Raw genomic sequence first — 115,831 nt, forward strand, 5'->3', positions numbered from 1 at the left:
CAACACTATTGCCTAGGGAATTATGGTGGTACTTTTAACAGGGTGATTGGGGTTTGGGCATCAATTTCACCCTTCAGTATGACAATGAGAAGAGGGGGAGGTCATGTCAAAGCAACGGTGGGCCACTATGCTAAACTATCCATAGCGTGCGTTATCCGCTAGTTTAGTGGTGTGTAGTTCCTGACACAGTGCCGCTAGCTGTAGCGCCCGCTACGGGCCGCTATGCTACACTAACGGGTGCTAACAGCGCTATCAGCTTTTTTGGCGGTTGAATAGCACTGCTAGCGCTGACAGCGGCGATAGAGGCCCTGAAGTTTCAAGGGGTGCGTTTTAGCGGTAGCGGGCAATCACTGCCCGCTAACAGAAAACCCCATCATTTGTAGTTTAGATCTGCTACACTGCGCTGAACTACTGACTAGATGTAGTGTAGCAGCCCACTGTTGAAAATTGAGAGGTAACTTGATTTTGTTAACCACATTTTAACATTCTGGAAACAATGGGCCTATACTATACTCTACTATAAACAGGCCTTTCTGTTATTGTATAGGTCTGGTTGTACCACCCTATACTAATAACTGTACTAGTATTGGCTCTTGCTGAAATTGGCCCGTATAGTATTTTGTGGTTTTTCTCTGTAACAAAAAATACAGGTAAAGTAACATTTTTTGCCCCTGGTTACCACGATAACGCACTTAAACAGGTGTAAACATAAGGCAATGACATGTGGGCTCCTGATGATTGTACAGGCAAACCATGCCACCTACCTTGTCCTTGCGGCAATAGCAAGGGCTTATTTAGGAACACCAGGTAGGTCTTGTTCTGTTGAGAGATTGTTCTCTGTGGCTGCAGACGTGTGTGGCTCCAGACGTGGTTGTCTGTTCCTTTCAACTACTTCAAAATCCTTTAGCAGCCTTATGTGGCTTTGTGAGGATTTTTCCCTCTCAGGGGACTTTGCTGAGGCCGGAAAGGCTTTGGGTGCTCTGATCCCCAAGCAAGAAATAGATAGATTTTCATCCCTACTGAGTAGTGGTACTGGCCACATCTGGCCAGTATAGTATTGAGATTTTTTTTTATTTCTTCCTTCATTTGGATATAGTATTTTCAAAAAAAAAAAAATCCTCATGTAATTGGATATAGTCTTAAAAATTCATTACATAAAGAGGCCAGCTTTATGCACTCCAAATATTTACTACATGCACTCCAAAAAAGGAGTGAACTTGTGTCTACTCCAATAAATGTTGGAGTGAGCAAAGGTTCACTCCAAAAGTGGGCTAAATTGGAGTTTTGGAAGTTCACTCCAATATATATTTGGAGTGAACCTTTGTTCACTCCAAAAGTGGGCTAAATTGGAGTGTTCAGGAGTTCACTCCAATATTTATTGGAGTGAAAACTCTTGCAATCCAAAAAAATGGAGTATAAAATTAGGCACTCAAACTGTGGAGTGGAGTTCAACCCACTCCATGTTTTCTTTTGGAGTGTGGACCACTGGGCACTCCAAAAAAGTGGGGCCAGTGATTCCCATTGAAAAAGAGCAGATAAATAGGCTCAGACTCACTGGAATCTTTGGGGCCTAGTCTTAAGGAGAGGAATGTGAGTGTGGTGGAAGTTTGTCTGTAGGGGGGAGGCAGGGTCTCCAGGGGTCAAAGCATGACTTTGTTGATCTGGAGGAGTTGCTTGGAGTGCATGCATGCATTTAAAATAGGTGTAAACTCCAGTATTTATTGGAGTGTACAGTAGTACTGTCAGCAGTGGGCTACTCCGGAGTGATTAAAAATCTGCTTGATGGAATGAGAAGTTCAGGCTTAGAGATCCAGACAGTGATTTGTTGATATGAAGGGATCTGGCTATCTGAAGCAGTTATATGTTGATGTATCTTCAAATAAAGAGGAATAAGTAAATAAAATGATGTTGTTAATTTTGTCTCTTCTGAAAGTCTAGGGAACAATAGAGCTTGAGGAGTACAACTTATGTATCAGGCTTCTTGAGTTTGACTAGACACAAGCATACATAAAACTTGGTTGTGCTTGCCAGCTGACAAGTACACTCCAATCTTGAAACATACCAAGTTTCAAGATTGGAGTGCGCAATTTTCCACTCCAAAAAATATTGGAGTGAACTTCTGAACACTCCAATTTATTCCACTTTGGGAGTGAACAAAGGTTCACTCCAAATGTATATTGGAGTGAACAAAGTTTCACTCCAAATGTATATTGGAGTGAACAAAGGTTCACTCCAAATGTATATTGGAGTGAACTTCTGAACACTCCAATTTAACCCTCTTGTGGAGTGAACCTTTGTTCACTCCAACATTTATTGGAGTAGACACAAGTTCACTCCTTTTTTGGAGTGCATGTAGTAAATATTTGGAGTGCATAAAGCTGGCCCCTTACGTAAAATGGAAAGAACAGTACTGTTATTGGACCAAAAAATACAATAACTATACATGATTAGGGATTTCTGTGTTTCTGATCAATCAGTGAAACTGATCTATTTTCAAATAATTTCTTGGTGTCTCCATCTACTGGTGTAATGTCAGCCTGTAGGTAACTACAGTCAAACCCTTGAAACCACATACCCCTTGGTGTCAAGAATTTGCTATGTGGTTTGGCATAAGGATGGCAAAGAGGTACGCGTTGGGCGGTACCCAGGACCCGCGGGCGGGCACTGCTCATACTGCCCTAATACCCGCGGGGCGGTGCCGGGTATTTGATTTTCCCCAAAAAAATGGTGGCACCCGGGCCCGCTATCCCCGTCAGGATCTCCCGCCCCCCGTTGGGGGGCAGGATATCTGGACGGGAAGTTGCTGTGTCCCGTCCGACCTTGTCGGACAGGACATTAGATCCCCCGCCCCCCGTTGGGGGGCAGGATCTTAAACCATTGGTGCCTAGTTGTTCTTTGTCATCATCATTTACAATTATAGTTCTGCTTGATTGTTGTTTCTGGGGGGGGATGGTTTTGAGATTGGGAAGAAATTATAGGGCTTGAGGATTGAGGTGGTGATCCTGGAGGCTTGCAACGCTTCCTGCTGGTGGTGGCGGTGGTGGCCATGGTCAGTTGCGATGGTGGAGGTTTTGAGTTGGATGGATCCTAGGGGCAGGCCCACAGTGAGCTTCAGCAATTGGGTCCTGCGACTCACTTAATTACGATTGGGTCCCGCGACTCAATAGCCCAGTTCACATCAGATTTTTAAGGCCATTTTTATCCATTTTATCATTAAAATTTATCATTTTTTTCAAGTTGGTCAGATTCTTCTGAAACCACTTTTTCTGATGATTTAAAAATTTGTCAAAATTTTATGATAAAATCAGATAAAAATAGGTTCAAAGTTGCCAACGTGAACCGGGCTAATGAGAGTTATGTACATGTGGTTGGCGCGCCTGGTAGCGCTGCCACGTCACAACTGCGCATGCGCGCCATAACTCTCATTGAGTCGCGGGACCCAATTGTAATTCATTGAGTCGCGGGACCCAATCATAATTCATTGAGTCGCGGGACCCAATAGTTTACACACTTGGCAGATTAAACCTAATTCATTGAGTTGCAGGACCCAATTGGAGGAACTTAGAGCTTGCGGATCAACATTTTGTTTAGAGTTATCGTGCTCAAATAATTTGAGATGTAGAAAAGGCAGACTTTTAGGTCAGCTGCGCTGACTCTAAGGCTGACACAAGAACTCAGGGAAGGAGTAGATTTACAAAGAAATGATAAGTTGTAACTAGGGGTAAAATTGCATGAGAAATCAGAATCTGAAGTCAAAACAAGCTCAAGTCTTAAGGTTTAAAAGATATAAACACATTTAGGTATAAAATGGAGATTGAAGGCAGTTATAGGTCAACTGTGTTGACTCTAAGGCTGACAGTAGCCATGTAACATCCTGCTGATTCCTGTTCCCAGCGCTCCCAGGCTACATAAATTGTGTGGTGCTCCCACTGGGCTGCCAATCTATTGACCCAATCTCTGACCCAACAGGTTGGGCGGGTACCCATTTTTTTTTGCCCAGAAACTGGACACCTGCACGGGTATACCAAGTACCTGCTTGCGTGTGTCGGGTACTCAAGTGCCATCTCTAGTTATGAGGGCGGGTACCACCGGTATAACCGCACGGCGGTACCAGAGGCGGTGCCAGGTGTCATGTTTAAGCTAAAAATTGACCCGGTACCCAGACCCGCCACGGGTACCTGGGTCCCAATTGCCATCCTTACTCAATCCCCGTGGCTCACGCGGCTTCCAAACGTGTATGTACTCTTCAAAGGCCAACAAATTGTCTCATGACAAAAATCAGTGCTCCAACCCAGAAGCATCAAGAATCTCTTGTGTCTCAAGGGATGGTACCAATCTTTCAATGGCCCCTTCTGATCCCCCCTTTTTTTGTTGTTAATTTCCACACCCGTTTCCTTGAGTTTCTTGCTTGCACGTCTCAACTTCTCTCCTTTTTTTCTCAGTCCACCTGTTTCCTTGGGGTTTTTGCTTGCGCGCCTCAACTTGTCTCCTTTTGTCTCTCTCACTCAGTGTCTTGTTTTTTCCCTCAAGCCATAACTAAAACCAACCGGTACATACTTGATGGCCAATGGAATGAAAAAAGACATCACATCCCCCAGGTAATCCTCCCTGTGCAAAAAGATCATGTGCCCCGGGGTTCGGGGCGTTTTCAAGGCTGATCCCAATGCCCCAGACCCCTGGGCATGAGCCCCAGGTCATGCCCCGAACCCTGCTTTTGGGGCACAGCCTTACCGCCAGAAAGTACCCCCGGCCCGCCCTGAGCTCTGTGCCTGCACAGGGAATGCTAACTTAACTAAGTCCCTCTCTTTGTGGAGGAGGGACCCTCCAGAGGAGGGACTTATACACTAAGTGGACCCTGCAGCCTGAGAGAATCAGGAACTTGGCCTATTTCAATCCTGTGTAACTTCATCACATCACATTAGGACGGTTCACGTAGGGATTTTTTAACCCTGCTGATGTTATAAATCAGCCAGCCTTCCCAGCCAATTTGGCTGGGACCATAGGATAAACTTTATTTTGGTCTTGCTGATTTTGGCCCGACGTGAACTGTCCTATTATGTGATTGAGTTGTAGAGGAACAGAATATGCAGAACATCAAGGAGAATCTTTCTGCCTATTGTCATATTTTTAGGATCAGCCTTTATGCACACCAAAGAAATACCGCATGCACTTCATTTTTGGTGTGCATTAGTGTGCACTCCAGAGTGCATGGGTGTGCACTCCAAGAACATGCACTCCCAAAAATTGGAGTGCACACCCATGCACTCCAAGAAATTGGAGTGCACACCCATGCACTCCAAGAAATTGGAGTGCACACTCATGCACTCCACCAAGCAATCATGTACTACAAAAAATTGGAGTGCACACTCACGCACTCCCAAAAATTGGAGTGCACACCCAATCACTTGAAAAAAGTGGGGTGAAGCCATGTGAAATCAATGAGGCTGGCAATGTAAAAAAGAGGCAGAGCTCACCAAGCTAAAAGAAGTGACTAACTCAAGCAATTTTATCCTGGTGAGACTAACATTCAATTTTAGGAACAACAGTGTTCCAACTAAGCTAACCAAAGCGTTGGTGTAGTGCAGTTTTGCAGGATTCCACTAAATTTTATGGTAGAATTAGAGAAATTGCATCTTCTCTGCTCTTATTCAACTTGCGCAGGTCAAAAAAAACCTACTAGACTTTTTTAAAGCTCTTTGGAGGTTTTGGTCTTTTTTTGCTGCTAAAAGCTCTGTAGTCTAGGGGCTGTAGCGGCAACATAACTCTACAGGCAAAAGGGCTGCTGTTAGAACAGCTTGGCTAACACAGTGTTTCCTCCAAGTATAGTGTAGCATAGAATTTCTATGTTAGACTTGGTGGGCTTCCAGTAGAAGCCCACCATTGGTGGGAATAAAGAGAAATCCACTACTCATCAGGTAGTGCATGAGTGTGCACACCAATCTTTTGGAGTGCATGGGTGTGTATTCCAATCTGTTGGAGTGCATCAGTGTGCACTCCAATTTTTTGTAGTGCATGAGTGTGCACTCCAACTTTTTGGAGTGCATGAGTGTGCACTCCAATTTTTTGGAGTGCATGGGTGTGCACTCCATTTTTTTGGAGTGCACACCAATGCACACCAAAAATGGTGTGCATGTGGTATTTCTTTGGTGTGTATAAAGGCTGACCCTATTTTTAGGGATATGCAATGACATTCAAATGTCTTTTTTTGCAATTTCAAATTAGCTGGCTATATCCCGTATCACACATGTTGCATTGTACAGAATCTGGAATCCATGATTTTACAACTCTGCTTACAGCTCAACAAGAGGTGTTGAGGATGGGAAAAAATAGTAGAAAGATAGGGACAGCTTGGGCCATCCCAGAAATGTAAACAATTTCAAAAATGGTGCAGAGGCTTATGAGGGAGATTGATTCTAAAAAAGTCCCCACCAAAAGTCATAATTCTCTCGAAGAGGGAATTACAAGCTAAGTTAGAGGGAATGGGGACTAGTGGTGTTAAGATCAGGGGATCAATGAAAGCCTCCAGTAAAAGCCATGTCATCAGAGGGTTGTAATTACATTAGGGGACCTTTCTCTTGACCATGAAGAATGCCCATCCAGTCATGAAAATACATACACCAGATAGAAACAACAATTCAAGGAACTCAGGAGAGCCTCCCTCCTCTTCCGAGTCTCCAGTCGAGTTTATTCATGGCCACTTCCAAACTTGGCCTACAGCACTGTTCTTCACACTAAGCTCTCTCTGGTCAAGCGTTCCATTTCCCAACCTCTCAGCTCATACACAAACACACTTCATCCCCCACTTGTTCCTCGATTGCTTTGCGTCCGGAACCGGATACCACTGGGCTATAACTCTTGTTGCAGACTGGTTGATCCCAAACATTCCAGACGGAGTGAAACCATGTCTAAATCTCCACTCGCTGTTTCCCCCTCGGCCCCACATCTCCGTGACCGCCAACGGAAGAACCTGCCGGATTATGATCCCGACTCCGACCTCAGCGAGTCCGAGGGCTTGGGAGGAATTCGGTCTCGCTCTGATTGTAACACTTGGGAAGATGATGAGGAAACTGCAGTCGATGATGACAGTAAGTTCAATTTAATCATGAACCCAGCGATCAAGATAATCCGCATCCGTCTTGCGATTCAAAAGTCTACGCTCGTTAAACCCATCAGTCACTCTCTTCGTTTCTGAATTCTCTCGGATGTTTGACAGGCTATGTTCAACGTACCTTACGTAGAGAAAAGCCACTGCCTCCAATCACCTGGCGGAACTTTTATCGAGAGATCAACTTGATCTCTACACTTGCCTTGACCGTCGTCCCTCTCTTGGCCCTCTACGGAGCATTAACTACACCTCTTTGTCGATTGACCTTAGTGTGGTCTGTCGTCTATTATTATTTCACCGGTCTCGGTATCACAGCTGGTTACCATCGTCTTTGGGCACATCGCTCCTACAATGCTTCCCCCTTCCTTCAATACTTCCTCGCTCTGGGTGGCTCAGGTGCCGTAGAGGGTAGCATTCGATGGTGGGCTCGTGGTCATCGAGCTCACCACCGATATACTGACACCGATCTCGACCCCTACTCGGCTCACAAAGGACTCTTGTGGAGTCACGTTGGCTGGATGATCGTCAAGCCGCGTCGTAAGCCTGGCGTCGCCGATGTGTCGGATCTCTCCCGGAACCAAGTGGTCAGATGGCAACATCGTTGGTATCTGCCCTTGATCTTTGGTATGGGGTTCCTCTTCCCCACTCTTGTTGCTGGTTTCGGATGGGGTGATTGGAGAGGCGGATTCTTCTATGCTGGCGCCGCTCGGTTGTTGTTCGTTCACCACTCAACTTTCTGTGTAAACTCTCTGGCTCACTGGCTCGGAGAGGCCCCCTTCGACGACAAGCACTCTCCCCGGGACCATATTATTACTGCCTTCGTAACGATCGGTGAAGGTTACCACAACTTGTAAGTACGCATACCCCATTCAAGCCTGGGTCTTGGCTGAGAGTCATCGAATTCTGATAGCTTTTTTTGATTTCTCTACTGCCAAAAAAAAAAACAGCCATCACGAGTTCCCTCAAGACTTTCGAAACGCGATTCGTTGGTACCAATATGACCCAACCAAATGGTTCATTTCAATCGCTGCATTCCTCGGCCTTGCCACTGAGCTGAAGACGTTCCCAGACAATGAAATCCGGAAAGGCCAGTATGGAATGAAGCTGAAAGAATTGCAGCAAGATTTCCGAGACGTCAAGTGGCCCAGTTCTTCAAACGATCTTCCGATCCTCACCTGGGAGCAATTCGTCGATGAGGCTGACAAGAAGAACGGGCGTGATCTAATGGTTATTGGTGGCTTTATCCACGATGTCTCCGAGTTCATCGATGAACATCCAGGAGGGCGAGCACTCATCAAAGCTCGATTGGGTAAAGACGCTACCACGGCATTCCATGGTGGAGTTTATGGTCAATTCAATCATCCATCCCATTTTGTTTTTGAAAAGATGCTAATCAGAGAATTGTGGGTTTTTTTTATCATAGAACATTCGAATGCGGCGCACAACTTGTTAGCCATGCTCAGAGTGGGTGTGATTGAAGGTGGCTATGAGGTCGAGCATCTCAAGAAAAAAGTTGGGGTGTTTAGAAAGGAGCAACAGATTCCTATCTGTGGACCCAAGAGTTTAGAAACTATCTCCACACCTGATAGTCCAGTCCTAGACGTCAAGCCCATCTACACTTGAAATTATTTGATCAGTATAAGCAATTTGACAGCTACTATTACCAATCTACTTTCAAAACTACTTCCCAGGATCCCACAAATAAAATAGAGGAAATAATAAAACCTATGAATGTCTAGTGCCAGAAGTCAAAACCAGAAGTAAACCTACTAGATAAGCTACACAAATACAAGAGTTTGTATTCTTGTATTAATACACATACTCATCATTCTTTGCTGTGTCATTGGTACATACACTGTAAACCTATGAAGTATTTAACTTAGAGAGTATGGGGTTCAATGAGAGTGTTACCTCAGTTAATCATAGGGACAGAATATTTCAGCACTGTAGGCTTAGCTGTGTGTTTGCCATAGTCTGATAAGCTCAGTGAGATCAAGGCAAGTTCAATCATCAGACCCATGAGCATATTTTTTTGAAAGGCACAAGATCTGACCAGTCTCTTGTAAGAATGTACTCTTGTTATACATTACTTTACAGATAAGAACAGTCAAATACAGTTACCATAATGTAATGTTGTTATAAGAGTTAAGTTACGTGCAAACAGTAAGATTAGAATATACTGTAACATTACTGTACACGTGAAATACCCCCAAGACAGGTATCACTCATTTATCCCCTGTTACACCTCATTTCCCACTGACATAACATATTGATTATCATATAAATACATAAACAATACATGATGTAATGTAATTCAAAAGAGCACTGAATGGAATCACTGATCAGCTAGTGTACACAGCTACTGATCTAGGATCAGTACTGATCATTACACTGCCCTGATCATTTCCAATGTTGGGTCTCTTGAGGATCTGCTCCCTTTGAGCGCTTCCAGTCCCCCCCTAGTCCTGAAGCGCCTCCCAGTGCCTCAAATGCCCTCCTGCTCTTTTCCCTTTATATAAACACACCCCCCAGGACTGTTTATCCCTCAGAATATTATTACATCAAATTTTAACCCATACTATAGTTGAACAGTGCTTTCATTCTCACCCATCTTTCAATTCAGGAATAAAATCAACTCTTGATTACCCTTACCTTTCTGTAGGTAAAACCACAAACCCAAGTTGAGTTATTCCTTGGATGCCTATTAACACCCTGTGTTGATCTGGATGCGCCTTCATTGAGCAAGCCTCTCAGTCAAGATGACTGATAGAGTGAAACCTTTTACAGGTCTTACCACTAACCCATTGGCCCATCCTTGGCATATTACACTATCATCTTGCTAGTAACAACCCTCTCAGACACGGTTACAGTCAAACCTGTGAAACCACATACTTTTATAAGGGCATAACCTCCCAAAACACATACTGATTTGGGTCCACAAAAATTTTCATTTTGGCCTGAAGCTAACCCTTGTAACCACATAACCTGCCAAACTAAGGATGGCAATTGGGACCCGGGTACCCGCGGCGGGTCCGGGTACCGGGTCAATTTTTAGTTTAAAAATGACACCCAGCACCGCCTCTGGTACCGCCGTGCGGGTATCTGCGGGTATACCAACGGTATACCGGCGGTACCCGCCCTCATAGATAGAGATGGCACTTGGGTACCCGTTTGCAGGTACCCGGCAAACGCAAGCAGGTACTCGGTATACCCGCGCAGCACACGCCGGCGGGTGCCAGGTGCGGGTGCGGGTTTCCAGTTTCTGGGCAAAACAAAAATGGGTACCCACCCAACCTGTTGGGTCAATAGATTGGCAGCCCAGCGGGAGCACCGCACAGTTTATGTAGCCTGGGAGCGCCGGGAACAGGAATCAGCAGGATTTTACATGGCTACTGTCAGCCTTAGAGTCAACGCAGTTGACCTAAAACTGCCTTCTATCTCTATTTTATACCTAAATGTGTTTATATATTTTTAACCTTGAAACTTAAGGTTGTTTTTACTTCAGATTCTGATTTCTCATGCAATTTTACCCCTAGTTACAACTTATGATTTCTTTGTAACTCTACTCCTTCCCTGAGTTCTTGTGTCAGCCTTAGAGTCAGCAAAGCTGACCTAAAAGTCTGCCTTTTCTACATCTCATATTATTTGAGCACGATAACTCCAAACAAAACGTTGATCCGCAAGCTCTAAGTTCCTCCAATTGGGTCCCGCAACTCAATGAATTAGGTTTAATCTGCCAAGTGTGTAAACTATTGAGTCCCACGACTCAATGAATTACGATTGGGTCCCGCGACTCAATGAATTACGATTGGGTCCCGCGACTCAATGAGAGTTATGCCGCGCATGCGCAGTTGTGATGTGGCAGCGCTACCAGGCGCGCCAACCACATGTACATAACTCTCATTGAGTCGCGGGACCCAATCGCTGAAGCTCACTGCAGGCCTGCCCCTAGGATCCATCCAACTCAAAGCCTTGACCATTGCAACTGACCATGGCCACCACCGCCACCACCAGCAGGAAGCGTTGCAAGCCTCCAGGATCACCACCTTAATCCTCAAGCCCTATAATTTCTTCCCAATCTCAAAACCATCCCCCCCAGAAACAACGATCAAGCAGAACTATAATTGTAGATGATGATGACAAAGAACAACTAGGCAAGGCAACAATGGTTCAAGATCCTGCCCACCAACGGGGGGCGGGGGATCCGATTTCCCGTCCGACAAAGTTGGACAGGACACAGCGACTTCCCGTCCAGATATCCTGCCCCCCAACGGGGGGCGGGGGATCCGGACGGGGATAGCGGGTATGTCTGGGCGGTCCCCGGGTGCCACCATTTTTTGGGGGAAAATCAGATACCCAGCACCGCCCCGTGGGTATTAGCACGGTATGAGCGGTACCCGCCCGCGGGTCCCGGGTACCGCCCAACGGGTACCTCTTTGCCATCCTTAGGATTGAGAGAAATTTATGTGCTATAATCCATTTGCAATCACCAGGGGAGAATTTGACGCACTCTCCCGAGGATGCCTGACTGTAATTTTATGTTGTTCTGGGTCTGATGTCAGTTAGATTTGTATTAGGAAATTATTGATAAATTATTCAGAAGTCAATGGGAAGTCTGTCATAATCTATGAGGAAGTTATATCACAGGACCTCATGCAATGTCACATAGAACCGTTTCATTCTTCAAGGATGGCTCAATTACAACTTATAATGAAATGATATTTACTCAATGCCCAATTATCAATTATTTATGGTGAATTTATGTTGATCAATTTCTCTATGTGAGAGGGGTTTCACACAACATAAATATGACTTGCGGGGGCTTTAATGGCTTTCTGACCAGTTTTTACTTGTCATGGAGCTGTGAAAGGACCCTCCGGTGATCTGTCACCCCAATGTACGCGCGTACACAAAGGTGACATTATCAAAATGGAAAACAGCTCACACGCATGTGCATGGAGACTTTGGAAAACAAAAAAACCATAAAAACAACAAAAAAGCTTACATGTGTTAAGAATCCAGGTTGTCTAGCTGAAATCTGGTACCACAAACCTCCAAGCTTGACTTGACACATAATTTCATCCTTTTTTGGCTCAATTATAGATGATACCTGCCTTTTTTTAGGGAAATATTGAAATTCAGGTGGGCCTTTCACCTCATTCTAACCGGTGTGTACGTGTTGTTGATCTGAAAGAGGCCCAGCCTGCAATTTGTAACAACATTTTACGCGTGCACATGAGGGAAAAATTAGCAAAGTGAAAAGAATTAACACCTTCATGAGCATCTGAATAATATGAATTGAACCCCAACTAGAAATCATCCCAATCAACAAACAGGTCAAATGGAGTTATGCTTTAATTGTGGTCATTGTCTCTTTGGTTTCAAATGTGTTCTGATTGAGTTCCAGTTGAGTTCTGCATGACTTCTTGATGATTTATGGATGAATATATGATCAGTTTCAGAACAGTTGCGGATGGGTTCAAGTCTTGTTCATTATTTCTTACACTAATTTCATCAAAAGCATCCTGCAAAGTTCTGGAAAAAGGGTATGGTATGGCACTCCCTGGAGAGTGTGTCAAAATCACCCCTGGTGAATAGGGTGGTGATATAGATTTTCTGTCCGCTGGCCTAATAGACGGGGATCTGGCTTCCCTGTGGTTCAGTATCCTCATGTAGCAAGTGATCTTAGCTTCAATCCCCTCAATTGGCGGGGTTCTAGGCAGTTCTGGAGGCCAAGGAATTTGTGTAAGTGCTTTGGCCATCCCAATACAGCCCCATACCATGCATTTTTCAGTGCTGCAAAAACAACTTTCATGGCCCGGGGCATAGTTGGGGTCTGGAGTTTGGGATGACCCTCATGCCCCGTCCCAAACCCCGGGGAACACCCTTACTGGCAGTGGATCCAAGTTCCAACAAGGAGCGGTTTATCTGTGGAACCAATAAGGATTGGCTTGGTAGCTCGTTGGTTCCACAAAACAGCATTTCCCCTGTGGAAGTTTGGAACCAACAGGCTTGGCACTTTTCCTTGTTGGTTCCACAAAGCACACTCCTGGCACATGTGGAGACCACGGTGGCTTGTTTCTCACATTGGTTCCGCCACATCAACTTTTTTTCCACTTCCAACCAGGGTCCTGAAGTGATGAAATTTTGAGAAAAGTTGATCATCATAAAGGAAGAAACAAAAATTTGAAAAAAATCTTAGCTGAAGAATTGGCTTGCAAACGGTAGCTTGGGGAGGAGGGGTCAAATAGTCAAAAGAAGACTTCTCCCACCAGCTGAATTGGTGTAGTGACATAGCACTCTTCCCGCACCAAAGCAATTGGGTTTGATCCCCATTGGCCTCATTTTTGGGCAGCCCAATTCCTGCCTGCCATTTATTCACCAGCTTGGTACTGGGCTCCACATGAAGTCCACAACTGGTGGAGTCCTAACTTAACAAAATTCCCCCCTGGTGCCCTGTGGCTAGGAAGAGACTTGTGTGTAATTTCAAACTGTTGGCTGGGAAAGAAATGGCCAATGGTTGGAGGTAAAATATTAAGCCTCAGCTAGCCTCCCCCTCAGTTCCTGCGGACCTTCCCCAGAGCCAAATGACACTTCTGGACCCCAGCTTTCATTTGGTGCTGGTCACATCTCTTCACTCCCAACCATTCTCCCTGTATTAGTATTTCAAAAATGAATAAAAAAAGTTGAATATACGTAAACCAAAGATCTACAACGCTCATGCCTTGTGGATCTTGGATTCACAAACTCACAGATATCTGCAGATCCTACACCTGTAGCCATCCAATTGTTACATTTTCTTGCAGATATGATATTCACTCTTGCAGATTTTCAGAAAATCCCAAAATGGATCTTCAGAGCAATGTGACATCCTACAAGATTTCTTTGACCTTCAAAACAGATTACTTCCATCAGTTTTTGAGCTTTTCACTCAAGAATTCAAGTGAGGGTGTGCATCAGTACTGCACATAAATCTGTCTGTTACATTTTCTTTTTATATATTTGGTTTATTTTTAAATATTTTTCTAGAAATTTTGGGGTTGAATATCCTTCCTTTTCCTGCCAGCCTGCAGAAATTATCCATAAGCCTCTCCTGGAGAGAGCTCTCCGGGAGGGTTCCCCCATACCCTCTGTTCAAGAGGCTTAGTTCAGCTAGGGTGGAATTGGTATCCCCGTGGGATCCTTGGGATGATCACCAGGTGCCCCCTATTGGAGCCTGACAGTGAGAGTATGTATATTGCCAGTGAATGAACAAAGAGGAGTAAATGAGAATATGCAAAAGAGAGAAACATGGTTACATACATGCATTATTTAAATACAATTTGCTGTTGAGTCAAGTAACATAGGAATGTCCCATGTCTACAGTTGCGCAAGGCATCCTACTGTACAAGAAATACCCCCGGGGGACCCCGTCCGGAATTTTAGGGCCGTTTTTTTTTGTTTTTTCCCAATTTTTTACGGCCAAAATCAGTTGGAAAAGGGGTTGGGATGTGTTGGTATCACGGTGTACATATGTATTACACTCCATGTTTGCCATGAGGGCCCCCAATTGCCCAGCTGGGTCACCTCAGGGCCATTGGAGGTGCTCTGATGTTGCTCTGAGGGCCTCCAATGTTGATTGGAGGTACAATATCTATGAAATTATAGGTGCAATACACCCATACATATGGGTTTAGCATATGTAAGCTGATATGTATGGCTTTACAGTATGTAGTTAGGCCAATGTCCGTAATTTCAGACCCAAAAAAAATGAAACTTTTTTTTGGCTGGTCAGAAACCTTAGCCCACTTAGAACTGGAATCTACATGATCCAAACAGCTCAAAAATGTCATCTACATGACATACTACTCAAATGACGGGCCGTACATTTGGCCCGCGTCTCAAATATCTTTTTGCGGGCAAGGCTGTACAGTAGGATGCCTTGCGCAACTGTATGGGCTGGTAATTCATGACATCATGACTTGCATCATACTTGTAGGATGGGATGTAATGGAGGAATTGAAATTGCAATCTGAGAGTAATCTGGGACACTCCCAGAGTCCCAAAGCCTATATTTCCCTGCAAATTTTTGCTCATATCTAGGTCTGGAAGCGGTTCACAGATTGACAGGAAGTCCTCCAATGTGTATTAAGTCTTTGGACTTCAACACCATCATGATCCATCTGGTGGAGACCATGTGAACCTGTGGACCAAGAGTTGCTGGTGTGGAGACTTGGGCTTGGGAAATTGGTGAGATGTGTGTAACAGTGATCAATCAATGCCAATAAGAACGGTGTATCCACTGCGCTGCGCTTAACACAGCAAAGCAGTTAGAGCCGCGATTTTTTTGGGTCGCTGCGCTACGCGCTTTTCAATTTCCCCAGAAAAAAAAATCAAAAAATTGTGTGCTAAACAAGCAATCACATAGTGGTCAGCGCTGCTTTTCTCTATGCCATGTGGGAGCAAAGAAAAAAAAGGAAAAAGGTTTTAAAACACATAAAAACATGTTTAGAACATAAAACTGCTCTGCTATCCGCTAATTTAGCGGGTAGCATAGCAAATTTTTGCTTTTGCTAATGACACTGGGAGGTTAGCGGACAATCGCTGCACGTAGCGAGTAGCGTAGCGGTGTTCTCGCTGCGCTATTGCTTTTTGGTCTGGTCATGTAGCGGTCAACCGCTGCGCTACGCTAAAAGGCCGCTTTTTTTAGCGTAGTGCAGCGGATACACCATTGCCAATAATGTGCCTCCAGTAGAGTATACTTCCACTCCGCAGGAGAGAGCAAGACTATGACCCAGGTCACAATAGCTGGTCCAACCTGTGTAGGGGTCTCAACCAACTTGACAAATGTTATTTGATCCAATAAAAATCATTGAAAATGGTTTCAATTTTTTCAATTTTCATCATTCCTGTCACATGCTATACTGTGTGATCTAATTTTCTCTCTTTGGTTTGAAAATACATTCCAGCTTGCCTCCTGGTATTATTCACAGGTTACTGGCTGTTGGCTACGCCGCAGTTGCAACAAGTGTAGGTGCTGCTTCTTTCCCATGCCGCCTTGACCAGAGGAAAGTGTGGGAAGGGGTGCTCTCACAGATGGAGTAGGGTTTCAGGTAAGATGGGAAGGAATCTGATATCAGGGAGGGGGAAGAGATGGGATATGTGTTGCACTATTGGTATATCTTGAAACTGGTGTTATGTACTGTGTATCTGTATTGTGTTTGTGTAGAACTCTGTCCCATGTATGACACCAGCCCCAGTCCTGATCACTAGGAGACTTCCCAATCTCTGCCTGCATGGACAGGGGGTAACTTGCCGTTTCCCGCTTGATCTCCTTGAACAAATAGAGATTCTGAGCAATTTGGATTAAATTGGATAATTTTCACACTTCTAATTTTTTAATTTTCCACTTTTTTTTTCTTTGATAATCATTCTTGATGACTTATTTTACACCCCTGTAGCCAATCCCATGACTTGAGCTCTGTAACCTGAGCTTCTGAAATGAAAAATGTGGTTCCAAAAACTTCAGCACACCCACTGTACAGATATCCAATGTTACTGCAAAAAAACTTGCAATTGAAGTTGACTGTTGAACCCAAGTGACCTTAATCCCAGTTTGTCATTTTTTTAGTGTCCATTTTGCCCAAGAATTTTGTGGCAAATAGAACACTATGTGTGAGTGATATCTGACACAGAACCAGAAGACTTCCCTTTTACTCTTTAGGGGGCTACAAAACTGAAAGGAAGTTGGGTACAAGGGGTTTCAAAGTTGGCCAGGTGTGACTTGCACTATGAAAACATTGATGTGAATAGGGGTCAGGTGACATCCAGTAACATGTGTTGAAAGTCAAGTGACAACTCCAACATTACTTGCCCCATTGGCATCATCAGGGGGTTCTCTACCACTTTTCCCCAAGTGTATGGTTGGAGTAAAGGCTGGAGTTAGCTTCACATCACCTGCCACCTAATCCCCCCAGTGTTTTCATGGTGTTGCATGCACTTTTGCAAGTCAGTGTGCAAGTTAATTGTTGAACATTGAGTTGCAAAAGTGCATGCAAGTCACATTGTAATACACCCCCCAAACCTTCTTGAATGTTTTTTTGGAAAGTTGGTGTGGCAGAAAAGCCTCAAACACTAACTGCAAAAGTCCATGCAAGTCATACATGGCCACCATTGAATCCCCCCCAGATATTCATCCACTCATCCCTCTTTGAACAACACATTTCCCATTTAACTCTCATCAGCAGCAACTTTGCAGAAAATAAACTATCAATGAACCCAATTCAACCACATATTTATTACAGCAGAACCCGTTTGTCTGATGTAACACAAACCCACTATACCTGCTGTAAATGTTACACAATTTTGCACTGCATAATAATGGGTGTCTCAATGGGGCGTATTAAATCACTGCATAAGAGTGAATTTATCATGATTATATGCCTCTTGTTTGTATTATAGTGACGTACATGGGTTCACTTTTTACTTGTTTTGTTTGATGTATTTATTTATTTAAAAAAAACATAGTACTTGGATAATTTGAAGAATGGACAATACAAATAAAATCTACAATTTCCAGACCGGATCTCCATCATCACTGGTATCAGGTTTTGGTCTAGGGGCGGGTTTGAAAGCGGCGTAGAGGGGAGTGACGGTAGCGAAGCCTCTATTCAAAGCCCAAGCGTCTGAGCCCTCGAGGAGACCGGGTGCGTTAGGGTCAATGAGAGCGCTGATGTCAGGTTTGAAGATGAATTCGAGTGGGCCGTCTTGTGACTTGGAGGGTTTAGGATTAGGACTTGAATTGCTCTTTGAGTGCAGGTCTTCGAGGTGGGTTGAAGCTTCATCTATCTCCGCCGGCTTCATCGGCTCCGGCTTCGAGGGATCTGTCGCTGGTAGGAAGAGCCGTGCGTATCGGGTTCGGGATTCGGTGGTCCACGTCACCTTCGGATTATCTAAAATGGCTGGCACTAGCTGAAAAGCAGAATAAAAAAATGTTACATTCTTCACGCCCACTAATTAACGAAAAAGAAAACAAAAAAGAGAGAAACAAGAGCCACCTACCGGAATGTTAACATTGTAAAGATCCGGGTAATCTGGATCTCCCGGCTGCCCAAAGCCAGTTTTCCATAGTTGTTGAATGATCTTGATCGCGAGTTGATTGGCTGCTTTCAGTAGTGCATCTGAGATTGGTCGTTCGAAGATTCCATATGATAATGCAATTGCCCGATGATTGGATAACGCTGCATCCATGGCTGCTCTATGCTTGCCAATAGTAATGTAGGTGATTAAGTTATTGTTTTTAAAAAGAGAGATGAAAAAGGAGAGAAAGAAAAGCGATGAATTGAAGAGCTAAATTTAGATGTTGTACCACTCTTCTTTTTCAAATGATGCTTACCCAACTGTACCCGAGGAAAGACTGAAGGCACTACTAGTATTTCTGCCATAATTTGGACCAGAGATGACGAGGTCAATTTGGCCTGGATAGAGGTTGAATAGGCCCAGATTTGAGCAACTAGCGGGAGTACCGGAAACCAATTTCCAGGGATAATCTTGGAGAGTAGTAGCCGAATTATCGGTAGATCTTTTGCGAGTTGATGGATCATAATTGACCACCGAGAGTTTATCTTTGATCAGATAGGCTTTTCCGATCCAGGATTTCTGCGAGTCTGGAAGGACGACTCTCAATTTTGATCGTTCGGATCCCAAGAATTCGGTAACCAATAACTTGGAAAATGAATGGATGAATGGTGATTCGTCTTCTGAACATGGCCCGTCGTCATTAGTGACTATGTATAAAAGTAGAGCGTGATAAAAACAACGGCCCTGGAATTAGCAGTAGTCCTGCTCAATAAAAGATTTACATTTTCGATAGAATCAGAGGGAGGAAAGTTGAACGTACGCAATACCGTTGGCACCTCTGGAAAGCCCCGAGCTGTGGTCGACATTCGTGCCAGTTCTTTCCCGATGGCTCGCTGCTGCCACTTGGTGACTGGATCGACCCGAGTGGTGGCTGGCTGGCGGGCATCTGGCTCCGGGCCCCCGGGGTGGTTGGGACAGCAGTCGGCGGGGGTCGGGGACTTTCAGGGATGGCTGCAGCCTCAGCCTGCTGCTTCGATAGCCATCTTTACTCAAACAAATCCACTCCCTCGCCGACAACATCATGGCACAAGAATCAGAAACTCATCAACAAGCTTTACGACGCTATCTTGCTTCAACAGCCGGGATCGAAACGGCCGAAGAGTTCTTTCAGCTTGATAACAAAAGTAAGCCTAGCACTCCTCACTCATCAACCCATCTTATAATCAATGACCATCTCACTTTTCGTCTTTGACAGCAATCAAAAAGTGTCTCAGACACCTTGCAGCGGAAATAGCAGATTTAGATGATGATTGGGACCTGTATGCAGACAGAATGGTGAAGTTCGCTCTGGCCGGCGAATTTGAACCTTACAAGCATCTCATTACTTTCCTCCTTGCCGATGAAACTAAACCCAACGAAGCAATGCACCGACTCATCAGCCAAGAATACAACGGTCTCCCAACATCAACAGAATTCGTGTCGCCCCTGGTGAGGACCGGCACCACATCTGGCCTGATTCATTCTTCGGACCGGCTCGGAGACTTCCTCCCTTCGCTAAAACGGGAATTGACAGGCTTATTGTACAAGGACGTCAAAGGTTTGGTGGACTGTCTCCTCAACAGTCCACACCTGGATCCCACTTTGCGTCAAGAACCCGATGAACGTTTTATCAATCGAATGCATGCTGAAATTGTAACAGACAAGACGGAGACCTCTATGTTGCACTGGATCGGTTTGTTTGACAAACAATTCAAAACGCAATTCCCAGGCGATAAACGTCGTACTTGGCAGAGTAAACCTAAGATTGCTCTGGGGGGGCGTTGATGCGATACGCAGACTAGATGGTGCGATTATGTCTCGGCACTTCACAGAGGAACACGACAATCACATCCGAGATGTTATGGTCCCTTTTGAGCTGAAGAGTAATGTTTCCCGAACCACAAATGCTCTTGAACACTTAGCCAAATACGTCTACGAGGCCTTCATAAACCAGCCCACCCGAAACTTCGTCATTGTGATTACTATGTGCGGAACCTCGCTGCAGCTCTGGCAGTTTGACAGGTCCGGAGCCATCGGGTCTGAATTAATTGACGTCAAGGCAAACAAAGAGAACCTTAAAAAGTTTGGTGATCTCATGTTTTGGTTCTTAACATGCAATAAAACACTCCTCGGCTTCGATCCAACCGTTGTCGAGGAGGAAGGGCATCCTGTTGCGATAAACACCTGTAATCAACGTTTCCTCATACAACCCAGCCCCATCTTCCGAGCGCCGGGAATTTGGGGACGTGGCACAACATGCTGGAAAGCGTATCTTTCGGGAGATGAGTCTGACAGCTTTATTATAAAAGACTCGTGGCAAGTCGAAAACCGGAGAAATGAAGGTGAAATGCTTCGTGAGGTGACGGAAAAGGATGTACACTATGTGGCTCGATATTACGCTCATGAAGATGTCCTCGTGCACGGCACGGTTGTTGACATCGAATCACACGTTCGGAGGGGAGCTGAATACAAAGGTGGCAAGAAGATCGGATTCGATGTCAAGCCCGAAGATCCACAAGTGAAAAACGAATGTACTAATCGGTTTCACCGACGATTGATTCTCAAAGACGTGGGGGTACCGATTTACGAAGTCCATTCACCCGCTCGTCTGTTGGAGGCCTTCGAGGACTGCATCAAATGGCACCAGGAGCTATTGAAGGCTGGCTATCTCCACAGAGATATATCAATCAACAATCTCATGGTGAACGACAACTCAAAGGATCCGTATCGAAAATCATTCCTGATCGACCTGGATATGGCCATTCCCTACCCCAGTTTGGGTGTTCAATCCGGCCTGGCGAGAACTGGCACAAAAGTTTTTATGTCATCCAGATTGCTTCTCAAACTAGTCAGCCACAGTCACGTTGACGACCTAGAATCATTCTTTTGGGTGATGTTATGGATTTGTATCCAATATCCCGTCAAGGAAAGACAAGAAACCGAATTGCCAAGCTGGAATCAACAGTCGATGCAATCTTTAGGGGCAATGAAGGAAGGCTACCTCCATACGCCTTGGCTCCTCACGCAGAAATTCACAAATCACTTCCAGTCTCTCCGCCCATGCGTCGAGGAATTTGGGCAAATCATGTACAAAGAGATAGATCGAACTGACGATTCAGTCGGACGCGATGATCCTGCTAGGCTTTACAATAAGATATTATCACTTTTCCAACGGGTTCAAAAAGGGTTGCGTTAAGTGTAAGTAATTCTTCCCTTTCCTTGTTTGGCTAGGCCACTGACCCAAACGTTCATTTCTAGGTTTCAAAATTTTGTTTGCATTTTTTTTATTCTTCAGTTATCATCATTAGCAATCAAAATAGCTGCACCACTGCATGTCTCTTCATCAACACGTACAAGATGCTGGAGATAAGGCTGGCACCCGGGGGTTCGGGCGGGGGGTCAATCTCATCCCGAACCCCGCCTCCGAAACCACCCTGGTGGAACAGATTTTTTTTTGCCCCTGAGCTGCTGGCTGCCTGGCAGCGGAGTTGAAGCCGTGCACTCGCAGGCTTGACAATCTTTAGCACCCTCAGTCACGATGAAGCGCAAGAAAACATCCCACCCTGCTCCCGGCGGCGCTGGCGCTGGAAATTCCACCAGTTCCACCTCAAACCACCCCGATGTTGAAGATGAAGGAGAAATATCCAGCCAATCTCAAGCTCATTCCGCGAAGCGCAGTTGGGTGTGGACCTATTTCAAAGAAACTGAATCTGGAACCCATGCAGTCTGCCAATTTGTGGGTAAGACTAATGTGATTTGTGGCGCAAAGTTGAAAAAGGATCAAAGTAGCAGCACAAAAAACTTCCACAAACACCTTCAAAATATCCATTGACTTGTTGATCCAAAGCTCAGTAAAAAGATTGACATTGGACGGTGGACCAAGACTAATCAGCTGGCCCCAAAGGTAAATCTCTGGCAACTTTTGTGTTTTTTTTGTATCAGTTATGCTGAAGGCCCCACAATTTCTTTAGTTACAGTTGAACCAAGAGTCCCTGAAGACAGCTTTGATTTACTTTATTGCCAAGGCCAATCTCCCCTTTTTGGTTGTGGATAGGCCTTCGTTCAAAAACTTGATTAGACTTGTGAACAAAGAAGCAGCAAAGTTGATGGACCCCATCAATCAAAAGACTATGGCAAATCACCTGACAAGGGTGTATCTCCATTCTCAAGAAAAGATGAAGTCTCAATATCTCCAGCGCCAGGATTTCATCAGTTTTACCCAGGACGCATGGACAGCCCCAAACTCAACTGCTTTCATGGGTGTAACCGCCCACTTTATTAATAAACATTTTGAGATGATCAATATGACTATTGGAGTCCCCAATGTACGGGGTACGTACTCTTGAGTCATATTGCTTTCCTCCGCTCTCTTCAGTCACTGTCTGTGCTCAATCTGATGTGATATTTGGACATCTTTATTATTAGGCAAGCATACGGGAAAAAACATTGCGGACCTATTCCATTGTGTGCTTGAAGACTACAACCTCCTCAGCAAACTACACACCATTACTGCTGATAATGCAACTATAAATGGAGTGATGGCTCGAGATTTGAAAGTTCAGATACCGTCTTTCAACACTGAGACCCACCTTTTAGGTTGCATTGCCCACATCATAAATCTAGGGGCAAAAGCGGGTCTTGCAGTCCTTGGCAGCGTTGAAGAAGACCGCAATGGTCAAGAAATGTCAATGGAAGATGAAGATGACAAACAGAATGCTGACAATCCTGATGTGTCCAGATTTGGCAACACAGTCATGCGCATCTCGCATCTGACCTCCAATCCGGAAGGCAGTGGAATCAATCTCAATACTATCCTCAAGAGAATCCATGGCATCACTTACGTTTAGTTTTCTCTGCAACACCGTGAACGCTTGTGTAAGGTTGTTGAATTTGTACAGCCAGAGCTTAAGGAATCTGGTGCCAATAGAGATGGCCCCGCCACACCCGGGTACCCGTTTTGGTGCGGGTACCTGCAGCTGTTTTTAGCCCAAGTAGGACACCCGCACCCGCACCCGCACCCGCACCCGCACCCGCACCCGCGGAGTGGAACAGAGCGGGTATTGGCGGTACCCGCGCGGGTACCTGCAGGTACCCGTTACGCAAAATGCTCTCAATACTCTCACAAAGACAGATATTGTTCTTATTTCTTCACATAGTCTTGTATACATAGTTATGGTGACAGTGGAGTGGCTAAAAGTCACTCCACAGTCACCACATTCACATTGCTGCCGCTACTTTTCTTACCCTTACTCTTAGACTTGTTCTTCTCCTTTGCCATGTAATCGTGGAGGGCCAGAGGCTTGATCTTGTCGTTCTTCGAATAGAACGACAGGGCCATCCCTCGACTTACTGATTTGGCATTGAGTTTGTGCCTCCTGACAGAGACATAGTCTCGGCCGAAGCTGAAAGTGCGCTCAACATTGACTGTTGTAGCTATGTATAAAAAAAAAATTAGAATGGATAATCAACTGAAGAGGATAAGAGGGTCTCATCTAATCTTACCTGGGCAACTAAGAACGTCGAGAGCCATCTGCGAGAGACCATCATGATTGTTTCCGCCCTGTTTCTGCCCGGCCCACCAATTGAGGGCATTGATCGGCTCGCCATCCTCCAAAAATAGGCCGCCCGAGAGCCAAATGTCCAATGGATCTGACACAGGTTCAGCTGATCTGGCTAAAGCAGCCGCACCTAGACCAGCAAGAACACCTGTTTGTACCTAAATAACAAATTTGATCAGCTCATGGTGAGATAGCGATATCGATTGCAGGAGGAAATTTACCTTTGGTGGTCCTTGTCTTGGTATTCTAGGGAGTGAAGTTGAATTTTTTGGCTTGTACCATTTGCTATACATATCACGAGTGAGTCTGATGGCCTTGTCGATCCATTCCCTGGGCCACTTGGCAAGCTTAAAGTATTCGTCTTTGAAAGACGGGTGGAGAACTGGGAGTTTGGAGGCAGTTTTGCTTAGTCAACCTCAGAAAGCATACGAGATTAGAAGCGGGAATCCACTCACTCATTGCGATTCTGTATATTGGCGAACAGTCCGTAAGCGAATAGTATTTGTTTGTAATCGCAAGCCCAGCTCGGCAGGCGTTTCGTAAAGCTGCAGGATAATCACCATCCTTGTTTGCAATCACCGCCGAAAGATTTGCAGTGATTTGATTGATCAAGACAACAACCTCGGCAACCCAAGCCAAGGAGGATGTTGAGACTTGAAGGGTCATTTCGTAAAAAGGTTTGAGAACCTTCACCAGGTCCGCCGCCAAGTCAAAGTCCTCTTGATTCACATGAATGCCGCGAGGGGTGCCAAACGTTTTGTCTCGTTGCCACATGATACTACAGAAATGAGGGTCAGCCTTGTTCACAATCTGAATTAATATTAGCAAAGTGGTACTTACATAGCGTCCTCGCATCGAACAATGCTTGAAAGCTGCAAGTAAGTTGAGTTCCAACGTGTTGGGACGTCTCGCTCGACGTTATGAGGCCTCTTGCAATTCTTTTCTTGACAAAGCTCTATGAACTTTGCCTTGGAGTTTGGCGACTTGTTGAGTTTGGTTGCAATTCCACGAAACTGGATATGAGAAGATATATTGGGTCAATTCAAGTGTTTGTTTTACAGACCAGCCAATAAGTAAAAAACTCACCTTTGCAAGTGATCGGCGACAAGTTTCGGAGGTATAACTATCATCCACGCTCTCCTCTTCAATGTCTTCGAGGTCAGCCAGGGTCAGCTCATTGTCATTGCCAAGTTGTCCATGGGTAATATTGGGAAGATTGTCGCTGTCATCTTCTTCATCGGAGTCACCAAACTCATTGCTGGGGCTTTGGAAGCTAAAAAGGTAGATAGAGACAGAACGATTGTTCATGATCAGCGACAATTAATAAGCATAGTATGTGGTAAACAACGAACGTACCTTTCAATTAAATCATGGGCATCTTCTTCCTCATTGGATTCGTTGATCTCAGTAACTACGGGAGTGTTTGAAGGGGTTTTTTCTTTGCGTCCAAATCGTCGGAGTATCGCCTGGACTATGAGATTGAGGATGTGTGCGAAGCACCTGATCCAGTGCGGCTCACCTTGGAATCGCTTCCATTTGAGTTTTGCCAACTCTTCAATCATCACTCCGTTGTTTGCTGCATTATTGGAAACTATCCCACAGATCTAAGGGGAGTCAAAGAAGATCAGAAAGCTGAAAAGGGAATAAAACAAAATGAAAAAGAAAGAGTACGTACGCGATTCTCCAATTCAAACTTCTCAACTATGTATTGTACAACGCGAGCCAAGTAGCCACCAGTATGCCTTTCTTTGAGCTGGACAAAATCCAGAGGCATCGCATTTAAAACAACCTTACCGCTTGGATCATCCAATAGTCGGTAGATAACTGCACCGATGATATCGTATCCGTTCGGTGTCTGCCAGGCGTCAACACCCAAGTACAGTGCCCCATTGTGGACCTGAGTGCAAGTCGAAGTTAGTTTCTAATCAATCTGGAGAAAAATAAAAACGAAAGTTTACCTTCAGCTCCTCAAGGAGCTTCTCCTGAACACTCAAATATAGCTTATGAATCGCGATTGATACCGCCTTGCGAGTCGGAAGATTCTTTAAGATCGTTGGGTGGAGAACCCTCTTGAAGCTGATTTCCTCCAAGGCTGAAAAGGGTTTTGCACCCTCAGCGCACCATATAGCACATCATTGCAAAACCTAGAGCCCAAGAAAGAAGGTATTCAGATGAGATGACCAAATAGAAAGACCTGGAAATAAGTCTCACCTCCCGCGGGTCTATGTCACCCGTGCCGGTTACTCCACACGATGCAAGCGACTTGTTACTTGAAGGATTTTGTTGCTTCCTGAGGCATTGACCCGCATGTGTCAGAAGATTGCTGCAGGACGAGTCGTATGTCGGGCAATTAATTTTTTTAGAACACCTGGTGAGAATAATATATTCAGGTTAGGATAATATATTCTAGTTGTCTCGAATAAAATAAAATATACACACAATTTACATTGCCATGCAATCATGCGGCGATTGAACTTATCGAGCTGATCTGATAACTTGGGTGGGTCGTAAGAAGCGTATGCCGAGCTCACTTGATTCTGGGAAAGTTTGATTGCATGTTCTAAGGGATTCATGCTGGTGAGCTGGCATATCAAAGTATAGATGATAAAGAATAGGAAATGGAGGCTTACCTAGTCGCTGCTCATCAGTTGATTCAGGTCCGGAGGGAACGTTTGCGCCAGCCGAGTCAAGATCTTGATTGTGATCTTCTTCGCGATAATCTTCTTTGTGGTTTGATTGGCCGGTGGGTCTGTCTGTTTTGTCTTCTGACCTTTGTTGGGGTCGCTTGCGCGCTCGGGTCATTGTGTAGGTAGGAGGTTGAGGGCGCCGGGTATGGTTGAGGTTGCCGGGTATGGTTGAGGATGGGTGAGGTTGCCGGGTATGGTTGAGGATGGGTGAGGTTGCCGGGTATGGTTGAGGAGGGGGAGGGGAAGCCCGGTCGGAGATCCTGTGGTGCGCAGCTGCAGCGCACACAAGTACAGCTGTGCGCGGGTGTGGCAAAAAATACCCGGGTACCCTATGGGATATCCCCAGAATATCAGACATCCGCACCCGAACACGCACACGCTGGCGGGTACCCGCCGACCTTGGGCGGGTACCCGCGAGCGGATAGCAGGTACCCGCCCGCGGGTCCGTTTGGCCATCTCTAGGTGCCAAGCTCTTTTGCCTTGAGATCAATGTGGCTACTTGGTGGAACTCGACTTTTGCAATGTTCAACCGTGCAATCCAACTTCGCCGCTCTTGCATCCACTTCTGCAACAAGACTTCTGAGACAAGATCATTCATCTTATCCATGCCAGAATGGGATCAAGCAGCTAACCTGATGCGCTTGCTAGAGCCTCTTAACAAAGCAACACAAATGCTCTGTGGAACCAACTACCTGACCTTAAACACCGCACTCCCTGTCTACATAGTCTTGATGAAGCACTTGAAGCAAGTTCAATATGGTCTATGTGACCAAGCACAGCTCATCCATCCTGCCACCCAGATCATCAACAAGATCAAAAGCTACCTCTGCTCCGCACTTGGCAAACCAAGCTACATATGTGCAATGATCCTTGACCTAACCTTCAAGACTGCCATCTGGAAAAGAAATGAAGCCTTTATGGAGCAGCACTATGATGTGCCAGTCAAGGCAATCCTCACAATTTTCCGTGGGGTTGCAAAGACTTTTGATGAGATGCCTGATCCCCCTCAGCAAACCCAGTCAAACCCGGGTTCAAAGAAGCAGACATCCAGCTTCTTCCCTTCTGAATTATACAAGCCAACAACTGAGCTGGACACAGTTGAGGCGGAGATTGATTGTTATCTCAAAGAAGACCTCGAACGCAAAGGAACACCAATCTTGAAGTACTGGTCTGGCCGGCAATCAAAATATCCAATCTTGTCAAAGATGGCTTGGCGCTACTTGGCCATTCCGGCTACAAGTGCAGCCTCAGAGAGAGTCTTCTCTAAAGGTCGTTGGGTAGTCTCTTGGCAGCGCGCATCACTTGATCCTGAAACCATCAAGCAGTTACTGTGTCTCAAGGGATGATATCAGCTACTCAACAGCCCAATATAGTTCCTCATCCCTCTCTCCCCATGCATTTTTTCTCCCAACACTCATATAAATTAGTCAATACGCTTGTTTTTTACTCCAATCGAGTTGTTTTTCACTCCACATCAATCAAAATAAGATCTCTTGACAGAAGAACAGTTTTGAAAAAATAGTTCAAAATCATAGGGTATTCATGTTGATTTTGAATTGATTTCTGAAGACTTTCCCTCTGCTGAGAGACTATGTTTTGATTGAGCAAAGAATGTGTTAAGCCCCTCCGGCAAGCCATTGGGCCCAAAAGCCACAAGGGACTTTGTCAAGGTAAATGTTTGTTACCATAAATGTCTGCACCTTTTAAAATATATTCCAAGTTTGAAAATTCCTGATAAAAATCATGCAAAAAATGGGTGTGCATGCGCGGAAAAGTGGATGTTTTCTGCGTAAAGCTGGGTGCATGGCTTGTTTGACCAAGTCTCCTCTTACCTATGGAGTGATAAAATACTAGTTGCATTGCACCAACCAGAGGAAGGGAAGGGTCCCTGCGTGGCGATGCCCCCCCCCCGCTCAGTGTTCAGGAGGGACTTTGAGGAAGTATGCGTAGAAGTCCAGGGTCTTTTTTTGATGAATGCCAAACCAAACTAGTGATTCCTGCTTTCACAAGACCATCAGCTGGTTTTTTCTAGCTCTCATCATTGCCTGGCCATATCAACAACCCTCAAGAAATTTGTTCAAGCTCTTTCATCTACTATGGACATCTTGCTGGTACCATGAAAGGACTCGTGATCCCAGCAATCCATACATACCAAAACATGTTTGCCAAGGGACATGGGTTAATGGAGATTCAAGTGTATGCGCATGAGCTTCTAATGTTTCTTCATCTGATTAGGTACACAAAATCTGTCAAGCATGATAAGGCCGAACTGTCCACAGGAATCAGCTCTGAAGCAACCTGCGCCGATATTGAACAAGATCTTCAATGCTGATCATCTTCAAATTCCACAGGCTCGCAAACTGTGCACAATCGTCGCGACGGGCCATCGACCCCATAGGGCAATCCGGCTTGACCAGCTCACATATCAGACCGGCTGGAGGTAGGCCAGATAGGTTGCAAAGGTCTGAGGAAGATCCCGAGGACAATCAAGTCAACACCGAGCCTAATGCGAAGAATGATGTCAACTGACCAATCGCTGCTTCTGTGTGTCCTCTTCTCGTCAAAACGCCCCCTTGTCTAGCTCGTAGAGGAACCATGTGTCCTGGCCGAGTAAAGTCGTCGGGCTGACTTGATGGATCACTTAATTTGGAGGCAGTCAACGCCCTGTCATGAGCCGAGATTCCAGTTGTGGTATCTAAGAAAATTGAAGAGAAGAAAAGAAAAGAAGCAAATTAAGCTCCCTTGAACTCATTCTACGTATTGGTCTTTTTTTTGTCTGGCGTGGTGGGGCCTGCTGATGGAATATCAGGAAACACTCAACTGTATTTGTAGTCAACCGTGTGAGTATATGCGGTTTTGTGCTTCTCCGTATTGGTTTCAATCATCAAGGGGATTTTCAGTTCGTCCAATCGTTCACCGGGGAGAGCGATGCAGACATACCCGCTAGAAAAAAACGACTATAAGTATCCGAGATAAGGACCCGATCCGGCGGGGATACACAACCAAGATTAGAACTTGTGCAGGAAGAAAAAAGAACAAGAAAATAGACGAACGCTGGAAGGACAAGCAAGCGTTTTGTCCTTGGAGTGCTTACCTAGAATGTTTGATGATCCAAGCCATCATCTCCGTTGTGATCTTCGACGCGGCAACGACCAGGTCTCCTTCATTCTCCCGCTCCAGATCGTCGACGACCACAAGGCATTCCCCGTTACGGAAGCTTTCAATGGCTTCCTCGATTGTGTTGAGCTCGCGGCTGCTTCGAGGTTGGTCGGCGGGTGACGAGGACATTAGCTGGTTGTGTGAGGTCTGTAGCCGTGCCCGTGACACCGACACCCGGACGCCGCCTCCAAGGTTCACCCGACCCTTGCCCTCCCAACGGGCTCGGGCCCGACCCTCATTTTCAGGACCTCCGCCCTTCCGAAGGGCTCCAACGTTTCCAGCTCCACCCTTGCCCTCGCACCGGGCTTGGCTGCCATCACGACACATGCGCCTCCGTCTCAAGACAACGAGGGAAGCTCATGATTTCCTTTCCATTCTCCGTATTGCTTCCATGTTTGGGCCTTTTTCATTCTTGCATTTTAGGATGTTTATGACTTTATTTTAAGAAATTGATGAATTGGTATCACCTACACAGCGGTTCCACATCGCCGCCAATCCGGCCAAAGTTCGGCCGTCAATTTGACGGTTCCCCCCCAGCCAGTGTTGACCGTTCGCATGCCGGCCTCCCGTCAACCGTCAAGCGGACCGACGAATTTGCCAGCACGCCCGGCGATGCGCAAATGGACAACACGCTGGCAAAAGAAAGGGCGGGTTGACCCATCCGGCAATCTGCCGTCGAACCAATTACTACCCCCAGCCCCGAAACGGGTCGTTCCAGCCTCGATCGCTGCTCTGTGCTGCTGACCAGGCTCTCTGTGCTCATTTCAGCACATTGGTACATTGTTTTTTGTTCTTTGATTGGTTTTTTTTGGACAACAAACTACTGTTAGAGAGGAGAGAAATGGAATAGGGAAGAGAGGTGGAAGGAGTTATGCCGGAGAGAGTGGGAACAGGGGAAAAAGGATTGCAGCGCTTCCTGAGCTGCCCGGCTGGCTAGGACGACCGACAATCGTATTGTGTGGACGGGGAAGGGCGAGCTCAGAGGAGGAAGAGGGAGGGGCCATGACGTCTGAGACTTGGTTGACGACCACGACGATCAGCCGGCATTGGTCCGCAAGCACCTTCAGCCCATCCGCCACTTGGTTCATCTCCGCCGCTCACTCCGTCATCCTGAACTTCGCACTGCTCTGCTTCGACTGCTCCAGATCCGCCCGGAAGATCGCCCCGATCCCTGATCCATCGTGGGTGTTGAGGAAGAGCAATAGTCGGGGGAACGAGGCTCGGAAGGAGCCGAGCGAGGTGCGGAGCTCGATGGATGGAGGATGTGATGTGGAGGTGGGCGTGCTGTGGATGGGGAGATGGAGGGTGGCGGTGATCCGATGAGCGGACTTAGAGAAAATGAGACGGGTGGATGGGCGAGGGCCGAGGATGACGTGTCCCTCTGATGGGCGGACTTTGTCTTGGCCCCCTCTGCCCTTTTTTTTGGGTTAGCCTGGAGGCCAGCACAAGCGCGTTTGTCTGCAAACCGACCCCAGGCAAGTTATGTTAAACTTGCCTGAAGTCAAGTGCCGGCCGTTTGACTGTTAATTCGGCTGGCAGTTTGACGGCTGACGGGAGGCCGACAGGTGGGCGGTCAATCAGGCGGGTCTTTTGTCTTTGACGGCAGTTTCGACGGGCAAAACCTTAATCCGCGCAACTGCCGTGTACGACTTGCCATCAAGCTGGAAATCCAGATCTGAGCCGACAGATTTCAGATTTCGCACTGAAATCTTGGTCCCTGAAGCCCCCTGAAGTTATTCAGAGTTCCAGATTCCAGATTCCCCTGCAAAATCTGGAATTCCAGACTTATTCAAAGTCAACGGGAATTCCTCCACTGCTGTACATTTTACCAAAATTTTAAAATTTTGTTCATAATAGCAACTCCACCGTGGGAGCTTTCTGTGGTGCTAAAAGTTCACCATGTTTAGCTCTCGAGCTGCTGCAACCTACTGCGGCATCCACCGCGCGGGAGCTATCCTGAGAGCAAACTTGGCTTTCACCAAGCCCCAAGTGCGGTAGTGGGGTGTGTGTGTGGGGTGGTGAGATGTCACGGGAGCTTTTTTCTTTTTTTTAAAAAAGTGTAATTTTGCCTTTGGCATTGCACACTATGAATATCATGATGTCTACCTACAAGCATTTTTGTTATTTGTGTTTGTAGTTTGTTTTTTCCAGTACTTGTGTCTATGGGGCCAAGTTCTGTAGAGGATGTGGTAATCTTAACAACTAGGGACAATGAGTTGTGATGTGGGTTTGTGGGGTGGATGGGGTGCAACCATTTTTTAGGTTGATTCAATTGGGTAATGGGTATTGAAATTGAAGATTTTTTATACATGTAAAGAGGGCAACTAATAAGTGGGTTGAAGTTTGAATGGGTGGTGTGTAGTTGCCCAAGGGCTGAGAAATGGTATCGGCCAGGGGCTGGGTCCACCGGGATTTGAACACCGGACTTGTCACTCTCTTCAAAGTGATTATACTATGTTGTCGGAGGGGAGACACCAAGCTCCTGTGGGTGATGGTTACTGCTAGGCCATCTGGACCCAGGAGCTACTTGGGAGGAGTTAGTCATGCACTTGTGCAAAAAACTATGGCTTAGTAGCTATGTACTTACTCTTCATGTACATAGTTTCTAACCTTGTTGGTGACAGGCACCAAACCTGACCTGTCACCAATGTGCACCTACAGTCCCAGTTCTCACCTGCCTAGGCTCTCCTCTCTTTCCTCACCAAGATTGGAGACCCGGGACCATTAACACTGGAGAGCTGACCCACCACCGGACTGTTCTGTGCAGGTGAGTCAACACATCTTAGCAATGATAACCAAGATTGGAGGCCCAGGCCCACATGTGAGAGCTGACCCACCACAGGACTGTTTTGTGCAGATTCCGTGCCTTTTATAGGGAGCTCAGGTTTTGCTATATTGGTTGGCACCACCTAACTCCCAAGTGAGCTCCTGAGAGCATCCACATTGGTCGTGGATTAAGGAGGGATTAGTGTAACTAATCCTCCTTGGCAACCGCATCAGGTCTGATTCAGTCAGACTAAACTCCTCCCAGGAGTACAATTTGGACTAAGCAAGAGTAAATTTACTCCTTGCTAATCCTGGGAGTAAGTGCTGTATGCAGACACTTCTCCCCACTCAAAAGTACACCGTAATAAATTGTGTCGGCCCAACCCCCCCAACCCTACCCAAAAATTTGGGTGACCAACCTGATGTCTCATAGTGGGATGTATTGGGGATTTGCGTTATCATATCTTCCAACAGCGGGTCTACGCAGTGGAAGCTGTTGGCATATCTTCCAACAGCGGGCCTAAAGAAGGGCAGCCGTTGGCTGTTCTTCCAACAGCGGGTCTACAAAGTGGCAGCTGTTGACTTATCTTCCAACTGTGGCCCCAGGGAAAGGTAGTTGATGGCTGATCATTGGGCTCATCCATAAAAAAGCTTGACTACCGGGATTCAAACATCAAACATGAACCTCAGCCAAGCAGTAGTCCCACCACTAACCACTATCCCAAATCACATTGTACCATGCCTTGCTGTTTGTCATATATGGACAGCAAAGCATGTGCCTTGCATTATTCTTGTTGAGTTGGGTGGTTTTTTTTCTTGCAATGTTCTTTTGTTTCACTTTTTTTTTGTAAAATTTGAACTGTGTCGCCTCTTTCTTACAGCAAAAGAGGAGCATCCAAGTGACTTGATAAAAAAAAAAGAAGCCCAACCAATCGTTTAGCTAACCTAGACAGCAAGCCAATCATGACAGAGGCTTGACGCAGGTCCAACCAGCTGGCGGTGTTGGCTTGCTCAATTAGACAAGCCTTTGTCCGCTGCTGAGTCCTGTTGGACTTGGATTTGACAGATGATCAAGCCAACAGAGTCAATTGAGCATGCCCAACCCAATGATGCCGTTGGCCTGCTTGGCAGGGCTGGATGTAGGGATGGCTATCAGGCGGGCACAGGCCGGCCTGGGAGGACCCGGCAGTTCGCTGGACGGGTTGGGCCAGGCTAGGTTCTCTAAAAAGTGAGCCCGCCCCAAACCCGTTTAACAATTGGGCCACCCATGGGCGGCCCGCGGGCCGCCGTCGGGCCCCAGCTAAATTTTGGAATCATGAAGAAATGAAAATTTTGAGGGTTGGTCATTTAATTTAATAACTTTGTAACCCTCCCTACCTCATGGTTAGGGAGGGGACCGGGAGGACCTGGCAGTTAGCTGGACGGGTCGGGCCGGGCTAGGTTCTCTAAAAAGTGAGCCCGCCCCAAACCCGTTTAACAATTGGGCCACCCATGGGCGGCCTGCGGGCTGCCGTTGGGCCCCAGCTAAATTTTGGAATCATGAAGAAGGAAAATTTTGAGGGTTGATCATTTAATTTAATAACTTTGTAACCCTCCCTACCTCATGGTTAGGGAGGGGACATACACAAACAATAAACAAATAACAACAATAGAGAGAAATCATTCTGAGGCTTCTGGCTTTGCTCGGGTGGTGGTGGGTGTGGATTTGTGGCAGCCTGAGCCTGCCCTCCTGCCTTGGCCCTGGCCCCTCGCCCATGATCCCCACGGTTGGGATCATCCCGGGGGATGAAAGGGGCCTGCCTGATGGGCGCCCATTGGGCTACCCGAGCCCGCCAGACTAGGCACCCGGGTCACTTGGGCCCGGCCAACTTCACAAATTCCCCCAATAGGGCGGCCCAAACCCAACCCAAACCCGGGTGGGCTTGGGCGGCCTGTCGGCTAGCCCGCCCAATAGCCATCCCTAGCTGGATGGGATTGGCTGGGCAATCCATGACCCCTGATCAACCCGCATGTCATGCCAACACAATGTGTTGTTGGTGTTGGCTTGAAATGCGGGTTGGATGGGTCAGACTCACCCAGTTCTGCATTGCTGGTGTCGGAGAGGTCATGCCAGACCTGTTCCTGATCCCGCAGCCAAGCCCACGCGCTGATTCAAAAAATTTTGAGTGGTGGTGTATGCACCAAACACAGCTTACATAAGTTGCAGGTTCATACAGCATACTTGCTCAACAATTAATCCCGCCCCAATGTGGTTGATCACCCGGATTAGTGCTAATCCCGGAGTAAGCTAATCTGCTACTTCTCAAGTTACAGCTGCACCAATGCGGATGATCTGAGGCTCCTAAAACCCTGGATAGCAACCCAGGTGGCCCTTGAATTTGTCATTCTCGGAGCTAAATGTCAGATAGCACCCGCGGTGGAGTTGCTCCAAAGGTATCCATTTTAGCTCCAAAGTTTAGAAAAATTCAGTTGTGAACCCCCCTATTGTTTTCCTCTTCTCTGGCACATCTACATAGTCACAGATGACATATTTAACTACAAGAAAAATTCTAAAAACTGCTAGTAGTTGAGATTAGGGATGAAAATTGGGCCAGGTTGGCCCTGCACCAGCGCTCTTGGGTTGGTGTGGATTGTTATTTTTTAGGTCCCACGGCTAAATGGGCTTGCCCAATGGGCACCTGAGTTCGGATAGCGGGTTTTGGGTAGCCTGTGGGCACCCATTGAATTTCAGTGTGGCCGGCGGGGTGCTTCTGCCAGCTTCAGCAAGTCATTGTTGAATCAACACTCAACTAGTCAACACCCAAGCTTCAAAAGGCTATGTCTGAGTCTATCACCCCCGACCTTACTCCTGTGGCTACCACTTTGAGTCAAAGTCAGAATCTTGTATCTTTGCTGAGCTCACACACTGTCACAAGTGCTTGTTTGTGGGTCTGACCAACGGTGGGCCGCTACACTAAACTCCCCGTAGCGTGCGCTATCCGCTAGTTTAGCATTGTGTAGTTCCTGACACAGTGCCGTTAGATGTAGCGCCCGCTACGGTCCGCTACGCTTAGGGATGGTAATCAGGCGGGCTCGGGCCGCCCGCGGGCTGGCCCGACGCAGCCCGGGAACTTGATGGACGGGCCGGGCCGGGCCAGCCTCATTCAAATGATGTCCAAACCCGAACCCGTTTATGACTCGGGCTGCCCATGGACAGCCCGCGGGCCGCCGGCGGGCCCCGCCCAAAAACCATAAGGAGCCAGAAAAATAAAAATAAAAATAAGAATTTAGGATAAATAGCCTTCAAAATTGTTTCTACTTGATTCCCAGGGAGGAGCAGTGAAAAAACATTGGTGAAAAAATAATTTGCGTGTATAAATTTAGTAATGACGAGGGAAATAACATGAAAAATCACTGCAAGGCTGCCCGCTTGGCAGCCTTGATCCAGTCTTGAGAGCAGATCAATGCCTCGACAGAATCTTCATTCAGGCGCATTCGATCATCATCAAGAACTCGCCCGCCTGTAGAGAAAGCCGACTCAGAGGCTACTGATGTTGTTGGGACCATGAGCACTGTCCTGGCAATCTTTGATAGTGATGGGAATCGAGGTGAATTCATTTTCCACCAGCCAAGCAGGTCGAACTCGGAATCAGAATCGTCGGAGAGGATCACATTTTGTTCTTTGAGGTAAAGATCCAACTCAGCCGCAGGTGCATTCGGCGAAGCTTCAACGGTTCCAGCCATGTACTGATGGAAGGCAGTCAAGTCCTTGTTGATTGCCTTCGTTGGCCTCGTTTGATTTTGATTGGCGGTTGGCTCAGCGGCAGATGATGAAGCTGGAGCATACAGGTTCCATAGTTGAAAGACGGTCGATCGCACATTTCCGACAAATTCATTGATGTCCTGGTCGGGCGCGGTGTGCTGCTCGAGATGAAAGCGGAGGTATTGCATCTTAAAACGGGGGTCAAGAATAAGACCAACGGCCAGGAGTTCCTTTGATGGTTCCCAATACTTTTCAAATTTGGCCTTCATCGGCTTGATCATGTCTTTGAGGTTCACGAGATCGCTTGGATGGGCCGCATAATGGTTTAGTTGATGTTCAACGGCTGACATCGCTTGATATCCATAATTGATGGTTGGATATTGGGTGCCACTCAACAAAACCGTTGCTAAAACAAGACCAATATAAGTGACTTGGTCCAAAATGGTCCAATAAACAAAATTGAGAAGAAAAATAAACACCAACCTTGATAAAATGGCTCAAGGAAGTTTTCCATTGAAGCCAGTTCCTCCCATTGAGCCTCGGTCGGGCAGTAGTCATACTTATCGTCTTGGATCGCTAGTTCCTCGAAGGCTAGCTTGTAGGGTAAGGAAGACTCAATCATTAGGTAAGTGGAGTTCCACCGCGTCGGAACGTCCTTACAAGGTCGTTTCTTGTTGAGTTTGATGTCAACTGCAGTGAGCGCCTTTTCAAAGGCATCCATGCGGCTTGGTGATCCGTGGATGTAATGAACACTGTTGCGTAGTTGATCAACAGCTGAACCGGAGAATTTGAGCCCATCCTTGACAATGAGGTTGATGATGTGGGCTAAGCAGCGCACATGGAAATAACACGAGGTTGCACCGCCCGGAGTAGCAGAGCGATCATCCACATATCGTCGAAGTCTAATGAGGGCTGCTGTGTTTGAGGCTGCATTGTCAACTGTGACAAAAGCTAGCTTGTTGATAAGCTTCCAATCACGTAGTACTTGACTGAGTCGGTCGGAAATAGCAGGGCCGGAGTGCGGAGGCGGAAGTGGTCGGAAACTGATGATTAACTTCTCAAGGCTCCATTGTGCGCTGATATAGTGGGCCGTGATCACCATATATCCAGTGAGATTGGAGGCCGTCCATAGATCGGTTGTGGGTGCAACATGGTCGGCGTCCTTTGCGATGAGAGCAATAAAGGTCGCTTTTTGTTCGTTGAACAATTTGATGCAATCGTTTCGCAGAGTCTGGCGTCCGGGCATCTTGAATTGAGGCTGAGTTTCTTTCATGAAATTGACAAAGCCTTTGTGCTCAGCCATTGCAAAGGGGTATTCATGTTGAATTACCATTTCTGCCATTTGTTTGCAAGATCAATCTTGATTGTATATCCAGACGGTGTGGCCGGCAGATTTGATCGACAAGCTAAAGTTCAAAAGACCTTGTTTCACCATGACACCGCCTTTCTCAACGAGACATTTCTTCGAGTGTCGATGGAGATGGTTGGTTCCAGCGGACGAGGCGCCTACAAGCTTCACTTCGCAGTAATTGCACTTGGCCTTCTCCTTGCCATCTGTGTCTAGAAAATGATGCCCATACCAAAGAAATTAAGAATGTTAGTATAATATTGGAATGGCTAGAGCAGTAAATATGGGAAGATTCAGGAAAGCAGAAAGATAATAACTCACCTATGAACTTGGAGAAGTGCTCCCACACACCACTCGTGAGTTTTCGCCTCTTCGATTGGCTGCCGCTGATCTCTTCTTGTGATTCGCTCTGGGTATCTGCTGGCAGTGGAGTCGGAGGCGGGTCATCACCAGATCGATTTGGTTGAATATTCGGTCCAGTGGAAGAGACTGGAATGTCGCTTTCCTCGCCAGTTGATTCAGCCATGTAGTCAAGGGTTGACGCCAAAAGTTGATAGCCGAGAGTCGATAGGTGTTCCGGTTTGTAGTTGGCAAGCGGATATCTGATAGATTTGGGGGTGGTGGTTGAACGGGTGGATTCGACGGCGGTGGTGGATGCGACGGCGGTGGTGGATGCGACGGTGGTGGGGGGAGTGGTGGGGTGTGTATTTTTTTGGTTCAGTCGTGCACTGCTCTTTGGCTATGGGGGGCGGTGGGGAGGGGTGTGGGGCTGAGGAGGATGGCGGTGGGGGGGATTCGACGGTGGTGGTGGCTGGATGGTGGGGGATTCGACGGCGGTGTGGGATTCGACGGCGGTGTGGGATTCGACGGCGGTGGTGGCTGGATGGTGGTGGGTGGCAGGGGATCGGTGGCGCTAGCTGTATCATGTGAGACTCACAGTGCACACAATATCCGCTTGGGTCCCCGCCCCCGGCCTATTCGGGGGTGGCCCGGCGGGACCCGACGGGCCGCCCGCCCCAGCCCGGATACAGTGGCGGGTCTGCCGGGTCGGGCCAACATTGATTTTTTCTCGCAAGGCGTCGCCCGAACCCGACCCAAACCCGGGGCGGGTTCGGGCCGCCGGCCGGCCGGCCCGCCCAATTATCATCCCTAGCTACGCTGCACTAACGGGCGCTAACAGCGCTATGAGCTTTTTTAGCGGTTGAATAGCACTGCTAGCGCTGATAGCGGCAATAGAGGCCCTGTAGTTTCAAGGGGTGCCTGTTAGCGGTAGCGGGCAATCACTTCCCGCTGACAGAAAGCCCCATCATTTGTAGTTTAGATCCGCTAAGCTGCGCTGAACTACTGACTAAATGTAGCGTAGCGGCCCACCGTTGGTCTGACCCGAGTCTGACCCAATGAAATCAGTAACCACCCCAACCCAACCCGCTTTGAGTTGGGCCATTTCAAGAGTCCCACGGATCTTGGCCCATCCAATTGTGTTTGGACCCTTGTCGGACCAAACAAAAACTGAGTGGGATGGTTTGGGCCGGCCCAATTCTCAGCCCTAGTTGAGATGCAGAAGCTCAAAGAAAACTTGGGGTGATATTCAAGCGTTTATCAAAGGCTATTCCAACCAAGGTTTTATGCACAGTCATTGTGCACATTGCACAGTGACTGCATGAAAGGGCATGATGTAATTATGTGGAGTTACAATGGCAGTTACACTGAAGTATGCTGCATGTCAAATGCTGGCAGTTTCTAGAGTTTTTCTTGCAGTGGAAGACTTCCTGTGTAACAAGGAAAATGTTTTCATCAGCCTGTATAAGTTCATTGCTTTCATGTGTGTTGTTTGTTGTTTTGGTAGGTGTCTTAATTTTGGAGTTAGAAGGGAATCTAGAGCTCTCTAAATGCTGCTGGTAAGGCATCCATTTGCAATGCTCAATGCTGCACCCCAGTGGACACCTTCTGATTTCCCCCAAAAAAGCACTGGCTTCTTTTTGAAATAAAAGGCGGATTCAAAGTTGGCCATGCATGACTTGCATGTACTTTTGCAAGTTGGTTTTCAAGGCTTTTCTTGAACACCAACATTCAATAAAACATTCAAGCAGGTTTGGGGGGTGGAGTACTGTACAATATGACTTGCATGCACTTTTGCAACTCAGCGTTCAAGAATGAACTAGAACACCAACTTGCAAAAGTGCATGTCACTGTCAGTCACATCTGGCCAACTTTGAAGCCCCCATTTTTGAATAGAGCCTCTTTATTTGAAGACTTCCCACAGGATCTACACCCCCCGTACAGACTAAAATTTCACAGATCTAAACCTTACTTGCTGGTGAAAAGTGATTGAGATCAAGTTCTCACCAGCCAGTAAGGTTTAACCTGGCCTGACAGATCTGGCTTTTTAGCCCACGGGAAGTCATCCATTGCCCTGCCCGCCTGAAATTTGTCCAGGCTACATGGGCTCTGCTTGAACCCACATAAAATCAAGGAAAAAACAATATGAAAAGGACACAGAGTCACAGATTCACACTGATCATTATTGGATGGATAAAAATGTTGTTGTTTTTTCTTGCATGAAAATTTGCAATAGAAAAGCCCTTTTTTTTTTTTTTTTTTTTTTTTTTTCAATCAGCTTGTGGAAATGACTGCATGGTACCTCATGATTCTGATGGAAGATTCAGAGTGATGATTTCAAGAGTTCTTGGCTGAAGATCCCAAATGAGCTGTTTTTTTACTGATGTATGTGGGCTTTTGTTGGTGTATGGCCATCCAAGAATGATTTTCAAACTGATTGGACTTCGAAGGAATGTTTCAAGGAGGACTTTAGGGCTGGTTTTCAGGGGCTGGAGGGGTTCTGGGCGGGCGCCGGGCAGTGGGCGCCCCCAAGGCCATGGCCAACCAACTCGTCTCCCACCTCAGCCTGCTGGCACTCCGGGCCGGCTTCTTCGTGGCCTGCCGGCGCTACCTCGGGCACTTCGACCTCAAGCGGCTCGCCCATCCGCCCCCGCAGAAGCAGCCCGAGCCCGCCGCCCCGCCCGAGCAGGCCGTCGCCCCAGCCATCGCCGCCCTCATCTTCTGCTGCTCGTTCTGCGAAGGCAGTCTGCTCTTCAGCATCGTCATCCTCGGCTCATGGCTCAGCCCCCAGTTAAGCCATCCCCCTCTCCCCCCCACACACACACGAACTGACCGAGCCTCCCTCGCATCCCAGGGCCCGCAATCTCAACTGGAACTTCTCCCTCGCCCTCCTCATCTCCTCCGTCGTCTTCATCGTGCCCTTCCTCGAATCGCTGCTCTTCTCCACCACCCTCCTCAGCCGCCGCCGGAAGAGTTGCGTGCCCCTTCGCCAGCCTCCCGCAGAAGACCGCCGAGCTGACCATTCTCGCATTCTGCAGCCAACGAGCGCATCAGGATTCTGTCGGCAAGGACGCTGGGCCTGACCTTGGTCCCATTCGGGGTCTATCTGGTCGTATACTACCGTCTAGGGCAGGTCATCCAAGGCTTGTTGGGCGTCGAGTCGGGCAGCCACTCGTTTGGTGAGTCTCCCGGCCCACCACCCAGTCGGCCTTGCTGGAGAGAGACTGATCCGCATCCCACCCTGCACACCTTCTCCCCTCCAGGCTTCCTCAACACGACTCTCGCCAGGATCTGTGTCCCCGGGGTCATCCTCATCGCCTCCCTCTCCGGCGGAGGAGCGGTGAACACGGCATGGCTCACCTGGGAATGGCGCCGTCGGGCTAAGGAGTCTGCTCTGCCTCCCCCCTCGTCCAAAAACCTCCCCCAGCTCATCGTTCTCTCTTTTTTCCTTTTTTTTTATAGACCGCCCATCACCGACCAACATATCGTTGCCGCTGAGAAGTCGCTCCTCAGAACCCAGAACGACCTCGTCGACCGTAGATCCATCCTCCACCAGCAACAGGCCAGTCTTGCCAACAGCTCCAAGCCCGACGGCTCCAGCCTGCTCACAACCCTGTTCACCAGCTCTTCCCACCCCAGTCAGCCTTCATCTCTTTTTCTCTTACCCTCGGTATCAAGTACTAACTACTACATAACCTAAAATAAAAGAAACAACCCAGCTCCAGCAGGAAGTCGCCGGGCTGGAGGCCATGGAAGCCCAGATGATTTCCGACATCTCTGTCCTTAAGGAGCGCAAGGAGTCTCACGAGTATTCTCGCACGATCCCGGGGATGATGCTGAACATCGCAAACTGGTTCCTCTCGGTGTATTGCGTCTACCGTCTCTTCATGGTCAGCATTTGATTCATATATGAGACATGGCAGAGAACACTTGTGCTGATCTCTGTGTGGATGAGCAACAGGCATGCGTGAATTTGATATTTGGATATGTGAAGCACCCGACGACGACGACGACGCGGAACCCGACGACAGACGTGGTGACGTATCTGGTAGCAAAGGTCTTGGCGACATTCAGTATCGAGCTCGAGATCGGCAAGCTGACCCGCCTCGTCGGCCTGGTCCTCATCGGCTCGATCATCGTCGTCAATCTGCGCGCTGTGCTCGTCTGGGTCAACCGGGTCTTCAACCGGCTCTCGGTCTCCTCGACCAACCCCAGCGGCCTCGGCAGCAGCCTCATCCTCCTCGTCCTCGCCCAACTCATGGTCCGTCCTTCCACCCCTTCCTGTCCACACATCCACCACAGCCACTTAACTGACAAACTGCGGGATGGTATGCAGGCCATTTATCTGCTGACCTGTCTGATCTCCCTGCCTTCCTCGAGCCCGGCCAAAGATCCATCGACAGAGACCCCGCCAAACGGGCTGAAGGAGGCCTCCTTACTCGACACCTTGCCCTCCTTCTCCCGCTTCAGCAAGCTCTTCGACCTCGTCTTCCTCGCCACCGGCACGCTCACCTTCCTCTTCCGCTGGCTGCTCAACCAGATCTGTCTCCCCCCCGACACACCCTCCACCTTCATCCCCTCCTCCTCCTCCTCCGCTCCCAATGGCGAGGAAAACATTCAGCTCAACCAGCGCATCGGCGCTCACTTTGTTTAACTCCTCCCCCCCACATCACCCTCTGCAAGCTTGTTGTTGTTGTCCTACTACGTACCCGATCTTCTGTATGTATCCCCTTCATCACTTCCTCATTTAATCGATATCCACATGCTTTCCTTGCTTAGAGACAAACTGACCACGTATAAATAGGCTTTGGACTTTTTCATCCGTACCCTTTCTTCAGTCTGCTACATTTTCTCTCTCTCTCTCTCATCCTGAAAAGTTTATGCATCCTCAACCAAATACATTTATCTCTCTGGGAACTGAAGTGACTTGATCTACTGCAAAAAACAGGATAGTGGAGAAATATGTGAGCGTATGTGTATAGTGGGGACATGTGACTTGAGGCGTGTGACAGAGGGTTGAGTGGGTGCTACAGGTTGTCCAGAGCCTAGCTTAGATGCCGACACCGTAGGGAGACTAGTGGGAGGAGTCCAGACCATGACTGCTAATATTGGCAATATAGCCTTGGAGTCGCAGCGCGTCCGTAGTGCGTTAGAGGCGTTGTGTCCCGACACTGACACTGCAGAAGGACCGGAACAACCGAACCGCATACCACCTGACGTGATGGCCGCATTTACAGAGGCTAAGAGGTCTAACTTCCAGTGTAGCCAAGCACCAGTTGAGCTATGAAGGAAAAACTTTTTAGATCTGTCGCCACCTCCTATCGCCATTACATCATAAATTTGAGCAAGTGAAGGCCCTCCCCAGAATCACTAACATGTCTGTCTTTGCCTTAACTGCTAGTCTGCTGCCAACTTAGTCCACTGATCAGCCTTTTTTGCGCAGAGACTTCTGTGTCTCAAGTCCTGGTCAACTTTGCCTGACCTCACTCCAAAAGTAAGCTTATTTCTTTAATCTATCCCAGTGGTTTCTCAAACTGCCTGTGACAGTAAACATATCTGAAAATAACTCAGTTGTTTTTAAGTTTGTGTGTTCATTCTGCGTGTCAATTGCTGGTAAGGTTTTGACCTGGGCCTCCGGGTCTGGGTGCAGCCCTCCCAAGATCCAGATCTGGCATAGCCTGCTCTGATCCTGGGTACCCGTTGGATCTCTGGTTTCTTTTTCTGGAATTGAGTACGCAGGCCAGGGAGTGAGCTATTGAGGTGATTGCAGGATCCCTGAATCATCATTCAGCTCAAGTCTCAAATCCAGTCCTGAAGAGGCCTTCAAAACGTCCTGTCAAAGAAGTTTTGAGCAGCTCCAACTCCAACATCAAACAAGTAACACCTTTTGCAAAGAGCCAACATACCAACAGGAAAAGCAAAGATGTACCTTGCATTCCCCGCTTCAAGTGCTCTGACCAAGTGAGCTTTCTCTTCAGGTTGCTACACACAAGAATATACTTGGAATCAACTCACTGCCAAAAACCTCAAAGCATTGAAACATTATGTTTAAAAAACTGGCTTTTTCAGGATTTCATCAATGTCAACAACATCAAAGCTTCTTCTCTTTAAAATCTATTTTCTTTGTATGCCACAATGCCCTTGTGATTGCTTGAAATGCATATAAAAAAGCAAGTTTTGGAACTGTTTGTCCCTATCTTGTATCTCCGGCTGCATAGATGCGTAGCCAATTGGATACCGGGTTTCTAAGTATCCATCCGTGATCCCATTGGATACCACTGGATCATTGGGGTTTGGGTCGCAACCTTAGTTGCTGGTATAGCTAGAAGAGATCAACTCTCTTGGCATCCCTGTATGTGACAGATGACATCATGCAGGCTCATGCTCATGCAGCTTCCAGATGAAATCATGATCAAAATATTGTCATCTTATGAATTTCCAGGCCATCTAAAACCTCTCACTTTCTCTTCCTCACTAGCTAAATTCCTTCCCATTAAATCATGTGACCTGTCAATCAAACAAATCTCCCTCATGTAAGCTGCACCACCAGATAAAGAACCTCATTATAGCCCTGAGGGCATCTAAATCCCCTCATTCTCTGGTTACCATGAAGCTAAAATGTCTCACCCTTTTCTAAATAAAGAGGCTCTCCTCCTCCAGTTGCAATTTATCTTGACTACCTGCAGTAGAGATGGCCGCAGGTACCTGTGAGGGATGGCAAAAGGGTACCCGGCACCTGTGGGCAGGTAGCAGGTGTCCAGTCTGAGTGAAATTTGAGGCAGGTACCTGAACCCTTGTCAGGTACCTGTGGTCAAAATGCCTCCCATACAGGCTAGGGATGGCCCTGGGTAATAGTTGGCGGGTACCCAGTGCCTGTAGGCGGGTACCTGTATGTTGTTGCAGGTACCCAATAACCCGCCAGAGGGTGCAGGGTGTCAAGAATTAGTGAAATTTTGTGGGGGTACCCGCACCCGCAACAGGTACCTGGGTGCCATATGCCATCCCTAGTACCTGTTGGCCGGTACCCGGTACCCGTTGGCGGGTAATTGCTAGGCATGACAGGTACCTGCTGGTGGGTAGCGGGTGTCCAAAATTTGGGGAAGCAGGTACCACCAACACCCACCCTGCTGGGATGTGGCGCAATTTTCAGTTGGATTCAAGGTGGGCCACTACTTTACCAGGCCCACCAAGTAAATTAGCCACCTTCAGTTAAGTTTTTCAAAGTTATTGTTATTGCTTGTGCGCGGATAGCCGCGTCACGGTTATTTTAACTGGCCTTTCTTCATACGGCTGTTACTGGTAAATTAACATGTTATTGTAATGAAAGGCCAATTTTGCCCTAGAATGGCCCTTTCATGGGTTACTGGTAAATGAACACATTAATGAGCAATGAAAGGCCAAATTTGCCCTAAAATGGCCTTTCACTGCTCAATATCTGGGTGGTATACCCTGGAACATCTGGAAGTTTTTCAGCTGTGCACAATTCACTGGACTGAGCTAAGTCAAATGCTCAGCAGACATCAGCTGCTCCACTCTGGTGCAGCCCCACAGTACATAGGCTTCCAGGTGGGGTTGAACAGGCCATACATAGATGGGGTTGGCCAGTATGTACATAGATGGACCGGTTAACCATTCATTGAGAGGTGTTGTACACCTCCTTGATGACTGGTTGACCGGTAATTGAGAGGGACCTTATACCCTCTCAATGACCGGTCAACCGGTCATCAAGGGGCTCTACACCTTCTTGATGACCGGTTGACCAGTCATTGAGGGGGACCTTATACCCTCTGGATGACCGGTTGACCAGTCATCAAGAAGGACCTTATACCCTCTCTTGTCATTGAGGGTGGCTCTACACCTTCTCAATGACCGGTTGACCAGTCATCAAGGCTCTACACACCTTGATGACCGGTCATGAAGGCTCTAAACACCTCAATGACTGGTTGAACAGTCATAATAGTCATCAATAGTATGACTAGTCATCAATAGTACGGCCGGTCCATCAATGGTATGGCCAGTGCATCAATACAATGACCAGTCATTCAATAAGATGGCCAGACATTCAATTGTATGACTGGTTGTCTGTTCATTGATGGTAGGACTGGGCATTGATGGTATGAACATACATTGATGGTGTTTATGACCGGGCATCCAACATTAGTCATTGTCTTGTGCTGTGCTACTTAGCCAAGTGTACAATGTACTTACATAGACATGAGGGTGCTGTTGGTGTATTTAGCTAAATTTGTGTTACCTATTGAGCCGTTAACGGCTGACAAAGGTGGGTTTTTTCTTTAGCTAAGCAACCAAGCCTTGTGGGACTCACTGGCTAGCTAAAGATTTACCTATATGGTGGTGGATGCCCTCAGCAAACGGTTCCCACCAAAATTTTGAGATTTACATTGGGGTTGGGATCCACAAGACTTGGAGAAGGTGTTGGTCAGGTTCTCTTTTTCATAGAAGTGGGAGGCGGGAAATTGAAGTTTTAACGAGGTTTTAGTCAGGATATTCAAGGTTTCATAGTTGGAGGTTTGATTTCTGTTGTTCTTTTGGTTTTACTATATTTTCCCTGTGATGTTGTCAGACTTATTCTGCATACAGGTTTTGCCATGGTGCTATAGCTGTGGAATTTTGAAAGAAATGCATTATATGAAGTTAATATGATGATGATCCTATAGCGGCTTGGACTTATATGTTGAGAAGGCACCTGGCGGGTGCATGGTGGGTGTGACTCATGAGGGGTACCTGCTTGGAGGTACAAATTGCCATCTATACCCTCTCAATGACTGGAACAGACTGGTCATCAAGAGGGTGATTCTCTCAATGAACCACCCTCTTGATGACCCATGCAGACTGATCATTGAGAGGGCATTCAGAGTGATGTGCCCTCTTAATTACTGGAACAGACCATTCATGGGAAGGATTGATTCCTCTCAATGACTAGAATAGACTGGTCATCAAGAGAGCACATGGGTCTGTTCCGGTCATCAATAATTAAGGTGGTGTCCTCTTGATGATCAATCTGTACCGTTCATTGAGAGGATTGATTCCTCTGGATGGCTGGTGTGTCTCAACCCAGCCACCTGTCACAGCAGGGCACCCCCCATGTGCAGATACTTTTGTGGGGCTAGCTGGTGACACATGTTGTGGCTAGAAACCTTGATCTTCCATTGCTCCTCCCTGACCTCCTCTTGACTCCCGCGTACTCCAAATGTGGAGTTTGCACACCGCACACTACAACAGCGCGCACAGAGGGGGGCCTGACCTCAAGTGATGTCAAGTCAACAGAAGTTCCCATGCGCAACAAGTTTCCCTCCATGCGCAAAGTAAATCTCTATAGTTATATCAATACATATGTTATGTTCTATCAATACATCTGTTATATCTTGTGCAATCTAGCACCAAAATATGACATTTATACAGTTTTATAACATATAACAAGGCTCCATCTCAGGCCCCGTTTGGAGCCAATATAAGGATTGCTGTGACATCTGATCAAGTTTTGACGGGCCTGATAAGATGTCACATAAGATGTCAGGAAAAAAATGCATATATCACCCGGATTATCATGGCTTCAAACAAGGCCTCAAGGACTGCATCCACCGCAATCAATGAAGGACTTCCTGCTAATTTAGAAAGCAGGCTATTCCTTATTTTATATTTCTTAGCATAGAATTTTTTTTTGATCCCCTTTGAAGATAGAAAGTAGAAACAGAAAACAGCATTTAGCTGGTATTCTAAACAAAAGGGAAGTACTCCAATTACAACACACAAAAATGGGGCTTAATTTCCTGAAAAATGCTTTTGAATAGATAACAATGAACATCCACGCGCTTGACCCAGATTGATTATAACCAGGGATTGATTTGATCAAGTTTATCTTTTAATAATACCCGGGTTTGTTGTGAGAAGGCTAGGAATGCTGTTTTGCTTCGATCTACACATTCAGAAACGGTGCGAGTAATTTTTGAGGCGATCGAGCGGGGTTCTTGGGCATCGTAATTGATGACCAACTGGTGCCATATCTGAAGCTTTTTCCTTTCATCGTCTGAGATCTTGCTCATTCCCTTGTTAAGTTTCTCAATTTCTTCTGGGTCTCCCGATTTTCTGATCTGTCTGATTCTAGCCCATTCCTTAGGATCGAGTCCAAGGTCACACCAGTGCATAATCTCTAGACCCCTCCCATAACCACCATTGATCATTCCCGAATTCCCTACCAAGCTTTTGACTGCGGTAGTTGAGAGGGGGTTCGTGTGCTCGGACAACAAGACTGAGCCACTGAGCTTGGCTAGCCGTTCGATCAAAAGGGATCCGCAGTAAATATAGAGCCAAGCTCTTTCGGGGGAATCAACCCAAGAGAAAACCCTGCCTTTGGCGGTGATGACTCGAATTATTTGTGCGAAAGCTGAGTCGAATGTCATTCGTCCTTCTGCGTTTTCAAGGAGATTCTTTGAGCCAAATTGAAGAGCATCTGCTATCTTCCAAACCGCCAAAATGTCGACACCAAGCCTCTGGGAATTGTGGAGATCTTCCCGGCGACACCATAGACCAACCGACCCGACTCGGTTCATCTTATAATCGTACAATTCTTGACGTTTTTTCAACTCGGTTTCACCAAAGAGGTCCACCAGTATGTTGCGAATTTTCAGCTTTGTAGGGCCGGCCGCCGAATCAAGACCCCATTTTCTCATTGGGATCGCAGCTACGTTCTGTATGACATCATGGGGATTTGCCGAGATTCCATAAGCCTTTTGCATATCCTTTATCAGACTCCGCCACTCTCCCGGCAAACGCCAGAGGGGAACATCTTGAGGGGACCAACGCTCTGCTATAGTATGATGATGAAGGAGAAGACGGAGGGCCAAGATACGTCTTTTTGCCTCTAATCTATCCTCAAAAATTTTCGCAAGTTCTTTTTCCATCAAAACCCAAGCTTTATATCCAGAATTCATCCAAAAAGATTTTAGATTTTCATACCCTGCCGAATTGATGTATGGAACGATCCCAACAAAAGCTTCTCGATTTTGAATCCTCAGTTGGCTTGCCATTACAAAAAGTATTTTTAAGTTGAATTTTTTTTCCCTCCAAGTTTTCAGTAGCTCTGTTGGAACATTTGAGCTTAGGAATAGGCTCTCCTTTGGAGTTAAAGATTGGTTTTGTGGTTCGGCAGGTAGGGCATGTTTTCGCGTATTTTTCTTCTTTTCTTTCGATATTTTCTTTTGAACCCCGAAAACTTCTTCGGGTTGAATTATAGAAGCTTGTGACCTTTTCTCTACGAGCCAACCAGATAGGTTTTCAGCTTGAATTTCGTTTTCCGACGATGGCAGTCCGTTTTTCGCATCAATAGATGAATTTGATTCCAGATCTGTCTTGGTTTGTGAGTCACCGAGAGCCTCAGACGCGATCTTAGGAGGTTGAACGTCGTCGCCAATCGTTACATCGTCCCCCGCGAGGTTATAGTTACCCTTGACGAGGCGCGGTCCGTCTTTCCCGGGAACAACAGTTGTCTTTGTGAGTCGTCCTAAAGTGTTGGTGGCAGTGGATTCATCAAGACTGGGAGAGATGACTGAGTGGAGAAATAGAATGATAAGCCACAGGTGGGCAAGTGCAGCAGGAGCTCGCTGGAGGCCGTACATCGTGAGAACTATGCTAGCGATTGCCGGGGGTGGATGGGCCGTCAAGTCTTTTGAGTAGGGCCACTACCGGCACCCAAACGCTAGCCTCTTGTTCCATGCAGATATGTTCCAGAAGACCCGAGTGAGGCTCGACGGTGTTGTGACAAGTCACACCTGAATCATAAGTGATTTAAGTCTTGTTTAGGACTGATATAAATATGTGATTTAATCACTGATTATATCAACTATATTCATCGGTGCCAAACAGGGCCTTACCCTCATCCCGCACTGTTGCCAGGCATGAAAATAAGTTTTCACTGGCGGAGTAAAATATCCGCAACTTTCCTTTGGCCAACGTGCCCAACAGCAAAAAATAAGGCAGGCATAGATGGGCAACAATATGCCCAAATCCATCAAAACTCTACTTTGCAGTTATAAGTCACAATGCAGTATGAGTAGAGAGTGAAAGGCGATGAGGTGAACTTGAATATTTGGACATAATAAAGGCGCTGCTAAATGATTGGTTTTCATTGTTTTCCACTTCAGCACTGAGCTCAAGGCGCATACATTCATTGGGTGACTGATTTGTATTCATCATTGTCTCATTTGGTCTCAATATCCTCTAGATTATTCCTCCCGTACTTTGATTTTATCCCTAATGATATTTCCAGCTCGAATCATACTCCAGTTTCGGTCTCCAAACAACCAGGGACCGGTATCCGCTGCCGAATTTCGCGTAATCATTGGGACTGGGGAATTGTATGATGGATCCTCGAGCTCCATGACAAAGAATGAATTGTTGGCAGATGAACGCCGAACTATCATAGTTGGCGTAATGAAATCGAATCCTGCTGGGCTGAACTTGAGTGGCCGAGAATGTGTCTCTTCTTCCTCGGCAACTTCTACGACTGAAGCAAAGCCCGGCTTTACTTTCACCTTATTTTTTCTCTCGAATCTTTGGAAAAAGAAACCGCTGTGCTCGCAGATTCGAGAATCGCCGTTCTCGTTCCGCATCGTTTGGAGGAACTCTCTTCAGTCCCACAATCGAGCTGAGGATCATAGTCGTTATCGGCATGATGAGAACCTAATGGACGCTTTCTGTACGAACACATTAAGTCAAACGCAATGCAATGGACTTACACGCACTGGATTCAGCGCCGTGGTATCGGTAGGCATTGTCCAGGGATCTTTGGGCTTCATCCTCGCGGGATATCTTACCATTTTTTGTCGAAAGTTAGTACTGACCATTTTGCATTCAACATCAGAAGACTAGTGAAAAAACGAGATTGGCTAATTTTCTTCTTCTTCTTTCAAACCTTAGAGATTACTGCTTAGTCGCATGGACATTGGCCTTCAACGGCATTTTGCATTTGATCACTACCTCACTGGAAGCTGCGAGCAGGTTTCATCCGGGTAATTTGAAGCAATTCATTCTGATGGAACGAGCCACAGGTGAGGATAGATCCTCCTCCCTCCTAAGTCGTTTTTGGAGCAAAAGGAGAAGACAAGTGAAAATAGCTGACAGTCTCATCCTCCATGTCAACTGATGTGTAACATCAGCTGGTCTGGGCATCGCAACTTTGATATTGTTCTTTTCCTTTCATGTCGTTTCTGTGGGCTCTTTGGCGAAGCGCTACGATTCGAGGCTCGTTCCGTTCGTCTCAGTTCTCCTGGCTGCCTTAGCGAGCGTTGCACTAGCTTTCAACACCCTTGCACTATTCGCTATTTCTTACGAGGAGCTACCCGGTGGGATCAGAGCCGGAGCTCCTGATCTCAAAAACTTCTTGGACCCTTCCATCAAAGCACTTGCCTCGATGCTATCTTTCATGAGCATCACTGCTCTCACCCACATACTCCTTCATTCCCTGCTGATCCGCCGTAAACGCCAACTTAAGAAGAAGAAAGAAGCACGGCGGCAGAAAGCGATCAGTAGCTTCTCAAGTTCTACCATTGAAGATCAGGAAGCGATAACGGACAGCAGAGAGCCTCTCCGGAGATATTTTGATACACTCATACCTTCCACCCTACTGGCAATCATCAAGACTTCACTCACACTCTCCTCAGACAGCACAATAATCGAACGAAGGGTCCTTGCACTAGTTGAATATATCACTTACGTCTTAGTAGTAGTATCTTGGTCAGTCTTGTTGCAGGTTTCATTGGCTGCGCTGATAATTTTGCCACTTTCCTGATCATGGCAATATCTTCTATACCAATAGCTTGCGATCCCGGCAAGCAGGAAGTATCCAACAAGACAACTTCTTTGGCCGGATTACATCGAACCCATCGTACGCCCGCTCGACGGGAAGCGAAGAGCTTCTGGTGCCGCCCACAATTCCGCGCAGTCATTCAATCTTACGAAGGGCGCCGATGGCCAGCATCAGGACCGGCTCCTACAACTCGACCTCCGCCAGTCCGAGCTCACTGCGGACGAACTTGAAGCCCCGCGAAAGGAACTCGCCGCCATCCACTCGCCGCCAACCGAGGATGAGTTACGCTGCGCAAAGCGCAATCTCTTCTCTAGCCCCAGAAGATTCTGCCTCCACGGCCGCTTTTCTTCCTAGGCCTCCCCCACCTCCACCTCAACTCCGTACACGCACAACACATGGGCCTAATGGCTCAGAGCTTGCGCCGTTGCGGGAGGATCTGGTGGAGAAATTCAATGAATCGGGGGAAAGGCTTGATCAGCAAACTGTATAGAAACTCCATCACTCAAATCTACCCTTGGCTTGCCGGATCCATCTCTATTTTTTTCCAGGGGGAGTGGAAAAATCTTTTTCTTTCACTTCTCGTTGGGATCGTAGCTTTTTCAGGTCTCCCAAAAACGTGTCTCTTTTTCATTTCTCAATACTTTGCTTGCAAACAGCAGGTGTGAGTTGAATTGACCGTGCGGGCACCATTTTTCCTTGCATGGATGATCAATTACCAGCTCATTTTCCGTCTATCCCGACTTTGTTTATCTTTTTATCCTGCTTTCATGTTCATGTTTTTTTATATAACTTATCAATTACTGGTGATTTCCAGTGCAAAAAGTTCAAATTTATCATATATGTGAATTAATGTATAGAATAGTTATCTGCTTTCCCTGTTTCAAATTTCCTTTTGAAGGACTGTTATAGTTATCTGGTCTTTTTTTTATTTCCAAAGCTCCTTGTGAAGAATTGAGTGGGGCTTTGAGTTTGTTGTAGAATTATTAAAAGAAACCTGTTTTGTGACACTAGAGAACAGACAGACCAAATGCTTTTATATTCTCTGAGTGGTATCAGGGATTGATGCACTCCAGATAGACAATGAAGAGGGTCAATTTATGTGTCAGCCACTGGGACAATTTTCCATGTGTCTGCAATGGGAAAAAATCCTCCAAAAATGTGGCCCCATTTTTTCACTCAGGTTAATTATGTTGTCACTCTGGCCATTTGGCTGGTACTTGTCACAGAAGAACCTTGAATGTGTGTGTCCCTCCCTGGTGGGCACCCCACAAGCACTAACTTGACACAACTCTTCAAATTTGGAGGGCCCTGTTAGTGTTACATCCTGGACTGGTGCAAAGTGCCCTTGCACAAAGCACAACCTCTGAAGGAGGTACTTGGGAGTAATGTCCCCAAACTGAACTGAGAAATCCCAATCTTCCAAGTTTTTGCTGGGGATTTTGTGCATTTCAAATTTTGACCCCGTTCCAGAAGGGCCCTGTGCATGCCCTTTGGACCATGAGACTTTTCTCACTCTTCCCTATCTTTTGTTGCTACATGTTTTCCTAAAATTCCAATCATCCGTTGTGGTGAGCAAAACAGTACAGACGGTCTACAGTTCAAGATTCAGATGAATACTCAAGATTCAAGTGACCAGTTATCAAGATCAAGCCCTCAAGATTATCCATCTCAAGCTCAAGAGTCAAGATTTTATGATTGATATTGATGATTTTTGTTGATTTTCCTCTCTGTTCTTTTTGATGCGGCTTCAGTTCAGTTACAACTCCTCTTTCCATTGCATCCATTCTCTCATGTTACTCTCCTCATTTTTCTGTTTGTGTGGTTCCTCTTTCTTTGTGTGTGTGCATGTGATGAACAGGTCTGTGACATGTTCACTTCCTGGAGTCTGAGTTTGAACTTTGAACTCAGATGATGGGGAGGCATGGCAGTCTTCTGATCCACAAAATACACCATCAAGATTCTCATATCCTTATCCTCATCACCTCATCAGATCCTTATCAACCCTCAAGATCCTCATCAGCATCCCTTTCCAGATCCTCAACCCCCAAACCCGCCAACAAGTCTCACTGACATTGTTGTTCAACCCCCTTTCTCTGGTTTTTCTCAGATCTCATTCATCCTAGGACCTCACAGGAAGGCAGGCTTGTCACCACTATCTCTTCCAAGCACTACCTATGGCCTGGCAAAGTAGGAGTTCCACACTGTGTCCCATAAGAATTGGAGGCTATGGATTTTCAGGGTTCCTTGAGCTATATGACCTGTGTGCATTGAACTGACCATGGAAAAAAGTATGATTATTCAATTCAATTACACAGGATAAAGGCTCTCAAAGCTCTGTTTAAGATGCCTTAGACAATCCAGAGACCAGATCCTGCATCCAATTCTCATTATGAGGAAAAGGAAATGAAGCCAAGATGGTCAGTCATCTTGAACATTCAGGGCTTCAACAGAGGCTGGCAAGTTTTTTCTATTTAAATGGTGGAAGGAAAAAGGAAATCAAATGCCAAAAATGCACCAAACTCTCAGGCAAGAAGTTGACATACTTCATAAGCCTGTCCCACAGAGAGTCCCACTGGGACACAGGGGTGCCCCCCCTCAATTTGAGTGGCTTAGTTAGGCCAAGTCCTCTTTGGTCAAAGGTTTCAGCATGGACCATTCACCTCTGCTGTGCACTGGTAACCCCCAATTAAGTGAGCCCGGGTCTCTGTGTTGATTGCACCTGCCTGCCTGTCCAAGTCCGGCTGGGGATATTAAATATGCCCCTTGAAGTTGAGGGGGTATGGGTATATGTACATGGTAGGTGCAATCTGTGAAGTTGCATTGGGGTATTGAGCCTCTCAGGCCAGAAAAACAACTTTCTGACTGGAAACCACAGCACACTGACTGGAAGTTTTAGGAATTGGCATCAGGATGCCTATTTGATGGCCTTAGTTGGCAACACAGCTTTTTAAGAGATGGGAGTAAGGTTTTTTTGCCACTTTCACTGCATAAACTAACTGCTTGGTCTGCTTTGTCCAAGCAGTCTTTGAACTGATTTTATTTTTGTCCAACAAGTTCTGCAATCCGGACCCAACACATCACAGAACGTGTTGGACAAAATCTGTTAGATTAATGCTTGGAAATTTACTTTATGCAGTGTGTGGTGTTTTATATGGGTGTGATCTCTCAGACTTTGAGGTTACAGAAGTTTAGAGAAAATGAGCTGGAGATCTTATTTCAGTGGGCGTGATGGCCTCTATTTATAGGCGCCATCAGGCCTGAGTAGAAATAAAAAAAAAATTAACAATAAGATCTTCTAGGATACACAAGATAGAAACAAGAGGTTAGCTCAGAAGGCCAATAACAGTAGTACAAGAATAGGCGGGAAGGCTGCAATAAGAATTAGAGATGTGATGCATCTCTTGGAAGAGAATGAAAGAGGAAGAAACGCTACAAAGAAGCATTTCAATGAGTGCAAAGAAAGAGAATAGATGAGTGCCTATTCCAGTGTATGTAGGGTCCAAGATCTGGGACATCACATGGGGCCTGGGTCCAAGTTGGCAGAATTTCCATGCAGGGGGAGCATGGGTAGGAATGCATGTGCAGCTGAACTGACTGTACATTTGGTGACACAAGCACTGTTAGGTGATGTCAGAAAGATTGGGCAACAGACAACTCACAGATTGGGGGGAGGTTGTATCAAGAGAGATGGACCGGATAGCAGAGTGGAGCAGAGGGCTAGAACTGGACTCTGGCAGAGCAAAGGCTTGGACTGGATAGCAGTGGCGCGGCAGCAGGCGAACCAAAACAGCTGAAGCGGGTGGAACTGGGGAAGATGCACTTGTGAGAGCTATACAGAGGACGTGCAAGGCCAAGCATTGGAGAGGAGTAGAGCCTGGGAGTGTGGAATGCAGATGTTGGGTGGAGATGGCATACTAGTGCAGATTTGGGTGGGAACAGCAGTTGCAAAGCATGGAGGGCAGTAAGGAAAAGGGGTAGATGGTTTCTCTCTTTTTCTTTTTGGATCATCTTTCTTACCACTCATCTTACTGTACTTACAACTTACGGATGATACTAGGGTGTTGAAGAGAGTTTTATGTGTTACCTTATTCTTACTTACTGTTGAGATGGTGAAGCCCGTATGTAGTCTTTGTATGCTTGTACATAGATATGCTTCTACCAAGCAGCCCATTACTACGTCTACAGTCTACACGGCGGACGGGAGGCAGAAATGAGTGCCTCCCATTGCAGACCTGTTCAGCTTGGCAACTTTGGCAGACGGATGTGGGTCAAAGTTTCTCGACCTCATGGTCCCATTGAAGAAGGCCTTGAGGCAAGAGCTTGATCTCGTAAACATCCCCTTTGTGGGCTTCAAACAAACCGTCAGACAGGCTCAGCTCTCTCGGCGGAAAGTCCCAAGAGGTCCAAAAGTGTTGCCGGAATTCAAGCCATCAACAACCCCTACGTTGTCTTGTCATTCAGCGTGAGAGCCCCCTGTTGGGCTGAAACTGTTGTAGTATGATACGTAATAAGTCATTACGTTACATTCTACATGTCCAGCGTAAGTCATCTGTCATGACTTACCGTAGACATGGGACTTTCCCATGTTTCCTCAACTAGACAGCCTTCCCTCTATTACATACATGTTACATAATAACATGTATATATATATAGCATGTGTTTCCTCAGTTGTTGTATTTCTCCATTCTTTCTCGTTGTTCATTACTCTCGCAATACATTCTCCCATTGTCAGGCTCTATTAGTTTATGAGCATTTATTCTCACACTTCTTCAATTACAAATTTATAAGAGTCTGTCAGCAGTTTTTTTTCCGAAATAAACCATTAGTGGAAGTCTATATCAGTGTTGTGTTGTGTTGTGTGTGTGCATTAGTGTAGTGCAAATCGTAGCGTGAATATTGTAGTGTTTGTGATCTGTCATTGTTTTAGTGTATAAACTTTCTCGTTATCTCCATACCTTGTCTATTCTCCGAACCATCTCATCTCGATATGGCACCTGTAAACCAATCTCCGAGCTCCATCGCCACTTGATCTTCCAATGCAGCAGCTGCAGCTTCCAGCAGCAACGCGGCCGGCAAAAGAGTTGCTTGTAGTCCACCTCCAACCTCAGACGATGAAATCGACACCGTCAGGGCACCTCGGGAGGAACCACGTCAACGTGCTCCAGTGGTCAACCTTCCGGAGGACGATGCTCCCGCACCCCCGGATTTCTCGTATGTGTTGGACCCCAGGAACAAGGACCAGATTCTCAAACACACCCACCATCTTTTCCCAGAGGCAAAGAAGCTTGTTCCGTCGGGTTCCAATTTCCGTACTTGGCTCATGAAAATGGAGGAGCTTGCGGATTTTGCTCTGGACTACCGCAATTTCTATTTTGAAGATTTCTCTCGTCACCCGGTCGATCATATCACTTGTGTTATCTTTTGCATAGCCTTATCCGATGAAATCAAGGAAGACATCAATCATCGTGATTCCTGCTACGCCATCATGATTTCTATTTGGCGCCGTTTTACGACTTTCAGTCGCGCAGCTCAGATCAACCGATGGGCCGCTTTAAAATCAATCTCGTGTGATCAACAAACTCCAGCAACGACCATAGCAGCCACTTATCGCAGACGTCTATTGGATCTTAAGGAGTCCGGCGCCGCTCTGACTCAGGATTCGATTTTCGGCATGATGCTCCAAGATTCGATCGCGCAAGGCTCCCCTTTAAGACAAGAATTCGATTACAGAGTAGATCAAGAACTAGCAGCGCGTCGTCAAATCCCGCTGCTATTCGTTGAAATGATCGACTTATTGAACGATTGTCAAGAAAAAGTTTGTGGTCGGGAAGCGGCTCACCGAGTTTCAGTACCCCCTTTGACTTTTGAAGCTGAACCGAATCCGACGGCGTGTCGTAGCAATTCCATAGAAAGTCACCCAGACAATGTCTACACGATGGCCACTCGCCCCTTGAAGTTCAAGAATTCGACCACTCAAGCCAGGAACTGTTTTCGCTGTGGTTCCGGCAGCCATCTAGTTGGTACCTGTCCCGTCCCTGAATCATCTTCGAAGTCTTTGACAGCAAATCATCAGACTCAGAATCGTTTGCAAACGCCCCAGTATCAGGCGTACTATCCAATTCTCGCTCCGCCGGTTCCTGGCTACGGTTTCCAACAGTTCTATCAACCAATAGTTCACACTGGTAATAGCCCGGCAAATCCAGGACGTGCAGCTGACAATTATTGACCTGTTTACCCACAGGGTTTTCAACCCCGCCCTGCAGCTCGTGAAGCTTCAGCAGAAGTACCACCCGATGTACCTCAGATGTTTGTCATGCAACCGGCACCACCGATGTTTGCCATGCCTCAAGACCCATCTGCAATGTTCAACATGCAGCCCGCCCCCCACATGTTTGCAATGCCTCAAGACGCGCCCACGGCAAACAACATACAACCATCGGCACAGATGATCGAGATGGATTGTGATGTTGGTGCAGCTCAGCCGTCGTTTGGTAATCTATTGTTCACGGCTGCGTCCCCGGCTCCCTATGCAGACAGTCCTGCAATCTTTGACACCGGAGAAACTCATCACCTGACCAGTGACAGGTTAGCTCTTACAAATTTCAAGCTACTTAGTAAACCTATTCCCCTCCGTGTAGCCACTAATGGCCCCCCTTGTTTCATTACAGCAAAGGGAACGCTAACTTTCCCGGGGGCAAGTTCAACCCCTACACAGATTGATGAGGTCCTGTACTGTCCAGATGCAGCGCACACACTCATTTCACCAGCGGCTTTACGATTGGCCGGCTTTTCTCTCTCTTTTCAAGCCGACTCCTTCTACATTTCCCGTGGTCGCCATTTCTGGACTCGCTCAACCCTCAACCCCGTTTCTAGGAAATGGGATCTCCCGGCTCCGTTACATTCTTTTGTTTCCCCTCACTCGTCTGTGTCTACATCCTCTGTTATTCCTGCGGCCAACACCATTATGTCTAAAGCAAATCCTGTCGTTACTCAAAGTGTCGCTTGTTTTCCGCCCGTTGTTATACCTCCTCCATCTGTCGCATCTCCTGTCTGTACGCAAGTTTTTCCTACATTGCCAACTGTTTCATCTGTGGATGTATCCACTGCGACTGTGAAGAAAGATTTTGTCCCTTTTGAATACTCTGTTCCTGTTGCGACATCCCAACCTTTTGAAATGCCACACTTAACAGCGGATGAATCTTTGCTCTTGCACGTCCATAGACGATTTGGACACGCGAGTCTCAGGACTATCCGGCGAATGATGGCTCTTGGTGTGGCTCTAGGCCTCCCTAAAACGCTACCTCGGGGGGACATTCAGTGCCCCTCCTGCATGATCTCTAAAAGTGTAAACCGGAATACCTTGACTTCGGATCGTCGTGACTTCCAGCCCATGGATGCGTGGAACGTCGACTTAGTTGGCCCTTTCGAGCTCCCGGCACTCGGTGGCGGCTTGTATGTGATAACTATCCGCGATATCGGTTCTGGTTACGCAGAAGTAAAAGTCCTAGTCAAGAAAAGCAAAGCTTGCGGGGTTCTCCAAGATACTATCTTACGCCTTGAGCGCCGTACGGGTCGTCCTCTGAAAATTCTACGTTCTGATAATGGCGGAGAATTCAACAGCAAACTATTAGGCGATTTCTTGGCAGCAAAGGGAATCACCACGGAACAATCTGTTGCGTACCACCACTACCAGAACGGCACCATCAAACGTTTTAATCAAACCCTCCAAGATATGGGTCGCACTATTCTGTTGGACAGCACGCTCCCCAAGGAATTCTGGGGTTTGGCTTTTGTATGGGCCTGTTATACGCTCAACCATATCCCTAACGCAGCCAGCGGCGAGATGACGCCTTTCGAGCGTTTTTTTGGTATCAAACCAAACGTGGACCGTCTTCGACCGTTCGGTTCAGTAGCTTTTAAGTTTTGTTCACGTGCCTGCAGAAAAATGTCAAAAGTTAGATGATCGTGCGCTACGAGGTTATGCTGTTTTTTATCTACCTGAATCTAAAGGGTGGGGATTTTGGGTCCCGGATCTCGGATCCTATTGCCATTCGGCGGTTGCTACATTTCCTGATTTTCCTAGCTCGATCTCATCGTCACCGAGTTTCTCTTTTGCCGATACCTTAGTTCTGCAACTGGGACGCTTTGAAGACAAAGAGCTTGTTCAATCACAAGACAAAATGGTTGAATTCATCTGTAACTGCGTACCAGAAATCCTTGACGCATTGGTTCCCGCTACCTTTAAACAGGCAGCAAAAGATGTAGACAGTAAGAAATGGCTCGCTGCCATCCAGGAAGAGTTGTCCAATCTTCATCGACTAGGCGTTTGGTCAATCAAACCGGTTCTGAAGGGTACTAAGATACTCCGTGTTAAATGGGTTTTTGCCAGGAAGCTTTTGGCGACTGGCGTTGTACTCCGATTCAAAGCTCGGTATGTGGCAAAGGGTTTCGCACAGATAGAAGGACAACACTTTAATGGCACTTTTGCACCTACGGCGACTTTTGTCTCTATGCGCCTTGTGTTGTCGATTGCAGCTATGAATGGATGGCCGGTCCATACTTTTGATTTTGTGGCGGCCTATCTTAACTCTCCTCTAGATGAAGAGGTTTGGGTCGCCCCTCCTGATGGACTCGAAGTTGCTGCTGGGCACGCCTGCCTATTACACAAAGCTCTCTATGGTACTCAACAGGCGGCGCGCTGTTGGTGGCAGCACCTGTCGGCAACTCTTGGCAAACTTGGGTACGAAAGTTCCCAATTTGATAACAGCGTCTATGTACTTCGCAGACGTGATGGACCTTCTGTTATCTGGATACACGTGGACAATGGGATTGTCACTGGTTCTTCCTCTCAGATCCTGCGGGAACTGGAGTCGGCGCTATCGGACAGTTTGGAAATTAAGTGGTCTTCTTCGCTATCCGACATCGTTGGGCTCAAGGTATCTCGTGACGCATCTGGTTTCAGCCTCGGCCAACCTAAGCTTGTATCTGAGCTCCTCTCTTTGCACTGGGATGGTGCTAGTCATGCCAAGACGCCTCTACTGGTCGGGAATCTGCCATTATCTTGCACGGACGGCCCGGGTCTAGAACCGTCTAAGTATCTTTCCATTCTTGGATTCTTAAGTTATCTCTCAGCTGGGTCACGACCGGATATTACTTTTGGTGTAAATTTTTTGTCTCGTTTCTCCAAGTGCCCTGCGGCTGAGCACTGGAAATGTCTTCAACACATCGTGAATTATGTGGCAGCAACGAGGGACCAGCAGTTGTTACTCAAACCGAATCCCGCTAGTCCACAACTTGTGTGCTTCGCTGACGCAAACTGGGGGGGCGAATTTTCCCGCTCTAACTATGGGATTCTGGTTCTGTTTCATGGGTGCCCCATACACTGGGTGGCGCGTCGACTGGCCACCATAGCGTCGTTGACTGCACATGCTGAATACATGGCCCTGGGCCACGGTACGAAACAATTGCTATGGATCCGACATCTAATTACGGATATGACCGGTTCTGAACCTCTGGGCCACTTGCTCTGCGACAATCAGGCGGCCGTGAAAATCTGCTCGGACCAGGCATCTAACAAACGTACACGCCATGCTGATCGCGAGTTCTACATTACGAATCAAGCCCTCTTTCGCAAACAAGTCAATCTCTCCTGGGTCGACACTAAGAACCAGTTTGCGGATATCTTTACGAAGAATCTGCCGCCTATGACTCACCAATACCAAGTACGGGTGGCTATCGGAGCGGTCTTGTTGAGTGGGGGGGTGTTGTAGTATGATACGTAATAAGTCATTACGTTACATTCTACATGTGCAGCGTAAGTCATCTGTCATGACTTACCGTAGACATGGGACTTTCCCATGTTTCCTCGACTAGACAGCCTTCCCTCTATTACATACATGTTACATAATAACATGTATATATATATAGCATGTGTTTCCTCAGTTGTTGCATTTCTCCATTCTTTCTCGTTGTTCATTACTCTCGCAATACATTCTCCCATTGTCAGGCTCTATTAGAAACCTGGGCGCCGCCGGACAACCCTGAGTGTAGAGGCACGAGTACGTAGTACGAGGATGACAAACCATAATCGGTAGATTGCATAGAAAGAAAAGCATAATGTGGCTGGAAATACAAGGTATTTATAGGTCACATTATGTAACAGAAAAGAAAGGAAAACATGGGAAATGAGAGACGTGAGAATGTCGGACGTCTCGTCGAGACCATCGTATACGTTGGTCATGACGTATACTGTAGCGAGACGTAATCTTCACCCAAGATTACGTAACTGAGCTACAACACTGAGGACCCCCCAAGAGTTGGACACCCGTTTCCTGGTCTGGACGAAATCGCGTGTCTTGCGTCTGCCATGCGCTCTGGGCTAGAGCGGATGATGCCCGCGATATACCGGCCGACTTGCTGAATTGTCGCGATGTTCGCAATGACGCTATCGAAGAATGGGTCAGACAATCGGCGCTCTCTTCTGTCCGAGGGCTCCCGAGCAACAGACGCCTGCGGCGACATCGGCACCTCCCCAGAAACCGCTCCGGGGGAAAACCCCGCCTCCAAACCTGAAGCAGGCCAGCAGAACTATGTACCGCCCAAGTCAGGATAAGATCCTCATTAGCTTGTGTTTTGCAGGACAAATCGCTCCGCTCGTCCCGGATAACAACGATTTGACCAGCCCCACGTGGATCTAGTCGTCTCCGTACCCCGAGCAGTCGAACTACACCCGAAGTTAAATCAATCCAACCAAAGAAGGCCGGATCGAAGCAGCCCTCCCCAGAGATAGTTTTCCTCCGTGACCGTACTCTTCTTTTTCCCTTGTCGGTCTCTCTTTGCTCCCTCTTTCCCCCCTTTTTTTTTGTAACCGACTGGTATGTAGATTAGCTACCGCTGTAACAAAATCAAGTTTTTTTTTTCCCGGGGCCTCCAGAAGTGCTCAGCGCAGCGCCGCAAGCGGAGAGGGCGACGCGCTCCGCGGCGGTTTCTGCAGCGCAGTGATTGCACCCATGCTGTCAGGAAAAGCAGCTGTCCTATGAATATGACACCGCAAAACATCGGGTGCGTGAGACAGACTAGTCAGTGGTTGATGGATACATGTCTCTGGTATTCCATTTCTCAATACTTTGCTTGCAAACGGCAGGCGCGAGTTGGAATGAGGGTGCAGACACCACTTTTCCTTGCCCGGATGGTCAATCACCAGCGCATTCCCCGTCTAGCCTGACTGCGTTTACGTTTTCATCCTGCTTTCATGCTCATATATGACTTTTGTGAAGAATCGAGTGGGGCTCCGAGTTCGTTGCAGGATGATTAAACCAAATCTGGTATGTGACACTAGAGAACAGACAGATCAAATCATTTTAGATGTTCTGGGTGGTATTAGGGAATGATTGCAGGTGTGGGCGCCTTCAAGATAGGCAATGAAGATGGTCCATTGATCGACACTTTATCAGGAATAGGGATTGATTGCGGTTTTGGACGCCTTTAAGATGAAGATATTTATGGAACAGTAATGGATTCGAAGAGGGTGAATTGGATATATGAGCGATCAATCGAGGCCGATGTGTTTTTTGAGCTGGGACAAGGTGAGGTTAGCGACGGCGGCGGCCTTTTGGGCGCCGGCGAGATAGATGTTCTCGACCTCCTGGCGGGCGTTGACGAGCCGGGCGAACTGGGCATTGAAGGGTCTGAAGTGCTCGACGAGCAGGTCGACGAGCTCGGCCTTGAGATCGACGACCGACTTGTCCTGGAACCGGCGCTCGACCTGCGCCAGCTCCTGGCCGGAGATCGACTGGTAGATGTCCAGCAGGTTGCTGAGCCCCGGCCGCTGCTCCGGGTCATACCGGACCCCTTCGAGCGAGTCGGTCACCGCTGACTTGATCTTTCTCTGCACCTCTTCCGGCGTATCTGTGATCAGGATCTTCGTCAGATCGCTCGGATTTGACTTGGACATCTTCATCGTCGGGTTGCGGAGGTTGAGGATCTTGCTTTGGCGTGCTGGGTATATATAAAAAAAAAAAGAGAAGGACCAGAAGTCAGAATAACTTTGAGAACATTTTCAACTACGATTACAATCCCAAATCCAAAGGGGAAGGAGGCGTACTGTAGATTCCTTGAGGCAGCGGAAAGAGAAGTTTGTTCTTGGTTTGTTTGTTGAGGGCTTTAGCGAGGACCTTTGTGAGTTCGAGGTGTTGCACCTGGTCTTCGCCCACCGGGACCTGGGTAGATTTGTAGAGCAAGATGTCGGCCGACTGGAGGACGGGATAAGCCAGGAGGCCGAGATGGAGCATGCTGTCGTCGACTTCTGCCAGCGAATTGGCGTTCTTGGAGGATGCGAGTTGGGACTGCGGCGGCGGTCCCCGTGTCAGCTCCCTGGTCAAAAGCGGGACGATCGTCAAGGGGCGGAGAGACGCACTTTCCATGTCGTCATCCGGTTCAGCCTTCCAACGGGTGCGATGCAGTTCAGGATCCAGGCCATCTCGCTGTGCGCTGGGACCTGAGGCAAGAGAAACAAAAGCCCGACGTCGGCTTTTCTTCTTCCTTTGAGGGGGGGAAGATCAAGAGGGGGCTACCTGGTCCTGATTGAACAAGCAGCAATGCGCAGGGTCGAGGCCGATAGCCAGCAGCACACACATCATCTCGAATCGCTCCCTTCTCAGGCGGGCCGGGTCGCGGGGGAGGGTGATGGCGTGCAAGCCGACGATCGAGTAGAACAGCTCGATCGCCGTCTTTCCTTCCCGCTTCAGCGCCTGCAGACGCAGCCAGTTCTGCAGCGCACCCACGTAATTACCGATCTAGCTTGAAGGCCAAAACGCGGGGCCAGAAGAACCGGCTATGAGCTGAAAATCGTGGGTTTTTTTTTTGTGGGTGGAGCACGGGGGGTCGCTGCAAGTCGCTTACATGAGGCACGCCTGTGGGCTGGATTCCCGAGAAGACAACCTGAGGAGGCGCGTTTGTGTCCCGCGAGGTAGCCATCAACCGTGCAGGGCGAAGACGTGTGCTTGATGCCCGCGCGAAGGTTGGTGGGAGCAGGGTGCTGGCTATTGCTCGCATGATGGCGTGGTGGCCGGGGTGGATGGGCTTGTTGGCTGCCGGTACCGCTCTTTGCCCGTGTTGGGTATTGCTGGCCTCCGGATATTCGGTCTGCTGGTGAATTGTGGGTCTTCTCGATCTGATTCGTGCTGACGATGGAGTTGCGGCACCGCAGCTCAGCACTCCTGCTGCGTGATGTCCGCGCCCCCCCCCGGCTGGATTTATATGGATGATCCGCAGCACGAGCTGTGCACGCAGTCGCATACACCCTGGCTGGATCTGCACCGCCCCCACCCAACGCACAAAAACCTGCCCCCGCCCGTCCACCATACACATTCCCCCATTTCCCTCTGAGTCCACCCCAGGACCGCCTGAACTACCCACGCCACATCCAACACGATGTCTGGATTCCCCCAAGCTCACCACCACCACCACTACGCCCACGCCCCCCCGGGTTCGGCCGACGACCATCCCCTGCCGGCGGGCTGGATCAAGGAGTGGGATGCGACCCACAACGCCTGGTACTTTGTGTAAGCAGACCCCCTGCTCTCTCTCTCTGGGAACTGTCTGTCCTTGACGCTTCGGTCTGCCTGTCCTGCAGCGACACCCGACAGAGCGCCCCCGTCCCCACCTGGACCGACCCCCGCCACTCGGCCCCAGCAGGAGCAGGGGATCGCGGGCTGATGGGCTCGCTGGGCTCGATGCTCTCGGGCAAGCCGGCCGGCCAGGCGCCCATGGGCTCGCACCCGGCGCCTCCCCACGGCGCATACAACAACACGGCCCCGGGCTACCCCGGCGCCTACACCCCGCAAGCCCCTCCGATGCACCACTACAACGGCGGGCCCGGCGAGGCAAGCGCATACTACAACCAGCCCGCCCCGCCAGCCCCTTACTCATCCAGCGCACCGCCCAATGCGGCCAAGCCGGCCGGCGGGCTCGGCGGGCTGTTGGCCAAGATCCCCGGCGGCGGCGGAGGCGGGGGCGGTAGTGGGGGAGGCGGGGCGGGGGCGATGCTGGCCAAGCTGCCCGGGATGCTCGGCGGGTCCGGGTCCGGGTCGGGCGGAGGAGGAGGCGGAGGCAAGAAGACGAACCCGCTGCTCGCCGGCGCGGGCGGCGCGGCGGCCGCGGCGATCGCTGGCAAGCTTCTTGGCGGCGGACACAAGCACGGCGGCGGAGGACACCACGGCGGCGGACTGATGTCGCTGGTCCCCGGCCATCATGGCCATCACGGGCATCACGGACACCATCATGGCCATCATCATCATCATCATCATCACGGTATGCTCCACCATCATCCTCGCCACTAGGGCGCCCTGGTGAAGAAGAAGGCCTCCATGAAGCTGAAAACTCTCTCTGAACCTGTTTTGTTTTTTTGTTTTTGTATATACACTCGATCGGATCTCGAACTGATTCCTCGGATGAATGCAGAATGAGGGCTGATTGTTGATCTGCTGTTGTGATGTGATGTGATGTGTCTGTGAAAGCTGCGTGTGTGACAGTGGGTGTTATAAGGAGTGCTGCTGCAGTGGGGCTGGGCTGGGCATGGAGCAGCTCGCCCAGCAGTTCCTGCGCCAGTTCGTCGCCAGCTGGCACTCGCCCCTGGCCAGCCCCAGCCCCAGCCGACCCCCGCCGCTCAGCCGCCACATCCACCGCATCCTCACCGAGCACATCCCCCACCGGCTCACTGCGCCCGACCCCGCCGCGCTGCTGCTCACCGAGCTGCCCCTGCTCCTGCTCGCCCACCTGCGCCGGCTCAGCCCCCTCCAGACACACCCCGACCGTGCCCGGCGCTTCCAGCAGCTCCACCCCCACCCCGCCATCGCACTCGCCCCGCCGCCCCTGCTCGTCTCGCCCACCTATCTCCGTCTGCTCATCTCCGCCGCCCTCCACGCCCTCCTCCCCCCCGCCGACTTCCACGCCGACGCCGAGCGCATCCTCCTCCGCGAGCTCCTCCTCAACGCACTCCTCCGCCCCCTCTTCGACACCCTCAGCCAGCCCGCACGCCTCCACCGCCTCCTCCTCCGCTGCCTCCCGCCAACACAGCCGCCCCCACAGCCGCCCCAGCACAGCCCCCGACGCGCCCTCCCCGCCCTCCTCGCCGCCCTCATCCGCATCCACACCCACCCCCCGCCCATCCCCGTCCCCGACAGCCCCATCCTCTTCGACCCCCTCCTCGACCTGCTCTACACAATCCTCGGCCGGCCCCCGCACCTCGTCCAGCTCTTCTGGCTCGCCCGCATCGTCTGCCGCCTCTTCCACCGTCTCCTGGCTAAGTAAACCCCCCTTCCTCCGCCCCATATAAAACCGCAGGCTGATCCCCCGATGCGCGGGTGTAGGATCGCGGCCCAGGTGATCTACGACGCCTTGCTCTCCCCCGCCGCGGTGGAACGGGGCCTGGAAGCGCTCCTGGCCCTGCTCCGATCGCTCGACCAGCCCACGCCCGAGCCGCCCGCCGCGCGCGCGCAAGCCAAGGAAGAGGAGGCGGACGAGGCGACGAGCGCGGCGGCGCTCGAAGACGCCCTGCTCGCCCGCCTCGCCTCGCCCCTCCTCGCCGCCCTCCTCCTCCCCCCCGCCGCCCTCCACGCCGACCCCGCCGCTCGCGACGCCCGCAAACGCACCTTCATCCGGGCCACCCTCCTCCCCACCCTCGACTGTCCACCCGCCAACGCCGCCCTGCTCCTCCAGCTCATCGACCTCGCCCTCGCCAGCATCCTCCCCCAGCTGCTCATCCACAACACCCCTCCCCCCTGACCCACACCCCTGTACGCTTGTTTGTATCTCTGTAGAGCCGCGTCTGGGTCCATCGCATCCTGGCCCAACAGCCTCTCGACAAGCACCTTCGCGCTCCTGCCAGCCTGCTTTTGTTGGCTCTTGCACTGAAAAAACCCCGCGCGAACCGGCCAAGAATGACACACAGCTGTGCTGCCCGCTTTTGGCGGCACTCAAGAACCCCTGCTCAGTGGGGTCGAGAGACTCGAGTGCGGAGACACACCGGCCCAGGCCCGCATTTCTCTTGTCTCCATTGCACACACATGAGACACACCCGGCCATCCTGAAGAAACACGGCACATCTGTTGCTACCACGCCAACAGCCGTTGTGTTTTGCCCGCAACAGACGCCGTTTTTGGCGGGTTCTGTTTTGGAGACCAGGCTTGGTTTCGTTTGGGGCGCGCTTTTTGGGGCGGATGGAGGGCACGGAGAAGGTGGGGAGGGTGGGGGTGTGGAGGACAGCCATGGGATGGCGCCCGGGGGCCCGTATCTCGCAAGCAGCATGTTGTCCTGGCGCGTGGGGCAAGCAGCGGTGTTTCCAGAGTGCTTATGATCAGTGCAAGCCTGCTTGCAAGCCTTGCCTACGCAGAGCCCTCCGCCCAGACCCTCCATGTGAGAGGCTTTGGTAAGCTAGGGCTTCACCAAAAGCGCAGACACGCAACACATACCCTTGCAATAATTCAAGAGCCATTTTGCACAGCTTGCGCATTTCCAATCACCCTGTGCCGTTTAATGCTCTTTTTATGCACAACATCTGCCATTAAATTGTTACAATTCTGTCGGAATCTTGATCTGGACGCACTTTGCACCATCAAACAACTGGAGGGGCCTCGGCGGCAGGCGACATGCAGCTCTCTCCAGCCACACACTTTTAGGGGAAAAAGTGGCAGAACCCTCTGGTGATGACCAAGGGTCCATTGGTAATTCAAGCGGAGTAATGCTGGAGTCACTGCTGGAATTTCAACACATCTTACTGAATGTCACCCCTACCTTCCCATCAATTATTCTGTGGTGGAAAGTGGTCAGTGCAATTTTTACATGACTGCAAGATGCAATAGGATCAATGTTGCCAATGTGAGCCAGGCTAGAAAGTGAGCCGCCATGGTGAAAAAACGGGGAATACCCGCACCCGCCACAGGTACCCGGGTGCCATATGCCATCTCTATCCAGGTCAGGTTGGTCCCTGCTAAAACTCAAAGAAACTGGTGGCAGGTGGGGTACAAGAACTGTATGCTGTGCTCAGAACTTGAGTTGAACTTAAATGTCCAGTCAATCTTTACTTGATCCACCCCGTTGTCCCACCAGGCTGATGCCACTGTAAGATGGACAGGCATTGGCCATTGTGTCAGTCAAGCTATGACTCAGATTGCTGCATGTCAACTGGCGCAGGGTTCCTGAGTGTTTCTGGCAGTGATATTGATGGTAAAGCCTCCCTAGGGCAAGATAACATTCAATCAAAAAATTACTTCATATGTATTTTGCAGTTCACTCACCTCGACCCCGGCCCGGGTGGGCACTGTGTATGTGTTATTGCCAATTTCAAGGGAGTGCATTTGGCTGCGAGTCTCGATGGCTCATGGTCCCCAGTCTAGTCTCCCAAGGTCAAATGAACATTGATTACAGTGGGTGGATATTTGTGACAAAGGAGTCTGGTGACTGGGAAGGAGCTTGAGGCAGGGTGAGAGGAAGTAAGAAGATCCGAGCGGGGCAGAAAGTGGGGTTCTTTTCCTTTTTTGGAGGAGTTGACTTGGTCTCAAGTAGTACTGGGTGCGTTGGTGGTGGTCGTAGTAGTAGTCGGTTTCCGATCGTCGCGAGGAATGAAGCCTTGTTCGAGCATGCGCTTGAGCCGCCGGACCTCTTCGACCGAAGTGGCCTCCTCGATCGACCGCTTGATCCGCTGTCTTTCCTCTGCCGTCAGTGTTCGGCCCGCGTGCCCCGGCTCGACCACCTTGTCGTTCGATCGCTTGCTCGAACTTATGGCCATCTCGTCGCCGCCTTCTCCTTCTACTGCCTCCGATACCGATAGTGCGGTCGCTAGCCCCGTCGGCCCCTTCGTGACCGGATCATAGAACAATTCTGTCGCCGTCTTGCGCTCCTGTTCCATCCAGCATCGGCCAAAATAAGCGGTTAGTATAGGCCCCTTTGGCGACGCCGTCGTGAGACTCTTCCAAAGCCCGCTCAACTTTATCCTTGACCCGCTTGAAATCCAAGATGCGAAGTTTCGGACAATTAAAGATACACCAATCGCGATAAAGCTTGACTTTCGAGACCGGATTGCCAGTCAAGACCAAGAATTCGAGCCGGTTAAACTGTTTGAGGACCAAGAACAACTGGTTGAAGGTGCTCAGACTACAATGACTGAGCACTAAGGAGGTCAGGTTCGGTAATGCTTCTGGTAGCTTCGGCGAGATGAAGCTGATCGGATTGTTCGAAAGGTATAGGTGCTTCAGCCGACTCATTTTCGGGAAATTTATTAGTGATCGGATCGAATTGTCCGTTAAATCTATTGTGTCTAGCGAGTCCTAGTACAGGCGCAAAAAAAAAAAAAAAACATTGATTAGAGAGCCGAAGCCAGACAGCTTTTGGAAGAAGATTGCTGGAAAGAGACGTGATACGCACTTTAGTGACCCCCAGGTTTTCGATCGCAGGGATCTGGTAGCCGCGCAGATCGAGCTCGCGATCGGAGAGCGGATTGAGGTACGAGTGGGTGGCCAACAGCAGCTCGGGCGACATTCGAGGCATCTTGGACCGAGGCTGGGCCGACGAAGAGAGACTTGTGTTGCTGTTGTTTGCTTGTGGGGCCTCCAAATGGCAATGCGTGTGACGCCGCGGCTTCCTCATTCCCGCAGCTCAATATCCGCAGCCGCTTTCCGCACCTTCCGCGGGTGCGAGATAAACCGCGTCGTCCCAAACCCACTTTTATAAGCGGGTTCATCAAATCTGCAAATTTGTCTTGGGAGCTATATTCCTGTTCACACATTTCACCCTTGCAAGTACCACACACATTTCTGGGTATCCTCCCTCCGCCTCCCCCAAGGTCCAGCCCGCACTACACATCTCACAGTCTTGAGCAGCTAATTATGGCAGCTTGCAGTGCAAAGCTCACGAGCTACAAGTTGCTAAAACTGTGCCCCAGTTGCTGAGATCAATTATTTTACAACACCGGTTAGCACCCACAGTGGATATGCTCTTCAGACGTAGCCCTCAAACAGGGCTCCCTTGCTTGTTGTCAGTCTCCAAGCCTTTTTCACCAAGGCATTGTCATTGCTCCTCCTCACTTCAGTCCTGTTTTTCCACACTAATGTGTTCAAAAGTAAAATTTATTGGAATATAACTGAGGATGTGTGAGACGGGAGAAAGTCTAGAAGCCTGTGCTTGGTGACATGTAGACAAACAACACAGTCAAAGAATTTCTGGTGTCATCAGGAGGTCTTGCCAGCCCCACCAGAAAAGGGTTTCCTGATTCCAGATGAAATTTGGAATTTTCTGGCCCAGATCCGTATCTGGAGTGGTTCCCTACACACCATGCACCTATATATGATCAAACTGGTATTGTAAGATGAAAATAGAAGCAAAATAACGATGAAATGCATAATAACAATGAAGTGCAAAATATTCCGTGACTTCAAGTTCCACCAAAATTTAACAGATTTACCCAATTTTAGAAGATAGATGGTTTCTGGGTGTGCTTGTAACAGCTTACCACTCTTTGATTTAATTTTTTAATGGAGAAATAAAATACATTGTTGAAAAAGGTCTGACATTGTAAAGAAATGTTTCCATTCTTTCCTTGAAAGAAAATTGTTTTTAAGTTGTGATCATCTAAACTGTGAATTAATTCTGCTATTAAATTCCAAGCAAATTCTGTTTTGTTTGCTTGAGATCCACATTTTGTTGTATGAAGTGATTTTGCCTTCTGTTCAAATCTTGATATTTCTACTTGAGGCTGAACCTCCAACTGAAATCCAAACATTTTTGAAAGTATAAAAAGTGCTTTTCTCAGAAGAAATGAATTAGTTTTTTTGTGACCAAAGTATTTTCTAAGGATAGTGCCAATCATATCAACGTAAAATAGAGAAATAGAAACCCTATCCTTGGTGCTCTCAAACACACTAGCTTTGTAATCTTTTATCTGAATTCCATACTTTCTGTCCCAAAGCCAATGCCAAAAAAATCTACAGTGAACCAAGCTTTGACATGCAGACTCTTGTAAAACTCTTCTGTTGTATGATTTTAATCTTTTTAATTCCCGTCTCATCTCTTGTTTTGATTCTACAGATTGTTCCTTAGGCTTTACTTGATCAGATTGGAATATCCTCCTTTCACTTCTTTCATGATAAGATTTACTAAGTGCCAAATTGCGACTAGCTTGAAAAATCTTGTTAACCTCATCCAAATTGTCTATTTCAATTTCAAGTTGATGAGTTTTAGGCTGAAGTTCCATGATCAGATGAATTATTGCATCCACATGGTGCTTGTTTGCTGTGGATAGAGATTTATCCCACAAAAATACTTCTATATTGAACTTCAATACATCATCAATATTGGTTATGTGCGTCTCTTGTGAATTCTGGTGTTTTTTCAAACTGTTTCCACCTGGGTATCCTGGAATTCTATCTAAAAGTGTAGGTGTATTTCCAGCCATATCAATGTTCATTAAACCATAGTTTAAATGCATCTTTGGAGGTATTGTTGAGGCACCTTCAGGTGTGGTTATAATTGGTTCCAGTGGTATTTTTTGATGTGTTTCATCTAAAGTGTGGCTAAGTTTTATTCTTTTTCTTTGTTGAGCTTGCACCTCAGGTGCATTATCTTGAAAACCTTGGAGCTGGACTCCCCCCAGGTTGCTAAATGGTTGTGATGGCCCCAAATTAGACACATCAAGCTGTCTAGAAGATTTGGGGTTCAATATCCTCTCCATTTGTAAATTTGAAGTAGATTGGGTTATTCAATTTGATGTTGGATTGTTATTAACAGATTCTTGCTCTATCCACTCCATCACATTCTGGTGAAAATGTTGTTCCATTCTAGGTTGAAAAAATTCAAAAAAATCAGGATTGAAAATTGATGGTAGGATTTCTCCTGCAGTGTGGTAATGGCCCTCATGGAAACTTTTGCCTGGCTGAGCATATGGGGGTGAGTTTGGCCATCCTGGGTAGGTCAAGGCTTCATGATTCAGGGTACATGCTAAAAAATTGAAGGAACTTCTATGAAAACCAAATGATTCTTGTGGAATTTCTGGGATGGAAAGGCTGTTAAGTTGATGTGTGTCTGCTATTGTTTGGACAGGATCTTGTGGTGTGGGGTTAAGAAGATCTTGCAGCTGTTGGGGGTCGGCCCAATCAAAATCCTTATCTGCTGGCTTCCATCCCAATCCAAGGTCTCCTGAAGCACTACAAGTTCTACCAAACCCCAAACAAAATGGGAAGAGAAAATAATGAATGCAATGTGAAAACATCATGTAGCCCAAAGAATACAGCAGTAAATAGTACTGATTCTGGCTAGCACAGATGATTGGAAGTGAAGGAATTGTATTTTCACAATGAGGATATGTTCTTAGACTTGGAAGATTTTGAGATTTTCTATCTAAAAACAAAACTGAACAAAAATTTCAGTCCAAGTATACATATATATAGAAACATCCTTTCACTCTGAAAATCTCCAAATGTAACATTTGCTCAATGTGACAATTTCTCAAATTTACTCTCAATGAGACATGCTTCATTGTAAAAATGTTGTGATTTCTTGTGATGTCACGGTATTCTCTCACATACAACTCCTTCATTAATCTACATCTAGATATAACTAAAGAAATATGCTCCTGAAGCCAAACAAACCAGCACATTGCCTTCCATGCAATATATTAATGTGACACTGGTGTTGGTATGCAATACTGGAATCAATGCCTGACAGCAATAAGTATAACCCAGTCCATTCAATCAGATTGCTTGACCGGACTCTTACAGTGTCACATAAAAAGATCAAAGAGCTGAATACCTTGATCAAGGGCATGCAAGCTTTGTAGCGGTTTCAAAGAGACCTAGCTATGAAGAAGGGCTTTTTGACCTCCCTCACAAGCCAGCAGGCAGCAGAAGTCCATTTGACATTGTTTCACTGTTCCATATGTAGCAGCTAGACTATAGAATTTGAGGCAATACTTTGGCTTACAGGATGTCAGGGAAGAATACCTCTCTGCCTGCATCTATTTGCTTTTTCCAGCTCTTGAATTTGATCTTTTAAAAAATAAAGAAAAGCATAGGGTCTTTCTAAAACATGACAAAAAAGTTGTGAAAAGGGGTGCACAGGTATGTATGACATCCTTTTTTGGCGTGCAGGGACGTGAAAACCAAGAAACCTGGCATCCCCACTCCTGTACTCCTGCATTATTGGCGTAGGGGACTGGGGACTCAACTTAGGTGCGCTTACCGGAAGCGCAGGTCCAGGAAGCGCTAAACGGGAGAGGACACCGCGCGCTAAGAGCAACTCCACCGCGGGTAGGGTTTTTATTCGTGCAAGGCCACAATTTTCGCGTTTTGTCAGGGTTGTCGCCGATTCGGCGCACTTGCCTTATCCATCTCAATCCAGCGAGGGCACCGTCGAGCCAGCCCATCCGAAAACAGCCCCAGCCAATTAAAATTCACCACCTAACCTTCTCAAGAATTCACCCAAGCGCCGTGAAGTCGTTAAGAGGTCTGCCTCTACTCGCGAACCTTGTCCCTCACGCTTCCCTCCACACTTCAAATCGTCCGCGTTTTGGAGTTGCTCTTCGGACCCTAGGATTCTACCCGTGCTTGACTTCGACGGGCATCCCTCTCAACCGAAAGATGGCCACTGACAAGAAACGACCTGCGCCCGATGAGAGCCAGCAGCGTCCGGCTAAAAAAAACCAAACAACCAACGGTAGTACGGCGAGTCCTCAAGATGGCGCGTCAGAGACACCCTATCAAAACCTGCTACGGCTCTTAGACGACCACAAACCAAGAGAAAAAGAAGGTCAAGACGCTCAAGAACGCGGGGTGATAGTCTGGTGGATGCGCATGCGTGATCTGAGGTTATCAGATAATCGGGCCCTAGCCGTTGCTTCTCAGCTGGCAAAGAATCAGGCCAAGCATCTCGTCGTTCTCCATGTCCTCTCGCCTGGAGACTATCGATCCCACGATCGCTCGCCAAGGAGAATCGACTTCGTTCTCCGTAATCTCATCGACCTTCGCACCCGTCTCCACAAGCTCAACATCCCTCTCTGCACAATCACCATCGAGCCTCGTCAACAGATTCCAGAAAAGATTATCGAACTCATATCTACCTGGGGCACCTGCTACCTGACTGCCAATATCGAGCACGAAGTCCGTTTGCACCCTCCTTCGCTTTCATCATCCCACACAGCCCCCCTTGAACTGAATTGAACCCTTTTTTTGCTCTATTCAAATGTATTTAGGTGGACGAACTAAGACGCGATATTCAAGTCCTCAAACTTGCCCGCGAGAACAATATTGAGGTGGATTTCGTACACGATACTTGCTTAGTAGAACCTGGAAAAGTGCTGACAAAGGAAAACAAACCGTATTCGGTTTTTAGTCCAGTTTGTCTCTCTTCCCCCTCCGTTGTCTAATCATAACAGACAGAGTGAGAGCTGATTTTTTTCGTTCTATCTTTACTAATGAACTAGTGGCAGCGCAATTGGGCAAATCTCATTAACAGTAACTTAGATGATTATATTGCCGCAGCAGAAGATTGTCAGCCTAATAGTCCAGCCATCAAGGAAGTTCAGATCCTGAACAAGCTGTTCGATTGCGAGGTCCCCACTTCAATTCCAGGCTTCGAATTATCGGCGGAGGACTCACGAGTCATGCACGAGCATTGGAAAGCTGGTGAACAGGCTGCAGAAGAGGTACAACTTGTGTCTCTAGCCTCAGATATTGAATTTAAAAAACACCAACCACACAAATGCGATGGAACAATTGAACGAACCTTTTTGATTTGCCTATTCAACTCCAGTTACTGCATCAGTTTCTCAATTCACCTTTGAAAAGCGAATCCAGTAAACAAACTACTCTAACCAAGAATGGCAAAGCATCATCCTCGGTCGAGACGATTATCCAACAATACTCGACACTCAGAAACCGACCGGACTTACCGGGCACCAGCAGACTATCCGCATATCTGGCCGCTGGTGTGATCTCACCGCGAGCATGCGTCCGAGCAACATTCCAAATCGGTGAGAAGGGGAAAAAACCGGTGAATGGTATGCAGGTAGATCGACGTGATCTAGGTGTTGGGATGTGGCAAAGTGAACTAGGCTGGCGAGATTTCTATCAACATGTTGGTCATCCAGTGTCTTGTTGTGGTCTCTTGATATTCGTTTTCTGACGGGTCATCTTGGAACACGCATTACTTAGGTCTTAGCTGCCTGGCCCAGAGTCTGCATGGGCAAGGCTTTCAATCTCAAGTACGAAGAAGTGGTTTGGGAAAACGATGAAGAGATTTTCGAGAAATGGAAGGAAGGGATGACCGGATATCCTTTTATAGATGCTTGTATGAGGCAGCTCAAGCACATTGGCTACATGCACAACCGTGGTCGGATGTGTGTCGCTATGTTCCTGACTAAAGACTGTAAGTCTAACACACATTTTTTTCTTTCCTCTCATCCGCGTTCTCGCGCTGGATATACCTCTAATTTTCCTGCACTTTCCTCTCCGTTTTTAACCGAATTTCGGTTGTCTGGGGGCAGTGATGATGGATTGGCGACGGGGAGAAAAATGGTTCATGGAAAATCTAGTCGATGGCGATTTAGGTAGCAAGTAAGTCATTATTTTAGTGGGAAAAATATGGCAAGGTTCAGCTCTCTAATCTGTGCTTGTCTTCAAAACCACCCTAGTAATGGTGGCTGGCAATGGTCAGCCTCAACGGGTACAGATGCTCAGCCTTACTTTCGGATCTTTGCGCCGCTTTCTCAATCGGAAAAATCGGATCCGAATGGAGACTTTATCCGACATTGGGTACCTGAACTAAAATCACTTACTGGAAAAAGTAAGGTTTCCTCTTCATAAATAAATCATTGCTCTCCTGTTGTGAAGAAATTACTGATCGAATTATTTTGCCGTGTTCTCTTTGGTTAGGCATTCATGCCCCCTTCGATACTCTAGCAAGTGACAAATTCAAAAAGCTGAACTATCCTAAACCGATCGTCGATCACTCTGTGGTCAGAAAACGGGCCTTGGCTCGTTACAAAGTTCAGTTCTTTTCCCTACGAAAGCGTTTCCCTCAAGACTAGTCTTCCCACAATACGACAACTTGTTTGTTGGGTTATAGCACCTTACTGACATGTTTTGATCACCTTTTTTGTGGCATTTTAAAAATTCACTAGACTCCTGGTAGCTCTGCGAATTCTTGAAGCAGAAAAGAAGTGACATGGTTTGTTCTAATAAAGATCCTCACGCCACCGCTGTCTACGCCCCTCTACACACTTGCCTCCCCACCTGTTTCCCCCCCGACATCGGTACGCAACACTACTGGGGCTTGATTCCACTATAGCAACAATGAATGAAACTCAACAAACAGATACTTTGTGGGACATTGCTTGAATACAAAATCCGACACCCAATAGACCTCTGTAACATTTTTCTATTCCTTTTTCTCTCTCCCATCAATCATCATGTAGCTTCATACTCTGGATTGCATGATCTGTTTCTTATCCAAGTTTTACGGCAACCTTTGTGGATTTCTTTAGAGGTTAGGTAAATCACAACATTCTCACAAGGCTATGTTTTCCCCATACATACTCTCAAGCAGGGGGGGCTACCACATGGGCTCAAGTCCCTCCTGTGGGGGGTCTCTCGGGGACGTCCTGCTTCCAGTTACAGAGGGGCTTTGTGTTATAGGGAGCCTCCCATCAGGTTTCCGGTCATCAGGATTCAGGAGGAGGCACACACTCCCCTCGATGACCAGAACAGACGGGCCATCTAGAGAAGTGTGCATCTCCTGATGGCGGAAACGTCCCAGACCCGACCATCCATTCAAGTGCGTTGCTCAGATGCTCTCGTACAAGCGCCGGCTATGTGAGAGGCACTTCGACAGATGGGGAGAGGTGAGACGATTTGAAAAAAGGGCGGGTGATCCGGGTGTGATCGGGGACCAGTTAAAAGCTCTCGAGATGGTGATACATCAATTAATGTTTCCTGCGGGGGCTTCTTCCTTCTTATTATATGTCACCACCCTATTCTCACTCGTCCAAACACATTATCCTAAAAATTACCCACAACACTCAGCACTCCTCCACCTCCAAACCACTTCCCACCACTCCGTCTGCAATTCAATAGAGCACTAGCCCCGCTCTCCTCCCTTCCCCTTCCATCAACCCACAGCGTTCATCAGTCTCTCCAACCCATGCCAACCCCCCTGCTCCCGCAGGGCGGAGGCCCCACGACTAGCAACGACATGTCCGGTATGGACATGTACGTTGCTGAGGGCTCCCTGCCTGTCGTCGAAAGCCATCTAGAGGAAAAGTTAACAAAACTGGTTGACACGTTGATCCCTAGACTGGAAAGTCTCGAGAAGGCTGTTTCTGGTCAGGTTACCAAACCAGCCGGAGCAGCCCGAGCGGACACCTTCAACACCCTCCTAGTGAGGATCGAAGAGATAGCGGCAAATTTGACCAGATTAGAGAAGAAGGTAGAGACTTTGTCTCTACCTCACTCTCCTAGCGTGATGGCTCATACAGCTGCTAAGCCGAGCAACTTGCCTCCTAGACCAGCCCCTCTCTACTCGGAGAAGGCGGCCGGGACCTCCGGGCCCGGGGTGGCTAAGACATTACCGCCGGTTCCCCCCTCATCGTACATAAACAGGTTTCAGTTAGGGCAGGTTGTGATCAGGAAGAAATTTGATCAACCCAAACCCTTCGAAGGCCTGACAGCGGCAGTCATATGCCAAAAAATTAATGAAGCGTTGGCTTTTGCTAAAGCGACCGTCGATAATGAAGCTATCAAGGTAAAAGCTGTGGCACAGTTCCCCAATGGGGATGTCAAAATCTTTACTAAAGACCGTCGAGCGGCCAAATGGCTACTAGATAATAAGCACCTATGGACCGAGAAGGCTGATCCGGTTTTTATCACATCCCAAGTAGCTCACCCGGTCCTCCTCCACTCCTGCCCCACCAGCTTTGAAGTTGACAACAAAGCGCACGTCGAGCTACTATGCAAACAAAATGACATTGATCCGAAGGAAATTCAAAAAATTCGCTGGCTCCTCAGCCCCAAAGGAACGGGTAAGGCCTCCAGCACACTCCTGATTTACTTCTTAGACAGACGATTAGCTCTTGACATCGAAAGAGCAGGGCTATGCTACAATAGTTTGCACCTCAAAGGGCAACACTATCTTCAGGGCCCTAAGCAATGCTATAATTGCCTGGCTGTGGGCCATCTAGCCCACTCCTGTAAGGAGAAGCCGCTCTGCTCGAGATGCGGGGCGGGACACAACTCAGCATCCTGCGAGGAAATGGAAGACTCCTGCAGAAGCTGTCAACGCTGTCTCCGAGTTGACCGTAAATCCTCCTCCACCATCGACTTATCTGACCCTAAATACGATCACTCCCCCTTCAGCAATGCTTGCCCAATCAGAGCTAAAGAAGTTGAGAAATTATCAAAAGATAAAAATTTTAACCCTCGTCAATGATAGGTACAACTCCTGCAACCCCCACCCATGAACTTCCTTCCGAAAACCTCAACACCATACACTCTTTACCTTCCAATTTCACCAGAACCTTTAATCCACACTCTACCAAGCAATCCCCTTTTTCCTTCTCCCTCCTCCAACTCAATTGCCATAATAGAAAAGACACCACGCTTAGTGTCCTACAATGTGAATCTTCCTCCCTTGCTCTCCTACTTCAAGAACCCTGGACTAACCCCATCGACCATCTTCCACCTACTCATCCTAATTGGTACCGCGTTTCACCCATTGATCAGCCCAGCTCCAGAGAAGACAGACCTAGATGCTGCATATACATCAATAAATCTTTACCCAGCCATCATTTCCATAGACTGCCAGACAACTCTAAATTTCTCACGGCGGTATCCATCACTGTCCACACCAATAACCCCCTCCACTCTGAAGATTTCCACATACTCTCACTCTATAATCCCCCATCTACTTTCTGTGCTATTCCCACGCTAAGAGATTGGCTGAACACAAACAATTGCCGCCATACCCCCTCCATTCTTATGATGGACTCAAATCTCCATAACCCTCGTTGGAATCCCCCCAACTACCGTCACACACACTCGACCTCCAAAGATCTAATCAAGCTTTGCGGACAAAAGGGTTTCTTTCTGGCCTCGCCAGCTGGCATACCCACTTTCCTGAGCCCAAAAGGGGCTCAAACCACTATAGATTTATGTTGGATTAACACCCGATGCCGGCAGCGTGTGCAACATTGTAGAGTTGCGCTAGACAATCACGCATCTGATCACCAACCGATCCTCCTCTCTGTCTCGCTAGACGGGAAAATACATCAGCCCCAGGCTAAAAGAGGCATCGAGCCTGAGAAGCTCGACAAAGCACAATTCAGAGCAGATCTGAAAGAAGCTATCCAATCCATCCCCCTCCCACATTCCTCCGATCCTGTCTCATCCATAGACAAAGCGGTGTCCCGTTTGACATCCGGTATCCAGGACTGCCACTTGAAACAGGGTGCATCCCCTTGGAGAGGCCAAGTCAGGGCAAAATCGTGGTGGGTGCCCCACATTCTGGGGCCGCTAGTCGCCAATCAAAACAAAGCTCGCAGGTGGATGATCTTATCCAACTCGGCCGAAGCACGGGAATGCTATTATGCCTGGCAACTTGCCTTCAAACAGAAGGTGGAAGAGTTGAAGCTACTCCACTGGCAAAGATTCCTAGCTAGAACAGGAGATGCCTCGGCGTTTCAGGCATATAAATTCACAAAAGCAAAACAGTCCAGTACGGTTGAACCACTCTACCGAGCCGGCAAAACGCTAAGCACTGATGTAGCCGAACAGGCTGAATTACTGTTCAAAGGCACATCGGTCATTGATTCAGTCTGCGATCTTGCAGACATTCCTCCAAGGGAATTGGAAACTCCTCTCAGGAGCTTCCCACCAATTACTCTTGCAGAGGTGAACCGCTCCATAGACTCTCTCCCTACAAAGAAAGCGGTGGGCCCGGACACCATCCCTACCGAGCTCCTTCAGATGGGAAAAGACCAGCTTTCCCCTTTTCTCACGCCCCTGTTTAACGCTTGCTTAAGGCAAGGCCACTTCCCCAAGGGATGGAGGTCCGCTGTGATGGCTATCATTCGAAAAGCCGGGAAGTCCGATTACAGCGACCCCAATGCCTATCGCCCCATCGCGCTCTTGTGCACCTTGGGTAAACTCTTTGAAAAGATTCTTAACGAACGCCTAATCCACTGGATTGAAACCAAAGAGGTCCTCCCCCAAGGTCATATGGGCGGAAGGCGGGGCCGTAACCTAATAGATGCTCTGGTGGTTTTCACCTCGTGGGTGAAACACCAATGGCGAAGAGGTAAAATAGTTGCCGGTTTATTCTTAGATGTAAAGTCCGCCTACCCGTCGGTATATGTGACCCGTCTAATAGACCGCCTCCACCAACTCTCTTGCCCTGAATACTTGATACCGGTGATCTCCTCCTTCCTTACTAAAAGATCTACCTCCATTCGGATGGGGGACTATGTATCATCCCCTTTCTCAGTAAGGGAAGGCCTCCCACAAGGCTCCCCTCTATCTGTCACCCTGTACATCTTGTACAATAGTGGATTACTACTCCACAGCAAATGCTCTCTGGAAGAATCCAGGATCTCCATAGGCTATGTAGATGACATTGTCCATCTAGCAGCCGCTGACTCCATGGAAAAAGCGGTGACAATGCTCCAGGAAGACGCCTCTCGCTCCCTGGAATGGGGCAGGAAGTTCGGAGCCATCTTTGATCCCAAAAAAGCTGTACTGATGTTATTCTCTTGTAAGCCGCTATCGCCCCCATCCTTTGACTTTGATGGCCACACCCACACTTTCCAGAAAACGACCAGATGGTTAGGCATCATTCTCGACCAAAGGCTCACTTTCTCTGAACACCTGAAGAAGGTCAAATCAACAGGCGACCTCACCATCATGCAGCTCAGCCGAGTCATAAAATCAACTTACGGTTTGAACACAGGACTGGCGAGGAGATTGGTTGTGTCAGTGTTGTACTCAAGGATACTTTTTGGAAGTATCATATGGTACAACAAAAAGAACGCCAAGTCGGCGGCTCAAACTCTTGAAGGCCTGTATCACCAGGCTTGCCGACTAATCACAGGCCTGTTCAGACAAACTCCCCTGCCTTTTGTCAGGAAAAGCAGCGGTCTGAAGTCTCCACTCGAAGTCCATCTTCGCAACTCTCACTTCTATATGCTCCGCGCGTTGACATATCCCCCCCCTCATCCTGTACTCCACATCTTACAAAAGGAACTGACAGAAGAGCCACCTTCTTTCCCGAGCCCCATCCATCTAATCCTGACACCGAACAGTCTTTACAGTTTCCCAGTAAACCAGATGGAAACCATTTGCCCGGTTCCGGCCCCAGCTTGGATTGAACCAATTGCGGTGATCCATAACTTGAGGGATAAACAAGCCGATGTGATACAGCCAAGAGATGCAAGACGGGGCCCTAGTCATCTTTACGGACGGCTCTTGGATACACAACAAGGGAGCGGGGGCGGCAGCAGTGGCCCACCCTTCCGAGAAAAGCAAGGCGGCCTCTATCGGCCCAGCGGACTTCATTTCTAATTTCGAGGCTGAGCTCATAGGAATCAGACTTGCCGTAAATCTAGCACAAGAAACCCTTGAGGCTGACCATTCTCAGGACATAACGGCGGTAGCCATCTTCTGCAATAACCAGGGAGCCCTAATGCTCTCTGCAGACCCGCGGTCCCAATCACCAGGACAACACCTTTACACTGACAACTTCTTTCGTATGAAGCTTTTAGGACTCCCGGTCAGGCTCTACTGGTGCCCCGGTCACGAGGGCATTGTGGCTAACGAAAAAGCAGATACCCTTGCAAAAGAGGCAGCTACAAGAGTATCCACCTTGCAGGACGATGCTAATTTTTTGGTGTTGGTACCAAAGAGCCTAGCCAAGTTACGACAATACACCTGGACTCAAATACAGCTTTCCAAAGACGTGTTGTTGGACAAATCCCAACGCTTTCCCTACTCTAAAGACTGCACAAAACTAGTACAAGCCTTAGACCAACAGGAAAAGGGATTGGCAGCAACAATCTTTCAGCTCAGGGCGGATCATGCTCCCCTGAATAATTTTCTGTTTAAAATAAAAAACATTTTAGATCCACAATGTACTAACTGCTTTGTCCAAGAGAATGCAGCACACTTCCTTATTTTTTGCAACAGGTATAAGAAAGCCCAAGCGGTTCTCAAACAATCCCTACGGCGATCAAAGTGTGGAGCAAATCTGGACTCTTTCCGGTCAATCATGGACAATCCCAAAGCAATGGTTGCAGTGTCCGAGTATATCTTGGCAACTAATCGGTTCCCAAACATCCGGAAATACATCTTGGCAGCGTAAACCATAGGACCTTTCTCCTCTTTCTCATGTGCTCTGTTACACTCCATATTTCTATTTAAAATATCCCTGATTCTTTTTTCTTTTTCTTTAGCAACCATCTTAAATTCCATTTTTCAACAAGGTTGTATGTACTAGCAATGGACTAGGGAGCCTATCCCTGACTCCCTGAAGACCGATGGACCTCGGGTTATTGGGGGATAATCCGAGGATCCGCTTTTCAGTAGCAGCGACAGGTTGTGGGGGCCTTGACGCACTCTGAACACTCAATCTTCTGGTGGGATGGGACGATGGGCTGGGCTTTCCGAACTCCAAAGCATCTAAATCCCCTTCCCTTTCTCTTACTATGTTTTTTTTGTTGTTTCCCGCTCTCTTCCCACTCAGTTTCTTTTATTAAATTTGCAGAGTCTTTAGTTTTATTTCCTCTTCCTTTACTTCCGTTACCTTCACATTCTCTTCTTTTCATCCCTTTTCTATACACAATAGCTTCACACAATATTGGCCGCCTCATCATTTAGTTTCCTGGTGTTCATATGAATACTTTAGAAGATACTATTTGTATATACATAACCCATAGCAGATAAATAGTGCGGCATGTGAAATCAATAGCACTTAAAATAAAAAAAATAAAAAATAAAAAAAATAAAAAATGTTTCCTGCTCCTGGACGGGACCTGATCTTGTGGAGCCTTTTTCGAAGAAGGAAATCAGGTCCGCAGCTTCCGCAGGAGAGGTTCCAGATCCGGATGTGTCCTGATTTCTTGGCGCGACCTGTTTTGTTGGAACACAAGAGACCGCCTCCGAAGGGTGCGACAAACACCAATAATTGAAAAGAAGGATGAAACTGTTGGATATATCCCTTGCGGTACGTAAGTCAAGTGTTGAAGTTTTGTTTCATGGGCATTTAAAAAGGAGTGTGAACCCGTGTTACAAAATCAGCCTCTTGTCAGGAAAACTCTTGCACAAATGAAGCCAGCACCCACTTCCTCTTTTCAAGTCTTTCACATAACTGATGACTGATGATGATTCCTTTCAAAAGATACCCTTCGTTTGGTTTGGTTCTGGGGGTTTGGTTGATAGGAAGGTGTTTTGGTGGACTTTTTGAACTTCCTAGTTTTGATTTCATAAGTAAGCCTCAATGCAATTATCATCCAAAAAGCTAAAACCCACTGTTTCTGCTTCATCAGTCAAGAAAAAAAAATGCTTCTAATGGTTTTTGCCGACCTGATTTTTTTCTTTTGTCATTGGTTTTGATGCAAATAGTTCACAGCTTTTACACAGATCTTGCAAGAATGCCTGGTTATAATGATGGACCTGTGAAGATGCCTCATTCAAAACTTGGAAAAGAACAGCACATCAAGAAATTAACCAAGGCTTTTCAATCCCCTCGAGCTCAAGGTATGCTTATTCTGACTGCTCCCAGAGACCACTTTCTTGGAAATTTGAGATTGATATGCAGCTTCTTTTATATTATAGGTGATGAAATGATCAAAACCCTCTTATGTGGGTTTTTTAAGCATCTTTTTTACTTCCCTCACTTATAGAGAAACTAGTGATCCTAAATCGGTCTCTATGAGGAGTGATACTATAGTAAGCAGTCTCATCAATTTGAAGATTTCAGGAAGAGTAGATGTACAACGGGGATGGGAAGGCGAGGTGATGATAACCAACGGATCGACGAAAAAGATCTCCAACAAAAAAATAACCACAATAGAAGCGCAAGAGAATGAATATCTGGTGAACGTATTGAATGAATGGTGTGTGAATGTAGGAGCGTTTGAGTTCAAGTATCAGGACATGAATTGGCTCCGGCAAACAAGAAACGGATTGGGAGTCATCAAGCCTAACAGAAACTCAGTCGAAGTTGCGTTAAAGTTTCATGCCTTAGGACTCACTTGGAAAATGTATCGAATCTCATCAACAATGGGTACGTGCTCTTACAAAAAACCTCGTTATTTATGTTTTGGATGGATTCCCTGCTGGTCTGATGGGCTCTCCGTGTGTTGCAGTGGCTCAAATGGCCATCTATCAATCTATTGGAAATTTGCCTCCGCTCACGGCTGCAGATCTGGAATCGATACCACACGAGGACTCGTCCCTCTTGGAAATCATGCAGGCCTTTGATCGTCTTGTTTCCCGGAATCATCGGTTTGAAAGCGCAGAAAATTTCAATCGTGAGGTAGCAAAAGTGATCCCAATACCTTACCACCTGCAGTTGGATTTCTTTCCGGTCTGTGATCATTGGGTACGGTCGTCAGGTGAACGCGAGTACCATGTGGTATCACAACGTAAATAAATGTGTAGTTAATCATACCTGTCTACTCTTTCATATTCGTCTGACTTCTCTTGCCTCTATCTCTGTCAAGTGATCGAAGTCTGCCAAGAAATGGCTCCCTCGATGGCCGCCCATGGTCCTCTCTTTTGGCAACAACTTGAGAGACTTGCTGTTCTTGAAGACCTCATGCCATTGTACGAGGCTTACCAACAGCTTTGTGATTTTTTCCAAAAGGGAGTCCCGTTTGATCGGTTGTTCGAATATTATAAGCTAGTTTCAAAGATCAGTAGCTCACTCAAAAGCTTCGGCGACTTTCACGGCAATACACACTCGAGTATCTCCATGCCACGTAGCCAGGCTACCAATAAGGATGGAATGGTATTGACGGAACAATTTGAATTTGAAACGCCCGTGTTAAAACACAAGGCCAACTTGCTGATGAATTACGCCGAAGAACTTCATCAAGCAAGAAGCTTGGGGCTTACACCGGAATTCCATCCCAATATCCGTGCTGAAAAAGAGCAGATAGAGAGAATAGGTAAGCCCTGATGAACGCCTCTTCTCGATGTGGTTTAAAGTTGATTGAAATTTGCGGCGAATTTTCCCTCAAAGCATTTCTGCTTTCAGATATTTTGTCGGCCAACGATGGCATCAAACTTAGCGATGTAGTCGACCAGCTTGGATCTGACGTTTTCCGAACGAGTCTGCCAGGGGTAATCAAACACAAGCTATCTCAATTTGCCCAGTTCATCAAAGATGAGATGCAAGAACTAACCGCATCGACGAACCCTGCTAGTAAGTCGGCTAAAATGCGAGAAATACTAAAGGAATGGGACCCACATCTATCGGCTGCCTTGAAGGAGGGTGTGAAGATCAATGAGTCACTGCCCGAACAGCTAATATATGCAGTTAAACGTTTTAAATTGTCTCAGAAACCTACATACGAAGAAAAGCTGGAGGAATACAACCGATTAGTCCGGCTAGCAATCATCAAGTGTGAAAACTATCATATTTACCCTTCAACCATCTTTCGACTCCATGAAACCCCAATCGTTTGGCAGGCTATGTTGAGGACAACTGAGAGAGAATTCGCAACTGTTGATAAACTTAATGCTGAGATTTTGATCGAACGTCTGAGTCGTACTCAAAGGATTGTCACGAACATACCACTCTTTGACAGAATTTGTAAGTTATCTTTGCACATCACCGGGTACTGTTTATCATGACTAAATCCAACCATTAATCGATGTATCTTGCTACATACTCGTGGGAAAGATTATGCTTTGGATGAAGTCAATGCTTCAGAGAGAAACACAATTCTACAAAGCGTCGAGGAACGGATAAAAAAATGGAAAACCCCCACAGAAGAATTCAAAAGAGCGATGAAATCCGAAGAATATGAAACATTAACCAGAATATTTACTCAGATACGCAGGTCTTGGAAGACGAAGGCCAGGTACGAAGATTGGAGGCGAAAGTTGAACCCGACCCTGCCGAGTTTTCCGTCGGATCTAGTGAAAATAATTGCCGACATGTTTGGTGATTCTTCGAGACAGTTTTTGATGAAAAAACTTGATTCTCGTTGGCACCACTTCTTAGATTGGAATGTCAAGCCGTACTTACGAAGAGCTCTGCTATATCAAGAGCTTCGATCTTTGACAGACGGCGGAGAGTTCTTGGCTGATATTTTCCTTCGGCTAATACAAGAGGAGAGTGCTTCCCAAATGCAGATAAAATCACGCACGTATGGTATGCTTTATACTGAATAGGTCAAAGAAAGTTGGTTTTCTTTTTGTCTTTGATCTCATCTTTTTAGCATATCAGGATTTCTGAAATAGAGAGATAAGATCAGGGGCTTGGAAACCGAAAAACAACTCCCACATTAGGGGGGTTCACAATTGAATTTTACAAAACTTGAGGTCAATTTAAGGCCTTTGTGAACAAAATTGTGAAATTTTGGCAAGCTTTCCAGGATGGGGGGTTGCTGATTTCAACTTACCAATTTTTTAGAAACATGTTCATAAGCAGGGTAACATGTGTCCTAAATTTCTGCAAATTTCAATTGTGAACCCCCCACACAATCCCAATAGATTATAGGAGTCAAGACAGTTCGGGTCTGACTTTTTGAGCAACTCTGCTTGACACTGAAACAAATATGATACATGGAGTGTATATGGTAAAAAAATTTCATTGGGCATGTAGGTATGTATGCATCTTCAGTGAAAAACATTTAGGCCCCGTTTGGAGCCAATATAAATATAGGTGATATAATCATTTGTAAATTCAATAAAAAATACAAAACTCAACATAAAGAATCCAATTTTTTTTGTAGGAAACCTACAGTACTGGTCTCATCAACTATGAAGTCAGATTTAACTGATTCAGCCATCTTCAGCACCATAATACCATTATATTGCTTTGTTTTGGTCAAAATCAATATAATGGTACCACAGTACTGAATATGGCTGAATCAGTTGAATCTGACTTCATAATTGAAGAGACCAGTATTGTAGGTTGCCTAGAAAAAATATTTGGAGGCTTTATGTTGAATTTTGTAGTTTTCATTGAATTAACCAATGATTATATCACCTATGTTTATATCGGCTCCAAACAAAGCCTTACCATATATATACACTCCATGTATTGTATTTGTTTCAGCAGAGTCTGCTGAACTGATGTAAAAAATTTGTAAACTGTATTTGTAATTTCATTCAGATCAGCAAGTCACTAGCCAGAACAGTTCCATTCATGGTGGTGATGTCTTACAGTGTACACTATAAATTAGCAAAATCAGCAAAGCAAGCCATTCACAGAGTTGCTTAAACCTCAAATATGAACTGTCCTAATGGGTTGTTGATGTCAAGGGGGGACTTGATAGCCACAGGGCAACTGCACAAACAAAATTTTGGCTTGAGCTTTGTTGTTCTTCTAAACCTGTTGCCAGGAATTGGAGTTGTCCAAAAATCTCACCATATTTTGATATTTGTTTCCTTGATTTTTTGCAAGATTTCCTTCACAATTTTCCTTTGGAGTTTAGATTTGGTCACTGCCTGGCTATTGGGTAAAGACTCAACCTAATAGACAAAAATGTTTTTGAGGATAGGATGCGCGTTAGACACAAGCTTAGGGAGCGGTGACAACAAGCAGACAAGAGCAAACCTTTGAGGATAGGATGCGCGTTAGACACAAGCTTAGGGAGCGGTGAAAAAGAGCAGACAAGAGCAAACCTGTAGACAGTGAGTCAAAGGGAAGCAGTGAGTTTGAGGCAAACAGTTGTTGAGTGTTGAATTACTTAGGCAAACCTTTGAGGATAGGATGCGCGTTAGACACAAGCTTAGGGAGCAGTGACAACAAGCAGACAAGAGCAAACCTAAAAGAAGAGCCTACAATGAGAACAGGAGACAAGGAAGTGAAAAGATGGAAAACGGACCTGTAGACGGTGAGCAACGATGCAACTATTACGCTAATTGTAATTAGCGCCGCTAAAAAAGTAGCGTAGCGCTGGCCGCTAATAATCTGGCCAGTTAGCAATAGCGGTAGCGCTCCAGCGCTACATATAGCGCGTAGCGTAGCAAAAACCCCGCTACATGATTTCCCCCCCATGTAGTTTAACGTTTTCAAACCGCTAACGCTAAAAATAACTGTAGTTTAGCGCCAAAGCCGCTACATCTGCTAAAAGCAGCGCTACATGCAAGTTTAGCGGGATGAATGCTAAATATTAAATCTAGCGCAGTAACTAGCCCAAGAATAGCGGACTACATAATGATTAGCGGACCTAGCGCACAGCCCGCTACATATTTACTGTAGCGCAGCAAATCAAATGAGACTCCGGTCTCGGGTATTCACAGCACAGTAAAGTTTAACCTAGTTGATTGTGGTATGATACCACTGTGGTTCTTCCCTCCGCTTTGATCGATCACTCCTTTCCCCTCAGGCTCCGGCCATGACTTCCAACCGCCAGTCAACCCCACCAAACCAGGGAGAACCCCCAACAGGCCCCCGCCAATCTTCCCGGCTTCGAACTCCTCTGGCCCGCCCTGGATTTGTCCCAACTCACACTGATTCACGAAGGACCCTTGTAGTCGATTCAGTGCCAACCACTGGAAGCGAACCCATTGTCAGTCATCCTAAAAACCCGCGCAAGGACAAAAATCGGCCTGAATCTCAGGCTGCAGGAGCCACATCATTGACATCAGGCACTGTGAGTTTTTTCTTAGTCCGTTTGTTCTCTTGTATGGTTCAAACATCTATGATCTAATTACTATTTGAATTTCTCTCAATTAGGCTGGACCCGATGAATTCAACATTATCCAAGATTCCGATGACAAGAACGAAAAGGCGAACAAGCGCGGAAAGAACATCAAAGGTGGATTTGATCACCCAAAGAAATTTCTCTTTGAAGGTTCCACTGCCGAAGGACAGGTGAGCAGAGTCCGAGATTTCAATATCTTTGTTATTGTTCTTCACTGATCCATCCTCACCTACTCTTCAGGAAAATGGTCTTACCTATAAATGTCGATGGTGTCCGAAGTCAGTCCGAACACCACTTTCCACCAGTTCAAACCTCAAGACCCATTGTAATGGCTCGATAAATGCGTCCGGAACTCGCAAGGGTTGTCCTGGACGAGCGAAGGCAATAGCCAATGGCGCCAAACTACCGCCAAGTGCTGAGGAATCCGTTGCCCAAACTAAAAAGGAAAAAGATTCTGGTACTCTGACGGCTTACATTCAGAAAGGACGATTTGACATCAAGACCTTGAATAAAATCGTCTTGTTCTGGATGATTCGTCAGTCACTCCCTTGGACTCGCATCAATGATTTTTTCCTTGGAGTAGCGTTTGATTACAGCAATGCAACTGCCGAGCTCTATTCTCGGACTTGGGCTGCTGTCTCTGCTCGGAAGCTTTACCTGAACCTACAGTCAACAATGCTAAAGGATATCAAGGTGAGTTTAATCTATTGGAATTTTTGGCAACAATTAAACTGTGACTAATGGATCTATTTCAGGACTCTGGTTCGAAGATCAGCCTGGTAGCCAATGTGTGGACCCCAAAAGGTAACCACAAAGCTTTCATAGGCATTTCAGTTTGCTATATAAACAGGGACTGGCAGTACGTCTTGCAACATTTGTCGATGAAATACATATCGTGGCACCATAATGGAAAGTATTTAGCTCTGCCTTTTGCAAATGTCCTGATCAAAAACGGGCTACATGACAAGATAAGTTTTATTGCTTCTTATTATTTTTTATGCTTGCTTATTTGGGCTAATCTTTTTCTTATCTTATCTACATCCATTCCTTGACCACAGATTCAGGAAGCAATAATTTTACCATGGTCAAGGAAATGGCTCAGATTATACGTGGAAAAAATGGCGATTTCGAGCACTATCTAGACTATCACCCTTGATGCTTCTGTCATGTACTCGCCTTGATCTTAGGAGCCGGGCTCAAGAGTATCAAACTCCAGAAGCAATTTCAAGACCCATCATCGACAACAAAACCCGACTTTTTCCCTATGCTTGATACTATTGAAGAACTCGACGAAGATGCTGCTGAAGACGAGCAATCAGTTGAAGGCACCAATGAGATACAGGAGGTCGACGAATGTGATGATTGCGGCAAAGTGGATCCTGATGATGCGTCAATTGGCTCCGATTGCGATCTTTCCGATGTCGATCAAGGCCAAGCTCGCATGGAAGGATCTATTGTGGATGGTTTTGGTCATACATTGGTCAAAGTGTGTTAATTTCAGCGGAATATTCTGTTCTTTTACACTTGCTGATCAAAAAAATCCAGGTGGATTATATCAGTCGCCGAATCTGCTCGTCAGCAGCCAAACGGGCCGAATTCAATCATCTTGCTCAGAAGATGCGCTACAAAGGTCCACAATTGATCCCTGGATATGGAATACGCTGGAATGTGGCATACGACAGTTGGACACGAGCTTACTCCGCCCGAAAGGTTATCGTCCAACTCCTCAGTGACGAGTCCGACAAGTACGCCGGAAAGTCAGCTGCAGGCCATTACTTCAAAGGTTACGAAGTCACAAACAAGGAATGGGAAGACTTGAACTCCCTCAACCAAATTCTAGAGGTATGCGAGCTCTCTCATTTTATTTCCGGTCCAAAATGATCTCTCAGCTAAACAACAGTTAATCTGATAGGAGTTTCTGGTGATAACATTGCGTATGGAAGGGGATGGTCCTTCCTGCTCAATGGTGTTGTACAAATACACCAGACTCATTGGCTTGTTGGAGGCAAGGAAGAAGTCACCCGAATTTGCTGCCTTCGGCAACATGTTTGATCCGATGATCAAAGTTGCAAACAAGTATCTCGAACTCGCCTTGCGTTGCGATGCAATTCTACTTGCAACAATGCTTCACCCTGCCTGGAGGCTGTCTCTGATCAAAGACAAGTTTCCCGAATATTCCGAAATCGCCGAAGGACTTCTCGATGATGTGTTCCAAGCTAAACTCAAAGCTCATCAAAAACTTCACCCACCAGTAGCAGCTGACGAAGTAAATGACGAGGAATCAGAAAATGACGAATTCAATTACTACCCAACAAAGTCCGGTGCTTCACAGGAGGATGGCGAGCTTAAAAAGTGCAAAGAAGGAGTCTGGCCACTCGGTAGGAAGTCTGATCCACTCTTGTGGTGGAAGGTACGTGACAATAGCAACCTTTCATAATTCTCCAACCAAGTTTGCTGATACAACACATTGGTTCAGGCTCATGCATCCGAATTCCCCCAACTCTCGCTGGTTGCCCGTGACGTTTTGGCCTGCGCAGGAAGCTCGGCCAGTGTAGAACGAACATTCTCAGCAGCAGCCGACATATGTTCGCCTGTTCGTAATAGGTTGGCCGCTACAACCATCGAGCGGTGTGTCAGTAGCCATCTGTGGTTGCGATCCGGAATCAAAGCCGGTGGTGAGTTTGCCGATGCACAGGCTGTGATTGATACAGCCAGATCAAACAAGAAATTTGCCTCTCACGTCGCCAAGTTAGAGGACTACCTGAAGGGCCTCAAGATCAGAAATGTGGGATCCAAGAATAAGTGACCCGAGCTTCCAATCTATAGTATTGAACTTCACACTCTGCTTATCATGCTCAATATAAGAATCCATGCGCTAGACTACTATTTCTTTTTTATCCTACTATTTCTTCAAGACCACAAATACTATCATACACGAGTCGCAAATATTATCATGCACGAGTCACCAATACTATCATACACAAGTTGGAGTCACAAATACTATCATACAAGAGTCTGTTTCTGTTTTATGCTTGAAATTTAAAGTCTAGATCTCAAATACTGCTACATTTACCGCTAACATAGCGACATGAGCCCGCTAATATAGCGGCTAATTAGCGATACTGAGCCCGCTAATATAGCAACTAATTAGCGATAATGGGCGCTAAACAATTGCTAAATTAGCGGATATGCGCTAAAAGTAGCTGAAGCGTAGCGATCAGCCGCTACAAACCGCTACTTTCTAGCGATTAAAATCTTCAGATTTTTCTTGAGATAGCAGTTAGCGTTAAATGTAATACGCCGGCGCTACATTTTAGTTTAGCGTAGCAGCGCTAAAAAACCCGCTAAATTAGCGTATTACACGCTATCCGTAGCGTAATAGTTGCATCGTTGCGGTGAGTCAAAGGGAAGCAGTGAGTTTGAGGCAAACAGTTGTTGAGTGTTAAAGAAACCGGAACAAGTGGAAAACAAGGAGTGGAATTTAACATGACAACTAGGTTAAGCAACAAAATAAGCTGCTGACTCAGAGTGTGAATATCACTATGTACAGGCTTGTGACACATGAGAAAACAGGAAACGTCTAATACAACCTACTGGTGTCTAACTCTAATGTTGCTGGGCCATTCACAGGGCTGTAATGGGTTCTGAACCGTTATTTCTCACTACAAAAATGTTTAGCTTGATGAATCAGGAGACTGAGGTTTTTAAAATGTGAATAAAAGGGTGAAATGAGTTTTAAACATGTGACAAGTGCAGTTGGTGTAGCAAAGCACCAAGTTATCTACTCAAGATAGAGAATGTGCCGGCGGACCCAGGGCGGGTACCTGGCACCAGTCGCACTGCCAGAATAATTAGCCCAAGTTGGATTTATCTTTCAGCAGTTGAGATCAAAACAGTGTTGGCGGGTACCACCTGTGTTGGTGGGTACCACCTTCACCTGCCTGACGGTGCCAGGTGCCTATTTTTTTGAAAACGTGGTGCAGTACCCGGGTAACCCCCAGCTCACCCGGTAACCCCCAGCTCACCCAAATGGGTCAAAGCAACAATGGGTAGTTATGTTACCAATAACGGTGACGTAACAGTTTTTAAGCCGTTATTGTTACAGTTACTCGTAACGGTGGTGCACTACGTTATTGCACCCCCTCTCCACAAGAGAGGTGGCTATCCTAGGTGAAACCCTCCAGTGAGCTCTGAGATTCACACTATTAGATTTTAATCCTGTTTTGCTTTCCAGTTTCTCCTTTAGAGAAAGCTTGGCTGGTCATTGAGTGGGTCTGTCCTCTTCAATGACCGGTTCAACCGGTCATCAAGTGGGTCTGTCCTCTTTGATGACTGGTCAATGAGTTGTTCTGTCCTCTTCAATGTTGACCGGTCATTGAGATGGTGTATCCTCTTTGATGACAGGTTGAACCGGTCATCAAGAGGTGAAGTCCTCTGGATGGCTGGTCAAAAAGGTCATCCAGAGGTTGTGTCTGGGTGGCCGGTCAAACCGGTCATCCAGAGTTTTTGTCCTCTTTGATGACTGGTTGACAGGTCATTGAGGGGTTGTGTCCTTCTCCATGACCTGATGACCGGTCATCCAGAGGTGAAGCTTGATGACCAGAGGGTGAGTACATACAGAGCCATCAATATATCTCCAAAATGGTGGGGGGGGGGGGGGGGGGGCTCCCCCCGTTATAAATTGCCCAATTTATCATATTACATTGTGCGGCCAAACGGGGCCTAAAGAATGGTCTTGGCAGGTGACATGTAGCTAACTTCATTCCAACCATACACCCAGGGAAAAGTGGCAGAACCCCCTGATGATGACAAGGTGGTCATTTGTATTTAAGGGGAGTACTGTTGGAGTACTACTTGAGTTTCAACAGATGTTACTTGATGCCACCTGACACCTATTCACCCCAGATATCACATGGTAAAGTGGAGGACTTCCTGTCAATCTGGGAACCCCTCCAAGACCTAGATCTGAGCCAAGTTTTGCAGGGAAATCTAGACTTTGGGACTCTGGAACTGGGAGCCTCCCAGATTCAGGAAACTAGTTTCCTTCACTGGAGGACACTCCACCAATCTGGGAACCCAGATTTTCCCAGATTTTGCAGGGAAATCTAGGCAGATCTAGGATTTGGGACAATTGAGCCCCGATTTCCCCGCAAAATCTGGAGAAATCTGAGTTCCCAGATTGACAGGAAGTCCTCCACTCATCCCTTTCCACACTCAGCAAAAAGGTTTTCACAAACACTTTTAAGCTTGACTCCAGTTTGTCCAAGTAGATTTTCCATGGCAGATTGGGAGGAAAGAATTGGGGGTTTCACATACTGATCAGTTCTAAATCAGCAGCCATTTCTTGGAAAGTGTTCAAGTTTGGTGTGCAGCTCCCCCTTAGAAGCAAGATCTAGAGCTTACTGAAATTCTGCATGAGCAAACACGCCTTGTTCCAATATATTAACCCTCATGCTTGTACTGTAGCTCTGCTTTTGAAAGCCTCTTTCCGTACACTGGAAATGTCTAGATGATTGATCCCAGCAGTGTTTGAGGATTAGTTATGGAAGACTAGGAATTATGATTGGCTTGTTTTGTATGTAGATGTGTTGGTTTGGGCAGGGTGGGGTGGGTGGGGTGGTGTGCTGGGCTCCTCGGGGGTTCTCCTCTCCCTCCCGCTGCAGCCAGCTTTTCCCACCACCACCACTCCAAGACCACCTACCACACGCGCATGACTCGAACCACCAACTAGCTTCCCTTCGCTCTCCCCCTCTCTCTCGTCCACCGCCTCCATCTCTCTCTCTCTCTTTCTCTCCCTCTCTCCCTCTACATCTTTCCAAGAAACCCTTCCTACAGGAATACTCAAAAATCAACTCAATCGAGATCATCAACATGGCAACAAGTTCCAACGCTGGCCTCTCTCGTCGAAGGGTTGCTGGATCGAACAATAATGGCTCGCCATCGAATATCAACGGGCCGCTCTCGCCAGATGGATCATCAGCCTACAACAAGACATTCCAGAATGACCAGTCGACAAACGGGGCAAACTCCTCAAGCAACCACTCCAATCGAGACCAATCGAGTCATGACCCGACCCAGAACCACAAGATCGCCTATGATCCACGAGACCTCGATGATTCGACCGAGAGCTCGTTGAACCCGAAACTGACGATCATGGAGGAGATCCTACTCCTCGGCCTCAAGGACAAGCAGGGCTACCTATCCTTCTGGAACGACAACATCTCCTACACCCTGCGCGGCTGTATCATACTCGAGCTCGCACTCCGACATCGGATCGCTATGGTCAGGGATCCTAACCGCAGAAGGTTCCCCCTGCCCGATCGCTATATTGAGGTGATCGACGATCGACTGACCGGCGAAGTCCTGTTGGACGAAGCTCTCAAGATGATGAAGGCTAGTGAAAAGATGAGCGTGGGCACTTGGATAGATTTGATGTCTGGTGAGCTACTCATACATTCCTGATTGGCCACACCCCTTCCAAAAACATCCCACCAAACGCGTGTTGTAATTCCGAAAAACCAATTCATTGAGAAATGCTAACATGTTGGATTTCCAGGTGAAACGTGGAATGTGATGAAGATTGGATATCAGTTAAAGCAAGTACGGGAGCGATTAGCGAAGGGATTAGTAGACAAGGGCGTACTTCGAACTGAGAAGCGGAATTTCCTATTATTCGACATGGCCACCCATCCGGTATCAGACTCGACCTTCAAGGATGATGTACTCCGCCGCACGCTTTCGATTCTCACCTCAAGGACGGTAGCGGTGCCGGTCTCGGACCTATACCAGGCGAACGTCCGCTACCGAACCTTACGAGCGGTATGCATGGTATGTGCCTCCTTTGCGGCCAACGTGCTCGAGAACGCCCTCGTCCATCTCTCCTACGATGCTCGCGAGGCCGCCTTCCAGAAGTGCGACGAGCTCCTCGCCGAGTTCTCGCAATGGCCCCTCGGCGCCGCCGGTCCCGGCTCAAACAGCCTCAGATCCCCCTCCTCCGCGCCTCCCTCCGTCGCCGTAGGCTCCGGTGCCTCCGACGTCACCAATGCTAACTTGCTCGAAATCACCAGGGTCAGCCGCGCCGAAATGGTCCCGGGTGATGAACTACAGATCGAAGTCGTCGCTGCTGTATTGCATGTGTTCAGCAAAATGTAATCCCACCTTCTATCTCCCTACCTCCTTTACTCTATAATACTAACCAAACCCCCTGTTTCATTTTTTCTTTTCTTTTAGGGACTCGTTGCTGTAACTGAATAATTGTAGAGAATAGAGAGAAGGAAATCATCACTTGTTTTTTTGTCACTTTGATTCTTTTTCTTCATCAAAAGAAAATTTCCCATCTTTTTGGTTTTGTTTTCTCCAATTATGTTTTGTTGATTAGGTTGGTTTTTCACTCGTATATGTATATATTACATATATAGTTCTCATTAGAATTTTGCATAGGCCAATTTCTTTTTTTTTTCTCCCAGCTTTAATTTTTTGATGTCTTTCTTTCTTTCCTACACATGTCCTACTTATATACTTTTTTTGAATGATGACATAAATACATACTTGACCAAAGACTGGCTATATGCACACTGTTCTACTTCATGCGCTACACAAATGGAGGGAAATAGCGCTGAGATCGAGGTCACTCTGGTTCACTCCGAGAAAGCATGGTGTTCAAAGTTGGTTTGCAAAGAAAAAGTCTTTGATTCTTAAACCCCAAAGTTTCAACTGTGTCAGTGTGGAGCCACTGTTGGAGGGGGGAGATAGAGCTTGAGAGGGATTAGCACTTTAATTGGATGTGAGTGCCTCTCTGGGAACTGAGTGAGAGTCTCTCACTGTGGTCATCAGGGCTCTGCTCTTCACTAAACCACAAAACAAGAGGGACTTTTCAATTAGGGATACAATCAGACTACATAGTTCAAAGTAAACCCGAGGTCTTAGATCCAGACTGTAAGTTCTGAGTTACTCTCGAGCCGAAGTAAAGACATTCTTCAACAAGACAAGACAAATTACAAGCAATTTTCTATACTTCTCCTCAAGTGTTTTTCTACACATTTATTTAGTGTATTCAAGCTCTTCTGAGGGGTACTACGGCGAGATCACACAAAACCTTCAAAGTATTTGTCGATCGGTTGTCTCAAGGAGGTGGGGTCTGGTCGGGATGATCGAGCGGCCGAAGCCGGGAGGGGATACTCGTCTAGAAGACAATCGAAAGAGGAAGCTGTGATAAGAACGACGAAATCATCGAACCGAGATTAGCTTGGTGGCGCTTGATAAGAGAAAATTTTGAAGGAAAAAGAGAAAAGAGTGAAAATCAACTTGCCAGTGAAAGAAGTGGAGGAGCGATGGGTCAGAGCAGATAGCCCCTCAGTGATCAGTAGACGAATGGCCGACGCATCCAGCGATGGTAGTTCCTGGAGCAAAGTATGCGTAAGAGGGTGAGCATGCAGAAGGCAGATCTGGAGTGGCTGTAAACAGAGTAGCGGACCTGTGCTTCGGTTGGTTTGGATGTCGCGGATGAGCCCAGCATTGATCTCTCCGCTAATCGGGCATCGGCGTCGGCCTGTATCATCTTCTGGGCGGTCCCGCTCGGCGACGAGGCCTTCTTGAAGTGTGTCAAGACATCCCCCTTCGTTAGTCTACCCCGGAGGCCTGTTCCTTTGATCTTGGTAGCATCCTTTACGCCCCTGTTTTTTTTTCCCCATCCATTGACATCAGCTCAGGCCATTCGATGTTAAGGGGTGCCCGTTATTTTGGTAAAGCGTACAATTCATGCAGAATCCGGCTGACGGCGGGGCTGAGGGGCAGCGCACTTTTGAGGATCTGTGCCGGCGCACTAGCTGCTGAGGATGCGGAGCTGGTGAAGAACTTGCTGTGGATCGGAGTGATGGCTGTCCTGAGCAGTCGGCAGGGTGAGTGGCCAAGCATGGTGCTGGTGTCCGTGGGGCTGCTTTCTGTGGCCACGGAACTGGTGAAGGTAGACTTGGTGGTCAACTCCGGGGTCCTCCCGGGGTGTGTGTCCCCGACCTGCCTCCTCATGGCCGGAGAGGCTCAGGCTTTCAACCGCAACCTCACCAATTTCGACTCGGGCGACCTCAACTGCAAACCTCATAACCGGGTAGTAAAAACCAAACATGTCCGAGAGAAAGGTCCTCAACAAATAGTACGTTTTCCTGAGGACTTCTTTGACTATTCTTCGGTTGATTCTTGGTTGATCCCGTGATGTCCGTATTTCCTATAGCTACCCGCCGGACTTCGATCCTGCCAAAATCCCGAGAAGGAAGCTAGCCAAGGATCGTCAGCAGGTCGTCCGGTTAATGGCACCGTTCTCCATGCAATGCCTATCTTGTACCGGTTAGTCGTCACCTGTCTTGAAACACTCGGCTTCTGATGAAAAGAAAACTTACTGGCCTCACAGAATTTATTTACAAGGGGAAGAAATTCAACGCTCGAAAGGAAGCTGCTGCTGGGGAGCATTACTTTGGGATCAAAATCTTCCGGTGTGTTATGCGTGTTAGAACAATCTGCAACCCACCCACACACTGACGATTCTCATTTTCCAATCCAGATTTTACATCAAGTGCCCTCGATGCTCGAATGAGATCACATTTAAGACCGACCCCAAGCACTCCGATTATGTGGCTGAACACGGTGCCCAGAGAAACTTCGAACCATGGAGGGAAGAGGAAGCAGCAAAGAATGCAGGCTCCGACTCCGATGATGATGTGGAAAGACTTCTTGCAGCTGAACAGGCGGAACTGGAGGAAGAGCAAGAGGATTCGATGCGAAGCTTAGAGAAGAACCAAGTCGAAAGCAAACGAGAGATGGAGATATTGGACAAGCTGCAGGAGATCAGAACTCGTAATGCGCGTCTGGAGCGATCTGGAAATGGGCGTGGGGTCGATGGAGTGCTGGCTAGTGTCAGCAGTCGGATCCAATCTGGTCTGGCGGGCACCAAGGAAATACTGGAACAAGAACGCCATTTACAGGAAGCGGAAGAAGATGAGGCCGAAGTCGCAAAATACTTCTCGAAGGTCGCTGCTCAACCTCTCAAGCCTTTGCCCAGCATCGAAGAACACGATGGCGAGGAAGGACCGAGGGCGTCTGGCTCTGGCAGCCATCTGGAGCAGGAAGCTGGCGACAAAGATGATCTACAGCAGAATGGAATCAATCCAACACCAGCAACGACTGGCCCCGAGAGTATCACAATCAAACGGAAATTCACCGATGTCGAACCTGACGTGCACTCCCTACTTTCCGAGAAATCTCGCGAGATGTTGGCAACTGCATCTGGCTTTACTAAGCTTCCCCCAAAGAAAAAGAAAAACGCTACCATGAATGCACTGGGTGTGAAGATAAAAAAGAAATCTTAAACTCACTAGTACTTATTTTGTAATCCTATGACCATGTTCGCCTGTGTTCTAGCAATCGCTTCTGAAGACATCTACAACTCTAGCCGAGTCTTGCGATCAATTCATTGCACACCTCAACAGAAGAGAATCGCATGGCTCCTGCAAAACAGGCCAATTCTTCCAGCCAAATCTCACCGCACCTTCAGGATGAGGCTTGACAAACAGATGGGCAATCACCTTGACAAACTCCTTTCTTCCCTATTGATCACTAGAAGGATTGCTGGATATCTCACTATACCCAACATGAAGATACCGTTCCGTTTCTGGATATGATATCATGGCGTGCTGTACATAAATGGTTGAATTCTACACTGCTTACCCCTTTAGTTGGCCCACCTACTAGGTCTCAACTGTGTACATAGGCTGAGACTGAGGCTTCAATGTTTCCTCAAGTCTTGCTATTTTTTTCCATCGGTTTTAATTCACAATGCATTGGACAAAGTAATCTTGCTCTATAGCTTTGTATGTGTTTCTCATTATCTTTAGATTGTTGAATGTGTTGTTTGCAGCCCTGGCCTCTGTCACCTTTAAAACATGTTGGCTCATTGGATCCAATATGTCCATCATTATTGTAAAGCTGTTGAGCAACTTTTCAAATGCAAATAGCCATCATCCTTAGTTTACACATGCACTCAAACAAGAGATCATATATCTTCAAAATGTTGGCCTTTTGAATTTCAGCTTCCTTTTATAACCTGTCAACCTGAGTATATCTTTTGCAAATTGTGATTTTGATAGAGGCTTAATTGACCAGCATTCCTACTGAGCCAGCCAAGAATCACTACTAATTCTTGTCTTTGATAATCCAGAATGAGGATTTAGATCAAGGAGATCTTTCCATCTGCTACATAGTACATACCCATCAGTTCAAAAAGTAATCACTACTAAACTGCAAACTTGAAATCTCCTGTGCTTGCAGGGCACCAGCACTCTCCTGCAGGGAGTGACTTCTGCAAATTACAATTCCAAGTCTCAGAGAGTATGGGTACTGCATGTACAATTCCAAGTCTCAGAGAGTATGGGTACCACATGAGGGGACATAAAACCCTTCAGATTATCCAGAAGACCATTAATTTATTGTGATAAGCCAACAATTCTTTGAAATTGTGTCAGAAGGGATTCCTTTCAGGCAACAAGACTGAAGTACCACTGGGACACCTGCCTGCGGGTGCCGGGTATGAGTATGGGTGCCTATTTTTTGTTCAAAATTGGTGTGGCACCCGGGTACACAGCCCCATTCTCTAGATCTGAGAGTTGGGAGAAGAAGAAGAGAAGGGAGAGAAAAGCATTCCAAGAGGAAAAGAGTTGCACTCTGAGATAAACTAGGTTCAGTAAAAAGGGCACACTGCCAGCATATTTACATCCCAGTTTAGCTGGGATGCACTCAACCAATTTAAAATGGGTTGATCTCATCCAATGAAATATGTGTGAGAATTCACGTCTAGGTGAACGGCATCTTTCTCACAAAGTGAGAAAGATGCCGGGATCTCAATCAGCTGCGGAATCTGGTAAGCGAAGCAAACCATTTTCTGCAGTCAAATCAAGCGCCGCGGGATCGTAAAACTGAAATCATCTTTTAATGCAAACAGGTCCGATCCACATGAGCAGCAAGATTAGGCTCAAGGAAAATCCTGGATCCCGATCACTATCCGAGAGAATTACAACCAGCACCAAAGGTAAGTGGTTTAATTAAAACTCAAGGATAGATGACTAAGGCCCTGTTTGGCGCCGATATAATTGGTGAAATAATCCGTGACATTTTGATTATTTCACCTGAAATAAAATGTAATTGAATATATCGCTGGCGTTTGTCAGTACATCGGTATAAACCCAGCCAGCCAACCACCCACCTCTCAATCAACCAAGAAAGCAAATGGACAAACTCGCCCTCCACTTGATGACCACCCACCCGGTCATTGAGTGGCTATAGCCTATGACCCACTTCACCCACTCAATGACGCAGTCGGTCATTGAGTGGATGTATTGTAGTCCACCCAATGAACAGGACAGTTCAAGGGGACTTATACATATCCACTTGATGGCCTGATTTGTCATCGAGTGGAGTATGTTCCACTCAACAACCAACTGGGTCACTGAGTGGATACCTACTCCACTTGATGACCAACCGGGCCATCAAGTGGAGCATTTATCCACTCAATGACCAACCAGGCTATCGAGTGGATAAGTCCATTCAATGACCCGGTTGGTCATCAAGGGTCATCAAGCAAGTGGAGTGTTATACAATCCACTTGATGACCAACCGGGCCATTGAGTGGATATATGAGTCCACTCATTGAGTGGATACATCGAGCTAGTGGAGTGTTGTATGATGTATCCACTCAATGAGGTCAATAATCAAGGTCGGGAGTTGCAAGGGTGGGTCTGATTTCGCTGCCAATATATTGGCATGTAGGAACTGTAATTGTAAATTATTTCATGTTTTGAATATTTCGGTTTGCCAAACGCCATTGGCATTTTACCGATATAATCGTGAAATATTTGTGAAATATATCACTGATTATATTGGTGCCAAATGGGGCCTAAAGAGTTGCTAATGTGATATATAACAGCTCTAGACATCGTCAGAGAAAACCAGACCGAACACACTGAGTCCACTCAAAGAGTTGGGAATACTGGTAAGAGTGTTTGTTCTTAGATTAGGCAGACAGAAACAAAAGGCTAAGAGAAAGACACCGTTGAACTGTTACAGACAACGTTGCAATAATTCTCTGCCGTTTCGCTGTTGCTCAACCAAGTAGGATATAAAAAGGCAAAAGCCTTATCCGAGTAAGAGAGATTGAAGCTAAGATAATAGTCAGCAAAGACTGATGCTGAACTTGTCTCATTCTTCCAGATCATCTTAACCCAAAGAACCATTCACGGTTCCACAAGTTCTCACATTGAGACCAACCTCTATCCATCCTGTTAGATAGCGGTCTTGTGTCTGCTCTTAGGTAAAAAGGAGATTTCACTTCTTTTACTTTAGAACATAATTGTAAATACAAAATAAATGAGACTTGAAGACTAATAAGAATAAAAATCTTAGTTCTCTAAATTCTTTCAATATGAACCCAAGGGACCTTGGATTTATATTTCATCAGTTGAGATCAACCCAAGTTTAAATTGGTTGAGGTCATCCCAGTTTAACTGGGATAACCCCAACCTAGCTAATTATGCTGGCAGTGTTACTACCTGTCAATATCCTTGGCATCTGTGACAGAAGGTGTACTGGGGGTATAGTGGCCTTTGGTTTGTGATACTGGGTTATCTGGGTGTGTGGTTCTGGTTGTCTGAAGTCTGTGTATCCTCCAGCTGCATGGGGGATCCTGAATTAAAAAAAAAATCACAGTTTGCTTACATAATTACATATGAACTTGTGGTTGGTGCGCTCTGTTTCATCTATGTGGCGGGGGCGTGCACGCGCTTTGAGAAACACCAAACCCTATGAAGGATTTGAGATATTGAAAATTTACCAGTGGAAACAAGGTTCAAAATTGCTTCAGACAACAAAATCTGAAGTCAAAACAAGGTTAAAACTTAATTCTGAAAAGATGTAGAAGAAATGATGTGAAAATGAGTGATAAAGGTAGACTTTTGGTGAGCTGTGCTGGCTCTAAGGCTGACTATCCCCCTCAATCTGTAATAATCTGGAAATTCAGATTTTGAAGAGAAATCTGAAATTTGGGACTCTGGATCACTCTGGGGAGCTTTGGGCACCTCAATTTCCCTGCAAAACCTGATAATTGTTGGCTCAGTCTCAGATCTGAATTTCCAGATCAACACTATCCTCCTTCTACCCAAACTGGTCAGAATTGGTTTCCAACAGTGGACTTGCACTTGGAAGGCTTGAAATGCGTATGTTTTCAACTTTGAGAACCCTGAATCTTATGCAATTTTGAACAGCGTAATTGCACTGACAGTGTCATTCACTGCTTTTGGTTGAGGATGGGTCTTCATCCCTGCTATGGAAATAGTTTTGCGTGGAGGACTTCCCGTCACAATCTGGGAGTGATCTGGGAGCCTCCCAGAGTCTCAAAGCCTGCATTTCCCTGCAAAATTTAGGACCAGATCTGGGTCTGGAGGGGCTCCCAGATTGACAGGAAGTTCCGCCAGTTCCTCCAGTGGAGGACTACCTGCCAATCTGGAAACCCAGATTTTCCCAGATTTCGCAGGGAAATCTAGGCAGATCTAGGATTTGGGATGATCGAGCCCAGATTTCCCCGCAAAATCTGGAAAAATCTGAGTTCCCAGATTGACGGGAAGTCCTCCACTTCCCTTCACAATCTGGGAGTGATCTGGGAGCCTCCCAGAGTCTCAAAGCCTGCATTTCCCTGCAAAATTTAGGGCCAGATCTGGGTCTGGAGGGGTTCCTAGATTGACAGGAAGTTCCGCCAGTTCCTCCAGTTCCTCCAGTAAAGTACGAACATTCAACTTGAACATGTTTCTTATTCTTTGGTACACAAATAAATACAAGTTTCCCAAGATAGATTTGGCACCCTTGGTGCATTTTGTGCGGAGACATCCAAACCTTCAGGTAGTTCCCCGTCAAGGATTCGGGGGTGGGGATGGGAGCCGCCAGAAAAGAGATGCTTTTCCGGTTTTTGGGAGCGGGATGCACCCTGTCTCCCCCCAAACAGCCCATAATCATTTGATGCAACTTCAAGATACAGGTCGCCCGACCGGCGTTGGATATAACTGTACGCACATAAATATATGTGGAAGCGGCATTGTCGAGGGTTGTTTCCAACTTGCTTATGATCGGTGAGAATCGGGCGGGGTTAAGTAATGTTTCAGAGACTCGCTTGACGAACGATTCCAGCTTACGACCACTTTGTCTGGAGCTCTTTCCCTCGCTTCCCATTAGTCAGACTCAGATGAACAGAATACATACATAGATTAGGGGCGCCAGGCAGTGATACGCAGCAGGATAGTTGATTAGTCGATATTACACTTTGATTTGTAAATATATACTACGTGCCCGGTCAAAGTGTGGTTGTATGCGAAGTCTGTAGGAGTTTTCAATAAAAAAGGTTCATTCGTTCATACTTTCATATCCACCGATTTCGTGAAACTCGGACAATTCGGAGGATGCCATTCGTCAACGTTGCAGGGGATGTTAATCTCTTTTACGAGATCAAGCCTACCACCTCAGCCCTTCAAGCCACCACCCCCTGGCTACTTATCCTTCACCCACAATTCCTCGATATCTCATTTGTTTATCCTTACGTCGACGGGCCAGGTCAACTACTCGAACGATTCAATATCATCCTAATTGACTTCCGTTCTCATGGCCGCACGCAAGCAAAAGTCTCGCCATCCTGTGATCTCTGGACCCTGGCTGCCGATCTGGCCTTCGCACTCCACAAGCTCAATCTGCCTCCTGTTCACCTTCTGGCTACCGATCCACTCGGCGCCGAGGTAGCAATCCGTTTCAGTGGCTTGTTTGCCAGCCTCGTAGTGAGCGTTTGTATGTGTACCATGCCACCCTCTCAAGAGTTTGTTTATACTCCACTCTATCTTCTTTCTTACTAAAAAAATCTCGCCGTGAGAGCCTGGCCTTTTCACTCTTTTACGCGGCGCATCACCAGATTCTCTAAGCATTTTGGTTACATACTTTGATCATTTTTTCGACAAATAATCTCCACTCATCTCTAGGGAAGGATTTGTCAGCACTGCATTCCAAGCCGTCATGGGATCCTGGACGAATCCAGAGCTTCCTGAAGATTGGGATGCTTGTTAGTACTATACTTTGATTTGGCTTGATCGTCTGTTCCTGATGTCTGGTCCATCGATCTCCCATGATTGCTATGCGTCTTATGGCTGACTTGAATTCTCTTATCCAACAGCTGTCTCGGCGACACAATGGTGGCTGTATGGGCCTCGATCGACTTATTGCTCTTTGGATGTCCTGGACGCTTGGGCTGGCGCGTTGATCCGTCGATATCCTCCCTGCAAGGCAACACTTGCGCTCGGTTCTTGTGTTGCCTACGTAGAGGTAAGTTTTCTTCGCATTGAAAGGATTCAGCAAACGAGAAGAACGAAATGATAATGATTTATTTTATGTTTCTCTTTCAATCAGCGTGAGACACCTCCCTCGTCATTGGCACCCCTGCTCAAGGCACCCATGCTGGTGCTACACGTACGTGTTCGAGGATTAGCTCTGATCCTTTAAATCACTGTTTCATTTGTGAACCTCGTTCTAATATTTACCCTATCGGCCAAAAAGGGCGATTTCCAGAATATCTACGATTGCCCCGGTGCTGAGCGCAGGTTTAATGAATTCATCAACCTTCCCCCTCCGAGTAGTTTCAGAGTTATGAAAGGTGCGTGACCGCCAAACGCATTGGGCAATATGTTTATCTCTGACGCACTCGCACCTTGGTTTGTCTTAACAGATACCCCCCTTCAAATGTTTGACACGTTCCCTGAACGAGTGAAGGAACAGTATTACCCGTGGATCGACAATCTGCTTGCACAACAAACAATCATCCCAGCTGAGCCCTCTGCTACAATATCGACGTTGTTCAATCCTAGCGAAGCTCTGAAACTACTGGCCGAACTACTCGGTGACCCTTCGGTTGCTTCTCGCGACCCTCACACCAGCGACAGTTTCTATGCTCTTAGTGATGAAAAGATATCGAGCAACGCGGAACGAATTCGAACTCTGGAAAGCAATCAGATCAGCAAATTTTCTATCTTAGGAGGTGGTGCACCTGAATCTTGGACTGGTGCTTCATTTGAGGAGCAAAATCCAGAGAGGTGCGGATCAAGCTTGCCCTTACAAACGCAGATTTTTCAATAGAACAAGCACTGACCCTGGGTCTCCGGGTGATCCTCTTACTCAACCCACTGTCTAAATGTGTCCCCCAGGTTTTCAAAACGCATTCAAAAAAGTGCTGGCGAGGGTGGGACAAGCATGGTTGAGGAGATTATATTGGCTATCACCGAATCAACGGCTGAAGACGACTTGTTATGATTCCTATTCACATCTGCGGCCGTGCTGTTGCAAAGATCGACTTTCAGACTCGCGCATGGAGAAGAGGAAAGGGTGGGTGATGAGTCAGGAACAGCCATGTAATCAAGCAAAAACATGCAGCCATTCTTGCCTCTTCAGTCAAATTCCAACTGCATAAACAGTACCCCTTTGTGACTGAATCATGGGGTCTGTTTCCTTCAATCACGTTGACACAAATATCATTGGAGCTACATATATTTATTTATTTAATCCTCCACAACGTTTCGCCTGTTTTTGTTTCTCAGCATCTTTGGCGGGCAATTTTCTATTAGGCCTCTAAGCATCATTCTGCAGTGTACTTATTATTTCATGAATATTAGAGTAATTGCCTTCATTGCTTCTGTAACCAAGCACTCTCAAAATTAAGTGTAAAAAAATACCAGAGACTCACAGATCTTTGGTTCAGAAACCCTAAACTTAGCTACAAATAAGCTACTGAAACAAAATTTCCAGTCATCAGATGTAAGAACAATGTGAGAAAAACCTGATACAGAACACAGCTGAGAACATTTAAAATGGGTTAAATGCTGGGGTCAAAAACTGGTTATCCCTTTTTTTCCTTGTGTGACCCCACACAAGGGCAGACTGGTTATGTTTGACTATGGAAATGGTGACAGTAGCATTTTGGTCACTGAGCCAAGCCCAAACTTCTCCAGGGGTGTCAGGTTTCTTTGATGCGCTGCCAATGGTCATCATGATGACGGGCTGGGGACTAACTTAATTCAGTCCCTCTACTGGAGGGGGATCCTCCCAAGGAGGGACTTATGTGCTTATATGTGGACCCCGCAGGGGTAGAGAAATAGAAAAATGGTGTTTTTCAATCTTTTCTGGATGCACCATTTCTTACTGGGCAATGAAACTTTGGGGGAACAAAATATGCACAAGATCATGGAGAATCTTTGTACATATTGTGCCTATTTTTCAGGGCCTTGGGTACTATTGAATCCTTTTTTTGTTACTGAAATGTGTCCTGCTTCATCCTGTATTACACGTCTTGCACTGTACAGGATCCAAAACCAATGATATTACAACTATGATAGCAGGGAAAAAAGAGGGGTTGAGCATTTTTGAAAAAAAAAGTAGAAATATGAGGACAGCTTGGGCCATCCCAGATATCCAAACTAGATCAAAAATGATCCAGATGCTTGTGCGTAAGGCTAATTTGTAAACAATTACCTACCAAAACAGCTAATTCTCTACTCCTGTGGGGTTAACATAGCACCATTTCCCTCCTTCAGAGGTCTGATTAGGGACTTAGTTAAGTTAGGGCTGGGGATAGGCCACTTGGTTGCACATAGCAAGAAGAAAAGTGGATTCAATTTGAGGTTCACATTTGAAATTCTTCAGCAATGCAAAAATTTCAAACCAGCCAAGCCTTTAAGGTTTTGAATTCTGAGCTCAGCCTCAAGCTGATTTGACTGGGAAGTTAACAAATTTCCAAAACCAGAAAGTAGTGCTATGTAACACTGTCAAATGTGAACTAATTGGTTTGTGGTGCTGAAAACTTGAGTTCAATCTTCATGTGGTGTGCCTCACTAATTTGAGTTTTCACTCAAGTTGCTTCCATCCCCTTGGAAAAACTGGCTGTACATATTAGGGGGGTTCACACCTAAAATTTAAAAAACTTTAGAGGTGAATTTAAATTCATAAGGTCTTCATGACCAAGATTTTAAAGTTCTGGGAGAATTTACATTCTTGTGTGTTGCTGATCAATCAGTAAAACTTATTGAAGTTTAAAAAAATGGTTCATAAACACCTTAAAATGGGTTCTAAAGTTTTACAAATTTCAATTGTGAACTCCCCCATTGTCACAAAAGTATATTGGATGACTTCCTGTAGCCTGAATGGTTAGATTTAGCCAGAGGTGCTAAACCTTGTTTGCTGTTGAGAACTCAATCTAAATCACTTTTCACCAGCCAGTAAGGTTTAACCTTGCCTGATAGATCTAGATTTTTAGCCCACAAGAAGTCATCCATTTTCCTACATAATATCAATATACAAGCCCCCTAACCTATAAACACCCCTGGGAAGTTTCCTGGAGGTTGCTGAAACTTCCCTCTAGTTTTCATGTGCTGCAGTACAGCAAACTCATCTGCATTTGTTTGAGAGAGTTTGCCATACCAAGCAGCCAATGAAACTCCCTGTAGAAAAAATCCACACACAGACATCCAAACAAAGAATAATTATGTATAAATGAGCTCTAATTTGCTACAAGTCAAGTCCATTTCCCCTTTTCATTGTTGATTGCACCAAAATGCACCCTTACCAACTCAAATGTTTGCTGTTTTTAGGTTTGTTAATTATCTCCACCAATGAGGTATCTGTTCTACCCATGGTGATGGAAAAGGATGGAATTATTCATGATACTACCAATGCCATAAAGAATGAGCCTAGCTTTCCACAAAGAATCCATTCACCTACATATGGGGGCACATTGGGATCAGAATTATCGCGCAACCAGGAGATAACTAATAGTTTTAGCCTTCATGGTTCTAGCTCTTCAGGAATAAACTGGCTTCCAGGTCCATCAGCTGCAAGTGTAAAACCTCAATTTTCTGCTTTGTTCAATTCCAACCTGGCATTTCATCCATGTGTTATGGTTCCTGTATCCCCAAACTTTCCAATCCTTTTCATGCCAGGAGCCTATAATAGGGAATCAGCAATGATGGTGCAAAACTTGCAACTGCTAAATGCATTTGGTCCTACTCCACATTTTAAACAGCCAGTTTTGTTTTATCATGGCCAGAACAATGTGAACCAAGGAATGCATAACCATCTACCAACAGGACCAGCCTATGGACACATGATGGGTCAACAACAAGCCAGGGCCAGATCATGGACAACAGATGATTTGCAAGACCTTAATATCCACAGAATAAAACCTGAACATCCAGTACTACTGGGAGGGGCACTTATTGATGACAACTGGATTGGTCCAAGGAGATTTCACATGCACATTAATCCTTACTCAAAAGGCACTGGGTTCTTCCAAAGGAGAATCCTCAATCCTTATGCTACTGAATTCATACCAAGGTGAGAGAAATGTGGAGCAACATCTGTTTTGAGAATATATCCAAATTTAAGGAACATGTTTCTTGTTCTTTCTTCCCCATTAATTAAATATATTGTGTTTTAAAAAAATGAATCAAATGAATCAAATTAACATTGGATAGGGGCTTAAATCAAGAAGATTCTAACTATGATCCATTGGCTCCAAATGAAGAGAACCTAGTGGGTGCCAAGAGCGTAATTGAACAGTTTTACAACAGGTTAATCAATGGGGATGAAGAATTGCTCAGTAAATATGTTAATAAAAGCAGAAAAACTTCTAAAATTGAACAAGAAGAGGATAGGGAAACAATTTCAGGTAAATCAAAGATCCCCACGGAAGAAAGTTCAGATGTAAGAATAGTGAAATCTCTATCTTGCAGCTTATTTATCTCAAGACAACTGATTCTTTGTTTGAGTTCCATGATAGCCTCTGCCAAGTGGTTATAAAGAAACAAAATTACCTGGTAATGATGTTTCTTCTCCTTCTCAAAAAGAAAACACAGTTATAAAATTCTTGAAAGAATCAAAACAGGAAAGAACAACAGAACTGGATGAGAATAAAAATGGAAATGAAAAAAAATCTATTGGGAATCAAGGAAGTGGGAAAATCATACTGAATTCCTCAGAAATATCTATAAATGAGGAATTGAAAAAAGAAAAATTGACACCAAATCACTTTATGGAGAAAAAAAAGAAGATTGGAGGATCTGATGTGAAATCAAGCTTGGTTGATAAAATTCCTTCGGAAAAAGCATCAAAGATCACTATGCATGAAGTTTCAGATGTAAGAATATTATCATTGCACATTTGGACTTGAACCTTAATCTCTTGAAATCACTGATTTTTTCTCTGAATTCTATGATAGCCCCTGCCAAAAAGTGACATACAAGGAACCACGCCTGGCAATGATAGTTATTTTTCTTTTCAGGAAGATGGGACAGTTATGAATGTTTTGAAAGAAGCAAAAGGGATAAGAATAGAAATGGATGAGATTGAAAGCAGAAATGAAAACAATTCAAGGGGAAATCCAGAAATTTTGGCAGAGGTGGAAAGGAGAATATCATCTTCAGGATCAGGGATTAAAGTATCATACAAAGACAAGTTGATTTCTGGAAAATTCAATCCTGAAAATGAAAGCATTCTTGTAGGATCTACTATTCAAAAGTCCATGGGTGGCAAAAACAATCCAAAAATGCAAAAAGAGACTAACACTGAGGTGAGATTCTCTGCTGTAAAGTTTCAGTTTTAAAGCGTGTTTTTGAAGTTGATGTTCCTTTACAGCCTCTTTCTATCAGTAGTATCAATAAGAAAAATTGTATAACTGAAAAGGATCAAATTGGTCATTTTCAAAAAAATGACAAAGCTTTGGAGTCCTCAAGATTCACACACAGGAAATTACCCATGAGCATGGATGGGTCAGAAAATGAAGATGTTTGCGGAACAATTACACTGAATAAAAATCAAAATCATCACCCCTCAAAAGTTCCAGCCATTCTGAAGGGCAGAAAGGTGAGGGGAAATGAGAAAAAAGTTCAAAGCTCTGTTTTTGATCACAATAAAAGCAATTCAAAGTCAACAACAATCTCTTCAGGTCTGATTATTAATCCAATGGATAAAAACTGGAAGGATTTTCCACAAGAACAAAAATTGGGCAGAAATGATGCTACCATTGAGATGGGAAATAAAAGTGAGCTGGAAACACAGGTCTTGATCAACAGAGTGAACAAAAAGTGTTCATCATCAAAGATACCTATGATTCACTCCAAAGCCAAAATCAATACAGCTGGAAAATCTGAGGACACATATTTTGGATTGGACTCAAAGGTTTCCTCTTCATCAAATATTAGAAGTGCAGAATACCAAAAAGATGAACAACTTAAAAACATAATTCTTGGAGCTGATAGAAGAATGTTTTTTTTGGAACAAGAGAAGGAAATTACTCCTAAACAAACAACATCGCAGGCTAGGGGTCTCAAAAACAAAGATTTGACAACAAAAATCTTCTCTCACACAAATTCCAACATTTCTAAAATAGAAATTAAAGAAATTAAAGACACCAAAGCCAATTTTAGTGAAAAGGATGCACAAAATGTAAATTGGTCACCTTGTGAAATTCTGTGCAGCTATTTCATGAAATTTTCCATTTTCAAATCAATCTCACCAATAATTGGGGAAAAACTCCATTCTGTTGTGAAATTTCTCAGATTTAGGTCAATTGTTGATGAACCTGGAGTTATAGAGCTTAAACACAATCCCCCATGTTACAAAAAGCCTCTTTGCAGCTTTATCAATGGAATGGAATATAGTGACAAAGATATGAAATCTCAAGAATCAACATCAGTAAGGAAACTGCAAACAAGGATGTCCCTCACTGAAGTTTTTGCTTTGTCTTGCCCAAATTCAAAAGATCCCTGTCCAGTAAAATTTTTGAAACCAAAACTTGATGACAACTTTGTGACTATCTTTTCAGCTGAAGACATTGATTCACTATCTCAACCCAACCAAAAGAAGATAATTTCAGATTGGGAAAGAGGGGAGCTACCAAAATGGCCAATGATTGTCTTTTGTCATCATTTGAGGTTGAACAACAGGAATATACACACACCAGTAGAAACCATCTTGGAAGAGAAATCATACAATCTCCTACTTCACGGGTGGAGAACTCTTCACAGGAAATTAGAAAAAGTAGAGATTGAATGCAATAAATTTCTTGATGATTTTGAATTTGCAAGACGTTTGCTAGCATTTCGTGGTCTGCTTCATCAAAAGACACTAGCTCTGAGCTGGGCCCACTGGAGGAACAATTTGAATATCAACTTTAAAGAGTTGAATGCCTTTGAAAATACCTATGGACTTTCAAATGACTATCTGAAAATAAATAAACTTCCCTCTATCATTGGACCCAGATTGCAGTCATATTCTGTTCAATGGAACAAGGCTCACCCCAAAATGAAGGTAAATGACATCTTGGAAACTTCTCTGGGAAATAACAAGGCCTATGAACGGCAAAAATTGTATTCATATCTGATCAAGAGGAGTCACACCCAAAAATGGTGGAATTCAGAAAACCTTGAAAAAGAAAGTTTGGAATTTGGAATAGATATATTGACAGTTTTGAAAGTTGGAGATGCACTCCAATTTGGTTCAAGAAACTTTTCCAAAGAAGATAACTTATTGTCTGATTTATATCATGATCTGATCAAAATCATGACAGAAAAAACAAGAACACTACCCTGGATAGAATCACCTGAGCGTGCCTGGCTATATAGACACCATGGTCCTGAGTACCAGCAGAAATTGCTAAATTTGAAAGACATTATTTCAAAGCTGGCAGAAACACATAGGTCAAATGTGGTCAAGTGCATTGGGCCTTCTCTGGAGGAAAGTATACCAAATATGGTACTTGGGAACAAACTCTACAAGATAGGTCATGAATTGACTTGGTGTGATTTGGGACTGAATCCTAAGCACCTGGCAGAATTTTGGTTAGAAATATATGGTAGAGGTGATCAATTCAGGACAAAATTTTTATCACTTTCAAAACAATTTTCTCAAAAAGAGAAATGGGCATTGACAACTTGGCATTTGCAATACTTGAAAGTGGAAGAGAATCAGTGGCAAGTTTTTAAATTCTTCAAGAAGAAAGCTCCAAGATTTTTTTCCCAACTAAAAATCCAATAAAAAACAGAACAAGCTAAATTTCAACTGAACCAAAATATTCAAATTATCTTCTTATTTTACTTTTATTGGTATTAGCACAATTTATTTTTATTTTTTTTTTTATTTTCCTTGTTTTTGCTTGCTGGGGTTTTTCTTTGTTATCCTGTTTGATTTTTGGTGACCTTTTTTTTGTCTTTTCCTCCTGTCTGATGTATGTATGTAGGGAAGTGATGGCTTCATGGATTCCAAGTTTTGCACAAGCTTGGATAACGGGGGGCCATAGCATTCTGGTCTTATGCAAGTCAGAGGCTGTCAAGAAATTCATTGATCTAATTCTGATCCCAAACTTGGCACAAAAATTCAATCCTTCCCTGATCCCTCATGTTAGATAATCAAAAAGAAAAAAAACCCTCTGGCAAAGATTCATAATTTTCCATACCTAATCACCAACTTAACCTGATTTTCAGATCTGGTATGGAACTCCTACTTTGCCAGGCCATAGGCAGTGTGTGGAAGGGATTATTGGTGATGAGCCTGACTTCATGTGAGGTCCTAGAACAAATGAGATCTGATAAAAACCAGAGAAAGGGGTGAAACAAAAATGTCAGTGAGACTTTTTGGCGGGATTATAGTGTTGTGGATCTGGAGAGAGATGGTGATGAGGATATTTAGGCTTCATAAGCAACTGATGAGTGATGATTATCTTTGGGAAAGATAATGATCTGATGAGTTATGAGGATAATGATCTGAGAATATTGATGGTGAATTTTGTGGATCAGAAGACTTCCATGCCTCCCCATCATATGAGTTCAAAGTTGGATAAGGCTGTAACCCTTCCAAAACACCCAGTGCAGAACCCTGGGAGTCACACCTGGAGCTAGGATTTTTGGAATGACCCAGGGTTTTGAATTACCACATAAATGAGGGGGGGAGGGCGACCAAGGGATGCTCAAAATTTTCATACTCACCATCCAACAACCTCAGTAATCAATATCCACAACATTATATCAGGCAACAGCAATTTATGATGGTGAGCTGCCCAACAGCAATTGTGGGCTGCTACACTAAAATACACTAAACATCCCCTGTGTGATAGCATAGCGCCTTCTAGCTTTGGTCGCTAAGACCATAGAATTAGCGGACTGTTAGCGGCTCTACACTCACACTCTGCTGTGTTATACCGCTTTTTAGCGGGTTTTTATTTTTATTTTTATTTTTATTTAGTTTTTGTTCTCTGGCAGTTAGCGCTAGCTTAACTGCGCTAACAGCTAACGGGGAACCCCATTAGTTTTAGAGTAATTAAGCTACACTGTGCTGGCCTATTGCTAATGATAGCATAGCTGACCCAGTCACAGTTTCTCCAACAGTTGATCAGGCAGCCTGCCCAACAGACAATCAGGCAGCCTTCACAACAGTTGATTAGGCAGCCTTCCCACAAGGGATATGATGGTTATGTTGCCAGGTCTTCTTTCTTGTTGATTTCCAGGCAACAAATAATGGTTGACCTGGCAAGTTGATTTGCTGGTCAACTATGGGCGGGTTGCGGGTTGACCTTGGGATCAAGCTGCCAACAATGCATGGCTTGCAGTAGTCCACCAATCAATTCAAGCTGACCAGGGGAAAACCTGCATAGCCATGCCAACCCAAACTGACTGTTTGTGGACAATGAGTGTCAAGTCAACAGCCAAAGGGAGCCAAAAGTTCCACTCCTGGGCTCATCCTAGCAGGCCCTTTTATTGGTGAAAACAAATTGACCTAACACCTGGTTTTTCCAGGCCAACCATTGAGCACCTGGGTATTGAGCCACAGGAAAGAACTCAGAGCAACTCCACCACAGGAGCTTTCCACAGTGCTAAATGTTTGCCATGTTTAGCTCCCAAGCTGCTGCAGCCTACTGTGGCATCCAACGCGCAGGAGCTATCCTGAGGGTAAACTCAGCTTTCACCAAGCCCTGAGTGCAGTAGTGGGTTGGGTTTTAGGGGTGTGTGTGTGTGTGGTGTGGTGAGATGTCAACAAAATTTGAGGTGTCACAGTAGCTATTTGGGAGCTCAGATGTTGATATGTTTGGCACCACCTGAGCTCCCAAGGCTCCTAACACCCCAGATAGCAACCCAGGTCGCCCTCAAATTTGTCATTCTTGGAGCTAAATGTCAAATAGCACCGCGGGATA

The 115,831-nt window shown here is 46.5% G+C and overlaps 18 protein-coding genes across 18 annotated transcripts; 11 read left to right on the forward strand and 7 right to left on the reverse strand.

Moving 5' to 3' along the window:
- Positions 1-6,901: 6,901 nt before the first annotated feature.
- Positions 6,902-8,728, forward strand: PtA15_5A513 (uncharacterized protein; the record flags this gene model as incomplete). Its single annotated transcript, XM_053169283.1, has 4 exons — positions 6,902-7,085; positions 7,214-7,955; positions 8,053-8,453; positions 8,529-8,728. The coding sequence occupies 4 exons, from the start codon at positions 6,902-6,904 to the stop codon at positions 8,726-8,728; spliced, it is 1,527 nt and encodes a 508-aa protein (XP_053020495.1).
- Positions 8,729-17,650: 8,922 nt separating this feature from the next.
- PtA15_5A514 (uncharacterized protein) lies at positions 17,651-22,553 on the reverse strand (the record flags this gene model as incomplete). The annotated part of the gene is made up of 6 exons (XM_053169284.1): positions 17,651-18,055; positions 18,146-18,341; positions 18,480-18,870; positions 18,984-19,161; positions 22,068-22,086; positions 22,543-22,553. The coding sequence occupies 6 exons, from the start codon at positions 22,551-22,553 to the stop codon at positions 17,651-17,653; spliced, it is 1,200 nt and encodes a 399-aa protein (XP_053020496.1).
- Positions 22,554-28,729: 6,176 nt separating this feature from the next.
- PtA15_5A515 (uncharacterized protein) lies at positions 28,730-29,735 on the reverse strand (the record flags this gene model as incomplete). The annotated part of the gene is made up of 4 exons (XM_053169285.1): positions 28,730-28,911; positions 28,978-29,142; positions 29,269-29,390; positions 29,542-29,735. The coding sequence occupies 4 exons, from the start codon at positions 29,733-29,735 to the stop codon at positions 28,730-28,732; spliced, it is 663 nt and encodes a 220-aa protein (XP_053020497.1).
- A 740-nt stretch (positions 29,736-30,475) lies between these two features.
- Positions 30,476-30,694, reverse strand: PtA15_5A516 (uncharacterized protein; the record flags this gene model as incomplete). The annotated part of the gene is made up of 1 exon (XM_053169286.1): positions 30,476-30,694. One exon carries the CDS (start codon positions 30,692-30,694, stop codon positions 30,476-30,478), a length of 219 nt encoding a protein of 72 aa, XP_053020498.1.
- Positions 30,695-40,337: 9,643 nt separating this feature from the next.
- PtA15_5A517 (uncharacterized protein) lies at positions 40,338-42,455 on the forward strand (the record flags this gene model as incomplete). Its single annotated transcript, XM_053169287.1, has 8 exons — positions 40,338-40,591; positions 40,656-40,774; positions 40,840-40,980; positions 41,065-41,188; positions 41,264-41,439; positions 41,510-41,691; positions 41,763-42,062; positions 42,138-42,455. The coding sequence occupies 8 exons, from the start codon at positions 40,338-40,340 to the stop codon at positions 42,453-42,455; spliced, it is 1,614 nt and encodes a 537-aa protein (XP_053020499.1).
- A 5,194-nt stretch (positions 42,456-47,649) lies between these two features.
- On the reverse strand, positions 47,650-49,437 carry PtA15_5A518 (uncharacterized protein; the record flags this gene model as incomplete). The annotated part of the gene is made up of 1 exon (XM_053169288.1): positions 47,650-49,437. One exon carries the CDS (start codon positions 49,435-49,437, stop codon positions 47,650-47,652), a length of 1,788 nt encoding a protein of 595 aa, XP_053020500.1.
- A 760-nt stretch (positions 49,438-50,197) lies between these two features.
- Positions 50,198-52,116, forward strand: PtA15_5A519 (uncharacterized protein; the record flags this gene model as incomplete). Its single annotated transcript, XM_053169289.1, has 4 exons — positions 50,198-50,649; positions 50,738-50,868; positions 50,977-51,553; positions 51,636-52,116. The coding sequence occupies 4 exons, from the start codon at positions 50,198-50,200 to the stop codon at positions 52,114-52,116; spliced, it is 1,641 nt and encodes a 546-aa protein (XP_053020501.1).
- Positions 52,117-54,273: 2,157 nt separating this feature from the next.
- On the forward strand, positions 54,274-60,912 carry PtA15_5A520 (uncharacterized protein; the record flags this gene model as incomplete). The annotated part of the gene is made up of 6 exons (XM_053169291.1): positions 54,274-54,316; positions 56,669-57,798; positions 57,868-58,211; positions 58,848-59,407; positions 59,637-60,720; positions 60,870-60,912. The coding sequence occupies 6 exons, from the start codon at positions 54,274-54,276 to the stop codon at positions 60,910-60,912; spliced, it is 3,204 nt and encodes a 1,067-aa protein (XP_053020502.1).
- Positions 60,913-63,174: 2,262 nt separating this feature from the next.
- PtA15_5A521 (uncharacterized protein) lies at positions 63,175-64,679 on the reverse strand (the record flags this gene model as incomplete). The annotated part of the gene is made up of 5 exons (XM_053169292.1): positions 63,175-63,623; positions 63,730-63,970; positions 64,042-64,122; positions 64,199-64,420; positions 64,527-64,679. The coding sequence occupies 5 exons, from the start codon at positions 64,677-64,679 to the stop codon at positions 63,175-63,177; spliced, it is 1,146 nt and encodes a 381-aa protein (XP_053020503.1).
- A 134-nt stretch (positions 64,680-64,813) lies between these two features.
- Positions 64,814-67,409, forward strand: PtA15_5A522 (uncharacterized protein; the record flags this gene model as incomplete). The annotated part of the gene is made up of 5 exons (XM_053169293.1): positions 64,814-64,855; positions 65,154-65,188; positions 65,260-65,863; positions 66,426-66,931; positions 66,995-67,409. 5 exons carry the CDS (start codon positions 64,814-64,816, stop codon positions 67,407-67,409), a joined length of 1,602 nt encoding a protein of 533 aa, XP_053020504.1.
- A 1,771-nt stretch (positions 67,410-69,180) lies between these two features.
- PtA15_5A523 (uncharacterized protein) lies at positions 69,181-70,169 on the reverse strand (the record flags this gene model as incomplete). Its single annotated transcript, XM_053169294.1, has 3 exons — positions 69,181-69,522; positions 69,611-69,949; positions 70,047-70,169. 3 exons carry the CDS (start codon positions 70,167-70,169, stop codon positions 69,181-69,183), a joined length of 804 nt encoding a protein of 267 aa, XP_053020505.1.
- Positions 70,170-74,251: 4,082 nt separating this feature from the next.
- PtA15_5A524 (uncharacterized protein) lies at positions 74,252-76,818 on the forward strand (the record flags this gene model as incomplete). The annotated part of the gene is made up of 9 exons (XM_053169295.1): positions 74,252-74,770; positions 74,863-75,006; positions 75,094-75,315; positions 75,423-75,746; positions 75,824-76,037; positions 76,156-76,225; positions 76,303-76,454; positions 76,544-76,656; positions 76,792-76,818. The coding sequence occupies 9 exons, from the start codon at positions 74,252-74,254 to the stop codon at positions 76,816-76,818; spliced, it is 1,785 nt and encodes a 594-aa protein (XP_053020506.1).
- An 8,095-nt stretch (positions 76,819-84,913) lies between these two features.
- On the forward strand, positions 84,914-87,055 carry PtA15_5A525 (uncharacterized protein; the record flags this gene model as incomplete). The annotated part of the gene is made up of 5 exons (XM_053169296.1): positions 84,914-84,938; positions 85,021-85,299; positions 85,378-85,824; positions 85,914-86,471; positions 86,562-87,055. The coding sequence occupies 5 exons, from the start codon at positions 84,914-84,916 to the stop codon at positions 87,053-87,055; spliced, it is 1,803 nt and encodes a 600-aa protein (XP_053020507.1).
- A 2,174-nt stretch (positions 87,056-89,229) lies between these two features.
- On the forward strand, positions 89,230-91,033 carry PtA15_5A526 (uncharacterized protein; the record flags this gene model as incomplete). Its single annotated transcript, XM_053169297.1, has 3 exons — positions 89,230-89,487; positions 89,571-89,708; positions 90,755-91,033. 3 exons carry the CDS (start codon positions 89,230-89,232, stop codon positions 91,031-91,033), a joined length of 675 nt encoding a protein of 224 aa, XP_053020508.1.
- A 4,376-nt stretch (positions 91,034-95,409) lies between these two features.
- Positions 95,410-96,784, forward strand: PtA15_5A527 (uncharacterized protein; the record flags this gene model as incomplete). Its single annotated transcript, XM_053169298.1, has 3 exons — positions 95,410-95,977; positions 96,095-96,686; positions 96,769-96,784. 3 exons carry the CDS (start codon positions 95,410-95,412, stop codon positions 96,782-96,784), a joined length of 1,176 nt encoding a protein of 391 aa, XP_053020509.1.
- Positions 96,785-97,622: 838 nt separating this feature from the next.
- PtA15_5A528 (uncharacterized protein) lies at positions 97,623-98,451 on the reverse strand (the record flags this gene model as incomplete). Its single annotated transcript, XM_053169299.1, has 4 exons — positions 97,623-97,744; positions 97,847-97,937; positions 98,012-98,210; positions 98,291-98,451. 4 exons carry the CDS (start codon positions 98,449-98,451, stop codon positions 97,623-97,625), a joined length of 573 nt encoding a protein of 190 aa, XP_053020510.1.
- A 206-nt stretch (positions 98,452-98,657) lies between these two features.
- On the forward strand, positions 98,658-99,896 carry PtA15_5A529 (uncharacterized protein; the record flags this gene model as incomplete). The annotated part of the gene is made up of 4 exons (XM_053169300.1): positions 98,658-98,686; positions 98,765-98,877; positions 98,942-99,023; positions 99,092-99,896. 4 exons carry the CDS (start codon positions 98,658-98,660, stop codon positions 99,894-99,896), a joined length of 1,029 nt encoding a protein of 342 aa, XP_053020511.1.
- A 5,127-nt stretch (positions 99,897-105,023) lies between these two features.
- On the forward strand, positions 105,024-106,911 carry PtA15_5A530 (uncharacterized protein; the record flags this gene model as incomplete). Its single annotated transcript, XM_053169302.1, has 7 exons — positions 105,024-105,430; positions 105,591-105,670; positions 105,782-105,930; positions 106,015-106,074; positions 106,162-106,258; positions 106,331-106,694; positions 106,806-106,911. The coding sequence occupies 7 exons, from the start codon at positions 105,024-105,026 to the stop codon at positions 106,909-106,911; spliced, it is 1,263 nt and encodes a 420-aa protein (XP_053020512.1).
- Positions 106,912-115,831: the final 8,920 nt, after the last annotated feature.

Source organism: Puccinia triticina, chromosome 5A (genome assembly GCF_026914185.1).
Source record: "Puccinia triticina chromosome 5A, complete sequence".
Taxonomy (NCBI): Eukaryota; Fungi; Basidiomycota; class Pucciniomycetes; order Pucciniales; family Pucciniaceae; genus Puccinia; species Puccinia triticina.